Source organism: Microcebus murinus, chromosome 1 (assembly GCF_040939455.1).
Source record: "Microcebus murinus isolate Inina chromosome 1, M.murinus_Inina_mat1.0, whole genome shotgun sequence".
In the NCBI taxonomy this organism is placed as follows: domain Eukaryota; kingdom Metazoa; phylum Chordata; class Mammalia; order Primates; family Cheirogaleidae; genus Microcebus; species Microcebus murinus.
The window spans coordinates 152,742,590-152,845,170 of NC_134104.1; the positions used below are offsets into that span (position 1 = coordinate 152,742,590).

General features: G+C 53.8%; 2 protein-coding genes across 5 annotated transcripts; one reads left to right on the top strand and one right to left on the bottom strand.

Moving 5' to 3' along the window:
- Window positions 1–17,156: 17,156 nt before the first annotated feature.
- On the bottom strand, window positions 17,157–71,135 carry CCDC12 (coiled-coil domain containing 12). The gene is given in 8 exon segments (XM_020280301.2): window positions 17,157–17,528; window positions 17,619–17,695; window positions 18,714–18,748; window positions 18,982–19,043; window positions 20,493–20,572; window positions 38,249–38,319; window positions 70,987–71,090; window positions 71,093–71,135. Coding segments are annotated over 8 exon segments (540 nt in total). The 5' UTR covers window positions 71,121–71,135; the 3' UTR covers window positions 17,157–17,445.
- A 1,944-nt stretch (window positions 71,136–73,079) lies between these two features.
- NBEAL2 (neurobeachin like 2) lies at window positions 73,080–102,096 on the top strand. Of its 4 annotated transcripts, none has more exons than XM_012771070.2 (54): window positions 73,080–73,535; window positions 81,232–81,320; window positions 81,405–81,533; window positions 81,640–81,721; window positions 81,816–81,940; window positions 82,046–82,128; window positions 83,742–83,827; window positions 83,930–84,212; window positions 84,347–84,453; window positions 84,959–85,039; window positions 86,404–86,487; window positions 86,882–86,980; window positions 87,420–88,018; window positions 88,098–88,230; window positions 88,313–88,432; window positions 88,626–88,947; window positions 89,155–89,237; window positions 89,330–89,422; window positions 89,644–89,818; window positions 89,931–90,064; window positions 90,417–90,576; window positions 90,822–90,924; window positions 91,090–91,252; window positions 91,342–91,500; window positions 91,684–91,843; window positions 91,955–92,040; window positions 92,216–92,734; window positions 93,235–93,413; window positions 93,510–93,669; window positions 93,917–94,054; window positions 94,149–94,508; window positions 94,595–94,744; window positions 94,881–95,038; window positions 95,197–95,321; window positions 95,405–95,540; window positions 95,977–96,137; window positions 96,237–96,553; window positions 96,662–96,757; window positions 97,097–97,221; window positions 97,306–97,446; window positions 97,525–97,655; window positions 97,764–97,873; window positions 97,966–98,083; window positions 98,178–98,275; window positions 98,345–98,461; window positions 99,438–99,527; window positions 99,614–99,723; window positions 99,880–100,052; window positions 100,172–100,266; window positions 100,491–100,607; window positions 100,706–100,864; window positions 100,941–101,089; window positions 101,428–101,563; window positions 101,644–102,096. In XM_012771070.2, exons 1-54 carry the CDS (start codon window positions 73,485–73,487, stop codon window positions 101,743–101,745), a joined length of 8,259 nt encoding a protein of 2,752 aa, XP_012626524.2. In that variant the 5' UTR covers window positions 73,080–73,484; the 3' UTR covers window positions 101,746–102,096. The 4 variants fall into 4 exon arrangements, with proteins under 4 accessions (XP_012626524.2, XP_020135889.2, XP_012626526.2 ...); XM_012771072.3 differs by lacking the exon at window positions 73,080–73,535 and adding an exon at window positions 80,553–80,659; XM_020280300.2 differs by lacking the exon at window positions 84,959–85,039.
- The last annotated feature ends 485 nt before the right edge of the window (window positions 102,097–102,581 follow it).

Sequence of the window (102,581 nt, forward strand, 5' to 3'; positions counted from 1 at the left end):
CCCTGGATGAGGCACTAGCTGGGAAGGAGACCTCAGCAGGACAGACCCTCATCCCCCTCCCCAGGGATGTTCAGTGCCCCTCTCCAGGGTCTGAAGTGACCCATCAGCTCAGCTAGAACTATGGCTCACGGCTCCAGGAGCCTCCTGACAGAGGAGTCTGGGCTGGGGGAGGGGCCCTGTGCCTCACCAGCTCTGAACCTCAGGGCCCGGCCTGCGGGGCGGGCAGGGGGAGCCCACATGGCCCACTCACCCTGAAACATCACTCGGCTGGGCACCCCTGGACAAGGCTGCCCCTCAAGGACAGAGTTGAGCCTCTCCTCTCAGACTGGATTCCCTCTAGGACAGGGTTTGGCCTCTTCCTGCAGATCGGGGACACCAGTCCCTACCCCCACCCCAGGACAGGCTGTGTCCCCCTCAGACTGGGTACCCTGAGGACAGAGCTATGTCCCCCCTTAGACTTCTTACCACCTTCCCTTTAGATGTCCCTCCCCAACATAGGGCTCTTTTTCCCTTTCAGACTAACTGCCCGGGACATGCTAGGTACCCTCATCTCAGGTTTGGTGTCCTTAGGCCAGGGCCAGGCCCAGGCGTCCCGGATCCAGCCGGACACCTCCTAGATGAGCACTGGCCCTGCCTCCTCAGGTGGTTAGCACCCAGGACAGAGCCAGGCCTCCTCCTTTAGGCATGGCGCCATTTTCCCCTGCACTGATACCCAGGACAGGACTGCACGTCGCCCATCAGTCCAACCCCCCTGGCCAGGACCAGGTCTCCTCCCGTAGGCCGGGAGCCCCGGGGCCAGGACTGGCCTCCACTCAGAGAGGCCCCTGAGCCCCACCTGGGCCATCCAGGTGTTGGCAGAGGAAGTGGGAGCCCTCAGCAGGCCTGGCCAGCTGTCAGGACCCTGTTTGCCTTGAGCGGGGGCTAGAGCCAGGTGGTCACTTCTCCCTTCAAGGCCCCGCAGCCCGGCCAAGCCGCAGGGAACACGTAAACAGCAGAGAGCCGGGCGGCGGGCGGGCAGGGGAGGGCGCAGACGGACTCCCACTCCTCAGCCCCGTGGCTGCGGTACCCAGGCTGCCCTGGATGCCAGGTCAGGCCAGTGGGTGGCAGGTCCAGCTCCCACCTGTCTTGGGCATGTGGACAGGCCCTCTCCTCCCTGGCCAGGCTCCCTCAGCCCAGGCTGAGAGAAGGACCTCTGGAGACCCTTGGAAGGAATGTTCCCTCGGGGTGCCCTGTCCAGCCCTGGCACACGGGCCAGGCCCCACGCGGGGCGGAGTGAGTCCACAGCTCCCAGCTAGAGTGGGGTCTAGGGGATCCAGAGCCACCAGAACATCCTCTGCCCACCCTCCGGCAAGCCCCTGTCGAGAGCGAGGACGGGGCTGGCCCCACGCGCCTGGAGTGGGCAGGCTGTGAGAGTCCACACGTGTCAGCCCTCGCCCTGGGAGGGGCCCAGAGGGACAGCAGGCAGACGGGAAAGGGGGCCGAGTCCTCTGGAGCTTCAAGAGGGACGTGACCCTGCCCCTGGGACCGAGAGGACACAGGCCTGCCCCGGGGTCTGAGGGGACTTGGACCTGCCCTGGGGATCTGAGAGGGCACTGGCTCTGCTTTGGCCGCTAGGAGAGAGGTCTGGCTGCGGGACGCGTTGGGGGGCTGGGGGTGTGGGGCGTGCCGTGTAGCTCCCTGTCCCTGATGGCCGCGGCCAACCCCAGGAGCATTATCCCAGCCTGAAGCCACCATGGCCAACTGAAACACACCTTGGCTGAGGGACTGGTCCACTGGCCAGCATGGGCAGAGGAGGAAGGGACTGCAGAGCCAGGCAGGGGCCTGGGCCTGTGTGACTCTGGGCAAGCCACCTTCCCTCTCTGAGCCTCAGTTTCTCCTGGGAGGTCCGGCCCTGCTCAGACTTCCTGCCCTGAGTGGGAGCAGAATCCCACTCTTCTCCCCAGCAGGCCCCACGCTGGGTTCTGGCTGCCTGGACAGGGACGACCCAACCATCCCTTAGGCGAGACTGAGACACTCAGGTCCCAAAGCTAAGGATTCCCATGTGACAGGTTCCCTCCTTCTTCAGCATCACGGACACATAGGCCGGAATCCAACAGGCGGTGAGGGTGGATTCTGTGCAGATCTTACCAATCCAGGGGCTGGGGCCAGCTACCCTGAACACAGCTCTAGCCAGGCTCTGGGAGGCAGAGACCAGGATTCCAGGCTTACAACAGCCTTGCATCTGTGGGCGCAGAGAGGGTAGGTGGGGCCTCTTTGTGCTCCTGCATTTATTATGCACCTTCAGGCTCCTCCTCCACTCTCAGACTTAGATTTTTTTCTTTCTGGAAACAGGGTCTGGCTCTGTTGCCCAGGCTGGAGTACAGTGGCCCAAGCATAGCTCACAGCAGCCTCAAACTCCTGGGTTCAAGCGATCCTCCTGTCTCAGCCTCCAGAGTAGCTAGGACTACAGATGCACACCACCGCACCTGGCTAATTTGTTTTCTATTTTTGTAGAGACTGGGTCTTGCTATGTTGCACTGACTCGGAACTCCCGGCCTCAAGCAATGTGGCAATCGTCCCACTTTGGCCTCCCAAAGTGCCGGGATTACAAGCGGAAGCCAATGCGCCCCACCTTGTTTTTTGGGGGGGTAGGTGTCTTCCCAAAGGCTTCCCAGCTGAAAGGCCCCATGGTTTTTGGGCATTTCTCCCATCACGGTGAGTTGCAGGCAGAGCTGCTGGGGCCGGGGCATTGCCACAGCTCTGGTGGGGTCTCTGCAGGCAGGTGGCCCCACGGGGCTACTGCTAGCTCTGCTTCTCAGTAGCAGGGAAGAGGGGCACGGCCAGGCTGGAGGATGGGGTTCTGGGGTGTGAGAGGGTGGGCTCTTGGCCACCCCAAGCCCCTTCACCCGGGGCGGGCCTTCGCCGGCTCCTCTGCGCCACCATCTTGTGATTTCCAATCAGCCTGCGGCAGTCTGTCCCACACCCTCCTCTCGCTCCAGCATTTTTAAGAGTGGGGACAACTCTGGCATGGACTACACCCTGGCCCTTGCCTGGAGGTCACACTGTCAGGCTGCCTGCCCCCAACAAGCTCCCATACATCAGCAAGAGAGAGGGCTGCATTGCACGGCAGTTTCCGTGCCTGTGTGTCTATTTCTTTGTATTTGCGTGTGTGTCTGCTTATAAATGTGCCGTCTATGTGTGTCTGCGTGTCGTTCTGTTTGTAAGTATGCCTGTGCCAGTGTTTGTATGTGTGCCCTTGGGTATTGAAATGTGTCTGGATACGCCTACATGTCCATTTGTATGTCTGTGTGCCCGGCGTGTCTGTGTGTGTACCAGTGTGTCTATTTTGTTTGTATGTGTGTCTGTGTGTATGTGAGTGTCTGTTTGTGTGTGTGTGTGTGTGTCTGTGTGTGTCTGTGTGGACTCGTGGTCTGAGGACGCCGCCTGTGGGTGGAATTTGGCTCTCAGACATGTTTGGTTTGGCACTCACAGTATTTTCAACATCTTGAGCCAACATTTAAAAATCAGGATATTTCACATAAAAATTCAGCTTTCCAGCTTCTCTTAAAAATTCAGAAGCCCTGGCAGCCCTGGGCCTGTGCTCCCGTGAGGCCGTGCTCCTTCTCGCCGTGCAGGGAGGCCTCCTCCCGCCCTCCGCGGCCTCGCCACGCCTCGCCCACCGGCGCTTAGAGGGCGGCTGAGTCTGTGACCCGTGCGTGGTCACAACCAGGCGTGAGCCATCAGGGAGCGCGTGCACGCGTGGGCCGTGTGTGCGTGCGTGTGGGAGGCGAGTCTGCGTCCGAGGCGATCTGCGTGTGTGTGGTACGTGTGCGAACACCCGCTTGTGCACGTGTGTGCAGAGGCATGCAAGCGCACGTGCGCATGTGTGGGAGTGGCCGTGTGTGGCGCGGGCCACTGCGGCCTGGCAGGCTCTGCACAGGCGCCTCTTCCGGACTTTGAGGGGGAACTGGATTCCCGGTCCTGGCTGGGCTGCCTTGTGGGATTTATTTCTGTCTCAGTGCCCACCAGAGGCCTGAGTAATGGGAACATTTAAGGAAAACCAGTAAATACACGCGGAAGGGGCAGGCTGGCCGGGAAACTCAGCCCGGACCCCTGCCCAGCCCATGGCGGCCCCGAGGCAGGCCCCTCGCTCTGAGGGTCGCCCACCCTGCCCGTCTGGATAGGGGTCCCTGCCTCGACATCGGCATCTTGAGAGCTCGGCAGCAGCCAGCAGATGCTCAGGACAGGCTAAGGGGACCTGACCTCCAGGCGGGCACTTTCCCAGCCAGACTCAGTGGACCCACCCCTCCAGGTGTCCTGTCCACACGTCGCCCGCACGTGCAGACCCACCCACAGTTCAAGGAAGGGTGAGACTGTGATGACCTGGCAGGGCTGGGCCTGTCCCCAGGGCTGGGAGGGCACTCAGGACACCCCCTGGCCCTCACACACCCTGGAGTCTCCGGAGCCTGCTCTCCCCAGGACACGGCCCTGCTGTGTGGGTCTCCGTTGACCGGCCCCTCTCTGGACCACTTCTGGCGATCAGCCACTTAACGGCTGTCTGCCGGGAAGGGCAGACGGGCTTCCCTGGATCCGCGCTGCGCTTCGCGGGAAGCAGGCTGGCCGGCCCACGCTGCCCTCAGGGCCGTCGGTGGCGCCTGCTGCCCCCCAGTGGCCGTGTGAGCACGGTGAGGACATAAAGGCCGCCCTGTGCGGACTTCCTTCCACCTTGCTGCCTCTTGGCGGAGCGGGCTCAGGGGATGCCACACTGTCCTGGGGGAAGCGCCTCTCTCTCCCGCTGGTCTGAGGGATGGCACTTGGTCCCCAGCACAGACCGGAGCCCGCCTGGGAGGCCAGCTGCTGGGAGGCAGAGCCATCAGCAGATTCCCCGCTGCATCCTCAGCGCCTGAGCGGTGCCCAGCGCGAGGCAGGTTCTCAGGGGCACACTGAGTGGATGGCCGCCTCCTGGCTCGGGCCGTGGAGAGGCCGCCTGAGGTGACGGGAAGCCTCGGAGGTGGTGAGCAGCATGAACTCCCACGAGGGGCTTGGACTTGAGGCTGGACGGTAGAGTTTTCCCTTATAATTGCAGGGGCCGTGCCTCTCTCTGATCCCAAGCCTCCCGCTCCTCCCTGTGGTTGCAAGGCCCTGCACTGGCCCTGGGCTCTCCCAGCTTCTTGCTGCTTCCCCAGCAAGGAGTCAGAACCCAGTGCCACCAAGCCTGGGTCTGTGGGTCAGCAGGCCTCGTTCCCCTGTCCTCTGCTGGGGCAAGGGCCCCCGAGCTGCTGCGGAACATCCCAGCTCTGAGCCCTCCCAAGATGCAGAGGCCGGGTGTCCTGGAGAACCCGAATGCTGGGAGTTGGTCAGGGCTGTCCTGGAGAAGTGCCTGGTGGTCTGGGCACTGCCCCTCGCTGGCCCCTCTCAAGCCCTATGACAAGGGGCTGCGAGGGCCTGAGGGCCGTCTCCAACCAAGGCCAGGACTCACTGCGACTAACTCTGAACTACCCCCTCCTGATGGTTCACAAGATTGTGGTCCAGACTCCAGAATGAATGGTCTGTCTTAAATACAGAAACCATATTTTTAAATATGTGTGTGTGTATGCATTATAATTTATTAACATGTTTTACCAGTTTATCTGCTCACCACTTATATTTTAAAAACCTTTTTATTTTGAAATATAGATTCATAGGAAGTTAAAAGCTAGTACAGAGGTCCTGCATAACATTCTCCATTTCCCCATGCGTACGTCTTCCATAGCTGTAGTACATTATCAAAACCAGGAATCTGACACTGTGCGTGTAGTGCATATAGTTCTATTCCACTTCACTGTGTGTGCAGATTCATGTAACAGCCACCACAATCAAGATACAGAACGATTCCATCACCACAACTGCTCCAAGGTCTCCTTGGAGCCACCCCCTTTATAGTTGCACCCGTCCCCATCCACCATCTGTAACCCCTGGCAACCACTAATCTGTTCTCCGTCTCTCTCTTTTTTTTTTTTTTTTTTTTTGAGACAGAGTCTCGCTCTGTTGCCCAGGCTAGAGTGCCGTGGTGTCAGCCTAGCTCACAGCAACCTCAAACTCTTGGGCTCAAGGGATCCTCCTGCCTCAGCCTCCCGAGTAGCTGGGACTACAGGCATGCGCCACCATGCCCGGCTAATTTTTTCTATATATTTTTAGTTGTCCAGCTAATTTCTATTTTTAGTAGAGACGGGGTCTCGCTCTTGCTCAGGCTGGTCTCAAACTCCTGAGCTCAAACTATCCTCCCACCTCGGCCTCCCAGAGTGCTAGGATTACAGGCGTGAGCCACTACACCCAGCCTGTTCTCCATCTCTATAATTTTGTCATTTTAAGAATGCTACAGAAGTGGAATGGTACAGTATGTGACCATTTGACATTTACTTTTTTGACTCACTATAATGCCCTTGAGATTCATCCAAGCTGCTGCATGTATCAATACTTTATCCCTTTTTATTGCCAAGTAGTATTCCAAGGTATGGATGTGCTACAGTTTAAACTGTCACCTACTGAAGGATATTTTTTCCTTGGCTTTTGCCAAATACAAGCAAAGCTGCTATGAACATTTGTGTACAGATTTTTTAATGTAAACATAAGTTTTTATTTCTCTGAATAAATGCCCAGGAGTCTGACTGCTGGGTTGTATGGTATATGTGGAGTTTTTTTAAGAATGTGCCAAGCTACTCCAGAGTAGCTGTACTATTTTACATTCCCACATACAATATACAAGAGATTGTTTCTCCACATCCTTGCCAGCATTTGGTATTATCACTATTTTTTATCTATTCAAATAGGTGTGTAATGACAGTGTGATCTTAATTTGCATTTCCTTCATGGCTAGTGAGGTTGAATATCTTTCATGTTTTTATTTTTCATATCCTGTATATCCTCTTCGGTGAAATATTTCATGTCTTTTGCTCACTTTCTGAGTTTTTGGCTTGATTTTGTTTTTTTACAGAATTTTGGGAGTTCTTTTTATATTCTAGGTATGAGTCCTTCATCAGCTATGTGGTTTTCAAATATTCTCTGCGTAGCTTTTCAATCTCTTCAGGGTCTTTGTTGGAGCAAAAGCTTTTAATTTTAAGTCAAATCAATCAATTTTTTCTTTATGGACTGTGCTTTTAGTCTCAGGTCTAAGAACTTTTTCCTGAAGATTTTCTTCTACTTCTAAAAGTTTCATAGTTTTACATTTAAGTCTATGATATACTTTGAGTTAATTTTTGTGGTGAGGTCTGAGGTTTAGGGGTTTTGTTAGGTTTTTTTTTCTTTTTTGCCTATGAATAGCCAATTGCTGCAGTGCCACTTGCTGAAGACTATCCTTCCTCCATTGAATTTGTGTTGCGCCTTTGTCAGAAATCAGTTGGCTGCGCTAATATATTCCACTCCATCCTTCTATCCCCATATCTTTCCACCAACACCAGGGCTTGCCTGCTGTAGCTGTATAAGCCCACAGTGGGTAGGGAAATTGGTAGTGACTCCTGCTTTATTCTTCTAGTTAAAAATTGTTTATTTTAGTTCCTTTGCCTTTCCACATACATTTTCAAGTAATCTTGTCTATATCCAGAAAGAAAAATCTTCTTGGGAGTTTGATAGTAGTTTCATTAAATCTATCAATTCTCCCACAAAATACCTGAGCTTGGAGATTTCCTTTTCAGGGTTTTAAAATTGTGAATTCAATTTCCTTAATAGTTATAGAGCTATTCAAATTATCTATGTCATCTTGGGTGAGGTGTGTGGTATTTCTGCTTTTCAAGAAATTGGTCCATTTCATCAATTTGCTGAATTTGTGTATTTACAGTATACTCTTTCTGGCCTTTTGATGTCTGTGGTATACGATGCCCCTATTTCATTCCTGGTATTTATAATTTGTCTTTTTTTTTTTTTTTTGGTCAGTCTTGCTAGAGGTTAGTTGATGGTACTAATCTTTCCAGTGTTTACCAGTTTCTCTGTCCACCACTTTTCCTGCGCCCTGCCTTCCCAATATTTTCTACCCTTCCTCTTTTCTCATAAAATCCCAATTTTGATCACGGTGGTTAGACTGAGTTGTGCAGGTAGGTGCATTTTTAAATAATCTGCACTGTTTGATGGAAACACTCCATCTCTGGGAATTGTGTAGTTATTAATGAGATTCCCTGTCCCCAAATACGTTCAGAAATGGAAAAACCCAGTTTCTAGATTGGTTAATCGGTTGGGTTTTGTAAATATGTGTATAGGGGAAGACATTGTTGTCTTTTTGTGAAAATAAATATCTGTATCTGGAAAAAATGTCTAATCATGATGGCAATGTGCCAGCTTAAAAAGCCCTTATTCCCGACATGTCTCCGCAGCTGGGGTGGCCCTGTGATACGGTAACGGCCAATCCGAAGTGGAGGCAGGCCTGTGGACTGTGTGGAAGCCTGGGTTTCTTTAGGTGGCCTGCCCTTTGCCCTTCTGCCTGAAGCTGAAACCTGGGACAGGGCTCTAAGGATGGCAACTGGGGAGACAGAAGTGACTCACATCCCTTGTGGCCCCAAGGAGCCACTGTGTCCCCGTGCGCTTAACGCAAGAATAAACCCCTCCTTGTTTAAGTCCTCTTTGTGGGTATCTGGGAGATGCGGTCTTGATTCCCATACCCGGCCCCTGCTCCCACCCCAGTCCTTGCTACAGAGCATCCTGGAGTAGTTCTTTCAGCAAAGATCAGCACACAGTAAACACTTAGTGTCATAAGCCTTTAGAGTCTGTTGCGATCCTATTTATGAGAATTGAGCAGACTGACATTTTTAAAAGCTTTACCTTCCAGTATCTACTGTCGATGAAAAGTGAAACTCATTCCTTTGTAGGTAACTTGTCTTCTTAATTTTTACATGTGTAGTTTGTATAATTTTTCTCTTTACTCTCCATGTTGTAATCTAGACCATTGTAGTGAAACTGCAGATGTAGCAAAACTGTTCTCTTAAAAATAAAAACCTGCATTTGAAATACAGCACATATGCCAAAGTATATAAAAATGATTATGTATAGAGAATAAAACGAATTCCCATCCTTCAAGCCAAGAAAAAGAACGCTGTCAAGACCTCGAAGGGCCCTTCTCTGGAGCGAACTGCCCGCCTTGAGTTGATCCTCACCGTGGCTCTCCCACCCACGTGTGTATCCTCAGGGAACATATCGTTTCACTCTGCCTGTTTTGGAACATCACACAAATGGCTCATACTTCTTTCGAGATCTGTTACAGCACGTGGCTGTAGCTCATGTCATCGCTATAGAGTCTTGCACGGTAAGAGCCACAACTTATTACCATGTTCTAGTTTTGACTGTACGTGTGCACACGTGTCTGTGCTACTATGAGCAATCAACTAGCATTCCTGTCTCCTAGTGTGCGTGTGCACACTTCTCTAGGGCACTGAGAGAGGAACTGCTGGGCTCCAGGGTGTGCACCTGTTCAACTTTTCCCAAGTGGGCACACCACCTCACACTCCCATGGTGGCCGCTGGGAGGCGCCCTGCTGCACAGCACACTCGTGTGGCTGATGATGCTTCCGACAGTCCCTGGCCTGACGTCATTCCTGCCACCTCAGCTGTCTTTTGCTGATTCTGTGCTTGATAGAGCTTCTCCAGCCCCTTTACTTCAACCTTTTCTGTTGGGTTTAGGTTTCTCTCTTAAAAAGCAGCAAACCGAGTTTAAAAAGAAAAAGTGGTCTACTACATTAATTATTGATAAATTTGATTCATTGACTCATCCCTTTTCTCTCTTTGCCTTCTTTTGGATAATGGCTTTTTTCTCATTCCATTATTTCCTCAACTACTTTGAAATGGTACACCCTGTTTTTATTTGCTTAGGGTCTCTCTAGAAACGTCAACCTGCCTGTTTCGCAGAGCCTTCTGCCTCGCCGAGTGAGGTGCGCCCAGGACTTAACGCCAGCCTCCGCGCTCTGGACTTACGCACTGGGGATGCTGCGTATCCAAGCAGCCCTCACTCTACCCTACAACGCATTTTCATTTTATAAGGCCAATGCCTATTTAAATTTGTACTTTCTTTTCATTCTTTTTTTTTTTTTTCCTTTCTTTTTTTGAGACAGAATCTCAATCTGTTGCCTGGTTACAGTGCCGTGGCGTCAGCCTAGCTCACAGCAACCTCAAACTCCTGGGCTCAAGTGATCCTCCTGCCTCAGCCTCCCGAGTAGCTGGGACTACAGACACGCGCCACCATTTCTCACTATTTTTTTCTATATAGTTTTAGTTGTCCAGCTAAGTTTTTCTATTTTTTTTTTTTAGTAGAGATGGGGTCTCGCTCTTGCTCAGGCTGGTCTCGAACTCCTGAGCTCTAACAATCCACCCACTTCAGCCTCCCAGAGTGTTAGGATTACAGGCATGAACCACTGCGCCTGGCTTCTTCATTCTTTTTTATTTCTATGCTTTCATCTGAGATAGTGCCCCTTCAGTGTGATGATATTCTTTAGAATTTAAGGAGAATGCTTTTTGTTTTTTAAAAACAGCTTTATACACACTATACCACTCACCCATTGAAAGCATATAATTCAGCTGGGCGCAGTGGCTCACGCCTGTAATCCTAGCGCTCTGGGAGGCTGAGGCGGGAGGATCGCTCAAGGTCAGGAGTTCAAAACCAGCCTGAGCAAGACCCCATCTCTGCTAAAAATAGAAAGAAATTAATTGGTCAACTAAAAATATAGAAAAAATTAGCCGGGCATGGTGGCACATGCCTGTAGTCCCAGCTACTTGGGAGGCTGAGGCAGAAGGATCGCTTGAGCCCAGGAGTTTGTGGTTGCTGTGAGCTAGGCTGACGCCATGGTACTCACTCTAGCCTGGGCAACAGAGTGAGACTCTGTCTCTAAATAAATAAATAAAGCATACAATTCAGAGACTTTTTATTTTTTTATTTTATTTTTTTTTTTTCTTTAGAGCCCCAACTTAAGCATTATAGAGACTTTTTAGCATATTCATCAATTTGTGCAACCACCCACACAATCACCTTTAGAACATTTTCATTATCCCCCCACATATTTTCTTTCAGTTAGTCTGCTGGTGACAGAGTCCCTGGCCTTGCTTGCCTAAAAACATTTTGTAAGATTTTTTTTCTGGGTTTGCAATTCTAAGTGGACAATTTTCTTTCATTCCAATTAACACTGGTTGTAGTTGAGACATCTGCTGCTGTGTTGCTTTTTGCTTCTTTTCTGGAACATCCAGGATCTGCATGTGTTGCTTCTTGAAAGGCGATACACCTTTTCTAAGGTTAACATCATTTCTCAGTCTTTGTGTTCTCCAATTGTGTTATAATGCTATTAGGTAAGAGGTAGTTTTAAAATTAAGTCCACAAATTCTTAGCCCTCCCTTTAGGACGTGGAAGGTAATTATTCTTGCTCTGAGTGTGAACTGAACATAGTGACTTGCTCCCAATGAAACAGAATGTGGGGCCAGGCACAGTGGCTCACGCCTGTAATCCCAGCACTCTGGGAGGCTGAGACAGGAGGATTGCTTGAGGACAGGAGTTTGAAATCAGCCTGAGCAAGAGCGAGACCCTGTCTCTATAAAAATAGAAAAATTATCCAGGTGTGGTGGCATGTGTCTGTAGTCACAGCTATTCGGGAGGCTGAGGCAGGAGGGTCGCTTGAGCCCAGGAGTTTGAGGTTGCTGTGAGCTGGGCTGACACCATGGCACTCTACCCAGGGTGACAGAGACTGGTCTCAAAAAAAAAAAAAGTCTGGTCCCAAGGTAGTGAGTTATCTCACTTGTTTGTTCACAGTCAGCTACAGATTGAACTCCTTGTTCTACTACTTTCCCCTTCTCACTACTGCATTTGTCAAAAACAAACAAAAAAACCCCACCAAATCCAGAATGTGGGAGAATTCCCTTCCAAGATCAGGTCATAAAAGGCCCTGAAGCTCCCTTCTGCTTTCTCTCTTGGATTGCCACTCTGGGAAAGCCAGCTGCCACGTCATGAGAACACTTAAGCAAGCCCTACAGAGAGGTCTCTGAGGCCCCAATCGGCAGCCATGTTAGAGACCCATCTTGGAAGCAGATCCTCCATGGCCAGTCCAGCCTTCAGGTGAGTGCAGCCTCACAAGTGACCCCAAGCTACTCCCACCCAGCTGAGCAATTCCTAATTCCTGCCCCACAGAAACAGTGAGGTAGTAAATATTTGTTGTTTAAGTATTTGTATTTGAGTTTTAGGTAATCTGTATGCAGCAACTTATGATTAATACAAGCTGTGAAATTTTTTAAGTAAATTTGCGTTTTAAGCTAGAACATACAAAAGTACATAGAACATATGTGTACAGCTCAATGAATATTTATAAAGTAAAAATACCTAATTAATCACCACCCAGATCAAGCAACAACATTTTGGATGCATATGTCTTTATTTTTATTAACCTAGTTGAGATTTGCTGGTCTTCTTGAAGCCATGGATTGGTAATTTTCAAAAGTTCTGGGAAGGTCTCAGGCATTTTTTTTTTTTTAAATGTTGCCTCTGCCACTTTTTTTTTTCTCCTGGAACTCCAATCACATGCTATGTTGGATCTTTTCGTTCTATTCTCTATGTCTTTCAGCCTCTTGCTCTACATTATCAATCTATTTAACTTGCTGGACTGCACTTTGGAAAACTTCAGATGGAGTTTCCCATTCACTAATTATCTCTTTAGCCTAATTCACAGATACAAGGTTTTTAATTGCTATCAGTAGTCATGCCTTATTTATGGGGAATACATTCCAAGACCCTCAGTGAATCCCTGAAACTGCAGACAGTACTGAACCCTGTTTTTTCCTATACATACATACCTATGATAAAGTTTAATTTATAATTAGGTACAGCAAGAGATTAACAATAACTAATGATAAAATAAACTATAATAACATAGTGTTACATATAGTATATTGAATGTTATGAATGTGGTTTCTCTCTCAAAATATCTTATTTATGTAATATTTTCGGACTGTGGTTGACCACGGGTAACTGAAACCATGGAAAGTGAAACTGTGGGGGACAAAGTGGGGACTACTGTATTTTTTATTTCTAGAACATCAGTTTGGTTCTGCTATTTTCATAACTCTCCTTCAGTTCTTACATCATTTGATAACATTTACATTCTATGACTGATAATTCTGATGTCTGAAGTCTTTGCAAGTCTGATTCTACCATGTTATTTTTCATGTCCTTGGCTTTTGAAGCTTTGCTGCCTTGTGTGTCTGGTGAATTTTTCTGTAAGCCGCTCATTTTTGTTTTCTTTTTTTTTTTAATATTAATAATTTGAAGTTCTTAGCTCAAAATGTCTTGCTCCCTTCCTTTGTTGCCCATTTCTCAGAATGCCATCCTCCTGGGTGGGCCAGAGTCCTAGTCGCACTGGTGGGAGGGTAGGCACCCTGCCCATCACACTCATCTGTAGTGAGGCAGCACAGCGTGCAGTGGCCCTGGTCCTGTTTGGAGATGACCCCTGAGGGCCCTCATGCAGGGTCACTAAGTAGGCCCTAACTGCTCATTTTTCTTGGAGTTTTATCAGTGAGAATTCTTTGAGGACTGAGATGATGCATAAAAGTTTGTCCAAGGCCGGGCGCGGTGGCTCACGCCTGTAATCCTAGCATTCTGGGAGGCCGAGGCGGGCGGATTGCTCAAGGTCAGGAGTTCAAAACCAGCCTGAGTGAGACCCCGTCTCTACCATAAAAATAGAAAGAAATTAATTGGCCAACTAATATATATAATATAAAATCAGCCGGGCATGGTGGCTTGTGCCTATAGTCCCAGCTACTCGGGAGGCTGAGGCAGGAGGATTGCTTGAGCCCAGGAGTCTGAGGTTGCTGTGAGCGAGGCTGACGCCACAGCACTCACTCTAGCCTGGGCAAGAAAGCGAGACTCTGTCTCAAAAAAAAAAAAAAAAAAAAAAAAAAAAAAAGTTTGTCCAAGCAGGATCTGCACTTTTCCTATCAAGTGTTTGAGACCTCCGCCATTCTGGGACCACTTTAAATTTCTGGCTTGAGGTTTCTCATGTGCAAACCCACTGAGGGCTGGCTCAGTTCTCAAGGAAGACCTTTTTTCACTCCAGTAAGTGGCAAGGTTCAATTTCCCCTGGGATGCCAGGAGAGCAGATTTATTATCAGTTCACAGACAGTTCCACCGTTTGGGAGCCCAGCTTTACGGAGGGCTCTCCTATGAGGCCCCTTATTTTGCAAAGGTCTTGGGTTGTCTTAAACCCAGGCATCGAGGACCCCAAAAACCAATGCTCAGGGCCGGGAGTGGTGGCTCACGCCTGTAATCCTAGCACTCTGGGAGGCCGAGGCGGGTGGATTGCTCAAGGTCAGGAGTTCAAAACCAGCCTGAGTGAGACCCCGTCTCTACCATAAAAATAGAAAGAAATTAATTGGCCAGCTAATATATATATATATATAAATCAGCCGGGCATGGTGGCTCGTGCCTGTAGTCCCAGCTACTTGGGAGGCTGAGGCAGGAGGATTGCTTGAGCCCAGGAGTTTGAGGTTGCTGTGAGCTAGGCTGACGCCACGGCACTCACTGTAGCCTAGGCAAGAAAGCAAGACTCTGTCTCAAAAAAAAAAAAAAAAAACCAATGCTCAATTTCACCTGGTTTGTCAGATACCCTCAAGGCAAAGGTTAGGCTTTGGTATGCTGCTACTCTTACATTTTTGCCTGAGTATTCCTTACTTTCTTGCCAGCTCATAGCTGTATTTAAAAAATATTTGCTGTCATCATTTATTTACCTAGTATTTTTAGCTGTTTCCAAAGGAAGATTAGCTCAGGCAACTAGTCTACCCTTATGTAGAAACAGAAGTGCTCAGCCATTCCTTCTTCCAGTTCTTTCTCTGGTTTTCTTTTCCTGGAACTCCTGTCAGCTATAGAACGTCTATCAGTATGGCGAAGTTCTCAATCTACCCTCCACTTCACCCTCTTTCTCTCTCATTGCCACTTTCTATATGACTGCCTCAGTTTTAAGTCCAATTTATTTTATTTTATTTATTTATTTTTTTTTGAGACAGAGTCACACTGTTGCCCAGGCTAGAGTGCCGTGGCGTCAGCCTGGCTCACAGCAACCTCAAATTCCTGGGCTCAAGCGATCCTTCTGCCTCAGCCTCCCAAGTAGCTGGGACTACAGGCATGTGCCACCATGCCCGGCTAATTTTTTCTATATATATATATATATATTAGTTGCCCAATTAATTTCTTTCTATTTATAGTAGAGACGAGGTCTCGCTCTTGCTCAGGCTGGTTTCGAACTCCTGAGCTCAAACAATCCGCCCGCCTTGGACTCCCAGAGAGCTAGGATTACGGGCGTGAGCCACCGAGCCTGGCCTAACTCCAATTTATTAATCCCTTCTTTGACTGTATTTAGCTCTTCTAGTGAGCTTTTTAATAACCATATTCTTCTTTATTTGCAAAATTTCAAAGCAGTTCTTTCTTATGTCTAATCCCTATTTTTCTTTTTCTTTAGACAGAGTCTAGCTCTGTTGCCCAGGCTAGAATGCCATGGGGTCAGCCTAGCTCACAGCAACCTCAAATTCCCGGGCTCAAGTGATCCTTCTGCCTCAGCCTCCTGAGTAGCTGGGACTATAGGCATGCACCATGCCCAGCTGACTTTTTCTATTTTTTATAAAGATGGGCGGCCTCGAACTCCTCAGCTCAAGCAATCCTCCTGCCTCAGCCTCCCAGAATGCTAGGACTACAGAGTGGGTCACTGGGCTCAGCCTTATCCTTACTCTTGAGGTATGGGATCATACCTTCTTTTCTCTCTCTGATGATAAAATAAATGCACATTTTAAAGCATATTTAGGATGTACTGTTTCAATCTCCTTAGGTATAAATTCTCTCACTTGTTGGGTTGTTGGCCATTCTTTAAAGCACTGGATTTTCTCATGTATTCTGTAATTTCTGCTGAGTGGCCACCATGCATGGTTTTGGTTTTCCTTTTCCTTATAGGGCACTTTTTCTGTCAGGGCACCAAGGTCATGAAGTCAGCACACCTTTCATTAGCTCTCTAGGCTCTTGCACTACTCCAGGCCAATCTGGTGCTGAATAGGGACCTAGTTGCTAGCCACCAGGCATCCACGTCCTTGCGCTGCCTGTTTCCAACTGGAATCCCAGCAGATGCAGGAAGTCTTTTCATCCTTTATAACTAGGAAAGGAAGCCTGACTCTAGCCCTGACAACTGTGGGCATGTTTGGTCCCAGTCCCCTGTTGGAATCTGAGTCCTGACCTTGTCTCACTGCTCACTGCAGAAGCCGGCCACCTACCACGTCAGCCCTCACTCACAGCTACAAGTTCCTGCTCCTTTTCTACATAGGATACCTTCTGAGAGCAGTTGTATAGTTTTAAGAATTTATTTATTGTGTGTGTGCTGGTCTCTGTGTGCACACACTCACTCCACCACTGTGACCAGAGTCTTTGGCACCGTCCACCGGAGATGAGCACAGCATAGAGGAAGAACACACAGGATGACTTAGGGCAGAGGCAGGAGGCTAAGGAGAAGCTCTGAAGGAAACTCAAGGGTGCGACCATCCTGGAGGAGATGCAGTTCCAGTTGGCCACAGGTACCTGGATCAGAGATGATGTAGCCAGCTTGTGAACCTGGAGAGTCAGCTCCAAAGGACACTCAGGGTCCTAAAGCCAGGACTTTGGGGGTCCAAACCTGAAACCCAGCCTGCAACATCCGAGTCTCCAGCAGAGTGAAGCACCCCTCCCAATGCAGGCCCTGTCCTAGGGGAGCCAGAGTCTAGCTCTGACTGGTGGAGTAGGGAAAGGGGCCTGGGGCTGGGCAGAGTGGGAAAAACAGTGCTGGGGCCTCAAATTGGGAGTGGTCCCCAGTTGGGGTTTGCCAAGGCCCAGTCTCTCCCTTCTCTCTCTCTCACTGTGAGGGGATCCACAGAGGACCACAGTGGGAGCCTCTCTAGCTGTCCCACAGACTACTATAAGGCCTAGGCCTACAGGAGCTCTTAAAAGAACTCTCTCAGACCTTGTCTCTGTCACCCAAGGGTTTTGAAATGACCTCCACTGACCACGGACTGGGCCGGGATTTAGTCCCAGATGGTCGGCCCTGGGCCTTCCCCACCCCTCCAGCGTCAACACGCCCTGCCCAGCACAGGGCTTATTCATATTAAGCACGCTCTGCGGCCACCCTGTCTTGGAGCTCAAACCCACAGCACCCCAGGACCCACGCAACGTCTGACAGGTCTCTGCCACACAGGCGTTCACTTGACTTTATTTCCAGAGACTAAAAAACGTTCCAAATACATACATATGTACAGACACAGGCACGCCCCGGAGCTGCTGCTGGCTCTGCCCTCACTAAGAACAGCAGGAACCTCTCAGGAGGCCTCGCCCACTAGGGTTTCAGACTTGACGGCACAGAGTCACTGTTCTGAAGCCAAACTGGAGGTGACAGCAAGCCCAGCCCCGACCCTGCCCAAGACCGTCCACCTACAGGACAGGCCTGACAGGTGCAGGGAGACAGGGCACACCTCAGTCGGAGTCGCAGGCTTCTTGCTCGGTGGTAGCGTCCACGGCAGAGGCTAGGCTGTCTTCCTGGCCTTTCAGCCTCTCACCTGGAATGGATGGCAGACAGGAAGGGTGGGTCCTGTGCTTGGGCCACCACCCAGAGGGTGGGACCCCACCTTGCCATGCCCTGTGCTTACGAATCAGCTCAGCGATGGCCCTCTGGGTCCTCTTTTTTAACTTCTCCAGCTTCTTGGCCACATCTCTCTTGAGGTCCCTGGAGTAGGGAGGTGGAGGGAGGCAGGAGGCTGAAGGCTGGCCTGGTGAGGCCGGGGGCCCTTCCCCTCCTGCAGCCCTCTGGCATCGGGAATCACATCCGTTGCCTGGGGAGGAGGCCAGGATGCTCCTCTCTCCCCTCTGTGCCGTCTAAAACCCAGCACTAGCCATCCTGCCCCAACCCACTGAGATAAGGGGACTGGTCCCACAGACCCACCCAACACGGGGGCAGAGCCAAGGCATGCAAGGGTGGGTAGCTCCTCAGGGATCCTCTCTTGGTCTGGTCCCCCTAGTCACCACCAGGGAGTAACCGGCTCTAGCCCACCATGGGCCTTGCTCCTCCCCGGGACACAGGCTCGCCCTCTCCCCCATGGGCTTCCAGAAGTGCATGTGCACTCAGCCCGTTCTCTCTGGTTCTAGGTTTCCTAGGTTTCCTAGGACATACACCATGGCTTTGTTTCGTCCAATTATTACACCCATACCTGGTAAGTACTTGACCCAGAACCAGGCAAGAGGGCCATAGCCCCTATGTGTGGCCCAAAGTAAAGGCAGACACAAGCCTCCCCGCCTGCAGCACCCTCTTTCTCAGCCCAGTGAGATAAATGGACATCCCCTTTGCATAGATGAGGGAACTGGGGCCAGAGGGGAACAGGCTAGTTGGTGGCAGAACAGGGACAGAAACCTGTGTCAGCCCTTCCCTCCATCCCCCCTCACACTGTGGTCCGCTAAGGACAAAGGTCAACTTTGTTCAAATGGGACTTTCTGGAGTAGGGGTCTCACCCTTTCAGAGGGGGCTTCTTGAGGGACCCACTGCTCCCCTCTGTCTCAGACCCTCCCCATCACTTTCTCATTGCTCCATTTATGTCCTCAGCACTTAGCGCCGACGCTCAGTGTCTCCTGTAGCTCTATGTCTGTACTGTCCGTCTCCTCACTGTGGGGGAAAGGGCCCAGACCGGGGCCCACGCCTGGCATAGCAGCCCCCCAGTTAGTCTGCACCCCCCTGCTCAGGCAACACTCACCAATCAGGCTTCCGGGGAGCAAGGTTGGCCAGGTCCTGGGGAGGAAGAAGACACACACCAGGGCTGCAGGGGGCCAGCCCCAGGCAAGTGGGAAGACAGAGTAGAGAGGTAGGGAAATGAGAGAAGAGGAAGGAGGGGGACGAGAGCAAGGATGGAGGTGGAAAGGGAATAAAGACGTGAAGAGAAGGAAGGGGACAGAATGGGCGCAGGTGGGGAGGACAGCAGGACACAGAGGCAGCGAGGAAGACAGGGCGGCCCAGGCACTCACCACCTCCTCGATAACCGGCTCAGGCTTAGCGGCCTCCAGCTGCTCCTTCACCTTCTCCTCCACTAGAGGGTGCAAGACAACAACAAAGGCCAGTCGGAAAGGAGTTGCCACTCCGGAGTGACACTGCCTACTGTGGCCCCAGGGAGAGGAGGGGACCCCAGGCTTCCCTGCACCCACCTTTCCCTGGCCCCAGGCAGCCAGAGGTGAAGCCCCTGCAAAGGCAGCTCTGGAGAAGGGGCCTGGGTTTCCGGGATGAAGGCCAGCCCCAGGGTGCAACCAACGGAGTCAGTCAGGAAGCAGGGACGCTAACCTCCACTGTTAAGCCAGACGGCTGCCTACACATGCACAAAGTGCGGTCTTGTGAAGGGCCTTGAGGACTGGCTTTCCCCATAACCCCAGGGCTCCAGAGCTCCGACGATGTCCTCTGGGTCCTGGCCTGGCCAGAACCACTTGTGGCTTTTCTTCCCATCCCACCTCAGGCATGTGCTCCCAAGATGAGGGGACAGGCACCTCCCAGTTCCAACAAGCCGCTGCCAGTGCAGCAGGCCTCCCGGCTGTCTGACCTGGAGAGTCCTGGCCCCAAGGGGACAGATACCAGAAGCAGGAACCAATAACAACTCCGGGCTCTGAGGACGTCCTCCAACCCCCGCCACTCAGAGGCCCCAGGAGCACCCTCCCTGGCGCTCACCTCCCTCCAGCTGCAGACGGGGCTGGGGCTGCCTCCTGACCCTGAGGCAGAGCCACTCCTCACCCTCCGCCCTGCCCTCCTGTGCCACTGCCCGCCAGGCCAGTGGAGGGGGAGCCCTAACCTTGAAGCAAACTGCCAGGGAGTGTCTGGATTTCAGGATGAAGAGGGAGGAGCAGACTGGGAAGTGGACAAATGGGCAACACTTTACTTTTTCACAATATTAATGTATTTATTCATTTATTTTATTTTTTTTTTTTATTCATTTATTTTACGACTAAAAGTTGATAACAAAAATGAAGAATAAAAACGGAGACCCTCCAGCGCCAGGAGCCAGAGGTCCGCATGACTGAGAAGCTCCCTGGCATGAGTCGGGCGGGTGCACAGCCAGAAGCTCCTGGTCCCTGCGCTGCTGCTCCCCACGCCACGGCGAAGGGGCGAGCTCTGGGCTGGGCCCTCCCCTGCGTCTGAGCTGCCCGCCCGCTGCCCTGCGTGCCTGAACGGCCGGCCCTCGTCAGGGTCTCTCGCTCTGACCCGCCCAGGGCCCCCCGGCCCTGTCGCCCTGCTCTGACGCCCAAGGGCCCCAGAGCTGCGTCCACTTCTCAGCCCAGAGGAGTCCTCTGAGGGGACGTGTCCTCATCCAGGGCCCCTCGCAGGTCCCAGGGTGGGAGCAGGGTTGAGGCGGCGCTGGAGGCCTCTTCAGTGCGCTGACAGCCTCTGCCAGAGCATGTACACGTCTGCCGGGAGATGGCGATGGAGGGTCCTGGGGGCCCAACTCCTGGCCCCGAGCGGCTGGTTACTTGCCGAGAGGGCAGAGCCCACCTACCTGCAACAGGTTTGGCCTGGGGCACCCTCCTCCTCTTCAGGTCCTCATCCTCGGGGACATAGTTCCGCAGCCTGAGTTCCCTAAGGGGGCAGAGATGACAAGCAGAGATGAGGTCAAGCGTGTGACACAGTCTCAATCACCTCATACAACTGCAAGTCAGAAGGCAGTGAACCCTCACAAGCTGGTTACTTCTGGCTTTTCCCTGATCCCTCTGGAGAGGGCCTGGTGAAAAAGGAAGTATAGAACAGAGCGTCGCCAGGACAGGCTGCTCTCCAAAGGCGCTGCCTGCTCTGCAGGGTGTGGGTTTCTTCCAGAGCTGGGGCCACGGATGCCTAGGGAGTATTCCCTGGGTGTCTCCTGGCATGTCCCCACTTAATGGCTAAGGACACAGGGTCACACAGTAGTGGTTGCAAATCTGAACCCAAGGCAAGGGGTATCTTCCCGTCAGGGCCAGAACTCCTAGGCTGAGTTACTCCTAAAAGAGAAAGCAGTGGTCACCCACTAGGTCCCCAAGCCCTGCCCCCTCCCAGAGCCTTCCTGCCCCGGGCCAATGATATGTCTGGGCATGCTGGGGAAAAGGCACATGGCAGTGAGGAACAGTGACACGTGGATAGGCAAGCGAGTGCTGGGGGACACAGAGGGGGCATGGCTGCCGGCAGCCAGTGGGAACTGGCTGGGTTAGGGTGGACGGACTCCAGAAGGAGGCGGTGTCCAGACCTGCGGCTGTAGTGGACAGGGCCAAGGCACAAAGCGCACGAGAAGCTGACCCCGTTCAATGACTGCAGGGGAGGCCCATGAGGGCTGTGGAAGAGGCACGACCACGTGCAAAGCTGGGAAAGCCACAGTCCACCCGGGCACCAGTGAGAAATGCACGGCTCCTACCCCTGCAAGAGGTCTTTCAAATGCGACCAGGGCAGACCCCAAGACCCCAAGAGGAGCCATGAGGGGCCAGAATCCCACAGTGGAAGCTGCGGCCAGTGACCACGTTATTTTCCTCCTGCCTCAGTCTCCTCAGGCAAGGCTGGCTGCACCGAGAGCTCACTGGGGCCCTTCTCAGCTCAGCAACTCGTCAAATCCCAACCCCCACACAGAAGCAGGCCCCCAGGAAGAGAGGGCCCCCAGCAACTCCACAGGACAGCAGAGTGAGAGTTCCTGGGGGCTGCTGGGCCTCATAACAGCAAGACAGCAATACTGGGACAGGCACCCAGAACCAGAGGATTAGAGAAGTGGCCCCTCACATGCCAGCCAGGTGAACATGGCTGTGGGTCCTTCTCCACTACCTCTTTTTTTCTGAGACAGAGTCTCACTGTGTCACCCGGGCTAGAGTGCCGTGGCGTTAGCCTAGCTCACAGCAACCTCAATCTCCTGGGCTCAAGCGATCCTTCTGCCTCAGCCTCCTGAGTAGCTGGGACTACAGGCATGCGCCACCATGCCCGGCTAATTTTTTCTATATATTTTTAGTTGGCCAATTAACTTCTTTCTATTTTTAGTAGAGATGGGGTCTCACTCTTGCACAGGCTGGTTTTGAACCCCTGACCTTGAGCGATCTTCCTGCCTCAGCCTCCCAGAGTGCTAGGATTATAGGCGTGAGCCACCACACCCAGCCCCCACTACCTCTTTTGGTCTGGGACTGCAGGCCCCTCAGAAAGTCCTGGGCCTCTCGGGCAGGGAGCAATTTCCCAACAGGAGGCCTCTCCCTGTCTGCCATCTCCCGCGCCCTCTGTCTAGCCAGGCAAAAGCGTTGCTGGCTTCCCCAGCCCCTGGAAGGCAGGCCTTCCCAGAGGTGAGGCAGCTGATGTCTGTGGCCACACAGCTTGGCAAGTGGCAGTGCTCTGAAATTGGAGGCTTTCAGATACAAGCTCATTCCCCCATTCAAGAGTGCCACCTGCTTGCTACCCTAGCTCACACACCATCTCCCACCTCCTGCCGGGGACCTGGGGCTGAGCCTGTGTGACAGGGGGAGGGTGGGCGCGGCACCAGCATCACCTGTGGAGAGGCCTATGCCACACTCCCAGAGCCTGCATCGCTAAGGAACGGGGACACCCCACCTGTCCTGCACCCCACTCTTCGTGCCTGCCTCGGGCCTGAGGGTGAATGTCAGGCCACCGAGGTACAGGGAGAGAAAGTGAAGCATGACTTGGTACAAAGACTTTCGTTTACAACAGGGTGGGGAGAAAAGAGGAAGAGAAACTGGGTGTGGGAAGAAAACTGTAGGAATTGAGGGGAAAAAACTGTCACTCTCAGAAACCGTCTCCAGGCTTCTGTGAGAAGTTAGAAGGAGAGAGGGAGCAATGAACTGTACCCAGAGCTCACGGTGGCAAGGAGCACCCATGCGTCCAGCCACCCCTTCAGCAGACCACTGGAATGAGGTCACAGCAGGGAAAGGAGGCCCCGTCCTGCCAGGCCCCACAGCGGAGCACTGGTCAAGCCGCCAGGAACACCCGAGTCCCTATCACTATGGGATGGTCCTGTTCTGGGCCTCAGTTTCCATACCTATAAACATGCAGGTTGTGCTGGGTGTGTCCAGCTCTATCAAGCTGGGCTCAAGCTCTCTCCTGACTCATCTTCGAATCTTTGAGAGCTAATGAAGATTCCCCTCCCTAATGCCCACGTAACTGCCCTCCCCTGGCAGAGCGCCACCACTGCCAGAGGGCAGGAGACTCTGGGAGAGGTAGTGGCGCCCCGGGTCGGGCTGGGGGCCTGGCCTTTCCAACACAGGCCCAGGATTTAACCTCCCTTCTTCAGATAAGTTAACAAACCTGACAACAGATGTATTTTTAAAAATCTAGATATTGGCCTTGGAGAAATACCAAACTGACAAGGATTTCAGAGGCTGCAATCATGGAGATAAGGGAAAAGCAACTAAGTGAGCCTGACATCAGATACCTCTTTCCCCTTAAGTATTTGTCCATTTACAAGCAGTGGCTGTAAAGCTGAGAGGCTGGAGAGAGATGCATGTTTAGCACAGCCAAAGAGTAGGGCCCTGGCACCCCACCCCGCTTTCTGTTATGAACCCCCATTAGCCCCATCCTAAGAGCAGGGGTGAACCTGAACCAGACCACTCTTCCCAGGGACTGAAACGCTGGTATCAGCACAGTTGTTAACCGGCCTGCCATTTTTTTTGGCAGAGGGAATGATGTAACTGGGTCCTGGTGAGAGGCGGCCTCTCTATCAGTCCTGAAAGGGAGGGGCGGGGTACCCCTAGCCTAACTGCCTGCTACAAGGTAGAATAAATTCTCTCTGGAGGAAAATAAATGTACCTAGAATCTCAAATTATCTCTAGAATTTTTCATATACAATATCACAACATCCAAGATTCAATCAAAACCATAAGAAAAAATAGAATATACTCATAGGAAATCCAGATGCTAGAATTACGAGAAATGAAATTTTAAATAATTGCAATTAACAGGAAAGGAGATCACAAGATAATTTCAACAGAGAAGCAGAAACTGTAAACATTAATCAAATACCGGGCATGGTGGTGTGCACCTATAGTTCTGCTACTCAGGAGGCTGAGGTGGGAGGACTGTTTGAGCCCAGGAATTCAAGTGCAGCCTGGGTAACACCCATCTCAATTTAAAAAAATAAAAATAAGAAAAAAAGTTAATACAATGGAAATTCTACTACTGAAAAATAGAACCAAATTAAGAATTCAATAAATGGGCTCAACAGCAGTCTAAGTACAGCTAAAGAAAGGATTAGTGAACTGCAGCATATGCAGACTGAGACACAGAGGAATAAAGCTGGCACACAGAAAAGACACATAGACATATGGAATATGGTAAGAAGAGCTAACATGCATATAATCAGAGTGCCAGAAACAATATTCAAAGAGATAATGACTGAAAAATTTACAGAATGAAAAAATCATACAGGATTTATGAAAGAATTAGTCATCGAACCATAAATCAAAGAAACATTATGAACCCCAAAGAACAGCACACCTACGCAAATCATTGTCAAACTACTACCGTGTTTCCCCGAAAATAAGACAGGGTCTTATATCTATTTTTCCTCAAGAAGACATCCTAGGGCAGGGGTCCTCAAACTTTTTAAACAGGGGCCAGTTCACTGTCCCTCAGACCATTGGAGGGCCAGACTATAGTTAAAAAAAAAAAACTATGAACAAATTCCTATGCACACTGCACATATCTTATTTTGAAGTAAAAAAACAAACAGGCAAAAAACACCTGCATGTGGACCACAGGCTGTAGTTTGAGGATGCCTGCTCTAGGGCTTATTTTCAGGGGATGTGTTCTTTTTTTTAAGTACAGTATAACAATCTACATTTATGCAAATATAGTTGTCTTCTTCTGCAACATCATCATAAGTCTCCAAACCCCAAATTCCATCCTGAATTTCTTGCGACTCTATTTCCTTTAGAACCACTGGCCCCAATCTCTCATGTTGAGCAATAGAGCTCTCATGGGGCAGATGAGAAGGACTGCTCTTCTTCTTTACCACTCCCCAGCGAAATGCATGGGTTGTGCAGATATGCTGCGTAGCCACGCCCATCACTAGGTCTTTTTTTTTTTTTTTTTTTTTTTTTGAGACAGAGTCTCACTTTGTTGTCCAGGCTAGAGTGAGTGCCGTGGCATCAGCCTAGCTCACAGCAACCTCAATCTCCTGGCTCAAGCGATCCTCCTGCCTCAGCCTCCCGAGTAGCTGGGACTACAGGCATGCGCCACCATGCCCGGCTACTTTTTTATATATATATCAGTTGGCCAATTAATTTCTTTCTATTTATAGTAGAGACGGGGTCTCGCTCTTGCTCAGGCTGGTTTTGAACTCCTGACCTTGAGCAATCCGCCCGCCTCGGCCTCCCAAGAGCTAGGATTACAGGCGTGAGCCACAGCGCCCGGCCTTATCACTAGGTCTTATTTTCAGGGTAGGGCTTCTATTGTGCAAATGCTTAGAAATCCTGCTAGGGCTTATTTTATGGGCAGGTCTTATTTTCAGGGGAACACGGTAAAAATCAAAGACAAAGAAAATTTTAAAGACACCTAACCTTCAAAGGAACAACTGAATCTGACTTCTCAAGTGAAACTATGAAAACCATAAGACAGTGAAATAATATCATGGAAGTGGGGAAAGAAAATAAAATGCCACACCAGAATTCTAAGTCTAGTTTAAAAGCTCTCAAGAGAAACATTTTTCTAGATAAAGAAAAATTGGGAGGAGAATTAGCCATCAGTGGATCTGTTATTTAAGAAATACTAACAGGGGGAGTACTTCAGGCTAAAGGAAAATGATCTCAGGTGAAAGCACTGAACTGCAGGGAAAAATGCATCAGACAAGGTAAATACATAGACAAAGCAAATGAATACTGACTTATAAAATAGTAATAATAACTTGTAGGATTTTTTAAAATATAGCAACAATAGCACAAAAGACAGAGCAGCAAATGGCATTAAAGTGTTCTGAGGTCCTAGCTCTGTATGGGAAATGGTAAAAGTACTATTTTTTATTAGACCTTGATAACAACATATGTTGCTATCCCTGTGGAAACTACTAAAAGAAAAAGAGTATATAATTAACAACTTAACAAAGAAAAGAAATGAAATAATTAAAAATTTAAAAATCCAAAAGAAGATCAGCATTAAAGATACAGGAAAGCCAAGAAACACACAGCAAGACAACAGGCTCACACACAAAGCAGGCTCCTGCTGCTGCAGTTGCTGTCCTGCAAAGGGGCGCCCATGACAGCGTCTGGGGCTGCCACAGCTCTTGGAGACTGGGAGAGTGTGACTGCACCGTGCCTGCCAGACCAGCAGGGCAGGCCAACGCCCAGAGACTTGTCAGCTAGCCAGGACATGCTGAAGCAGCCTGCACTCCACTCCCTAGGCAGTCACTGGCAACTGGAAGTCACCCTTCTGGAGGCCACTGGAGCCAAGTGCTGGTTCTGCTGTCTGCATTTTAGAATGAGGGGGTTGCCGAGCGGAGGAGGTGCTAGAGCCTCGACTTCCAACAGTATATCCTGGCTCCAAATCCCATCTTTGATGCTTTTGAGACATGGGAAGGATCATGGCTTCACTGGTGTCCATATGGAAATTAAGGACATTCATCTTTCATGAGGCTGTGTGGGAGTGATACAGGCTGTGGACACCAACACTGAACAGAGGTGTGTCCTATAGGACTTCAGTCCCTGACCCCCTGGCTGCAGCCCAGGACCCGTCCAGCGCCTGTTAGGAACTGGGCTGCGTATCACTGCCTGAGCTCCGCCTCTGCCCCCTATCCCTCCTCACCTCCAGTCCATAGAAAAACTGTCTTCCATGAAACTGGTCTGTGGTGCCAAAAAGGTTGTGGGACTGCTGCTCTAGGATCGAGGTCTCACCTCCTTCCTCCTTCTCACTCCATGCTGCTGTCCCAGAAGCCCTTCCCCAGACCCTGAGAGCTCTACCTGCTGGGATGCAAGCGTGGCAGACTTACAGTCTAAGATGGGACAGCGCACAGAGAGTAATCTTCCAAAGTCTTGCATGCAGCTGGGAACAAGCAGCCCAGCAGACACACGCATGACCTGCCAAGGCCCCTTCCAATTGTATGTGGGAGTAACAAAGTGGACAGAAAGTCATCCTTGTGTGGCCCACAGGGTGGCAGGGCCACCTAGGACACACCACAAGCAGTTAAGGCCTAGCCAAACAAAGAACAGCCTCCCTACTTGTCTCGCCCTGCCTGTCTGGCCTCCACCAGCTTGGGACCCAGGCCAGCCAGGAGCCTGGCTTATCTCACTCATCTCTGCAGCCCTGACTACTCAGAACTGGGTGTGGAAGGCAGCGGGACTGAAACCTGGATTTGGGAAAGAGAAGACAGGGTTCAACCCCAGGGGCCCTTCCTATGCCTCAGGCAATGCCTGGGCAATGAGCCACAGGAAGTGTGGGACAATCCCCAGCCCTCAAGGAGCCACATGCAAAGGTGTGGAGAGATCCAGGACAGGAGATCCCCCAGCCTTTCAGCTCCAGTCCTCCGGCTGCAAAACAAAAGGAGACCTGAGCCAGGTGCTCTGGAGGACAAATACAGGAGCCCCTTCCTAGAGCTAAGCCTTTCCTAGGGGAGACAGCGTATCATGGAAACTGTTTACATGCCCTACATATGGTCCTCGCCAACAGTAGCATGCCTGTTGGCCAAAGGGACAATGAAGACTCTATGAACTTTTGTGGAATGAATGCCAAGACACACTATTGGAGTAAGAAGAGCAAGGTGACGAACGATAGAATAGTAGGCTATCCTGCATGTAAAAAGGAACATGTAGTTCGGGAAGGGAAATATCTCAGCATACTTGCATATTTGTGCACAACAAAAAGCTGGTCCCAAAGGTGGTCTCCCAACCGGGCATATATTTTTCCCTATGTACCTTTGTAATGTTTCTTGAACACTGAACCACATAAATCCCTCACATACTCAAAAAGTATTAATAAAATATACAAAGATACACCCAAATAGCTATCGCCATTTTATTATTATTTTTTTTTGCTTTTTTTTTTATTTCGGCATATTATGGGGGTACAGATTTTAAGGTTTCAATAAATGCCCTTTCCTCTCCTCCCCCCATAAGTCTGAGTTTCCAGCATGACCATCCCCCAGATGGTGCACATCTCACTCATTATGTGTGTATATATATATATACCCGTCCCCCTCCCCCCTGCCCAATACCCTATTACTGTAGTACCTATGTGTCCACTTAGGTGCTACTCAGTTAATACCAACTTGCTGGTGAGTACATGTGGTGCTTGTTTTTCCATTCTTGGGATACTTCACTTAGTAGTATGGGTTCCAGCTCTAACCAGGAAAATATAAGAGGTGCTATATCACCATTGTTTCTTAGAGCTGAGTAGTACTCCATGGTATACATATACCACATTTTATTAATCCATTCTTGGATTGATGGGCACTTGGGCTGTTTCCACAGACTTGCAATTATAAATTGTGCTGACTATAGCCATTTTTAAATGGATCATCATATAGTTGTTAAAAATGTTTGCAAAGAATCGCTCTGAACATGTAATAGAAATTTATAGAAAAAAAAAACAACAAAAATACTGACAGTGATTAAGAGTGATTTTTACTCGTTTCTTTGATTTTCTGTAGTTCCCAGAATTTCTATAGCAATCAGTATTCTTTCTACACAGAACCAACCAACCAAGTGGACAAAAGGAAACAAAAGGAAGAGAGACTGTTTATGGAGTAGAGCAGCGGTCCCCAACATTTTGGGCACTGGCACCAGGGACTAGGTTCATGGAAGACAATTATTCCACGGATGGGGGTGCGGGTGACAGGGAGGCAGAGCTCAGGCGCTGATGGGAGGGAGTGATGGGGAGCGGACGCTCACGCTCTGCGGCCCGGTCCCTAACAGGGAGTTGGGGACTGCAGGAGTAGAGCACTGTGGCAAGGCCTGCATCAGGCAGCGCCCAGCAGCTGAGCTCCAGGGACCACCAGTCTCTGTGGCCCAGGGCAGCCAAAGGGAAGCAGAGACCAGGCCATGCTGTGGGGGCTTCTTGCCCCAGAGTCTACAGGAAGAAAGGCAGCCCAGTGAGCCCAGTGGCCTCTGGAACACTGCCCTTTGCACCAAATGCCCTGGGCCGCTCACACAGTCCTCTCCATGTTGGCAGCCACTGTCTGAGTTGAACTTTGCTATCTCTCCACAGGAGGCACATACAGCGACCACCTCAGTGCCTCCACTCTCTCTCCTCTACCCAGGGCCCCCAGTGTCCCCAAAACAAGCCGAAACTTCTCCACATGGTCCTGGCCCCACAGCCTGTTCACCCAGCAGAGACCAGCCTGTCTGCTACACACTTTCCAATCCAATATAGGCTTTGAGCTTCAACAGGTGGCCCTGTGGGCAGTGCCTCCCCTCCCCCATAGCCCCACCCTCTCCAAGGTACAACTGACCACTCTTCTCCTGGGCCCTCTTTGCCCCACTTGCCTCTCTACCCTCTACGCAGTAGCCAATACCCTCTGTGCACAGCCCTGTGACAGCTGGACGCCTGTCCTTCATCACAGCTTGCCCTGCGAGCTCCTAGTGACTGAGCTCTAGCACTGTAGCACCAGACAGCTGGGTGGGGAGACTCGGCATATGCTTGCCTCAGGCTGGATAAAGGAATTCAGACGGCACTCAGGAACCAGCTTCATGGGTAGCCTGGGGCTCTCTGAGCCTGTAATGAATTCCAAAGACAAAGAGAACAAAGAAATTGTGCTCAGCAGATGCAAAGAAGGCAGGAAAGTGGCTGGGCCAGGGCAGCAGACTCCTAAGTGACTTCTTTGTGGCTAAGCAACAGGCCAATGGCCAAGTTCACATTCCCTGAGTCTCCTAAAAAACGGGTAAACATTCCTTTTCCATTTCCTCTACTCTGCTTCCTCCTTGGGTGTCTGGAAGACCTGCCCAGAGCCAGAACAGGTATGGCACCACTCTGAACTCTTCCCGAGGTCTTCCTCAAGGACCCAGGTGTGGGCTGGCCAGGGAGATTCAGGGGAAATCACCCTTTGGGGTGCTTTATCACACCTTGTGTATGTGTCCCTGAGAGGAAGTGAGTGAGGAAAGTTGGTGTTCTCAGTAAACTACAAAACCCAGGAGTTCTGGAATGTAAAAATAAAAGGAAGCTTTGAGATTATGTATCTGGTCCAAACCCATCACCGGCAAACAGGCCCCAGAGAAAGTCTGTACTGCTCCTGGAGGTTTCACAGCCCAGGCCCGTTTCATTCATTCATGCTACCAGTGGTGTCGGCCTCTCTTCTCACCCCATAGACCTGAGGCCACACTCCACACTCATTCCTTGTCCTAGACCCTTGGACAGAGGCAGAGAGAGAACTAGGACAGCGAAGTTCCACATGGCCTGCTTCCGGAGAACAAGGCCTCCTCACCTGGCCACCTTGGTCCCTCCTGCCCATCTAGGCCCATCAGAGGCCAAAAACGGGAGAGTTAGTGTGAGGCTCTCCTCACAGTAACAGACCACAGGGAAAGCCAAGTCTAGGATGAGCCTGCAGGGTTCCTGGAGGCCAGCACTGGCCAGAAAGTTCAGCAACTTAGACCACAGAAGGCTTTCACTTTTAATATTCAGAGTACAGAAACACAGGAGCTCTTCCAGGAAAATACCCTGCCCCCAACTAACCCTCTGCCTGCTTTAGGTTCAGCACATGGAGACTCACCCCCATGTCCCCAACATAAATAACAAGGCCTCACTTGCTGCTGCCAAAGGCCAGACCCTAGAAAACCATGAAAACGAGGGGAGAGGCAACGCTCCCAAATGGCGTGTGCAACTGCTCCAGAGGCTGATCTGGTCAGTTTTTCAAGATCCATGAAAATACTCAAACCCCTTGACCCAGTGATCCTGCTCTGGGGACACTGTTCCATAGAAACAGTAACAAAACAGAGACAAGCAAAGCAAAACATCCTATATGCCAATGTTTCTGGCAGCATAATCTGTAATAGCCAAGGGGCAGACACTTCTGGGGTCTCCTCTGGCAGAGTCCCCTAAAGCTGTAGAGCCACTAGTGTCCTTCCAGAGAGGGGGAACAGCTCAAAATAATGTGATTACAACACCTGGCTGTAAAGGCAAAAACAAAAAAAACTTCAGTATAGGTAAAGCGCAGATCGGGACAGAACACAGATACTGGAAATAGGCTTTGGAGGGATGTTTTTGTCTGGTGGTTGTTTCACATTTTCCTTCAGAACACTTGATGCTGGCTTAGCCACTCTCAGGCAGAGGGGACTGTCCTGCGGCTGTCCCCTAGCAAGGCGACTCTGGCCCCACTCTAGGGACACGGTACAGCACAGGGCAATAAAAGCTGCCTCCCCTTCTCCTATCCAGCGCACCCCAGGCCTCCTCTCCTCACCACACAGAAAAGACACAGGTCAGCTGGAGCACATGACACAAGAACTGACCATGGCAGGACAGGGCCACATCATAGCCCCAAGGGGTGGAGAAAGCCTCCCAAACAACCCCTAGCAAATGCCTCTTTAGAGGGTTTCAGGAAAAAGGGTGGGAGCTCCCATGCCCTCCCCCACCCTCCCCAAATCGTGGGCCACAGGGATAACCCGCCTTCTCAGCAGGGGCACCCTCCACACCCTGTCTCTCCACGGTACCTCTCAAGACACCCTTCAACACAGGCAGAAGCTGTTGCTGACATTTTCTAGAAGTGGCAAACATCCAGAGATGTGCAGATATAACCAAGTTCAGGGAGGAGCAGGAGCCAGAATCCAAACCCGAGTCTCCGGCCTCAAGGTAGACCCTATGCTAGCTTCCCCCACGGGGCTCCTCAGGGACCTGCAACTACAGCAGAGCAGTAAAGCTGTCCGACAGAGTGGCTGGGGGTCCTGCTCGGGGTTGCAGGTGGCTCAGGCAGGGATCTGGGCTCCTACTGCTTCTCAAGGGAAGAAATTCCACAACCTGTGTCCGCAGCGAAGTCCAGCCAGTACAGCATCATCCTGGAAACTCCTCTCCCTCCATAGACGCCCATCCTCGCAGCTCTCCCAGCTGCATGAAGAACCCTTCCTCAGCCTCTAAAATCAGTGGGTCACAGGCGCTAGAGGCATAAGGAGCTTTAGGAACAATACAGTCATGCCCTCCCTTAAAATCAGGGAGGCCAGAAGACTTAAATCCCAAAGGGTCCACCAATATGAGAACTGGATTGGCCACCATGGCCACGTAGCACCAGATGCTGGTGGGACAGGCCTGCAAAGTCCCCTTCCCCTCACCCTCCCAGGGCCCACCCCACCCACAGACCGCTCTGGGGGGGTGGATGGGGCTCAAGCCCACTGGGCTGCGCTGGGCTGTACTCTGCCAGAGCGAGAGGCTCCTCTTTTCACCACACAGCTATCTGGCATCCCTGAGGCCCAGCCCTCTGGCCCTAGCTGAAGGCCATGTGGGACAGAGGCCACAGCACCTTCCCTTCAAGGGAAGCACTAAGTGCTGGCGGTGGAGCAGAGCCGAGTGTGGTCTGCTTTGGCAGCTTGCAGACGGCCTCATTCCCCATCTCCAACAAGGAGGCTGGAGGAGCTCAGTTGTTTCCACCTCGACCATGTCACATAGGAACCAGGGAGGGGTCCCAGGGCCAGCTCCACTCCCTTCCAGTTGGGAGATTTTAGCCAAGTTACTTTACCTGCCTGAACGGTGGTTTCCTCACCTATAAATGTAGACCACCCCTAGTCCCAGAACAGGGGTAAAGATTTCATGAAAGGGCTTTGGAAGCACTGAAGATCATAATATACAAGATAGCTGAATTTTTTTCCATACAGAAAGGATGTAGCTGTGTTCCCACCCTACCCCTACACAGAAGGGAGGTGCCTGGTGCTGGCGCGTGGTGACCTGACTTCACCCTGTTCCTTAACCCAGTTCTCTTTTGATTCATTCTTCTACATTCTCAGGCCGATACCTGAGAAAAAGAGTCAGGAAAACGGGGTGGCTGAAGGTCTCTGTGCTGCTGCTCCAGCATGAGACAGCCCATCCCCACTGCCCATGACGAGGACATCCCAGGCCTAGAGGACTGAGATAACTCAGGAGGTGTGGGTGGGAGCCACCCTGGTTGTTACCAGTAGAGTGGAGCAATGTGTGTCGAATCAAGCTGACATCACAGACTGCGACACACCCTGGTGTGTGGACACCATTTCTAGGACCCAACCTGCCTGGCATTGGCCTGACTAAAGGGATTGGGCACCATGCCAGAGCTCAGCCTTGCTGGGGTGGGACCTCTCTCCATGGGAGAGTCACAAACACGTCAAGTTAGGGAACAGGTTTTCCATGTCTGAAGAAGGCCAGTGGCCTAGTTTCTTCTGCAATGTGTGACACCCCCTCCAGGGCAAACCACTGTCCCTGATGGTGACTGCTTGAGCAGTGTGCAGACCCTGATCCAAAGCCACAGGGAGGCGGTGGCTGTGGGGGTTGGGGGATAGGGACTTGCCCGTGTAACATGCCAGAGAGGGTGTAACACCTCCCTTCTTCTCCCACCTGTCAGCCCCCACCCAACAGTCCTTCCCATAAGGCAGGCACCAGTGAAACCCTACCCTAGACACACCTCATGGCACATAGCAGCCAGCCTGCCATCAGGAGGAAGTGACTGAGGTCTTAAAAAAAAAAAAAACAACAAAAGCAGCTGACCTGAGTGCCCCTCCAGCTTTCCAGGGCACGCGCCTTGTCTCAGCAGTAAGCAGGGGGCCGGGGGAGGGAGCTGCCTTGGAGATGAGCCATCAATGCCTCTGCAGGGTTAGCCACAAGAAGGTTGGCTGGGCCAGAGGAGATTCAGCCCAGAGAAACAGGGCCCTTCTGGGGGTGGTAACACATCCCTCCTTCCCACAGCCTGGCCTGGGCTGGGCGACCTGCTGAAGCTCACGCTGATCTGATGGCGATTCAGTTGTATGGGGATGGGATAGGATTTATCCTAGGAAAGGAATAAAACATTTAAAAAGGAATTTCCACCTATAGATCCAATGCAATTCTGATCAAAATCCCAGCAAGCTTTTTTCCCTAGATATTAACAAACTGAGCAAATGTACAAGGAAAGGCAAAGGAAACAGAGCAGCCAAAGTAATTCTAAAAAGGTCTCCTCAGGCAGTGGGGCAGGGGCAGGGAGGCAGGGGATGACCCTTCCGGATGGCTGGAGGGGTACAAGGTCCTGGGGTGCCCACTCCAATCCAGCTGTACATTCCCATTTCTTCAGCCACGAACCCTGGCCCCGCAGTATATCTGGTTAGACAAATGGAACTGCAGAATGAGGCCACACAGCTTATTTCCAAGGACTATCTAATGTACCAAATAAATGAGGCTCTACAAAGTGGTTCCTAATCATTAACTTCTTGGTCACATATGCTTATTTCTACTCTCATCCATCTACCTCACTGTTTTCCCAACTATTGCCTTATGTGCAAAGTTAGATAAGTTATATAAAAGTTAACTCTGCCTTTTCAAGGTCCTTCAGCTCTCTCAGGAGGGCCTCACAGTGTCTTCCTTCTGCCCCAAAGCCCCAGGTATGGCATTTGTTCTATTCATTAAGTGAAGCAAGTTTTCTTTTTCTTCCCGTCTTCAGGTGAAGATACTGAGGCTCACTGAGGCAATGTGACTTGCTCCAGGGTCAGAGAGCTAATAATCGGCAGGGCCTGGCCTCAAATCCAGGACCTACTTCCAAATCCTGAGCTGACTCCATCTGCCTAGTTCCTGTAATTTCAGGGCCTGCTGTGGAACCAAGAATCTCCTCAACATTTGTTATTTCCCCAAGTCCTTAAGTTAAAAAAAAAAAAAAAGTGCATGATGAACTAGCTACACCAATCAGCGAAACTGGCCACCAGGCCTCTGCAAGGGACACTGAGTGACCCAGAGGGTTCCTAGGGCAGGCAGATCCTGCTCTGTTGGTTGACAGGGGCACACAGGGAGCTGAGACTTACAGGGTCATCCAGTGGTTAGAGTTCCAAGCTGGGTGACAATGTGGGAGGACTCCATATCAGGGCATAAGAGGAGAAAGTGGGGAGGAAAAGGTGGGGAAGGTGCCCCCCAACCTTGCCCTGGTAGGGGCTGGGTTCGGGGAGCATCAGGGAGAACTTAGCCTCAACCATCCAGGCTGGGCCCCAGGTCTCAGATTGGAAGGAGCCCCCAGCGACACTATATAAAGCTAGGATTGGGGTTCATGAGCAGGGCTTTAGAGGCACGGGATGATGTTTGTTCATGTTCCCCCAATAAGAGGTTATACCACCTACCCTTTCACACCACAGGTTCCCAGCTCTGGGCCTTTGCTACCCACACGCCACCACTCAGATTCCAGACCTAACTCAAGAGGTGTATTCTCCACAAGGCCTTGTCCTGCTGCCCTTGGCCAAAGGCAGCCCAGAGAAGGCACTGCACTTCTTTCAGGACATTTCAGAAAGGCTAGTGCCCACAGAGCCTCCCACCTGTCACCTGGGCTCCACTCAGGCTGACCTGGACTGAAGAAGCAGGCTGTTATCACCTTCCAGGAGCCAAGTAATCTGGATGCTTGCTGGTGACTGACCTCAGAGGTCATCCTTCCAGTAGAATAGAAGGTCACCTCTTTCTCCCCAGTGCCAAAGGAGGCTGTGGGAGGGGTTGTGGCCTAGCCTAGGGGCTCTCTAGGGTCTGCTCCTAATCCATAAGCATCCTGCTTGGGAGTCCTTTCCAGACTTGGGGTACAGGTAAGGAGAAAGACCCCCTTTCCTCGGATAGATAGCCTCTGCTACATCCTGCTCTTCATAGAAAGCCCACGCCCAAGCCCTGCAGTCTGAAGTTAGACCCAGGAATGAATGAAGTTAGACCCAGGTGGAATTAACACCTGGGTCTGGCGCCCGTTATAGTGACCGAGGCTCTGACCTGCCTTCCTAAATAACCCAAGCAAGTCCTCTGCTCTAAATCTGTTAAAGCCCCATGAGTCTGCTTTTCTCTGGAGCCTAAAAATGCAGGCACACTCCTTGCTAAGGCCAGGCTTCCTGGAGAAGTCCACCTGCCCAAAGTCTCTAGAGGGACAGTCCCAGACACGCAGCTCCTGATTACCAGGCCAGACATGTCCCACCACACTCCACTGCCTGAAAAGAGGCCAGGTTAGAGAAAAGCGGAAGATGGTGATGAGTGGAAGCAGAACCCAATTCAATGTCCGGCATGTTTGGTCCCTGGGCCGTGGTGAGAAATGGGGCAGGGCCCTGCACTTGCCCAGCTCAGGACAGGGCCTCAGAGCAGATCCTGTGCTCCAGCACAGACGGCCTGTGAAGACCCAGCAGTGAGCAGGGCGCTGGCACGGGGCCTCACACGGCGGGGCCTCACACGGCAGGGCCTCCTTCATCCAGGGCTCACCGACAGGAACCTGAAACTGCATATACCCTCCATTTTTTTTCACACTATTTTCATTATGAGATATCTCAGCACAGAAAAGTTCAGAGAGTAACACATATACTCACCTCTCCCAGAGTCAACAAAAGCAACATTTGGCCATATTAGAGACAGGTTTGTCCCTTTCCCTCTTTTCTTCTTTTTAAACAAAAATCACACATCACACAGACGGATCCTTTCCCTAATCCGTTGCCCCCCTGCCTCTTTGGGCGCGAGTATGGGGCCATCACTCCCCACGCACATGTCCACACTTCTGCTTTCGCTTTCTTCAGAGCAACTGACATCTTCTCACACACCTGCTTCTTGTTAACAGTCTGTCTCCCTCCAGAGAATGTCAGCATGATACACCCACCTGTTTGCCAATAACCTTTCTTTCTTATCGATGAGGAGAAGGGTCAAAGAGATCACCAGCAAATCAAAGAAAGTACAGAAATTGGAACTCAAGGCTCTAGCGAGCAACTGAGAACCTAAGAACAAACCAGAAGACCAAAAGGCCTGTAAGCAGTTACCACAAAAGGGGGAAAACTGCAGGCACCCACCCCCAAAATCACACAAGTCTGGGGTCATCTGGCAAAGGAGCAACAACGTGGCCTTTGTGTTCATATCACCCACCAGGGACACGCAGTGCTGGGGGCTAAGGCCCAGCAGAAAGGCCCTGCCCCAGTACTAGGGGACCCACTCCACCGCTGAGCAGCACGAGCTCTCAGCACAGAGCTGGTGTGCGTCTGACCCAGTGAGGACGGTGGGAAAGCACTCTGTGAACGGTGTTTGAGAGCTGCTCCTGACTACCGCAGAGATGAGGGCCCGCACTTGGGGAGGTTCCACTCACATTGGTGAAGGCAAAAAAAGGCTGTAGCATTAGGAAGGCCTGCTCCAATGTGCCTGCCCAGCTTCCTCTAGGGAGCACGCCCTCCCGCTACTGCCCTCCTCAACGCACAGCTCAGCGCATCTAGATCCACCCCCCAAGTCGGCAGGTGCCTGCACAGGCCCTCTGCCTGAAGGAAGCTGCTCAGGGCAGAGGAAATCAAGACATACAGTCTGACCCCAGGCAGAGGGCCCCGGCTCAGGGCTGCGCGTGGGAGGGAGGACATGAGACCTCAGGAACTGCTGGCATGTGGGTGCTCGTCAGACAACTCACAAAGATCAGCCGCACGGCATGCCCACCCCACACGCTGGCTCCTGCAAACAGCTCCCAGGGATTTTCGAGGCAAAACAGCCTCTGAAACTCTGTCGAGGCCGCAGTCCTCAAGACTGGGGGAAGATCCCGTGCCTGCAACCACGAGGGAAGGGCACCCAAGCCCCTCACATGTTCTGTGTTTAGGCAACTTAAGTTGTCAACCACATGACAGTATTTGGCAAAAGAAGATAACACTCTAAATGAACCACTGAGGGAGCAAAGCCAGGGGGCAGGGAGCACAAACAAGAGAAGGAGAGCCAGCCTTTGCGATGGCAAAGCTGGAGGAGAGAAGAAAAGGACCTCCAGGCTGAAGGGGCAGTGTAAAGAGATGGACGGATAAAATGCTGGGCAGGAAATGCCTCGTGCGCGGGGTGGGTGGTGCTAAGGCGAAACCAGAGGAGGTTGGACGAGGCCAGACGGCCCCGGCAGAGCTTTACACACCAGGAACAGAAGACGGGCCTGATTTTGTGGACTCGGTGGAACCATGCCACAAGAGGTGCGTGAGACGAGTGAAAAGACATAATGAGAGGGTTAGAAAGAAAACAGAATGGTTGAGAAAGCCCAAAGACAGATGGGGGAGAGAAAGCAGAGAAGGCCCCGAGGAGTGAGAAGGTTGAGATTTCCAGGTCTGAACAAAGCAGCTGTGGGGGAGTGGGGGCCAGGACAGAGACTCTGAACACAGGGCTGGGAAGACGTAAGTATCTTGGGACCTATGGGTGCTGGGGGAGAGAGTAGGGCCAAGAGCCCCACTCGGGCATTACCTGTGCTTCTCGCCTTCCTCCTCCTCTTCTTCTCTGAGCTGCTTAGTCTTTGGCTCCCCATCTTCCTTGTCCTGCAAAGAAAGGGAGGAAAGCCACCTGCTCAGATGGACATTCCTAATTCTAGTCCACGCTGATGAACAGGACATCTCAGGAGCCAGACACCCTGGCAAGGACCAGCTTGGTGTTCCAGCCTCCAAGCAGGGCACCTGCCTACTGCATCTGACAGGCACAACACTGGAGCCTCACTGCCTACCCTCACTGCCCAAGCAGAATTTAAAAATACACGACCCTGGCCTGGTCCCAGGCACCTGGTGAACGCTGGCAGGAAGAGATGGAAGGTTTTAGGTGGTGAGAAATGGAGCTGGTTGGTACCAGAGGGCCCACACTGGCAGGCCACTGGCCAACTTCATGGGTGTGGATGGAGCCACCTGCTGAGCTGCGAGAGACTGGGGGAAAGAACAGTCACCAGTAGCAGAGAAGGATGGGAGCTCAGGCCTCCTGACTCCCCTTCCAGGCCAGAGATGTCTCTAGTATTACCTATTTGGTTCCCTTTAGAAGTAACATAACTCAAATTAGGACCAGGCTTGTAATGAGACTCACTGCCCAGGCATGCAATATATTCCGGGAGAAAGAGGCAAGGGGAATTAGTTTGAAGTTTCTATGAGAGAAATTTCTTCTAAATCTGGTTCTTTTGACTTCCCCCCGACCTCCACCTTTTTTTCTAAGTCTAGGAAAGTCATGTTCATCTCATCTCAACCTTGACATGGTATGTTGTTCTCCAGGTGCACTGAGGGCCGCAAAAGAAGGAAATTGCCACGCTGCTCCCAGCTGCAGCAGAACACGTGTTTCTGGGCTTTCTCCCTTCCTGCATTATCATGGTTGCTAAATCAGCCTGCCCTGAGCACAAACTGCCACACAGGGTGTGCGAGTGCATGTGCGTGTTAAAACGCGTGTGACCACACCTCGGGCCCAGTGCATGGACTGAGAGGCCCCCAGACACAGCCCTGTCGCGGGTCTCCCTGCATGCCAGGGCTGGCTCCCGGAGGTGTCAGTGCTTACTGGCATTACTGGCATCATTACTGTCAGCGACCTGCCTTTGGCTCTCACTGGAGCAATGTTCTGAGAGAGATCTGTGAGCTCCTTCCATAGGGAACGTGCAATGATGGATATAAGAATGAGGGGGAGCTGACATAAATTATAAGTAAAATACCTGCCTGGACTACCTCTGCGAGAGGTTTGTTTATGCCACTGACAGCTGTCTCCCCGAAAGTGGCATTTGCTTCATGTGTCACTTCCTGCCAGTGTGCATCATGGAGACCCTGAGGGCAACAACTAGGTCCCACCGTTTCTTGGCCACACAATTTAGCAGGGAGCAAAACACCAAAACCGGGCTGGAAGCCTGGCCCAGAGAAAGGCCTCTATAACACAAACAGGTGAAGATGCCCCTTCCCCTCTCAACTCGGGGTAGTTCCATCTCTCGAGGATGAGGCAACAGCAACAAAATCACTAACCAAGTGACAATAGCTACGTGAGAGGGGTCAACAAGGTTCTCGGGGGATGGGTGAGGGACTGACGGATGGGCGGAATTTGGGTGTTACAGGATGGGGAGACAGGAGTAGAAAGAGCATTCTGGTGGGGGCACGGCTTGAGCAAAGGCAGGGTGTGGTGTGAGGAACATGCAGGTGATGGAGAAGCAGGGGGGTGAAGTTGAACACCGGGTAAGACTGTCGAGGCAGCTGGGGGCTGATCACAGGGGCCCCGGCCAGTGTTCTAAGGCAACCAGAGCCAAAGGAGAGACTGGAGAGAGATCCTGCCCACCCCCTTGCTGGGCCAAGCAGGCCCTGGAGCACAGAGGCATATGCTTGATGATAACAAAGAAGGTAGGGAGAGCAGAGTACAAACACTTAACTGAGAAACAAGTTAGCGTTCTCCAAAGGGCTCCCACAGAGGCCCAGCTGACATGCGCATACCTCCCCGACTAAAGGCTAGCCAAAGCAAGCCAGAAGCCTAGACAGTCTAACAAAAAGTTCTTCCCAACTGCCAGCTAGCAGACTCTCTGAAGGCCACCCCCTGAAGCCCCTGCCCTTGGGGAGTAAGAGCAGAGACAAAAGAGCAGAAAGGGCTCTGCCTTCCCCAAAGTGGGCTGGGTGGGCAAGGTCCCCAGCCTGGCAGGAAGGCCTCTTTCCACAGAGGTTCTGTTAACCAGAATCAGTGGGCAGAAGAGGGAAGGAACTGCAGGAAAGGGAGCAGCCTTTGGGAGGAGTGCTTTACAAATAAGATGACCTTTCCCCAGCCCTGGAGCAAGGTCAAACCACTGCCACCACCCTCTTGGAGGCCCAGAGACACTCAAGTGCCTCAGCAAAGGCCAAGTTATTCATTAATAAGTGAGAAAACAACCAACATAATAACATTTTTTTAAAGTGCCCAGCAGTGTGGTGGGTGGGGTGCAGCACTAGCTGTGCAGACAGGGTGAAGTTAAGGATGACCCCAACCTGGTATGCTGTGCAAAGAGCAGGGGCTCAGGAAAGATAAAGATACACATCTAAGGCAAGGAGTAGGTGAACAAATGAACAGGCACATAAGTAGGGGTACAAGGAGTGCTCTAGTCTTCCTGTTAAGGAGTGATTAAAGAGCTGGGTATGGTGGCTCTTGCCTGTAATTCTAGCACTTCGGGAGGCCAAGGAAGGAAGATTGCTTGAGGCCAGGAATTCAATACCAATCTGAACGACATAGTGAGATCCTAATCCCATCTCTACAAAAAAAATAGAAAAATCAGCCAGATGTGGTGGGACTCGCCTACAGTCCCATCTATTTGGGGGGCTGAGGAAGGAGGATCGCTTGAGCCAGGAGTTTGAGGTTGCAATGAGCTATGATCACACCACTTAACCCCAGCCTGGGCAACAGACTGAGACCCTATCTTAAAAAAAAAAAAAAAGTGATTCACAGTGAGCACAATGAGTGCTCATGGGAAGGAAAATAGCTTTTGGGTGATCCTGGTCTGGGCCAGGTAGGACCCTGACTGCCTGGGAGGGTGGATGGAGGTGCAGACCAGCCTGGAAGCTCAACCCTGCCTGAGAGACTCAAAGAACCTCAGAACTGAAGGGCTTCCAGGCTAGCCAGTTGCAGGGTCCTCGATTTAACCCAGGGGGAAACCAGGGAAATGGCTGTCAGGCAAAGGGAAAAAGAAGATTTGTCCAAGGTCACAGAACCGGTCAGTGGTAGCTGCAGGTTTCGGTCAAGGTCCGCCTTATCCTGGCCCTGTGTTCTTGCCAAGGAGACAAGAAACAGCCTATCAAGAATGCCATTAAGTTTCTAAAAACAGCTCTGATTCCAGCCACCTCTCCTGTGCTCCCTATGAGGTTCAGATCTGGCCATGTGTACTCAGATGCAGCCACAGCCAGCCCAGGCCCAGGTCTAGGCCCTGGTGGACACCACCAGGAGAGCAGGCAGGGCCTGGGTACACTGGGAACCTAGAGACACCTCGCCCATCCTCAGACATTTAAATCAGACTCAATGCCTCAGCCCTCCCTTACATACACCCCTTCCAAACTTCTTTCTCTTCCTCCTTCCCAATCCCTATTCTCCTCTGCCACCTCCTTAGGTCCCCGCCACAACCAAGCCCCCACTACTCCCCTCCAGCCACACCTGCCAGCCAACCATCACCCCCACTCTGGAGAATGCAGCTGCCTCCTGCACTTTCCCCCCTTCTCCAACCCATCTCCCCTAAGTCTCTCTCCACCTTATCCATCCACATCTGCTGGCCTCCTCTTTGCAGATACCAGTCACATCACCGGAGTCTCTGCTCTAAGCTCCATTAGCTTCCCAAACCCCCAGGACAACAGCCATCTGTCTTAATCCCACCTGCCTGGCCCGAGGCAGTGCAGTCTCCCAAATCCAAGACCCCATCCCCCATCCTGTACCCTATTCACACTGGCCTCTGTCCAGAACATTCTCACATCCAACCTTTTGTCTCCAATCCTAAAATGTCCACTCTGATAACCCCAAGGCCACCTTCTCAAGGCAGCTGACATCCCCAGGCGAAGGGCCCTCTCGCTCCTCTGGGCCCAGTGCACATCAGAGTCTGACCCTTGGCCCAGGACACACACCTGTGGCCATTCCTATTCACATCCAGGCTTTAACAGCCCTTCCCCTTCCCAAGTCCCTCTCAGCATGGGGCATCTTCTGGAGCACCTCAAGGCCTAGCCTGGAACCTATTTAGACAACCTTCATCAACTCTATCCATTTAACTACTACTGTCTCCACCAACTCCAAAAGAGTCGCACTCTCAGGAACACTGGTAGCTGGACAGCAGGAGAGTCACAGCCTGGACTGGGGCCCTCCCCACAGCCCACCTGCCTGCTCCTGGAGGTACTCTCACATCTCTAATCCTGGCCCCCGTCTCCACACCTAGGCCTCGCACCACTGGCCTTCCCTTCCCCGAGAGCCTGCAGGAGGAGGGAACATCTGAGGCAGGATTTCAAGGGTCTCAAAACAGCCCTGCCCAAAATAGCCCTGACTTGTTTCCTAATATTTTAAATCCTTTTACCAGAGGCAAAACTTACAAATAAACTTAGAGTTGTGCAGGATTGGTATTATTTCTTAAATGCTCAATAAGACCTCAGTGAAGCCATCTTGGCTTAAAGTTTTCTTTGGGAGAAGATTTTAGATATAGGACTGTATAGATTTTCTATTTCTTCTTGAGTCAGATTGCTAATTTGTGTCTTTCAAGGAATGTCCATTTCACCTAAGTTACTGAATTTACTGGCTTAAAGTAGCTTACTTTTAATTCTTACTTAATTCTTACTTTTAATTCTTTTAATTCAATATTCTTTTAATGTCTGCAAGATCTGTGATATCCACTTAAATTGATTAATTTCTGTCTTTTCTCTTTATCAGACTGGCTAGAATAAGGTTTATTAATTTTGGGACGTGCCTGCATCTCATCTTCTCAGACTAGGTGTTTTAACTATGGATTTGCTCCTCAGTCTCCTCTTTCTGGAAGGAGCCCTCCCTAGCCGAGTGCACCTGCCTCTGGATGGCACACGAAGTGTGAGGGCAGCACCAATCCACATTGCTGCCTGTAGGGCCACTGCTAGCAGCTCTGTCAACAACCAGACCATCAGGAGAGGGGGAGGAGAAGGGAGGCTACTGTATCTCTTCCGGTTGCCCCTTCCTGCCCAGATTAAGATTAGGGTCCCTCTTTCCTTGCACCTCCCAGTCACCATGTGCCAGGCCTGCCCTGGGCACTAGGATAAAAGAAACGAGAACCCTGCCCTTAAGGATCTCAAATCTATTCCAAGGAGCAGACTTAGAAATGTAACTCTGTGCCATGAGTAGTGAGGAAAACTTTATTAAATGTTTTGTATACAGTTCATACAAGTGCAGTGGTGTTTACAACTAAGTGATCACAACCAGTTACAGATTCCTTTGTTCCTTCTCCACTTCTACTGCTTCACTTGACCAGCCTTTAAAAAAAACAAAAAAAGACTGTTTTGTACACTTGGGGAGTTGGCAAGGAATAGTGTTGTCAGGGTAGGAGGTAACCCTTAAACTCAATTCTACATGTCCAATGGGGGGGTTACCAGGCGGCTAAAGAAGCCAAAACATTCCTGGGAGTGGTAAATGTGTGGAAAGACAGGAGAGCAGAGCAAGAGCACCGTCACAGCTGGCAGAGCAGACCCCCATGGCTGGCAGCGCCTTCCTCTAGTGCTGTGGGGGGCTGAGCCCTACAAGAGGGCAGACCGTCACTCTGAAAGGGCACTCGGGCAGCCTACGAGATGAGTCCTGGGAGGAAAGGGGGAGACCAGAAGTCAGGTGACTCTGGGAGGCCGAGGCGGGTGGACTGCTCGAGGTCAGGAGTTCGAAACCAGCCTGAGCAAGAGCGAGACCCCATCTCTAATATAAATAGTAAGAAATTAATTGGCCAACTAATATATATAGAAAAAATTAGCCGGGCATGGTGGCGCATGCCTGTAGTCCCAGCTACTCGGGAGGCTGAGGCAGAAGGATTGCTTGAGCCCAGGAGTTTGAGGTTGCTGTGAGCTAGGCTGACGCCACAGCACTCACTCTAGCCTGGGCAACAAAGTGAGACTCTGTCTCAGGGGAAAAAAAAAAAAAGAAGTCAGGAGGCTGGTTAAGGTTAAAATCAGGGCTGGGAACTGTCATGGGGGCAGGTGTGCTGAAGCAGGAGGACTTGGATTGAGGGGACAATGAATAATGCTCCCCTCATCCCAAGACTTCCTAAGGATTCAAGCTTTTAGCAGCCGCTGCTTGAGGCACTCCCTTCCAGAAGGGCATAAGGGAGGCAGGGATGGGTTAGGAGAGACATTCCAACTTCTGATCTGGGGTCTTCCCACCCTTAGACCATTCCTGAAGCAGCTGGAGACCCAAGAGGAACTCATGGGTGCTGAAACGCTTTCCAACACCCAAGTGAATATGCCTCATTAGCTCTGAGTATGCCTGCTATAATGTCCGTGGGAAACAGTCCTCTGTTCAACAATCAAGAGAAAACAAGGCTTCAAAATGCTAGTCCCCTAAAAGAGGTGAAACTGGCCCCAGTCTGAGCCTTTACAGTTCTGACTTGGGACAAAGGTGAGGATAAATAAAAAAGAGATGGGCACACAGTCGCCTGCAGAGGAGGCAAGGAGAGACTGACAATCTGGGGGGAACCTGGCAGGCTCCACTGTTTCACCCTGCTGCCCATCCTCAGGCCAGTGCAGCTCCACGCTGGAGTGGAGGGACTTCCTGTTGGGCGCGGCTGCAGCAGGAGCTGTGTTCCAAGGGCACTGAGGGGGCAGGGCAGTCACCCAGAGTCTGACTCACCCTGAAGATGGAGTGATAAGCCATGGGCTGAATGCCACCACCCTTGGGACCAGAAACAGCATAGTTAGTTCTCTACTGCCCAGAGACTGGGGAGGGAGGAGACGTTCTATTTCTCCTGGGCAGGCTGACATCCCATTGGGCTATAGTGCTTCTCATTCTGGGTACCCTGACCCCCACCCCCACACTCAATTTGCTACTAGGATTACCCAGCCTGAGTGTCCACTCTGTCTGTCCACCAGTCTGTGCATGCCTTGAGGGCAGATGCTCGTCCTACCTGCCTGCACCCACAGGCCTGGCACCGACCATAATGGGCACAGCACAGTGGTAGGGCACGTGCAGGCAGGGGCTCTATCAGAACCTGATGGGGAAACCCCAGCTCCATTTCATCCTGGCTGTGTGACCTTGGGCCAGTTAGTTATATGACCTGTCTGGCCTTCCAGCCTGGGCTTGCTTATCTATGAAAACGAGGACAATCATACCAACATCATAGCACTATTACAAGAAGGAAATGACAAAGGAGGAAGGAGAATAGCCTTCAGCTTGGGTGGACAAGGCAGCAGAGCCTGACGGGCAGGGAGAATTGGGCCAAGGCAGGAAAGAAAGGGCTGCAGAAAAGCTGTCAGGGCCACAGGTCACGATAAGCTTCCACTCCCGTGGTTCTCATCGGATGTTCTCAGCAATCCTGTGAGCGGACAGGGCAGTGTTATAACGCCGGCTTCACCCAGACATTAGAAGACGTGTCAGATGATCTGCGCAAGGGAGACAGATCTTCTGATTCTACAGCCAGCGCTTCACCAAGAGTCAGGCTCAGAGTTTGGCAGGGGCAGATGGGGACTACCACCCAAGGCCGGGGCCAGCTAGCTGCTCTTCTGTGGGTGCAGGCATTCCCTAAAGGCTTGTGAATAGAGAAAGAACAAAAGTGCCAAGCGGGAGGCTGGAGATAAGAGCTGGAACTAGGTCAGTGGCAGCGGACTGGAACAAGGGGGTTCCTGAATGCTGTGGGGAGACAGGGAGGGGTCAGAAACGGCAGAGGCTCTGCCAGTGACTCACTGGGAGAATGAAGGCGCCTTTGACAAAAAAGGTGGTGGTGCTTAGCAGACAAAGAGAAAGAGTGTGGCAGCTTTCAGGCAGACCAGGGTAAGGCCTAATGCCTGAACAAGGCCAGTGCAGACAAAGGCCGAGGGGCCAGTGTCTGCCAAGGTGTCCTCTGCAGTGGAAAGGAGGGCCCACTCCTCGTGGAAGAGGCAGGGTCAGCCCCGCCATGCACACCCCATCTCGAGGCCCAGGCAACGGCAGCAGAGCCAGGGCTGCTCCTTGCCAGGTCCACCACACGGCCTTGCCCCAGGTGACTACTGATGTCCTGCACGTGTAGAGGAGTATGGGGATCTGGCTCCAAACCTAGTCCTATTCTCGTCATAAGTGCATTGAGAAATCAGCCACAGGTGCTCAAAGGAGGTGGTAGACAATTCCTCCAGGAGATTTTCTTTATCATCAACAATTATTAACTGTGCAAGATACCCCATGCTGGGTACTGAGGAGAAAAAGGAATAAGTAGGCACCTAGTGTTAACAGAGTAGGGTGGGGGGATTCTTATCCTGGGTCCATGGACAGATTCCAGAGGTCAATGACCAGACATAAACACAGGCCAGGTGTGAGAAGGTGCATCTTTCTGGAGTAAGAACCTAGAGCTCTTCAGATTCTCAAGGGGTGGTGATTCAGAGGGGAAAGGGAAGGTGTCAGCAGCATGGCAGGGGAGGGCACATGAGGTGTCTGGGAGGCTCTCCAAGGGAAGTGTCACCTGCCCTGTACCTTAAACAATGAGTAGGAGTGGGGCGGGGAGTGGAGGGGGAAGGGCAGAAGAGGAACAACCAGGCTAGACAGGGCCCCTCCCACTGCCCTGGGGCTTCACCCCCTCCACAGGGCCCAGCAGGAAGTAACCCCTGGGAAGGTCACACAGAGGGCAGGGTAACAGCTTCCCCACACACCCCTCAAGGAGCCAGGCTGGACCAGTTCCTCTGGGAAGCTAGGTCATGCTCCAAATTCCCACCAGGGCCCTCCCTGTAGGGGGCGCTGTGGTATGGAGGAAGCCCAGGCTGCAGGCCTGGACTGGGCAGGTGGTGGGTAAATCACGACACACTGCTTTCCAGCGCAGGGACTGTGGGCAAACTGCAGGACCTCTCTGAGGCTCTGTGTCCTGCCCCGCCCCCCTCCCCGACTCAAGAAAACCCAAGAAAGCAGAGAGCCACTTGAGTTCTGGGAGCCAAAACATACTTAACAAATACCCCAGACCTAGGACCCAGGGCCTAGATCTACATACCGGGAGATGGGAGGCCCATTACTGTTAGACCAACCAGCAGAGAAACTGAGCTACACCTGTCATTTTTTACATGTAGTTACATTCATGTGAGTGGAACGTATTATTCCATTCAGATAGTGCTGCTTTTTTTGGCCAAGTTTCTGTAGATGACAAACTTAATTTTTAAAAATGAAGCTCAACTGGAAACAATCTAAGTGCCCATCAAAGAAAGAATGGGTAAAGAAAATGTGGTATATATACACAATGGAATACTATTTGGCATTTAAAAAGAAGGAAATCCTGTCATTTACAACAACATGGGTGAATCTGGAGAGCATTATGCTAAGTGACATAAGCCAAGCTCAGAAAGATAAATATTGCATGATCTCACTTATGCGTGGAATCTAAAACTCAAATTCATAGAAGCAGAGAGTAGAATATCAGTTACTAGGAGTTGGGAGTGGGGGTAGGGAAAGGGAAGATGTTGGTCAAAGGACACAAAGTTCCAGTTAGACAAGAGGAATGAGTTATAGAGAGCTATTGCACAGCATGGAGATTATAGTTAATAATATATATTTCAAAATTGCTTAAAGAGATTTTAAATGTTCTCATCACAAAAAAATAAATGAGTGAGGAGATAAATGTTAATTAGCTTGATTTAATCCTTCTATGTTGTATACATATCAAAACATCACATTGTACCCTATAAATATACACCATTATTATCTGTCAATTAACAATAAAAAAAATTTTTTAAAAATTAGGTTCAAATTAAGAATGACCCATCTGATTCCATCAGGGGTGAGTGAGAAGAGGCCCCCAACTGGAAGAACAGGCACTGCATTTCTGAGTCTTCCCTACAGAATCCTTAATTCTATCTACATCCACTATAAAACTCCACAGCAGCTGAAAGACTGGTGGGCTTCAGCACTTTCCCCTAGCTATGTGGGCTGAAGATTATGCCCATTTTTAGCAGAAAAGTGTTCTTCCCAGACCTTCTAATGATAACCATCCCAAACACATGATTTTACCTAGACTTGCCTACGCAAGATTTTGTTTGACATTTGTCTTCTCTGCTAGACTGGAAGCTCTGAGAGGCTTTGTCCATCACTGTTCCCCAGCACTTGGCACATATCAGCAGCTGGACCAATAATGAATGAACTACCAGGGGAGGCAGGTGACACACAGGAACTACCCATCTCACAGGTGGAGCTTCATCATCATGTCTGAGTGTCCCAACAGAGCCCAGGTATTAGGTATCACTAGCCTTGCTGCACGGATGCAAGAACTGAGGCTGGGCTATACCCAAGTCAGGTCTGTGCATGTCAGATCCAACATTCTTTCCATGGGACAGAGCTCAAGCCAGTTTGGGGACACAAATAATCACCTCAGTTCTTTCTACCACATACATCTGCTTGTTTGTCCCTTAGTTGTCTATTTTATCCTCCCTTCCAACAACTACCTGACCTCTGCTTCTCTCATACAAAATGAGGGCAAAAATCCCAACCCTTCCCATTTGGGGGGAGTATGGTAAGGATCAAATTTAACTAGGTTCCATGAAATTGGAAGATTTCTCATTAGAAAGTGAGCTGCTGAGTGTAGTGGCTCATGCCTGTAATCCCCGTACTTTGGAAGGACTGCTTAAGCCCAGGAGTTCAACAGCAGCCTGGGCAACACAGTGAGACCCCATCTCTGCAAATTATTAAAGCAGCTGGATGTGCTGGCACACACTAGTAGCTCCAGCTACTCAGGAGGCTGAGCAAGGAGGATTGCTTGAGGCTAGGAGTTAGAGGCTGCAGTGAGCTGTGAGCACTCCACAGCACTCCAGCCTAGGTAACAGAGGAAGACCCTACATGGAGAGGAGAGAAGAGGAGAGGAAGAAAGAGAGCGAGCTCTGGGAAGGGCCATACCCAAATATTATTCATCATTTCCTATAATAACAGCTGTCATTTCTATTAATAGGTAACAGTATGCCAAGCAACTAATTACTCAATTAATTGAATAGAATTGATATTGAATATAATCATTATTATTCAATCACTATAAAAATCTAATAAGGTCAGCACTGCTTTCATGGATGAGAAAATCAGAGGCCCCCTGCATTTAAGTAACCCAGCCACTATGAAAACTGTCAATCTGTGAAAAAAAAAAAAGAAAGAAAGAAAAGAAAAGAAAAAAGAAAGAAAAGAAAAAGTAACCTCTCAGAGTAACAGTTGAGGTTGCCAGGACCCAAACGGTAGGGTGGGCTTCAAACCTAGGCTGGTCCCCTCTAGAACCACTGCCCTCTGCTCTGGCCCCACTCCTGTCCACATTCCGCACACACAAGTGGTCTCACTGGTGTCTAAAGCACCTCTACATCATATTACAGGGTTTTTTTTGTCACTTCAGAGAGATAAGATCAAACCATCAGAAGCCCCAGATACAGCCATTTCTTGGCCAGGAACTCCAATTCTGAAAGGCATCATAATGAAATAAAAGAGCGATGCCGCCTGTGATCCTAGCACTTTGAGAGGCCAAGGTGGGAGGATTGCTTGAGGCCAGGAGTTCAAAAACCTAACTGAGCAAGAGAAAGACCCTATCTCTACAAAAGATAGAAAAATTGGCTGGTGTGGGTATGCCTGTAGTCCTAGCTACTCGGGAAGCTGAGGCAGGAAGATCACTTGAGCCCAGGAGTTTGAGGTTGCAGTGAGCTACGATGACACCACTACATTCTAGCCCAGGTCTCAAAAAAAAAAAAAAAAAAAGAGCTGTGTTTCTCATAAGAGAACTGGAACTGAGAGGAAAGTCTAAGTGGCTGGGCACAGATAGGCAGGCCAGCTGGTCAACTGACAGGCCAGAGGTGCCATTAAAACAGTGCCATGATGGGCAGCACTGTGCGACACACACAGGAATGTGAGGGAGCAGGGTCCACACTACATACCATGACTGCAACCACAGCAACACTACACGTACAAATGGCCAAAGACTTCACAGGCTCACACATGACTGTGGGTAACATTTTTTCCATCTTCTTTAATTCTGTTGTTACGCTGACTTAATAATAAGAAAAAGCAACCAGAGGAACCCAGCTGCCTGAGGCTCACTGTCTTGACTCATACCCTTAACAGATTCTTCTAACCTTCGACTGGCTCAATGGGAAACTGTGGCTCATGCCCAACACAGCCCAGTCAATGTCTCACACTCTTTCTCAAGCTTAACAAAAAAAGGACCAGCTTTGCTGGGGCACGAGAAGAGGGCAGACCGAGGCCGGTACATACAGCGTCCGCTGCAGCCTGGGACTAAGCACAGCAGCAAACCCCGCAGCCACAATGCAAGCCAAGTCCCCTTAAATCAGGATAAACATATCCATTATTTAGGGCTAAAAATTTCAGTTAAGAAACTAACTGACGGTGAACAACGAAGTCACCTCCCCACCCTCTCACCCCGCCCCAACCATTTCCCTTTTCTTGGAGGGGGGAAAAGTCTCCACCACAAAGCAGAACTCACAACCACCGGGACTTCCTCACATGCTAAGCTCACAACTGCAGCAGGAGTGAGCCAACCACAAGGCAAACAATACGTCCATGCAACTGGGAAGACCCTGCCCTGGTGTGGGACAGCCTCACGTGACACTGGAAGGCTGCCTGGAACCCCCTTCCCATCGCCTCATAGTGGACACCCAGAGTCATAAGGCACAGGGGCCCAGCTGGTCAGTTCTAGGGACTGGAACAAGCACCCAGAATCTCTGATCCTGAGAACATGCAGCTGGTACCTGACCCTCCCCAGAGGTGTGAGGCGTGAAGACCAAAAGAGCGTGACCTTTCTCCACGAACTGCTGTTGGTGGATGGGATTCTGAGGCTGTGTGCAGGAGGGAGGAGGAGCGAGCCCAGCTACTGTGTGTTCACCATCCTTGGAACTGCTGGAAACAGCAAGCGAGGACCAGAAAACCTCAGTGGGTTGCCCTGCAAATGATATACCCTTTTGCCTCCCAGACACACCTAGCCACGTGGTCCTGCGTACACCAACTCCGGGTCCCTGACAGCCACCAACAGCCTTCACTCGTGCCTGGCAACAGATGCACCAACCTCAACAGCATCTATGACCTTTCACGTGTGTAGATTTATTCTTGAAATGGGATGGGTCACAGGATATAGTAACAGCCACCATTTATCAAAGAAATGGGTATTTCCCAGCCAACAGACAGCCAACACCACAGCTGGGACATCAGGGTTCCTGGAATCCGCATGACACCACTGGCTATTCAAAGCCTGTGACCAGCTAAAAAGCCCAGTTTGTTTCCAATGTGGATAGCTGTCAAAGCACTGCTAGTCCACATCTGAACAATAGACTGTGGAGACCTAATTGTCCAACTTCACAATCACCCAGTGAAGTTCATCTTGCTGATGTCACCAAACTTTTAAAAGCCTGCAGACTTCTAAATAAGCTCCTGGGCTTGTCCCCAAGGGCAAGTCTATTTTTCCCTGAGGAAAATCTCAGCCCAGCCAACTTCCAAATCCACATCCCTGTCACTGTGTCTCTGAGTTTTGTCATCTGGCAGACAAAAAGGTGCTAAGGCAAGATCACTGCCCTCAGGGAGGGCAGGGACAAGTGAAGCGGGGAAGTAGATAGTGAACGGTAATTACGGACAATCGCCTTACAACATGTCCAAAGCCTGAGTGCCAGTGGGATTTGAGCCCACCTGGGAGGCCAGAGAAGTAGGCTGTCCAGGGAGGGAAGGCCCATGCTGAGAGGGCAGGTGGCTGGGGTCCCTGGAAGGAGTGAGTGTGGTGAGGCCACACCCTGCCGGTGTCCAGGCAGGGACAGAGTCGTGACATAAAAGGGCACTAGTGCAGTGGGACCAGCTTGCCTGATGGGCTACAGACCATCTCTCAAGCATTAGAAGCCAGAGGACAGGTAGCGAGGTGGTAACAATGGGAATACAGTACAATTTATAATGAGCACTTAGCAAAGGCCAGACAGCAAAGACTAAGGGTCACTGGTTGAGACCACTGAAAAAACAAGCCAGATGTGGGTTAGGAGAGCCACCTTCTTACCCCAAGGATAGCAAAGGGCAGGTGCCTCTGAGTATGTCTGGAGGGACAGCCCCTTCCAGCTGCACAGTGCTAGGTAGTGCTTGCACATCTACTCACACTTCACTCTGTGCACACCATGGCCTGTGGCCCCTACAACTACCTTAGGATCAGGTATTATCATCCCATCCCATGACCAAGTTCAGAACAACTCAGGGACTTAACCGATGGCTCATGGCTAATAAAAGATGGGCCAGCATTTAAACTGACTGCATCATGCTTTCAAAACGCTTTCAAATAAATAGCCCCAAAGTTTAGGTGTACTTTCTGCACAAAAGCCAGAGAGGTATGACCATGTACTGAAGTAGTTTGTGCTGTCAAAAAACAAAACAAAACAAAACAAAACAAAACAAAACAACTATGACCATGTCCATTTAGACCAAATGAGAAATATAAGAAACCACAAATCTGTAGTACTGCAAAGGTCTCACATCTCATCCAGCAGGATGAACCAGATCCAGCAGCCCAAGGAATGTGTTGCATAAATAGCACCTACCAAAAATCAGAATCTTCCAGGGTAAGACCTGGGAATCCGAATGTTCAAAGAGCCCACCCACTGCCAGGTCATGCCTCTAACATGTGGCCCAGGTGAGCAGCCTCTTAGTCAGACCACATCCCTCCTCTTCAACAGGTTGACCCCGGAGAGGAAGTGACCTGCAGGAGGCTACATCCAGCTGCCTGAAGGCTACCATGGTCACCAGGCTGGGCTCTGGACACAAAGCAGGCAGGATGAGAAGAAACACAAGTCATTCATACAACCTAAACATCGTGAGGCCCACAAGAGATCCAGGTGAAGCGTGCAGGAAGAAAAGGGCAAAAGCTAGGGCTAGATCTCAGGTCTCTGGACCTCAAGTGTCTGTCCAATGTACCACAGTGCCTGGAGCAATGGAGGAAAGTGACCAGAGCCTGAGCTCCCAAGTCATCCTATGGGCTGCCCAGTGCTTGAGCCCCTCCCTTCACTTGGGAAGGCTCCACCTTGAGCCTTGCCGGAGGAAGACCCGCTCCACAGCACAGAGGCCCCAAGCACCCCACTCACTTTCCTAGCCTACCTTGAAGCAGGAAGGTGATTCTGGCCCTGCTAATATATCCACAAAAGATTCAGAACGATGAGTGGTGACCCGGGCTGGGGGAGCTGCAATGAGACTGATTCAAGATTGATTCCAGGGCACAGAGCAGGGGAGCAAGCTGCAGTGTACTTTGAAGTCAACAGTGGTTTCCTCATTGAGCCATTTTTTAATTTCCTTGTGTTGGACTTCTTTCTGGCTCTCTGAGGCAGGCTCTCTTTTTAAAATAACGAACAAACAAACGCTTTGTTTTCTTCTAAAATCAGCCAGAATGGATGGTTCTGGTGCTTGCAACTGTCTTGGCTACACATGGCCATTTATAGCAATAACCTAATAATAAAGTGCACGCAGCACCTTATAGGGCTCAAAGTTGTCTTACGTTCCATAGCTCATCTGATCCACAGGGAGAACCTGGGATGCGCGCAGGACAGAGGTTCTGATGCCCACTCTGCAAATGGAGAAAATAGGACTCAGGATGTTAAGTGGTCTGTGAGCTTGGTCCCAGCGTCTTCCTCAAGTCTCCTGACTACCACAATGGCCAGTCGCTAATGCAAGCCAGCCAAGGCCCTTACCTGGCCTAGGGGCCATCTTTCCATTCCTTCCATCACAACACAGAGCTGAGAATGAAATGTACCGGGCCCAACATCAGGCACCCAAGTGTGAAAGGCAAAATTCTTCACAAGTCAATTTCCAGGCAAGTCACAGGTTTACACAGCAACAAAATGTGCTGAAGCTCCTAGGAGACTAGAAGCTATTTTAACCTCTTATCAGCTGCTTCTCAGAGTGTCACAATCTGAGGAGAAGTAAAGGTAAGACAGTTGTCTCCCTTCTGGTGTGATCTAATCCTAAGTGATAAAATCCTAATTAAAACCAAATTTACACTACAAGTCAGAACTGGCACATTTATTTGTGGGGGAAAATATTGCTTACACAAGGTTTATAATCCTCACCTACACACACTTCCTTTGGATGCAAAGCATTTTTTTTTTAACCATATACTCAGCTGAAAGGTTGAGAAAGCTGAACCACACCTGGAATCAACCCACCAGCTCTGACAACTGTGGGCTGTGGGACCCTGCATAAGTTCTTTAGCTTCTCAGAACTGCAGTTTCTTCAACTACAAAATGGCATTAAATTAGAAAATGTGGCCAGGCACAGCAGCTTGCACCTGTAATCCTAGCAATCTGGGAGGCTGAGGTGGGAGGAGAGCTTGAGCTCAAGAGTTCAAGGCCAGCTTGAGCAAGAGTGAGACCCTGTCTCTACAAAAAAATAGAAAAATTAGCCAGATGTCCATGGTATGTTCCTACAGTCCCAGCTACTTGGGAGGCTGAAGCAGGAGGATCACTTGAGCCCAGGAGTTTGAGGTTGCAGTGAGCTATGATAATGCCACTGTACTCTACCTGGGGTGACAAAGTAAAACTGTATCACACACACACACACAAAAGTAGACAATGTATGTGACAGCTCTGCACTACAGCTGGCCAAAAATAAGTCTGCAATCAGTAGGCACCAACCATGGTGATGACAGTGGAACCTGACACTCTTGCCTGTGTCTTCAGGATGAGGCCCTACAAATTCCACTGCCCAAGTGATGCCCTCCACTTTCTGCAAAAGGGTCACATAACAGATCCCTGCATTCATGCCTCATCCCTTCCTTCAGTTCACCCCAGGCAGCCAGCAGTGTCATCCAGAGGAAGACCGAGCCTTGCCCTCAAGCTAACCACAGTTTAGAAGGGCAGATCCTACATGCATGCAGAGAACATGAGTCCAAGTGAGAAAAGGCTAGCCATAGTGTGCAGGGGAACAGGAAGGTGGCAAGGAAGGAGCCTTCCACAGATGGTCTTCCCAAATTCAGACCATCCCCACACCTGCCTGTTCTGCTCTTGTGCCTTCCTCTGCCTAAAACTCCTCTTCTTCTTCTGTGCTGTGCAATAGCTATCACCCCTTCATATCCTCCACTCCATCCCTCCTCAACTATTTCCTTGGTGCCTCTGCCAGGCCCGGCTCTGTCTTGTGAGTTATGCAGCCTGGGGCAGAGAGCTCAAATGGGGGCAAGACTCATAGGCCAACCAATGAGATAAAGGTAGGTATAACCACACTAGGTGCAGAAGCTCTCTCCTCCATGAAGTCCATGCATGCAAGTGTTGGCCACCCCCATCCCCAGCTGCAAGCCTTCCCTACAAGACTCCAACAGCTCTTGTACTCCTCCTCCCTATATGTAAGGTATTATAACCGTATAGCCTCTCTCCACTGAGGCCCAGCCTGACCTTGCTTGAGGCAAGGGCCAGCCTCAATGATCTCATTCCTGTAGAGGATGTGTGCAGAGAGGCACTAACAAGCATAACAAAAATGACAGCCAGGTGCGGGAAACTGACTCCTCCTCGCCCCACAGAGCTTAGCACTCACTCTCACTCCCTACATAGATGGAAGCTGCCTAAGTCAGGGACTCCTGGACCCAGGGCAGGAAAATCCTGCCTTTGCCAGCTGATGTCAACACAGGTGCCTTTTCTTTAGGATTCAAATTAACTTGCAAGAAATCTAGTGGGTGTCCTGCCCTGAAAACAATGGGTGGAGGGCTGTCCTTGAAAGGACAAGTGTTTTCTGCTCTAGCCACTCACACTTTCCCTAGACAGAACAACTCTTCAGAGCCCTCAATCAAAACAGCTCTGGAGTGTGGATGTTACTGCCCACAGGGAGGCGTTGCCACAGCAACTCTTTTTCCTCTTGGAATTCTTTCAAGAGTACAGACTGTTGCTTCCCTCCGAAACCAAACCAGGGAGAAGCCAGGGCACAGGGAAGGGCCCAGAGGAAGGAGGAGGGCTAGACACGTCTGAGCCACATGAAGATCTGCCGTAGCCCTCCGCCCCCAATCTCTGAACACCTGGCTTAGAAACAGCTAGTCTCTCCCAGTTGCTTAGGAAGACTGTGTGGGGGAGAGGAAGGGGGATATGGAGGTGTGAGGAGGTGCTTGTGTGTTCTGGGGTGTGTGTTGGTGAGGGGGGTTGGAGTGTATGTAGGTGCGGGTGGAGGTGTATGGGGGGTATACAGGGAGTGGGTGGGTTTGGGGTGTGTGGGGAGTTGTGTGGGGAGGGCGCTGGAGCGTGCAGTGGTGTTGTGAGGTTGGGCAGGTGTGAGGAGGGGGGTGTGTTGCAGGCAGGGGAGCAGGCATGGGCAGGGGTATGCTGTGGTATATGAATGTGTGTATGTGTTGGAGGTGGGCTGGGGGCATGTGGGGGTGTGCTGTCAGAGGTGTGTGGGGAAGTATGTGGGTGTGGGTGGGGGAAGTGTTCCTCAGTATACCAAGAGGAAAAATGTGAAACCCATCTTCCCCAGAAACAAGAACATGAATTGCATCTCTGCACTATAATTCTTGGTACAACAGATCGACTACATGCTGGTCAAATGTCTGCAGGCATCAATGGAAAGCCAACCAACATTTAAAACACACTGCCCAAGTTTGAAGCAACTGAGCTAGAAGCCACTGCTTGAGACAATGCATATTTCTAGTCAGAACACCTCTAGTCAGTCGGTCCAGAGCATGGAAGAGACTCGTTGGCAGGTCAGGAGGGAAGCACTAGGGGGCTCCTGTCTTCCTGTGAGTCCACGTAAGGCCTTAATCTGGTACACAAAGCTTAAGAAGCTCAGAGTCAGTGGACACAGCATATCCAGTACAGTGACACTGCCATGGGGCACTCAGGAAATGTCTAAATGTTTAGCTAAAATAAGCTGAACATGGCCAAGCACTATGGTTCAAGCCTATAATCCCAGTGCTTTGGGATGCTGAGGTGAAAGAATCATTTGAGGACAGGAGTTTGGACCCGCCTGAACAACCCCATGTCTACAAAAAATAAAATAAATTAGCTAGACGCGGTGACACACACCTATAGTCCTAGCTACTCAGGATGCTGAGGCAGGAGGATCACTTGAGCCCAGGACTTCAGGCTGCAGTGAGCTATGATCATACCACCATACTCAAGCCTGGGCAACAGAGTGAGACCTTGTCTCAAAAAAAGACAAAATGACAAATAATAGTGCTGAGTCACTGATATCCATATGGGGGGAAAAAGAATCTTTTTTTTTTTTTTTTGAGACAGAGTCTCACTTTGTTGCCCAGGCAAGAGTGAGTGCCGTGGCGTCACGCCTAGCTCACAGCAACCTCAAACTCCTGGCTCAAGCAATCCTCCTGCCTCAGCCTCCAAAGTAGCTGGGACTACAGGCATTCGCCACCATGCCCGGCTAATTTTTTGTATATATTAGTTGGCCGATTAATTTCTTTCTATTTATAGTAGAGACGGGGTCTCGCTCTTGCTCAGGCTGGTTTCGAACTCCTGACCTCGAGCAATCTGCCCGCCTCGGCCTCCCAGAGAGCTAGGATTACAGGCATGAGCCACCACGCCCGGCCGGAAAAAGAATCTTGACCCTTACCTTACACCATACAAAATTAATTCCACAGGGGTTAGAGGTCTAAAGGTGAAAATTAAAACAATGAAACTTCTAGATTATAATATGAAAGAACAGCATCTTGACCTATATGCAGGCAATTATTTCATTAAACACCCCACAAAATGTATTAGGAAAAAAGATGATAAATTAGACTACATTAAAATTAAGAACTTCTGTTCATCAAAGAATGCAGTTAAAACCTGGAAGGTCAAAGGCAAGAGAGGAAGAAAAGACATTTACAATACATATGTGGAACAAAGGACTCATAAAGAACTAGAAATCAAAAGCAAAAAGTGTCATGCAACCTAATAAAAAAGGGCAGGGGCAAAAGACGTGAACAGGCATTCACATAAACATAGGAAAAGATACTCAACTTCATTAGTTAGGAAATACAAATTTAAATGACAAAAGGATACCACTACACCTCTACCAGCATGACGAACATGAGAAAGACCAACCATACCAAGTGTTGGAGAAGAATTTTCGTACACTGCTGGTGAGAGTACAACATGGTACAGCCATTTTGGAAAGTTGACAGTATCTATCCTATATATACCCCCTATCACCTAGCCATTCCACTCCTCAGCACAGACCCAACTGATGTGTACAATATGTTCACCAAGGCTTGTTGAGAATTGCAGCACAGTCCATAATAGCTCCAGCCTGAAAATCCACAGTGGAATGGATAAATGTGGTACACACTCAAATAATGGAATACTATACAGAAGTAAGAATGAACTAATGCCATACCCAACAACTCACAAACATAATGATGAATGATGAATGAAAGAAGCCAGATATGAAAGACCACATACTATATAATTCCATTTATATAAGGTTCGTAGCTGGGCGCAGTGGCTCATGCCTATAATCCCAGGAGCATTGCTTGAGGCCTGGGCAACATAGCAAGACCCTGTCTCTAAAAAAAATAAAATAAAATAAAATAAAAAATAACAAATGCATAAAAAGGTTCAAAAGTAAGGACAGCCAACCTCTGGCGACAGAAGTCCAGAGTGGTGTGAGCACTGAGAGAGGGTTCTGGGATTTCTTGCTCTGGGTGACCAATTATGGCTTTGTTCATTTTATGAAAATTACTGAGCTGATTTGTGTCCTTTTCTCTATGTATGGTATATTTCAACTAAAAGTTTTCCAATGCCACTATGGAGTCATTAAAAAGAAAAATTTAAGCCCATCTAGAAACCAAAAATAAAATCATTAAAATCTAAAGAGAGCAAATTCCGTCTAGAGCACAATGCCAGTCCTGGCCTATTAGGAAACCCGCATCACCGCCTGAGCTCCGCACCACCCACCCACCCACAGTCGTGGGAAAACTGTCTTCCATGAAACCGGTCCCTGGTGCCAAAAAGACTGGGGACTGCTGGTCAAGAAGACTGTAAAAAAAAAAAAAAGTCTTCCAAAGAGTAGACTGTATCAGGACCCCCAACCACACCCAGAAAACAGCTACTTGGAAACCAAGAGGGAAGCACACCCCGCTTCACACCCCGCTGGCTCCAGAAGTCAGGCGAAAACAACTGAGGGATTTACCACCAAGGCCACGCTTATTCTTTTGCTGCAAAAGCTAATAGAAAGATTAAAACCCAGCTTGAATTTCAAGATACCTTTGCTTTCCAATTCCCTGTCCCCTATCAGTGAGGCCTTGGGAACACCAGTTAAGTCTTATAATACCATAGAAGTCACCCAAAGGAGAGACTGAGGCAGAACAACCGTGTCAGTGGCAAAGCAAGAAAGAGACATCTTGTTTTGTGGCTGTCGAGCCTCTTCTGCTACATGGAGGCTGCTTCAGCCACCAGAGGCGAGCTAAACCATGAAGTTTCCAGAACAGCAGTGCAGCCACCTCAATGGAAGTCCTGCGCCACCCCCCTCCCAAGGAAACTCAGAAAGAGGCTCACCCTGTGCCCAGGCCAGTTGTTTCCTTCCAGCGTACCAGACCAGGCCAAGGGAAGATCTCATTCTCTTCCCCGTGGCCCAGTGCGCAGCCCCTCCCTGCACAGCTGGAGCAGCAAGCCGCCCCCCAGGAAGAACACCACCGAACTCAAACACGAGGCTGTGGGCTCCCAGGTGCCCATTTCCAGGAGCCCCAGGAGACAACCAGGGTCAAAAGACCAGGGGTGGGCCCTGTGTGAGTCTGTACAGTCCCTTGCCTAAGTCTCAGCTGTCCCATCTATAAAGGGGCCCTCACAGGGTTAAAATGAGAGTAGAGCAGAAAGAAACACCTATTATACTTCCCATCTCCCAATTCCCTTGTGCACACACCATCTCATTTAATCTTTGTCTTGGGAGGCAGGGGTTACTGTGGCCACCTTCCAGCTGGAGAAGGACATGAAGAGACTTACCCATCTACATGTCCCAAGGTTCACAGACTGGCAGAGCAGGGTGGCAAAAGCAACCTGTCCAGGCAACCTCTAGCTCAGGGAACCATGAGAGAACCAGCCAGCCTGACTCAGAGGCAGCAGTCACACCTGGGAGCCGCAGCGCAGCCCTCAGGGATGGGGCAGGCGCAGGGGCAGACAGGGAAGGGGCCAGAGCAGCAATGTGAAGATCTGGAGGGCAGCCACTCTTGGACACCAGCAGCTGAACACTGGGCAAGCCCAGAGAGCAAGGCCATGAGGGCACTGTGTCAGCTAGGTGCTACCTCTCCTGAGAGGATCAGTGGTTCTCCCAGTTGGGGTCCAGGGAGGCCTTAAAGCAGTACAAAGAAGGCTCAATTCACAGTGAGGCTGTGGCTACCACACTGCACCTCAATCCGGCTGGCCTGGACTCTACTGTCACCCTCCCCTCCCACACACTTCTTCCAGACAGGTGGACCAAGCTCGCCTACCACTGTGTCTTGTCAAAACCCACTCCCAGTCCTCACCTGGCTTCTCTCAGCTGCCTCCTCCTCCAAGTTTCCTCTGCAATTCTTCCAACAACTCCTGAACGCCCAGGGGTGAGCCTCAGGGCACAGGCTGATAGATTCCCCCATTCCTTTGTCTGTTGTCTAAGCTCTGTCCCCAGGGAGCCACATCTAGACCCAGGCTTCAAATCCTGTATCTATCTCCAGTCCAGAAGCCTGCTTGACTTCTCTCTCCACTTAGATGTCTAATAGTCATCTCAGGCTAAACGTGGCCAAAGCCAGACTCCTGCTTTCCCCTTCAATACCACTCTCCCTATACTTCACCACCTCAGGAACAGGTGCCACCAGCTACCCAGCTCAGTGACCCCCACAGTCCATCTGTCTGTGCCACTGCCTCATCCCAAGGCTCCTGCAGCAGCCTCCTACCCTCTACACCAGGCGTCCTCAAACTGCGGCCCTCTGAGGACATTTATTCGGCCCGCCAGGTGTTTTTGTCGCCGCTGCCTGTCCTGCTTAGCACACAACTCGTCCTGGGCCCACAGTGGGCATGTGTGGAATGTGCACCGCACTCTCCAACGGTCTGAGGGACAGTGAACTGGCCCCCTGTTTAAAAGTTTGAGGATCCCTGCTCTACACAATCAGCCAAGGCAGGGCACGTCACCTGTGCCCAGGCCTCCAATGACTCCCTGTCACCATCAGAGTGAGGTCCAAGCTTGGTGGCTCCCAAGGTCCCCCTCTAACTGGACCAGCCTCCCAGGCCCTCTCCACTCTCATGCCCTCTCCCCACCTCCCACTGTTCACTCTACTCCTGTCCCTTAAACAAGTCAAGCTAGTTCCTGCTCAGCTTGGAATGCTCTTCCCTGGATCTTGGCATCTTACCCCTCCACTCTGTCTCAAATCTCCCACTCAGAGAGGTCTTCCCAGCCTGGGGCAGCTGCACACCCCTGCCCCCAACACACGCGTGCGTGCACTTGCTCACGCACATACACACACACTCTCACTCTCTCTCCCCCCCCCCACCAGGTTCCTGATATCTTTCCTGTTTACCAGTATACTGTCTACCCAACTCCTCCCGTGGAAGCCCCTTGAGGCAGGAAGGCAGTCTTGTTCGTGGCTATATCCCCAGGGCCTACCACACAGCTGGTACTCAATACTTGCTTGGTGGCTGGCTACAGAGTTCCTGCAGTGAAGATGGGCAGCTGATGCTCCAGGGAAAAAAGATGTCTTACTTCCAGTGACAGAATGTCAGGGACCAATCAGAGAGTTCCAGAAAAATACAGCATCAGAATCATCTAGGAAACTTTTTAAATGCATGAATTCCTAGGCTTATACCAGGACCATGAAAGACAGTCTGGGGTAGGGCCAGAGAAGGGATTGCAAATTGTTTCCCCAGATGGTCCTGATGTGCAGGTAGGAACCTCCGATTCATCCAGTACTTTCATCTTAAAGTCGAAACCCTCAGAAGGGATGCCTCCAGCCAAAGTTTCAACACTGGTTCATCAAAGATGTCTATGATGAGAACCGCAAATCTCCCACGCCCAGTGCTTTCCCTATCACTGCTTCCAAGACTTCAGGGTCTAACAACCTGGGCAGAGAAGGTCAGTCCTTAGAAAGAACAGGGACTAGACACTCCACCTTGGCTGTGGCCCTGCAATCCACTTTCTTCTTAATCTAACACTTTACACTAAAAATGAACTCTACCTTCTAGGAATTAGGACTGGGCTAAGTAAACCCAGGGTCCAGAATGACCTCTTTGCTCCCATGGGAAGCAGGGCCAGCTGCACCCACTGTCTCTCCAGCAGAGAGGGCCGGAGGACCACCTGGATGTCCCCACTTCCTAGAGGGCACGAAGAAAATACAGACAACCATGTCTATAAAAAGGCCCGTGTGCAAGACCTTGAGCTAGACACTTCACAGACAGCACCTCTCTCTGTTCTCCCACCTACTGATGAGGTCAAAAGCTGTATCTTGATTTTACAGACAAGGAGAGGGAGGCTCAGAGTTTTTAAAGACTTGCTCTGGGTCCCACAGATGAGATGAATGAAGCAGACGTGTAAACCAGGCTCCAAAGCCCATGGTCTCTCCACTACATCACGTGGCTTCCACCAGGCAGCCTAATGGCAATTGATGTGTGTGATGGATGAAGACCCCTATCTGGCAGCTGCTTATTCCCAAGCACGTAGGATGAGGGGTGGTGGAGGACACAAGGCCAGGGCCTAAGGGTCAACCTAGGGTCCACAACAACCCAAAACACCACTGTGGGAGGTTCCTTCAGCCCAGGGTTTCCTGATCTATCAAAAAGGGATGAGCCAACACCTACCTCAAGGGGCTGCTTTGGGGACTGAACAAGTCATGAGATTCCGCCACAAACTGCCATACAAACGTGATGCCAACATGCAAAAGGCTGTCAACATAGGAGGCAGTAACCTCCTCAGCTGACTTTACAACCAAGCTGTTGGGCATAGGGATGCAGCCACGTGGTCTAAGGACAGAGGCAGCTTCCTAAGGCATGATCAGTCCATGGACAAGTCTGTTTCCTCACCCAGCATGCTGGGCCCTTCTCCATTGCCTCTGTTCCCAACTGCAATACTTGCCAGCCCCTCCCACTCCCTCCCTCCTGGTGCCCCCAAGTCAGAAAGCACTAGTGCAGGCCCTCTACCCTGGCGATGCCCCCGCCCTCTACACCGTACACTTTCTATGTAGATCACAACTATGCCACTCTGAGTCATCAGTGCTTAACTCCAAAGGGTGTATTAATATATGCAGAGGGCCTCAAATCAGCGTCTCCTGGAGACACTGGCCACGAAGATGGCCAACTTCCAAGCCCTCTGCCCAACCCTGGGCTCCCAAGACTGATCTGACAGTCATGTGGGTTCCCACCTACTCTCTTCCTCTTAGCTCTCAACAAATGGAAGTTTGAGTAGAGACAGTTTCTTCTGGGTCAGGCTAAAGAGAGCAAGTCCTCCAGTGATGCACTGTCCAATAAGGTAGGCATGAGTCACATGTGGCTATTTAAATGCCAATTAACTAAAATTAAATAAAATGTCATGGTCGGGCGCTGTGGCTCACGCCTGTAATCCTAGCTCTTGGGAGGCCGAGGCGGGCGGATTGCTCAAGGTCAGGAGTTCAAAACCAGCCTGAGCAAGAGCGAGACCCCGTCTCTACTATAAATAGAAAGAAATTAATTGGCCAACTGATATATATATAAAAAATTAGCCGGGCATGGTGGCGCATGCCTGTAGTCCCAGCTACTCGGGAGGCTGAGGCAGAAGGATCACTCAAGCCCAGGAGTTTGAGGTTGCTGTGAGCTAGGCTGAAGCCACGGCACTCACTCTAGCCTGGACAACAAAGCGAGACTCTGTCTCAAAAAAAAAAAATAAATAAAAAAAAATAAAATAAAATAAAATAAAATGTCACATTAGCCACATTTCAAGGGCTCAAAAGCCACAGGTAGGATATAGCTATGGTGCTGGATACCACAGATTCAGAACACCATCACTGCACAAAGTCTACTGAACAGCACCGCTGTAATCTCTAGAGCCAGGTGAAAACCAGGAATTGCTTCTGAACCCACAAGCTGACTGTCAGACCTCAGCCCTGAGGCTGCACCCAACCCCTGAGGGCTAGTCAGCCAGACACCCAGTCTCCCTCTGTCGGATTCAGGCCGAAGGCTAGGAAAGCCGACAGCCAAGGGGCAAGTGTTTGTGCCAAGTCAATCACCTTTAAAGAGCCTCCACTTGGCTGCTGAGGAAGAAAGAGGTCAAAGGAGGGCAAAGTGGCCTCACACTGCTCTGTTGCCAGCACCGCAGAGAAACGACACAGAGCTTCACCCATAGAGCCTTAAACTGTTCACTTACCTACCCAGCTTGGAACTTCTGGATAAGCATCAAGAAATGAGATTCAGAAACATTACAGAAAAGTGTGCCTGGGCTGGCTGCCTTCCCTGCTGGAAATCCTGGCTCCTGAGGAACTCGGCTACCAAAGCACCCAGCTCAGTGCTTTCAACTGTGCCCCTGCCCCAATCTACCAAGTACTTGCTGTCAAACCTGGAGCATCTCCACTGTCACCTCTATGTCCCTGAACGTTCACACCTCTGAAATGCTCCCCTGGAACACTCTCCTTTCCAGCTACCTCAATCTCCACCCTTCCTGGCTCAGATCAAGTCCCACACTGCCTTTCCCATAAGCTTCCCCAGACCCAGCTGGCTCTCCCAGGAAATGAACCCCATCAGTACAACGATTCCACCTGTCAACCTGGGTTGGCAGTACAGGACGCTGCTTCAGTGCTGTGTCCTATACAGCAGCAGTCCCCAATCTTTTTGGCACCAGGAACCTGTTTCAGGAAAGACAATTTTTCCATGGACCGAGGGTAGGGGAGTGGGTGTTGTGGGTGCAGGGAGGTGGTACAGAGCTCAGGCAGTGATATGCAGCCAGTTTCTGAATAGGCCACAGACTAGTACTGGGACACAGCCCAGAGAGTTGGGGACCACAGCTGTACAGAATCTCTGTCCCCCAGAGGGTCTTATAAGCGCTGGAATCAGGAGACATTACTTCCCCTCCAGGACCTTGGGCATTCCAGCACCTCTCAGCCTTTTGCCTTGCCTGCTTCACAAATTAGTCACATCAAGTGAGCTGACCAGTACTTTCTAAAACTTGTAAAACTACAGCTGCATGACCACAGTTTTATGCTGAATAATATATGTAAACACTGCAACCTCTAATCTTGTCTCTCTTCATCTGCCACAATCTCAGGACTCTGATTCATCCATAGTATCACTAAATTATGATTTTACAGCCTGGTAAGGAAGATAAAACCGTGAGGAAAACCAACCCCATGCCCCAAATCCTGAGGCCTCCAGAAAAGCCATGCACACAGTAGGAACTCAGTGAGGGACCTGCCACTGAATGCTAGGGGACCAGCAAGGAGCCATCCTTATGCTGCAAACACGTGCGGGCAGAGAAAGTGCTCAATTCTTTTTTTTTTTTTTTGAGACAGAGTCTCACTTTGTTGCCCAAGCTAGAGTGAGTGCTGTGACGTCAGCCTAGCTCACAGCAACCTCAAACTCCTGGGCTCAAGCAATCCTCCTGCCTCAGCCTCCCGAGTAGCTGGGACTACAGGCATGCGCCACCATGCCCGGCTAATTTTTTCTATATATATTAGTTGGCCGATTAATTTCTTTCTATTTATAGTAGGGACAGGGTCTTGCTCTTGCTCAGGCTGGTTTCAAACTCCTGACCTCGAGCAATCCGCCTCGGCCTCCCAGAGTGCTAGGATTATAGGCGTGAGCCATTCTTGAGTCTGGTGTCACATTAGAGGCCTGATCTAAAAATGTGGAGCCACTTCCTCCCTAAGGGAGGAGACTTTTGGGGTCTTATCTGGCAGCAGCAGGCAGTCTGCACTTCCTCCCCAGTCTCCTCACTTAAAGGTCCCGCAGGAAATGACTAAATTAACTCAAAGTTTAGACCCATGACTATCTTTCCCCCCAGGAATTTACCCTAATAAAAAGTAACTCAAGAACTGTGGAGATTGAACATGACACTAGAAACATAGGCAACAAGATCAAAAACAGATAAACTGAACATCAAAATTAAAAAACCTTTTGTGCATCAAAGGACACTACTAAAAGAGTGAAAACACAGAGAATGGGGAAAAAATCACTAAAGCTCATATCTAATAATGGTTTAGTATTTAGAATATATAAATAATGCAACTACAACTCAAAGACAGGCCGGGTGCAGTGGCTCATGCCTGTAATCCTAGCACTCTGGGAGGCTGAGGCGGGCGGATTGCTGGAGGTCAGGAGTTCGAAACCAGCCTGAGCAAAAGGGAGACCCTGTCTCTACTATAAATAGAAAGAAATTAATTGGCCAACTAATATATATAGAAAAAATTAGCCGGGCATGGTGGCGCATGCCTGTAGTCCCAGCTACTTGGGAGGCTGAGGCAGGAGGATTGCTTGAGCCCAGGAGTTTGGGGTTGCTGTGAGCTAGGCTGACGCCATGGCATTCACTGTAGCTTGCGCAACAATATAAGCAATGGACTCAAATAGATACTTCTCCAAAGAAGATATGCAGAAGGTAAACAGGCACACAAATGATGCTCAATGTCAATTACCATTAGGGATATGCACATCTAAACCACAATGAGATACCACTTCACACCCATAAGGATGGCTGTAATTTAAAAAAGGAAAATAACAAGTGTTGAGAGAATGCTGAGAAATAGGAAGCTTTGTTCACAGCTGCTGGGAATATAAAACAGTGTAGCCACTATGGGAAACAGCATGGTAATTCCTCAAAAAGTTAAACATAGGGCCAGGCCCAGTGGCTTACACCTGTAATCCTAGCACTCTGAGAGGCCAAGGTGGGTGGATGGTTTGAGCTCAGAAGTTCGAGGCCAGCCTGAGTAAGAGCGAGACCCCATCTCTACTAAAAATAGAAAGACATTAATTGGCCAACTAAAAATATACAGAAAAAATTAGCTGGGCATGGTGGTACATGCCTGTAGTCCCAGCTACTTGGGAGACTGAGGCAGGAGGATCGCCTGAGCCCAGGAGTTTGAGGTTGTTGTGAGGTAGGCTGACACCACGGCACTCTAGCCCGGGTAACAGAGTTGAGACTCTGTCTCAACTATTTTTAGTTGTCTGGCTAATTTCTTTCTATTTATAGTAGAGACAGGGTCTCCCTCTTGCTCAGGCTGGTCTCGAACTCCTAAGCTCAAGCAATCCTCCCACCTTGGCCTCCCAGAGTGCTAGGATTACAGACGTAAGCCACTGCGCCCAGCCTACCACAATTTTAAAACACAGAAAAAAAAATAACATATCAAGCCATATTGCCAGCCCAGTGAGATAATCCCTCTTTAACAGCCAGTTCTGATGGTCTGGCAAATCCTTCCCATGGCAATAGGCTCTAAAGATGCTATTTTGTCCCTTGTATTCTGACCTCAAATCCAGTAATCTGGGCCCTGAATGGATGCAAGCAAAGTGCTCAGGTGGACTACTCACTGCTTGAAAAGCTGAGGTTTGAGCTTCCCTGATCCAGGTAGTTTGGGGGATAACTGTCTGATATGTTCAACATGGTCCCAACATAAGCAGAAGACAATTTGGCCGGCTTTTACTCTCTATTACTTCCCCTTTCGCTGTCCCACAGGACACCAGACTGCATTGCAGAAAGAAAATGGGGGCCACACTGATCAGCCTGGTTTTTTTACTTAATACATTATTAAAAAATTTTTTCAGCATATTATGGAGGTACAAATGTTAAGGTTACATATATTGCCCTTGCCCCCTCTCCCCCCTCGAGTCAGAGCTTCAAGCGTGTCCATCCCCCAGCTGGTGCACATCACGCTCATTATATATGTATATATCCATCCCCTCCCCCCCTACCTGCCCAACACCCAATAGATGTTTTTCTTATATGTCCACTTAGGTGTTGATCAGTTAAGGCCGGGCGTGGTGGCTCACGCCTGTACTCCTAGTACTCTGGGAGGCCGAAGTGGGCGGATTGCTCGAGGTCAGGAGTTCAAAAACAGCCTGAGCAAGAGCGAGACCCCGTCTCTACTATAAATAGAAACAAATTAATTGGCCAACTAATATATAAAGAAAAAATTAGCCGGGCATGGTGGCGCATGCCTGTAGTCCCAGCTACTCAGGAGGCTGAGGAAGGAGGATTGCTTGAGCCCAGGAGTTTGAGGTTGCTGTGAGCTAGGCTGATGCCATGGCACTCACTCTAACCTGGGCAACAAAGCGAGACTCTGTCTCAAAAAAAAAAAAAAATACTAATTTACTAGTGAGTACATGTGGTGTTTATTTTTACATTCTTGGGATACTTCACTTAATAGAATGGGTTCCAGCTCTAGCCAGGAAAATACAAGAGGTGCTATATCACCGTTGTTTCTTATACCTGAATAGTACTCCATGGTATACATATACCACATTTTATTAATCCACTCATGTTTTGATGGGCACTTCAGTTGTTTCCATATCTTTGCAATTGTGAATTGTGCTGCTATAAACATTCAAGTGCAGATTTCTTTTTCATAGACTGACTTTTATTCTTTTGGGTAAATGCTCAGTAATGGGATAGCTGGGTCAAATGGTAGATCCACTTGTTATCGCTTTAAGATATCTCCATATTGCTTTCTTTTTTTTTTTTTTGAGACAGAGTCTCGCTTTGTTGCCCAGGCTAGAGTGAGTACGTGGCATCAGGCTAGCTCACAGCAACCTCACTCCTGGGCTCAAGCAATCCTACTGCCTCAGCCTCCCGAGTAGCTGGGACTACAGGCATGCACCACCATGCCCGGCTAATTTTTTCTATATATATTAGTTGGCCAATTAATTTCTTTCTATTTATAGTAGAGATGGGGTCTCACTCTTGCTCAGGCTGTTTTCGAACTCCTGACCTCAAGCAATCTGCCCGCCTTGGCCTACCAGAGTGCTAGGATTACAGGCGTGAGCCACCGTTCCCGGCCTCCATATTGCTTTCTACAGAGGTTGAACTAGTTTGCAGTCCCACCAGCAATGTAAGAGTGTTCCTATCTCTCCACATCCACCCCAACATTTATTGTTTTGGGACTTGTTAATAAAGGCCATTCTCACTGGAGATAAGTGATATCTCATTGTGGTTTTGATTTGCATTTCCCTGATGATTAGAGATGTTGAGCATTTTTTCATATCAGCCTGGTTTTTTTAAAGTTGGAAAGTAGAATGCCTGTTTCCCCTACCTCTGGCAGATATAGATATTGAATATTCTTTGTACTTCATATAGTGAAGGACACGGTTTTTATCTATCCTATAACAGAACCAACAACCTTGGCCCTCTGTGGTCTCTAGGGCCCTTTCACAAAGATTATCCTGTAAGATCTCCAAATAACCCCGTGAGAATGAATGTGTAGGGGTTGTTATCCCCCACTGGAGACATGAAGAAACTTGGGCTCAGGAAGATGAAACAATTTGTCCCAAGTCCCACAGCCCCAAGTAACAGGGCCAGGGTTTGCACACAGCTAGTGAACTTCAGAGTTGTCCTTCCTCTCCATTATTTCAGAAAGATGAACAAAGCAGATATGAAATCAGACCATTTTGAAGTTAAAGGAAAGCAAGTAAAAATGGTTCCCAATTTGGCAACTAGCAGGACTAGTAGGTTCATCCCTAGAAAAGCAGCTTAGGAGAGAACTAAGCACCCCTCCTTTTTCTGTAACCAGCTCCATGAACCCATGCATGTTTTTCATTACCCTCTCCCTTAACTAACTACTTGACCCTTTGAGTAATTTCCCAGAAATGATGCACTGAAACTCCTGGCCTCAAGAGATCCCCTGGCCTGGACTTCCCAAATTGCTGGGATTTTAGGCGTGAGCCTCTGCACTAGCTCTTAAATGACCAATTTTCTACAAGACAAAGGAGATTCTGAAGGCCCTAGGGCAGACTTCCTGACGCCAAGATTCAACATCCCCCACAACCTGCAGCAAATGCATGTAGCCCCTTGTGAGATACACCACAACCTGTCACAAGGCACGTGGCCCCTCCTTTAAAAGCCCACGATATCCCTTAGTTGTGGAAAGGGATCTGAGACAGCTTTTCCAGGACAAGACGTCTGTCCTGTTAAATTTCTTCCTTGGCAATCCTCCTTCTCCCAATAATTGGACTATTTTGCCACAAGCAACTGGACCTAGCCTGAACCTCCTTGTGGTTTCCACATTTCCCTGTGGTCCACCCTAACTTACAAATTCTTAGATCTTTTCTTTTGGATTTTTGCACCCAATGACTGGTGCTGCGCGGCCAGTGCACAATCACTTGTTGCCCTTTCCAAGGCGCGCTGTGGGACAGGGGAGTCTGCCAAACTCAGGGAAATCTAGCGTGGGGGTGAAACGTTAGCCACACCATGGAGAAAATGGACAAAACACACATCTAAAACAGAAGCGGCCTCGCAAGCAAGAGCCAATGGGACTGCGGGGGCAAGACCATTGCCCCACCTGCCCCCGCGCACGCGCGCCGACCTCACGGACACTGAAAGTGTACGGCACCAGGCAGCGAACTTCGTGGGCGAGCGCCATCTTCACGCGCATGCCCTAGCTGCCCGCGCATGCGCGCTTAGGCAGCTGTCGTTCCCAAATAGTCCCCTGCTCCCCTCAACCCTCCCTTCCGGACCACAAACGCTGGCTTCCTGAGTTACAGCCCTCATTCTGTATTTCTTACCTTGCGCCCAGTTTTCTCCCGTAGGGCCTTCAGCCGTTCCTTTCGCCGCAGCGCCTCTTCCTCTAGCCGGCCTACACCAGCCGTAGTCGTCGCCATCTTGCCCACCAACCCCCTCCTTTTCTCTCGTCCTGCATTGCGCAGGCCCAAGGCCGAATGTCTCACGGCCAATCCAAGGACGAGAAGGAGAGAGCAGGAAGTCCTGCAAGCCAATCAATACTGAGTTGTTACGGGAGCGCCCGCCCTTTTCCTCTGGGCAAATTGCCTAGCAGGTGGGGAGCCAGAAAAAAAAAAGGTGCTAAGGCTCGATTTGTCCAACGCTAATCCGTGAGAAAGCAAGTGGAATCAGACCTGAGAGAAAGAGACTAGAGTGCGTCGATCGCCATGGTTCTAAGCCCTAACCACAACTCACTCCATGCGGCCTCTTGGAATGCCCTGACCCTTCCTTGTCCACTTGTCCTGATTCTTCAAGTCTCAAATACCTTCAAGAAGCCTTCCCTGACCCTCACTCCAATTCCACCCTAATATGAAGTCTGCCTCCACATCTCTCCAGCTATCAGTGGCTCCCCAGGTTCACCTGACCAAGTGCTGCTAAGCCTTCTGTTCACTCTCAGCTCAAAGTCTGCGCAGTGTGGGACCTGACTGTATAGCCATTTCCCTCTCAAAGATGATCCCCTCTCATACCACCCACCTCCTGTAGCAGCAAAGTAATCAGGGTCAAGCTGCCTTTCCTGAAGAAGAGCAAACTCCAACCTGGACCCAGTTTGCCCTAAGGACCCACTCTCCTCCCCCAACTTTGGAAGAGTTGGTTTGGCTTCGACTGCAGCAAATGGCTACAAGTTGCATCCCTCCCTGGGAGAAGCTGCCAGGGTCTTCCTTCCTGCATTAATCAGCGCGTCCTGCTCTATCCTGCTCATTGATCCACCCTCCCCCACCCCCATCCCACTAGGCTGAAATCAAGATCTGTCAGCCACACGCCCTCTCACCTGGGGAGGAGACCATGCCTTCCACTACTACTCCATGTCCCCTGCAAGGGGATGTCTAGCTTCTTAGGAAGGCTGTTCCCTGCCTGGGGCCTGCCTCCCTTACTAGAGTGGCTGCAAGTGGCCCACTCCTCCCTTTCCAACTCCCTTTAGAGTCCTATGTGCCACAGATCTCGGGTATAGCCTCATTCCCCTCCACAGACCCTCTTAACCTCACTACCTTGGGCCTGTCTAGGCCCTCTCCCCTATAGTGGGTGGGGTGCCCTGCCAGGACATGCAGGTTGTAGGTTCTCAGGAATTGTCAGCTCAGTGCTAGCATAGATGAGGCAGGAGAAAAGGCCAGACTGGAGGGAGCCCAAGAAGCTAGGAGGACAGAACAGGAGAGGTATGGAGATAGGGTCTGTCTTCTCTTGGCCACTCAAGGTCTAGGGGTGCCCAGACTGGTCAATTTCTAGGACCAACGGCACCTCTGTGGACCAGGCATACTTCCCCCCAGCCATGACAAAAGGCCTGACCCCTGTCCAACACGAGGGGCCCCTCACCTCACAGGCAGTCTGGGCATGAGGAAAGGGGTACAGGGGTGATGGTGGCAGTAGCCCAGCAGAGTTAATCAGGCCCAGGTCTATGTCCCTGCTGCCCCTAGCTGCCCATCTGGGCCTCTGTTTATCCATCTGTAAAACAGAACCATGAGGCACTCACCTCATGAAGTTAAAGGAACAAAGAGCTGAGCCCTAGAGTGGGGGTCACCTCCACTGGAGCATCTGGGAAGGCTTCCTGGAGGAGGAAGGAGACCCATGGGAATGGTCTAAACCTCCCTGGCATCTGCCAGGAAAGAGGGCACCGCTTCCCTAAAGGTATTTCAGGATAGTCCTGCTGCTCTCTCCCCCCATAAACAGCTGGAGCTCAAAACTGGCATTTCAGTCTCCCCATACAGCACCTAGCACTAAGCGCTACCAATGATCATCATGGTGGTGGTTATAATTGCTTGTTAAAGGACGCTGGCCATCCCCACGCGGCCCGCACCCTCTTTCCTGAATGGCGGTAACTCCAACCAGGCGGGCTGCGTCCCAGGCGGATCCGGCCCCTGGGCAAGTATGGAATCGCTGACCCCAACCCTCCTCCGGGAGGCTCAGCGTGGCCCTTCCAGAGGCACTGGTGGGGGCGCGGCCTGCAGGGGGCGGGGCGGCAGAGCGCCCTCCCCGGCCGCCCTGACCTTGGGCTCCTCCTCCTGCCCGGCTCTCCGCCCTTTGCACGGTCCCGGGAGAGGCGGGGCGGCGGCGGCGGCTGCAGCGAAGTGTAGGAAGCCGGGCGGCGGCCGGCCGCGAGGAGGAGGAGCTTGCGGACTTGGGCGGCTCAGCGCGGCGGGGGTCAGAGCCGCAGACTTCCCCCAAGTAGTACCGCGCCGCTCCGCCCCGGAGTGACGCCCTCCGCCCATGGGCCTGGCCGGGGGCAACCGGAGGGCGGCGCGGAGGAGGCGGCGACAGGTGGCGCGCAGCAGGTCCAGAGCCAGGCCGGGCCATGGCCGCCTCAGAGCGGCTCTACGAGTTGTGGCTGCTCTACTACGCGCAGGTGAGCCCGCCCCGCCCCCGCTGTACCCCTTGCTTTGCGCTCCCGGCGCCTGCTGCACCTGCGCCCGGCGGTGCCCAGACAGCAGGGGTGCGCCCGCGCACGCGGGGCGTCCTCCGGCTCCGCACACACGTGTGTGCCCCCGGCCAGCCGGGTGCCGCTGGCACTTATACCTGAGAGACAGAGCTCGCGGGCGCGCACTTCACAGCAGCCTCTCCAGCGGGACCGCGCAGCCTGCGTCTTGCTTGCAGGAGGAGAGGGTCCTGGGTCAAGGCAGCCGGACACTCGCCACTTTACAGATAGGGAAACTAAGGCCTGGAAAGAACTGGAGACTGGCCGACTGGGTCCGAAGGGAAAATGGGACTCAGTTTGCATGTGGGCTGCCCATCCCGTGGGTGCGGCCCGGTTAGGTGATTGTGGCCAACAGGTCAGAGTGTGCTAGGGTTAGGGGTGTGGAGGGGCCATGCTCCCACCGCAGGTCCTGCTTGAGTCAGACGCCCCCAGTGAACAACAGACAGTGATAAGCTCCTCCCAGACTTGAGGCGGCCCCACCCCCATTTGGGGGGTGGACCCTCTAAGAGCAGAAAATAAGGTTTTGCTTTGGATGTCGAAGGCGGGTTGGGGGTTGAGGGCAGAAGGAATGTCTAAAGAGGTTGAAGGGAGGCCCTTTCCTCCTGAGCTCCCCACCTCTGCCTCAGAAACTACCTCAGGTGGCCTCAGAAGGTGAGGGAAGTGACTGACCCTGGCGTCCCATTAGCTGAGAAACTGGTGTCCCCCAAACTCTGTCTCATACACATAGGCCCCCACTTTCCTTCTGCACCCACAGCAGGGAGGGATCCCAGGGTAACACCTCCCTCCCTTTAACCCAGCACCGCCCTCCCTGCACCTGCCTGGCATCATGCTCCTGGCTCAGGTGTGCCCTGGGCACAATGGATCATTGTATGGCCATGAACAGCTTGTCACCGGGAGGAAGTTCATGCTCAGACCAGCTGTCCCTGTGTGAAGAGGCTGACCAACCATCTCCCAGGGACCTGGAATCCAGGCCATAAGGGCCATAGCCTCTTTAGTGTGCTCAGGCTGTGAGAGGCCCAGGTCCCTGGCAGTAGGCAGTGAGTGGAGTAGAGTCCCTCTTTGGTGTGACCGGGACCAAACTCTGTACTTCTGAGCCTCTGCTTCCCTGCCTGTAAAACTGACACAGCCCTGACCTCAGGGGCTGCCTGGTCTCTGCAGAGGGGTGGCCACTATGGCTGTCCCAGACCAGAGAAGGCTCCTTGCTTCCCTGTCCCCTCCCCACCTCACCCCACCCTCTCTGTCTCCATCTCCCATGGTTGGTCCTTGTGAAGGAACAAAGAATCTGGAGGGAAACCTACCCCTGGTCTTCCTGCCTCTGATTGCTCTTTAGCTCTGGGCAGGTTTTTTGTGACCAGGCGAAGCGGGCTTAAACCAGGTGATGAGTCTGAGAGATGTTAATGATAGGTCTTCAGGCTGGATGGCAGCCTGCTGGGGTGTCTTGGTAGACCAGGACACCAGGACTGTACCTGCACCATGGTTTCCTCCTGATGCCCCTTCTAGCAAGCTCTGCGCACAGTCACCCACCCCCCATCCCCTCAGCAGGTGTTTAGCACTCATATCTGTGCTGACGCCGTCCCCAGCTCCTCACCTCGCTGGGCAGCTATGGGGCACAGGCTGTCTGGTTGTAGCTTTGGAAGCCTGGGCAGGCAGGGGGCAGCCTGGGGCCGGGCAAACAAATCCAGGATGTGAGAGCAGAGCCAGGAGCAGGCGGGGCCAGGCCGCCCCGCACTGCCTTCCTGCCGCCTGCTCCTGCTCCTGCTCCCGGAACACCGTCCCCACCCCTCGTGCGGGGCTCCCAGGGAAGGGTAGTGCTGTGTAATTTTGAGTCCTGCTAGGGACCTACTGTGTGTGTGCTTGCGGGCAGGAGAGTACAAGGTGAGGGGAGGAGCTGATAGAGGGTGTTAAGAGACCCCTGAGTTGGCCAGCACCCAGCCAGCAACGCCTGCGCCCCTCCCTTCAGCAGGGAGAGCTGACATCAGCTGGCAAACCTGTTTCCCCAGTTGTGGGTCTGGGTGGGGACACGTTGGGGGGCACCCCCCTTCCTCCCCTTCCTCTCACCTTAAAGACCCCAGGTTTAGACCCGCCCCCAACATTCCCCCTGTGGGCCCTGCTCAACTGGGGGTCACATGGTGGGTAAGAGGGCTGTGGGTGGCTACTGAGAGAGGAGGGAAGGGCCCAAGTGCTCCTGGACATCACTCAGAGTTCCTCAGGGCCCTGGTGGGGAAACCAAGGCAGGGTCCTACCAAGGTGCCACACCACATATTTAGTAGGTGCTCCTTGGATAGTCACTGGGTAGAGGAGATGGGCCCCACAGTAGTGACCAATCAAGGAGGGCATCCCAGAGGAGGCTGAATTTGGGCCTTGGATGGCTGAGGGGACAGGAACAGCGGAAGCAAGCACATGGCAGTGGGAAATAGAAGAGGCAAGTTGTCAGGAGTGGGGGAGAGGCAGAGATAGCCAAGGAGGCCTGCTAGAGGGTGGGGGCATGTCCAGAGGACTCCAAACCCACCAGAGCTCCCCCAGGGAAGGCGTAGGAAGGGTGTGAGAGGATAAGGGGATAGGGACAGCACCTGACAGGCTGCCGGTTGGGCAGCATGTAAAAGTTAATATAAAATAGCATGCAAATGAGTGGCCCCCTTTCAGGCTGGAGCAGTGGAGTGATGTTGTTCAACAGCCCCCACTGAAAGGGAGCACCGTGGGGGGAGTACCAAGAGCTGAGGGCCACTCCGAGTCACAAAGGTCAAGGCAGGACAAACACTCAGTTTACAAATGGGAGCACAAGCTGAGCTGTCTAGTTATGCCATTAGGGACTCACAGGGCCCCTAGGGAGGTTATGTCAGAGCCAGAGTTGACCTTGCTCTGCCTACGCTTCCCCCACGTCCCTTATCCCTGACCGGTGATCTCTACTGCCTTGTGGAAACATGGCCAGGCCCCCTGGGACCTTATCTAGGTCATATTCCTTCCTGGGCCTCAGTTTACCTTCTTGAAATGAGTAAAGGAAAGGTGGAACAGCCTCCTGGGTGCTTGGTCTCTGTCAGCACCTCAGAGGGACAACTGGGGTTCCTTCCTCCCTGCCTCTGTGACCAAGACAACTAAAGTAGGAGCAACTGAGGTGATGAGGACATTAGGACAGAGCCCAGGAGTGGGGAGATAGTAATCCCTGGAGTTGTTATGGTAACTGGGGAGCTGATAGGAAAGCATGGGGTCCCCATGGAAACAGGGTCAGTTACTGTGGGGACCCTGGAAGGAAATTCTCAGTTTCCATAGTGATAGTACAAGGGGATCATTAGCCCTGGGGGGTGTTATGGAGACCAGAAGGTCCACCCACCCTTTCCAGTACCCCGTCTCCAGGTAAGAGGAAGGGACTGGCCTAGGCACTCAGACCACTATGCTCTGTTGTCCTTGCCTCTGGCAAAGTCCCCATCTTCCTGCTTCATCCCATGGCGTAAGGTCCTCCAAGTCTGACCTCCAGACCTCATGATGTAGCCAGAAGTCACCTTTGGCTTGACTTTGCCCTCCCCCTCATGATGCTGAGTGGGGAGACTCCCTAGGCTTGAGAGAGGGCTCTGTCAACCCTACCCCAACTTGTCCCATGTCTTTGCATGTCTGTCCCTGGAGATGGGATGCTCACCACTACCCGGGCACCTCTGACTGAGAGGAGTCACCCACTACTGAACTGCGATCTTCTCTCCCTTCCTGCTCCTAGCTCTTCCCTGGAGTTCATTAACAAACTCCATTTCCCCTGCCTGGGGCAGCCAGCCCAGGACACCTCAGCTCTGCCAGTGAGCCAAGGTTTGTCTCTTACTTGTCACTCACAGAGGGGGATGGAGAGTGTTGCCCTAGAACACCAGGAGCTCGGGCAGGTGGCAGCCCTGGATTTGAATCTCCCATTCACCCTGACCTGGTATGGGGTGGGTGTGGCTGGAGAGCTTTTACCATTAAGCAAAGGGATGGTTTTAAAGAGGTTAAGTGGTAAGTAACAAGCTAGCAAGAGTCAGAATGGAGACTGGACTCAGAACCCATGCCCTCAACCACCGATTCCATTGGTAACCCCAACCTCTGAGGCACCAGACAGGGGGGTGCTGGGAAAGGTGCTTGCCCCGATGGGGGGCATTTCAGCAAAGGAAATGTGCACAGCAAACCACGTGCAGACCTGTGGGGGTGGCCAGCAAGTAATGCCCTTGGGCTGCGGCACCCAGTGGGTTTGGGGTCCGGAGGCTGGAGATGCAGGGCCTCGGATGCAGGGGGAGGTGGACTTGCTCTAAAGATGGGAGTTTGTGATGCGGAGGGTGACTGGCTGATCGGGCAGTGATGGTGGCTGATGTCTACTGGAGCCCCACTGTGTGCTGGGGGAGCTGGCAGGTCAAGTAAGGTCTGGGGACAGCATGGTGTCAGGCAGCTCAGTGGTCCCTGTTTCCCCTGGCAGACTCTTCCCCCTCCCATGTGACAGCCGCCTGCCCTCAGCCCTCCAGGTTACCTCAGTGCCAGGGCAGTGGCAGTTCCATGCCCTCCCACTCCGGGACTGTTTGAGCCTAACCACCCCTTGGGAGCCCCTCCCCCGAGGCACACTTGAGTGCCTCACAGCTGGATGGGCATTAGTTGGGGTCTCTACAGGGATGACTACAAGACCCTCTCTTCCCAGGGACACCAAGCTGCCCCATACCCACAGCATTCTCCCCTGCCTGGCACCACTTACCTGGGGAGGGTTTGGCAAGTATGGCCGGTCCTGACTTGCCCTCAGGGGGAGGGCTGGGTTGGGGAGGGCTGCTTCAGGTTCCTGCTCAGAGCTGGGGAGGCAGGAAGGGCCTGACTGGGGCGGAGGGTCCGAGAGGGGGATGAGGAGCCCGAGCACCACAGCCACGCCTTCTGGGTGCTGGACTCCTCCACACGCAGTGCTACCACCTTGCTCTTGTCCCTTGGCCTGCACTGTCTTCTGACCCTGGCTCTTGCAGGGACTCCCATACCGCTGCACACGGCAGCCTCATGACCCTGGGTCCAGGTCAGAGCTGGCCTGAGGCCTCCCAGGGAGAAAAGGCGAGACCTAGAAAGGTAGGACAGCAGCTACCCCGACCCTGCCTAGCGGTGTGTTTTAGAGACCCCACATGCCCCCTCCATGCCCCTCCAGAGCTCATGAAGTCTACCTTGATTGCCCCAGCTCTGACCCCAGACCTACTGAGAGTTTGCAGGACTGGACAGGCTGAGGGTGTGGTTTTGAGGACAGAAAGCAGGAGTGTGCAGTGTTTGAGGGACCCACCCCTGTTCTGGGAGGGTTGATCCAGATGATGACCATGGGGAGGGTGGGAAGTTCCTGCTTAAGTACCAAAAGCCCAAGTCATAGGATACAGTAGGCACAGGGTGGGTAGAGGCCTGGACGGGAGGATGTGAATCACAGGGAAGGTGGAAAGGCTGGAGAAGCAGCCCCTGGTTGGACCAGGGGCCTGGAATGCCAAGCTCAGCAATTGAGCATTTACTGGGGAGGGGAAGGAAGAGGGGACATGATCAAATTTGGGCTTTCAGGTGCTCAGCAGAGCTGCAGCTGGCAGGAAGGACCCACATTTTGGGTGAGAGATGAGTAACTTGACTGGGTAGGAGATGAGAAGACAGTGTTGAAGACACTTTTGACAGCAGATGGGTCTGTGGGGCCACTGAAGTAGGGGTCAGGGGTCACATGGTCAGGTGGGCTGGCTGGTTAGCAACCATGAGTGGTCCTGGTCTGGAACAAAATCTGGCTTTCACACCCTCAAAGGAATGGCTGAAGCTGAGGTACTGATGGGGCACCCCTCTGTTGCCTCCCATTTCCCCATCTGTAATGGGAGGGGTCAGAAGAAAGGGAGCAGGAGCCCCGGCTCCTCTGCTGCTTCAGGATCTAGGCATTTTGGTCTCTTTGCTGCTTGCTGCAGAGGCTGCCAGCAGCCGAGGGTGGAGGGGGCAACAAACATAACTAACTGACAAAAAGTCACAGGGGTATGGGCTTGTGCCTTGGTGGCCTCAGCCCCTGAGTTGCCTAGGCTTTGAATTTGTGCCAAAATGCACAAGGAAAGTCCCCAAACACAGGGTGGACAGCTGCTTTGGCTGGGTTTTTTGTGGGTCTGGCCCAGGTCTATTGGGGTCAGGCCTCCTTCCCTGGGACATTCAGACCTGACCCCAGGGTCTGGGGCCCTCAGGCTGCAAAAATTAGCTTCATCCAAAGATAATTCTGGAGGTTCTTGGGTATGAGGTCCATGGCTCCCGGGGAGCAGCCTCAGGCCTGCTGGGTGCCCACCATGATGTGTCCCTTGTCTCTTCATCCTTTTCCACTATAGTCCCTCCCTCACCTCTCTGACTGTGAGAAAGAAAATTGCCTTTAGGGTCAACTGGTTGGAAGCTCCAGGTGGGGCCAGCTTGGAGGGAGGGAGGGATATAGGGAGGAGCACAGGTCTAGGTTGCAACCTCCCTAACCCATGCCCTGAGAGGAGCTTAGAGGTTAGAAAGATTAGGGCTAGCCTAGGATTTACTCAGCTGTATGTCTGAGCAAAGAAAACTGCAAGGTCCAGGTGGGAGGGCCCGGACATGGGGTGTGGGGCAAAGGTATGGGTGGGTGTTCCACATCGACTCCAGGTCCTGAGGCCTTGGACCCAGGCTAGGGACCTGTGGGTGCCTTGAATGCAAATTGCTACAGCAGCGGGGAGCAGAACCGCTCCTAGATGGGAACTCTTCCAGGCCCAGATCTCATGCCTGTGAACCTAGTCCCTGGCCCCCAGGCCAGAGCCCACCCACAAGCCCCACCACGGTAGGGTGGCCCCGCCCTCTGTGCTTCACACTCCGCCCCCAGCATCAGGACAGGTCCCTCGCAGCCTGTCTCGCTGGGCCCAGGGTGCCCCGGCCCCCCCACATCCCTGCGGTCTGCCGGGAGGAAGCGGCCCCCCTCCCCCACCGTGACTCTGCGCTTCCTGCCCCAGCCCGGGGCGGGAGGAGACATTTCCCGTTCACACCAAAGTTTCCCTGGCGGCGCCCAGACCTGGGTTCGGTCGCTACCCCTCTTGCCCATGGAACCTGCTCTGGGGCCTGGGGTCCAGGTAACTAGTGAGGGCGGGTGGAGATTCCCAGGGTAAGGGCAGGGCGTTCTGCCACCTGTCCGTCGTTGGGGCGGGATGTGCGTGCGTCTGGGTCTGCCTGTCCAGTGGTGCACATGCGTCCCGGGGTCCACAGTCAAGGAAGGTTTCCTGGAGGTGGTGGCTGCTGAGCTAGGAGGAGGTGGCAGAGGAGGACCCAGCCCAAAACTTTGGGTAGGGGGCTGCTGCCGTGTGGGAGCCTCCTGCAGCCCCAGTGCCACTATGGGCCACAACCACACCCCACTCAGGCCCCTCCCCTGGCAGTGTCTGGCCTGCCTGGGTCACAAGCCTTAGAGGTGGGAGCAGAGAGAGAAGGCTGAGTGGAGGCTGAGAGAAACAGAGGGGGCCTGGGTGTACCGCAGTCCTCTAATGCTGCCCTTCCAAGTTCTTGTCCTCCCCCCCCCACTGCTCTGTACATGCCCTGTGTCCACCTGCATTCACTTTACACCTCTGTCTACACCCCATTGTCCCTCCCCTGTTCGCTGTACCCCTGTTGCCCTGCCTTGAACCATTGCTTTGAACTCCTTTGCCTGCAGAAGGACCTGGGCTACCTGCAGCAGTGGCTGAAGGCCTTTGTAAGTGCCTTCGAGAAGACCATCTCACTGTCCTCCCTAGAGCCACGAAGGTGAGGCTGGGTCTACACAGAGGGCAGGGCCAGGGCAGGGAGATTGGGGAGTCCTTAGCACCCCAGTGTCTCCCCTCCCTGCAGGCCAGAGGAGTCAGGTGCGGAGGTACCAGTGCTGCCACTGGATGCACTGCATGTCCTGGCAGAGCAGCTGGACGGGGCAGACCTGGAGCAAGCCCTGCTGCTGCTCAAGCTCTTCATCATTCTCTGCAGGTGATCCCTGTTGTCCCCTCCACGGGCAGGGGCCTGCAGCTGTGGGCTGGAGGGAGTTGCGGGCACTGCAAATTACTGTGACCTCTTCCATCATTTGTTCCCCCAGGAACCTGGAGAATGTAGAAGCAGGCTGGGGCCAAGTGCTAGTGCCCCGGGTGCTGGCACTGCTGACTGGGTTGGTGGCCGAGGTGAGGTGGCCTTGAGGGGGCTGGGGTGGATGGGGAGAGGCAGGCAGGAGTCATGGCTGGGCTAAGCCCCTACCCTCTCTACCCACACCTATAGCTGAAAGGACAGCCACCACCACAGGAGGGCCGTGGAACCCAGCTGGAGAATGTGGCCCTACATTCCCTACTCCTCTGTGAGGGCCTCTTTGACCCCTACCAGACCTGGCGGCGCCAGCACAGTGGGTGAGACCCAGAGGAGAGAGGCTGGGGACTTGGTCTATGGCCGAGGTGTGGAGGGGACTGAGGGGAGGTGAGAGCTGGGCTCATGTGCCTGGCCTCACCCCCCAGGGAAGTCATCAGCTCCAAGGAGAAGAGCAAATACAAGTTCGCTCCTGCTGCTTTTCCCAGTGAATTCAGCACCTTCTTCCAAGGTCAGGCTCCGCCCCTGTCCATCTGGCCCCGCCCTCAAATCTAGCCCCGCCTTAAAACCTAGCCCCTTCCTTCAGTTTCCTGATCCCATGCATAGCACAGTGGCAGCTGCATGCAGGGCTAGGACAGCCATGAGTGTTTGATGGGCTCTCCAGAGGCTGAGCAGGAGTTTAGGCACAGATAGAAGAAAAAGGGCAAACCTGGGTAAAATGAGTAATTTCTTTCCTGGGCTGGAGTGAGGGCCTCCACCAGGTGAAGGGTGGGGTTGACCTGCCCTCCTCCTTCCCTCCCATCTCCCGGATTCTCCCAGCCATGTGTACCCTGCTCTGGTCTAGACCACCTAAAAACTCCCTGTTCCAATCCCTTTGTACCGTAGCCTCCACCCAGGCTCCAACCCTCCTGGAGACACTGGCTACCCCAGGTCTCCACCTCCTGCTCCCTTACTCCCAGAGGAGCTGGTGCCCAGGACGCCTCTGGCTACCTGTTCTCCCTGGTGACCCTGCTCTCCTGGGTTACCTCTCTCCTCTCACTGGAGGGAGACTGGCCAGGACTTTAGACGGGCTTAGGGCGGGATGTGGCCTGCACAGGGGCAGGCAGGGCTGTGGGCAGGTGGTGGCCTATTGGGCCCCGAGGAGCTGTGGGCCTGGGTCTGGAGGGGAGGCAGCAGCTCTGGGGGGGGAGCTCCCTGCCCCCCTTCTCCCATGGCCTGGGTGCTCTTCTTAAACTGGGTTTCATTCCTCCCGTTGTAAATTCCTTGGTGATGGCCTGACACCCTCAAGATCAAATCCCACTCCTCCCCACAGCCCTTGTCTCCAGCCCCCAGCCTCCCCCCCCCCCCCCCCCCCGCTTTCCCGCTTTCCTGTCTTGTCATCCCCTGAATGCTACTGCTTGCCCCTGCCGGGGTCTTTGCCCATGCTCTGTCCTGTCCCTTCATGGGCCAACTGCCTTCTCAGGCCTCACCTCAAAAGCCCCATCCCCAGGGCAGCCTCCCGCCCTGTGCCAGCCACCCCTCCCCCACCCATGTGACCCTGGGCAGGTCCCTTCTGCCCTCTAGGTTTCAGTCCGTGGCCTGGCATCCTGTCCAGCTTTTCTAGAGTGAGGTCAGGTGGCCCTCCCACATACAAGGCTGTGAAAGCCCCTAGAAGTCCCCGGTGAGGGCATGGGGGGTAGGGGGAGGAGAGGCATCAGTATAGCAGATAGAGCAGGGCTGGAGAGCAGGGCATGGGAGCTCTAACCATCACAGGGGCAGAGGGAGCAGGAGATTTGCATCTGAGAGTCACCATGGGGAGCACAGCAGGGATGTGCTCACCCTGGGGCTCCCCGATTTGAGGCTTCAGGATCTGTGGAACTGGCTAGGCTCTCAGGGCAGGGCCTGCCTCCTCAAGACCATTAAAGAAGGGTATGTCCCTTTTAGACCCCCTAGAATAGAGCCATGACTTCTTAGACTCCCCCAGGCATAGCCAGGTCTTCTCCCTCAGATTGAGTCTTTTACTTGGCCCAGCTCCCTCTCCCCTCCACCCCAGGGCACTCACCTCTTGTGCAGTCCCCTGGGTCCATAGCCCTGCGACCTTGGTGACATTGTCCTGCCCTGCCCTGCCCACCACCCCCTACCCAGAGAGCCTGCAGGATGCAGATCACTTGCCTCCCGTGCTGCTGTTGCGTCTCATCCACCTCTTTGGCGCGGTCCTTGCAGGGGGAAAGGTAGGCTGGGAGCTGAGCCTGTGGGCCAGAGGGTGGCCGCCGTCTCGGGTCTCTTTGCTGGGTGAGCCTCTTTTCCACTACCCGTCTCTGTCACACCTGCAGGAGAACGGGCAGATGGCTGTGAGCGATGGCTCTGTGCAGGGCCTGCTGGGTGTGGTGCGGGCCTGGGGCCACGTGCCAGCCCAGGACCCCCGCCTGGTGCCGCTGGCGCTGGAGGCGCTCGTGGGTGCAGTGCATGTCCTGCATGCCAGCCGTGCGCCCCCCCGGGGGCCAGAGCTTCGGGCCCTGCTTGAGGCCTACTTCCATGTCCTTAATGCCGACTGGCCCGCTGGTCCGAGCTCAGGCTCTGAAGAGGCCCTCGTGACTCTGCGGGTCAGCATGCTAGGTGGGTATGGGTATGCACCACGAGGGGAAGGCCCAAGTGATGATGGAGAGGCGGGACTGGGCAGCTCGGGAAAGGAGGTTTTAAAGGCTGTCTGGAGGGGCCTGGGCAGGGCCTCACCATTGACCTTTCCACAGACGCCATCCCCATGATGCTGGCATGTGAGGACCGGCCCGTGCTGCAGGCCACCTTCCTCAGCAACAATTGCTTCGAACACCTCACTCGCCTCATTCAGAACAGCAAGGTGGGTGGGGCCCGGGCTGGGGGTGCTGGCTGGAACCGGAGCCTGCAGAGCCACTCGTAGGTGCCGAGTTGCTGCTGAGCAAAAACAGGCTGGACCAGGCGGGGTGGGAGGGGGTTGCAGCTGGCGGGTCAGACTTGCGCAGGGACAAGGGCTTGTCCCCTAGAGGCCCCTAAAGGGATGGCTCTGTACCCCACAGGGGGGTTGTTATAGAAGGAAGGGAGCTTTCCTGCCCCTGGTTTCCCTTTCCTTGGCCCCAAGTACAGGGGCTGGAGGAGGGCTCAGCTGCTTCAGATGCAGTGTCCACGCTCATCCGCCCGTCTGAGCAGGGCGTGGGCGGCTCAGCACCCTGTTCTTCCCTAGTGCCTGGTGGCCTAGTGGGGGTGCTCGTCCCTCTGGGGCAGAGGCCTGGCAGCTGCCCCTGGTCCTGCCCTAACCCCGCCCTCCCTCATCTTCCTCCCCTCTCTTCTTTGCCTCCTTTACCCTGTGCCCTCCGCCTTCCCCACAGCTGTACTTGCAGGCCCGGGCGCCCCCTGAGGGGGACAGTGACCTGGCTACCCGGTTACTGACAGAGCCCGATGTCCAGAAGGTACCATCCTGGGGCTGACCAGCTCAGGCACCCACCCCCTGGGACTCTCTCTTTGAGCCTTTCCTGCACTATAGCGGATGTATGTTGGGCCTGATGTGGCCTAGCAATGGGTGTGGGTCCCCCATGCTGTCTCACCTGCCTTCCAAGTCCCCATCCTAAGGAATGGGGCAGGAGGTGGTCTATGCCCTGCCTGGTGGTAGTGTCGGGAGCTGGGGTCTGGCTGCGCCGAGCTGGAAGGAACCTTCGAAACTCTCAGCCACCCACCCCCCTTTCTCAGAAAGGGAAACAGAAGCCCAGATACTCAGGAATTTGGCTGTAGTCACTCACAGAGTAGGGGTCTCCAACATGGGGCCACTTCTTTCCTGTGCCCACCCTAAGCAGGTTGCTGGGAGTCCGCAGGCCCTCACGATGTGCCCCCACCTCACCTTGCATAGGGCTGGAGGAGGCCGCAGGGTGACAGCTGGGGGCTCTGCATGGGGCACCCTTCCTTTTTGGTGGCTCAACATGCGGGCCCAACCTCCAGAGCCCTAAACCTGGCTTGTCTTCGTAAGCAGCCCCAGGTGTCCCCTGCACATGCTCATTTCCCAAGAGCCTGCACGTCCATGCATCCACAAAGCAGGCAGGGCAAGGTGATGCCCTTCGTTTATCAGATGAGAAAACCGAGGCCTGGAGAAGGAAAGAAAGTTGCCTGAAGTCACTTGGGGAGTCAGGCAGAGCTGGGACTGAAAGCCCCATGGGGCCAAAATATGGCCTAGCACCTGCTGACAACCTCCTTAAACCCTCAGCCCCTCAGGCTAGAGCAGGGGGAGTGAACAGGGTACCTGTGGTTGTCAGGTTCAGCCCGGCTGAACCTCAGTGTCCCCACCTGGATCTAGGGGGCAGGGTAAGACTTAAAGGTCTCGAAGGTTCTTCTGGTTCGAACATCCCATGATTGATTGTCCCTAAATCCCTGACTCCTGTCAATCTCTGTGGGTGATGGGCACTTGCTGGCCTGCCTGCACACCTGTGTCTAGCTTGAGTGGGGACGGGTGGGGGCTGGAGTGCACCAGAGAAGCGGGGAGTGGGGGGTACAGCGAGTGTCCACTGTTGATCTGTCCCAGTGAGGCCCTTCCCAGCCTGGGTTTCTTTCCATGCCTCTTTGTCAGAGTGGTTCTTGCCAAGCCGCTCTGAGACGGCCCTAGATTCAGGATAGGGTCATAGCAGCTGGGGGAAGGAGTAGAGGGCCTGGTTCCCTGGCATGGTAGCTAATCCAGCACAAGCCACGTGCCTTGAGATGCCTGGCCCTGCACCTCTTCTACTGCAGAGTGCTGCCAGCTATGATACCCTGTCCCCTGCCTCTCCTGACTGCCCCTCCCTACCCCAAGGTTCTGGACCAAGACGCAGATGCCATTGCAGTCCACGTAGTGCGGGTGCTGACCTGCATCATGAGCGGCTCCGCGTCAGCCAAGGTGAGAACGCTGCACCCCGGCTGCAGTGGGGGTGTGGGATGGAGTTAAATTGACCACATGTCCCCAGAACGGGCCTGGCTGGTGGCCATAAGAATCCTGCTCCCTGGAGCAAAGCAAGTGAGCTGAGGAGGTGACTATCGTATGCGCTTGGGCATAGCTCAGCACGCTGGGTGGGCATGGTCACATGTCTGTCCTTGGGAGCTGGATGTCCTAGGTCAGGGCTGGATGGGGGAGGGATACTTGTGGGCTGACCACCATGTGCAGCTTTCCCAGGTGGACCCATGCCCCAATTCCTCTGCACCCCCACCCTGCCAGCACGGTGACGCAGAGGCATAGCCCTTCCAGGGTTCCCGTGGGAACCGTGCTCATTTCTGTCGCACGCTACCTTACACAGGAGGTATTTAAGGAACGCATCGGCTACCCTCACCTGCAGGAGGTTCTGCAGAGTCACGGTCCTCCCACCCATCGGCTGTTGCAAGAGCTGCTCAACATGGTGAGGACAGGAGCTTGGGACCAGGGTCCCAGAGGCAGCTGGGCCTGAGTCAGGGTTACCACAGATGGCGGGCTCTCCACCTTGGGGGACTGTGCTGACTGTGGCCAGTATGTAGTGTGACCCGTGGCCTGAGGATTCTGGACGGTGTGGGCCCTTAGAGGCAGCTAAACATGAGCACGCCCAGGGGCATCCTAGGAAGACACAGCTAGGTGAGGCCAACCCACACTGACAACTGAGGCTCAGGGGTCACCAGCGCTGAAGGACTGCTATTAGTAGTGACAGTTACCGGTGCTCCTCTGAGCCTCACACACAACCTGTGGGCAGGATGGAGTCGCCCATGTTGCTCTGTCCTGCTGTAGGCCAGTAAATGGGGACAGGAAGTTCCCCTGTTGGCAGGGTGCCACAGTTGACCGGGGACTGTCATTCTTTCCACCCACAGGCTGTGGAGGGTGACCACAGCACATGCCCACCCCCACCAATCCGCAACGAGCAGCCGGTGCTGGTGCTGACGCAGTGGCTACCAGCACTGCCCACGGCCGAGCTGCGGCTCTTCCTAGCGCAGCGCCTCCGGTGGCTGTGTGACAGCTGCCCTGCCAGCCGTGCCACCTGCGTGCAGGCGGGCCTGGTGGGCTGCCTGTTGGAGACACTCAGCATGGGAGTATCGCTGGGGGCCCGCTGCCAGGAGCAGGTGTTGGCACTGCTGCAAGCGCTGGGTCGTGTGTCATTGAGGCCCTTGGAGCTGCGTCGCTTGCTGCGCCCCCCACCAGGGCTGGACTCGGGGCCAGGTGGAGCCGAGGCTGGGAAGGCACGACACGCAGGTGCTATCATCCGCGCGTTATCAGGCATGGCCAGGCACCAGGGGCCACGTGCCCTGCGCTACTTTGACCTCACACCCAGCATGGCGGGTATCATGGTGCCCCCAGTGCAGCGGTGGCCAGGACCTGGCTTCACCTTCCATGCCTGGCTCTGTCTGCACCCCACGGATGCAGTGCTTGCCCCAGCCCCCACCCGGCAGCTCCAGCGAAAGCAGCTATACAGGTGGGTCACTGCCAGAAGCCAGGACCCTCCTGCCAAGGTGAGCAGGGACAGGCAGCATAACCGGCTTGCCTGCCCCCAGCTTCTTCACCAGCAGCGGCTCAGGGTTTGAGGCCTTCTTCACGGCGGCTGGGACCCTGGTGGTGGCTGTGTGCACACGGAAGGAGTACTTGACCATGAGCTTGCCCGAAGTGTCCTTCGCCGACTCTGCCTGGGTGAGCCCCCATCCTTCTCGCAGGGCCCAGTGCAGGGGGTGCCACGTCCCAAACATGGCCTGATGTGTGGCTTCCGTTCTAGCACTGTGTGGCTGTCGTCCACGTGCCTGGGCGCCGGCCCTTCAGCCAGAACCTGGTCTACATCTACAAAGACGGCCATCTGGTCAAGACAGCACCCCTTCGCTGCCCCTCCCTCAGTGAGGTGTGCCACGCACGGTTCCGGGAGGCCTTGGGTGGGGTGGGGGGACTTGGAACATGGTGGGGAGCCTGGAGCCCCTGTAGGTCTCTTCAGCCTCTGGGGTCTGTGCAGCCTCGGAGGTCACTTTGAGGAACGGGATGTCGGTGGAGCCCCAGGCTTCCCTGCGGCCTGACTGCTCCCCAACCTGGCCCCACAGCCTTTCTCCTCCTGCTGTATCGGCTCTGCCGGGCACCGCACAACCACCACCACCACCGGGCTGCCCACGCCACCAGTCCCCGCCGCCGCAGCTCACACCCACCCCTCCCTCACCCGCTCCCAGTCGGTCCCAGCCTCCACAGGCCTCGGCTGGGCGTCTGGGCTGGCGGCCCCACTGCAGGAGAGCAGCATCAGCTCCACCCTTGCGGGCACACAGGACACTCGGTGGGGCAGCCCCACGTCCCTGGAGGGTGAGCTGGGGGCCGTGGCCATCTTCCATGAAGCCCTGCAGGCGGCGGCTGTGCGGAGCCTATGCGCCCTGGGTAAGCCGCACCTTCCGCCCGGCCCCAGCCCCACCCCGGTGTCCCAAGCCCCCGGGGCTGTGACTGATGAAGCATTCAGGCCAGAAACTGAGGGTTCTGGGCAGAGAAAGTGTCCCTGGGGGTCTGTTTGGTCAGGCAGGGAGGAGGCAGGGTCTGGATGGGGTGCAGCCAGGGGCCCAGTGACCTGAGGCCCCTGCCCACCCCCAGGGCCCAATGAGACGGCACCCTTCAAGCCCGAGGGCGAGCTGCAGGAGCTGGGCGGCAAGCTGCTTCTGCATTACTCCCCTCAGGTACTGCGGGTGGGGGGCAACCCTGGCTCCCACACTCTGTCGCTCCCCGCTCCTCCATCCGACCTAGCCGCCTGCTCGCTCTCCTCCCCCAGGCCTGTAAGAACAACATCTGCCTGGACCTGTCCCCCAGCCACGGGCTGGATGGCCGCCTGACGGGACACAGGGTGGAGACCTGGGACGTGAAGGTGCGTGTGCACATGTGGGCAGCGTGTGGAGGCATGAGCATGGAGCACACATGTGTATGGAGCCAGCAGGGTGGGGGGTGGCACCCTGGAGGGTCTTGGGAGTCCACTGCAAGAGAGCAGACGTCCCCTGCATCAGGTCCCCAGGCTGGGTGGGCCGCAGGGCGGTGTGGGGTAGGAAGCTGGCTGGGCGGCGCCCCCTCACCACCATCCACCTGCCCCAGGATGTAGTGAGCTGCGTGGGGGGCATGGGTGTCCTGCTGCCTCTGCTGGACCAAGTGGCAGCGCAGCCCCAAGAGGCTGAGGCAGGCCCGGCTGAAACACATGACCTCGTGGGGCCTGAGTTGACCTCTGGCCACAACACCCAGCGCCTGCTTCTCCCCCTGGGCAAGTCTTCAGGTAAGTGTCCCTGGTGTGGGTTGCAGGGAGGGACTCTTGGCATGAGGGGTTGGAGTGCTGGAGGTCTCGTGGCCGAGCCAGGCCCTGCAACTCATCTCTCGCCTTCTGGCAGAGGAGCGCATGGAGAGGAACGGGGTGGCGGCCTTTCTGCTGATGCTGCGGAACTTCCTGCAGGGCCACGCGGTGAACCAGGACAGCCTGGTGCAGTGCCAGGGGCCTGCCATCATCGGGGCCCTCCTGCGAAAGGTGGGGCCTGGTGGGGCAGGTGCAGGGATGGGGCTGTCACCTATCTGACCGAGCGGCTGGGTGGGGGAACCTGATGCTCTGTCCGTCAGGGGGAAGCTCTTGGGAGAGGCAGCACTTGCTTGGAGACCTGAAAGGCTGGGCAGGGTTTAGCTGAGAGGATCTGGGGAAGGGCCAGCGTAGGCTGGGGCAGGGGACCTGCACTTCAGAGACAGCAGGAGCCACTGAAGGGTTTGGAGCAGGAAGGTGGCCACATGTGTGTCTATCATGGCTGTGCGGGCAAGGCTGGCAGCTGAGAGGCTCGGAGAGCAGACAGGTGCCTGTCGTCTCAGCCCCACTTCTCCTCCTGCCCCAGGTTCCCAGCTGGGCCATGGACATGAACGTGCTCATGTCCGCCCAGCTGCTGATGGAGCAGGTGGCAGCCGAGAGCAGCAGGCCCCTCTTGTACCTGCTCTACCAGCATCTGCTCTTCAACTTTCACCTCTGGGCCTTCAGTGACTTTGCTGTCCGCCTCGGTAGGTGTGGGGACCTGGGTAAGAGGCCAGCCTCAGGGCAGGTGTGGGCTGAGAAGTTACCACCTTGCTCGGGGAGATCCGAGGGGTGTCTGGGATAGGAATCCAGCTCTGCCCTGGGGGGTGTGAGGCCTGGGGGGTGTGAGGGCCCTGCCCCGGGAAGTCTGACAGGCACATGGCCCTGTCCTGGAGGATCTGATGGGCCCAGCTCAGCCCGGTGGCCTGAGCCCTCTGCTGATGCCACTCAGGCCACATCCAGTACATGTCCAGCGTGGCCCGTGAGCACAGACAGAGGCTGTGCAAGAAGTATGGGGTCCAGTTCATCCTCGATGCCCTGCGTACCCACTACAGGTGAGGCCGGTGGGGCCAGATGGGCAATGGGGGCTGACACATGGCCTCTGGCTTTAGGGACAGCACGGTGTGCTTCCCCAGCTCCCTTGCCCACTCTCCCTGATTTCTGTCCCCCCCCACCCCGTTCTCCTGGGCCTGGCTGGGTGTGCACGCTGGACCTGCCAGCCTGCAGCGGGAGCACCCCCTGGCTGCTGACGACCTGCGCACGATGCAGACGTCGCTCCTGAGCCTGGCTCGGGAGTTCCTGGTGCGGAGCATCTCAGCAGATGGCGTGCAGGTCGCACAGGTCGTGCTGAGCTTTCTGGTGGCCCCAGGTGATGATGGCCAGGTAAGCTGGCATTGGCGAGGGTGAGGCTTGGGTGAGGGGTGTGTGGACCATCGGGGGGCCCAGCCCAATGTGAGACTCTGCACCCCCAGGTGGTGGGAGCACTGGACCTGCTGCTGGCACTGCTGCAGGGCTCCGCGGCGCAGGAGTCCTTGGCTGTCTTTCTGGTGGAGTCGGGGAACCTCGAAGTGCTGCTGGCACTGCTGGTGCGGCCAAGGCCGCTGCCTCTGCTGCATGACCGAGTCTGCAAGGTACTCGCAGCCCACCTCCGCCCCCGGCATCCCATTTGCTGGGGGCCAGGGAGGTGCAGGCCTTGGGCCAGCGGATAAAGCTGCCTTCACAGGCCTTCCCTCGAGCCACACAACTGCGTGGTGACTTCCCCTCCTACAGTGACCCCTTCCCCATGATGATAGTCTCCCAATGATCCCACGCAGATCCTGCGCAGACTGCAGCAGAACGAGCGATTACCTGACTGGGGCCGTCAGCGGCTGCGGCTGCCGGACTATGGTCTTCAGGGTCTTGTCGCCTGCCTGCCCGAGGGCACTGTCTCCCCCCAGCTCTGCCAGGGCCTCTACAAGCTGTTCCTGGGGGCAGGTACAACCTGGTTGAGGGGAGTGACATGTCAGGAAAATGGGGCAGGTGGGAAGCGGGAGGTGGTGTTGGCACGGGGGCCGCTCTCTCAGGCCCCTCTGCCCGTCCTCCCAGACCGCCCGAACCTCTCAGATCTGCTGGCTGTGGTACAGCTGTCCCTCCAGGCCGACCTCAGTGTTCGCCTGGACATCTGTCGCCAGGTGAGTGGGAGAGACGAGAGCTTTGGGGAACAGGGTGCAGCTTCTGCCCTCTGGACTTCACTCTTCCTGTCTGTGACAAGGGGTCTCTGGTGGCCTCCCCTGCAAAGGCCCCAGGAGTGGGGTCTGGGTGCTGGCAGTCAGACGTGTCCCTCACTCGCTGTGCCCTGGCCCGCAGCTCTTCCACCTCATCTACAAACTCTCGGACGTAGTGCGGCTACTGGCCCAACAAGCTGGCTGGCAGGATGTCCTGACCCGGCTGTATGTCCTGGAGGCGACCACGACCACGGCTGGCAGTCCCCCACCCTTTGCCCCAGAGCCACCCACCTCCCCAGAGCCAGCCCTGCCCAAGCCACCCACTGAGTCACCTGCTGAGCCTTCAGATGTCTTCCTGCCCTCAGGGCTTTCCTGCCCCCCTGAAGCCTTTTACCACGCCCTCTCCCCATTCTGCTCGCCCTTCGACTTGGGCCTGGAACGGGCCAGCGTGGGCTCAGGCAACTCTGCTAGTGGCGGCAGCAGCAGTGGGACTCTGACTCCAGCCAGCCAGCCTGGCACACCTTCCCCGCTGGATGGTCCGCGGCCCTTCCCTGCTGCCCAAGGCCGCCACAGCTCCAGTCTCTCCAACGTGCTGGAGGACGGTAGCCTCCCGGAGCCCCCCGTTAGCGGGGATGACACCTCCAACACCAGCAACCCTCAGGTAAGGCGGGCCCACCCTCTGCCACCGCATGGTACCCACAGGAGGATGCCGCAGTCGGGCCTGTTGCTGCCCCCCTTGTAGCTCTCACTTGCAGTTGTGCTCCCAAGGGGGTCCCGGAACAGGGCGAGTCACAGGGAGCCAGAGTGGGGGCTGCCAGCCAGGCTTCAGGGAACCTCAAGAAAGCCTGGAGGGCAGAGTCCGTGAGGGCAGCATGGCCCTGAGGGTTCTGCCTTGTGCTTCTGGGCTTGGCGATGAGCCTCTGCTCGTCCTGTGAGAACTGCCTCATCTGCTCTTGGGAGTCCAGCGAGACCCCAGGATTCTCCCTGGAATTCAGGTAGTGGCAGAACCCAGGCCCTCGGCACCAGGCCACCTGTTAGCTGAACGCTCTGCCTCCTGCTGCTCCTACTAGCAGGTGGACGAGGGGTGCTGAGTGGGGGTGGCAGGGGTCAGCCTGATGGCCTCCCTCCCCAGCCTACCCACTCCACCACCTGTGCCCACAGCAAACCTCCGAGGAGGAGTTGTGCAACCTGCTCACCAACGTGCTGTTCTCAGTGACATGGTGGGGCGTGGAGGGCACCGATGAGGCTGCCTGGCGGGAGCGTGGCCAGGTCTTCTCTGTGCTTACTCAGCTGGGGGCCTCAGCCACACTCGTGCGCCCCCCAGACTACATCAAGCGCAGGTGAAAGGGCAACGTGGGAGGATGAGGGGCCTGGGGAGCCCGGGGGCAAGGCAGGCAGTCAGCAGGGTAGACACCTGAGTGCCTCGCCACCCCCAGCCTCCTGGAGATGATGCTGGAGTCAGCCCTGACCGACATCAAGGGGGCCCCCGTCGGGGGCCTGGCCAGCCTCACCCAGCAGGCACTCTGGCTGCTGCGCCTGCTGCAGGACTTCCTGTGTGCCGAGGGCCACGGCAACCAGGAGCTGTGGAGTGAAAAGGTGCGTTGCTCACAGGAGCGCGAGCCACGTGAGCTCCCCTGTGTACCCGAGCCTGCAGGCACCTGCTCCAGGAGGTGGCGGAGTCCACGTGTCCTGTTGTGGGGGCATCTGTACAGGTGCTCGTAAGGGTGGGCTCGTCTGTGTGCACAAACCCACTTGGCCCCAGCCCAGACTTTACCTTGCTCCCTCCCCATGGACTCCTGGCCTCTTCTGGTGACATCTGTCAGGAATATGTTATGTGTGGCAGCTCTTTGAAGGCGTGTGCAGCCTGCTTGATCGCCTGGGAGCCTGGCCGCACCTGGCCAACGGCACAGCTGATCTCCGTGAGATGGCACAGATTGGCCTGCGGCTAGTACTAGGCTACATCCTGCTGGAAGACCCACAGGTGAGCACAGGGCTGGGTGTGGGGGTAGGGGGCGTGGCAGGCGTAGGGAGCTCTGAGAGGCTGGGTGCCACCCACTCCCTGCTTATACCCACAGCTGCATGCCCAGGCCTACGTGAAGCTACACATGCTGCTGCAGACCACAGTGCCACCCCGCCGGGAGGAGGCCTGCTATGTGCTCTCCAAGCTGGAGGCTGCACTGGGGCGGGCCCTGAACACCGCTTCCTCCAAGAAGGCCACCGAGGATACGGCGCCCCCACATGCAGCTGCAGCAGCTGCAGAGCGATGCTCGTGGCTGGTGCCACTGGTGCGCACGCTGCTGGACCGTGCCTATGGGCCACTGGGGCTGCAGTGGGGACTGCCTTCCCTGCCGCCCACCAATGGCAGCCCCACCTTCTTCGAGGATTTCCAGGCTTTTTGTGTCACACCTGAATGGCGCCACTTCATTGACAAGCAGGTACCTGGAGGCAGGGGCCCAGGAGGTGGCATGGGGGCTGGGGCCCACTTCTAGTACCTATCTCCTCTCTGTGCCCAACCCTGCAGGTGCAGCCCACCATGTCTCAGTTCGAAATGGACACGTACGCCAAGAGCCACGACCTCATGTCGGGCTTCTGGAACGCCTGCTATGACATGCTCATGAGCAGCGGGCAGCAGCGCCAGCGGGACCGTGCTTACAGTCGTCGGGCCTTCCAGGTGTGCTGCCCAGGGTGGGGGACAGCGAGCTGCTCCACACGTGCTCCCAGGGGACAGCTGAAGGGCCGGGTGGAGGACTGGGGGCAGGACAGGCTGCAGCCAGCGGGACTGACCCATCCCCCACCCCTCGCCCCAGGAGTTGGTGCTGGAACCTGCACAGCGGTCGGCGCGCCAGGAGGGACTGCGCTACTCAGTGGTGCTGAAGCAGCAGGCGGCGCAGCAGTCGACCGCCCTGCTGCACTGGGGGGCGCTGTGGCGCCAGCTCTCCAGCCCCTGCGGGGCCTGGGCGCTGAGGTGGGCCAGGCGTGGGGCGGAGCCACGGGGCGAGAGGCGGGGCTTGATAGGGAGGGAGCGACCTGAAGCCCCAGAGTGCCTTTGGGGTGGGGCCTGGGAAGGAATGGGGGTCTACAGCCTTCTACCTATCTGTAACTGCCACTGGGGACATTCTGCAGAGACCCCCCCACCCCTCACTGGAAACTGTCCAGTGCTGAGACCTACTCACGCATGCGTCTGAAGCTGGTGCCCAACCATCGTTTCGACCCTCACCTGGAAGCTAGCGCCCTCCGCGACAATCTGGGTGAGAGAGTGTGCCAGCTGCGTCCACCCAACTCATACTTCCAGTCCTGCCTTTCTCCGGCTGAGTACCCTTGGTCCCTACAGGTGAGGTTCCCCTGACACCCAGCGAGGAGGCCTCACTGCCTCTGGCAGTGACCAAAGAGGCCAAAGTGAGTACCCCTCCGGAGGAGCTGCAGGAAGACCAGCTGGGCGAGGACGAGCTGGCTGCACTGGAGACCGTGTGAGTGGGGCCCCTCGAGAGACCCGGCCGGGCAGCGGGCAAGGGGCCGCTCCAGTGTGCACCTGCTGTGCTGTTGCCTCCCTGAGGCCGTGTCCTGCTGCCCAACTTCAGTCCCCTTTGAAAGGACTGTCCAAAGTCAGGTGGGGGCGGGGGCATTGGGTGCTAGCTAGGCACCCAGAGCAGGACTGAGACGCCAACCGGAGTGGGAAGGGGCCCCAGGAAGTGGGCAGGGGCTGGGTGAGGGGAGCCAGGGGACAGAGCTTGGTGTCCTGGCAAGATATTTAGGAGCTCAGGTAGGAGGAGGGACTGGCGCTGCTCCTCACTCTCTGGGAGGCACGAGCGTATGTACCTCATGACGTGAAGGCGCTTGAAGAGTGTGGCCCTTGGACTCGTCAGGACGGGGGTCCTGGAGCCTGAAGTGGGTGTTGGTCTTTAGGATGGAGGCGGCAGAGCTGGATGAACAGCACGAGAAGCTGGTGCTGTCGGCTGAGTGCCAGCTGGTGACGGTCGTGGCTGTGGTCCCAGGGCTGCTGGAGATCACCACACAGCACATATCTTTCTATGACGGCAGCCCTGAGCGCGTGGAAACCGAGGAGGGTGTGTCCTGGTGGGGTGGGTTGGGGAGCGGCAGGGAATGGCTAGGGTCTGGGCGGGGCTGCAGTGAGTGAGCCCCAAACCCGCTCTTCACCCCCCCAGGCCTCGGCCATGACTTCCGGCGCCCGCTGGCCCAGCTGCGTGAGGTCCACCTGCGGCGTTTCAACCTGCGCCGCTCGGCTCTGGAGCTCTTCTTCATCGATCAGGCCAACTACTTCCTCAACTTCCCGTGCAAGGGGGCCGGGACCCCGGCCTCATCTCCTTGCCAGGCTCCCAGGCTCCAGCCCTGCCCCGTCCCACACCACACCCAGGTGCGGAACCAGGTGTATTCGTGGCTCCGGCGCCTGCGGCCCCCCACTCAAGGCTACCTAAGCAGCCGCTCCCCGCAGGAGATGCTGCGTGCCTCAGGCCTCACCCAGGTGACAGTCCTGGAGGGAGAGGTGGTGGGCTGTGAGGTCAGAAGCCTGAGGGCGGGGGCAGTGCTGGATAGCCCAGCCGGCTCACCCCTTGCCCGCGTCTGCCTCCAGAAATGGGTACAGCGCGAGATATCCAACTTCGAGTACTTGATGCAACTCAACACCATTGCAGGGAGGACCTACAATGACCTGTCTCAGTACCCCGTGGTGAGGGCCCCATTCTGCACGCCTCTACCCCTGCCCCTCTCATCTGTCTGCATTTGGTTCCCCCAATGTGGGCACCTGTCAGTGGGCCAAGCCCCGAGTGGGTCCTGGGTAGGTGTGTCTCCGAGTAAGGCCTGGCCTCTGTCCCACAGACCCCAGCCCCACTCCCCTTTATTCCTGGCCTCTGTTCCCCAAAAGGAATCCTGTCCCAGAACAGTTTGTCTTGCTCCCTCGACCTGTGGCCAGGCTCTGTGCCCATTTTCCTGAGGGGCAGAGCAGGGCAGGGCAGGGTGGGCAGGTACCCACCATCAGGGTCCTTATGCAGCCTGGCTGGGTGGCCAGTTTCCCTGGGTCCTGCAGGACTACGTTTCCCCAACCCTGGACCTCAGCAACCCAGCTGTCTTCCGGGACCTGTCCAAGCCCATCGGTGTGGTGAACCCCAAGCATGCTCATCTCGTGAGGGAGAAGTGAGCACGTGGACAGGCCGGGCCTGGAGAGGTGGGGTGGGCGAGGGGAGGGCTTCTGTTGACTGCCCCTAACTGTGGCCCCAGGTATGAGAGCTTTGAGGACCCGGCGGGCACCATCGACAAGTTCCACTACGGCACCCACTACTCCAACGCAGCAGGCGTGATGCACTACCTCATCCGCGTGGAGCCCTTCACCTCCCTGCACATCCAGCTGCAGAGCGGCCGGTGCGCACCCTGGGCCCGCCCCACTTCTTCCCTCCGGCTGCACCTTCTCCCCACTCACCTCGGCCGTGTCCTCCCCAGCTTCGACTGCTCTGACCGGCAGTTCCACTCGGTGGCGGCAGCCTGGCAGGCGCGCCTGGAGAGTCCTGCCGACGTGAAGGAGCTCATCCCGGAGTTCTTCTACTTCCCCGACTTCCTGGAGAACCAGAACGGTGGGTGCGAGGCGCAGGCAGTGGGCGCGAGGAGAGGGAGCACAGGCTGGGGGCGGCCAGGGAGCGCTGAGCCCCCACAGGGACACGGCTGACTCAGTCCTGTGCCAGGCTTCGACCTGGGCTGCCTCCAGCTGACCAACGAGAAGGTGGGGGACGTGGTGCTGCCCCCGTGGGCCAGCTCTCCCGAGGACTTCATCCAGCAGCACCGCCAGGCTCTGGTGAGGAGGGGACCACACACAGGCGGGCAGCTGCGGTTCAGGGCCGTGGGGGGGCCCAGCCGACCTGGCTGCCTGTCCCATCCCCACTCCAGGAGTCGGAGTATGTGTCTGCTCACCTGCACGAGTGGATCGACCTCATCTTCGGCTACAAGCAGCGGGGGCCGGCGGCCGAGGAGGCCCTCAACGTCTTCTATTACTGCACCTACGAAGGTGGGCAGTGCGCTGGGCTCGAGCCAGGCTGGGTCCAGATCGGGAAGGGCGAATGCAGAGGACAGAGTCCTCACTGCTCCACCTGCCTGTCTAGGGGCCGTAGACCTGGACCATGTGACGGATGAGCGGGAACGGAAAGCTCTGGAAGGCATTATCAGCAACTTTGGCCAGACTCCCTGTCAGCTGCTAAAGGTGAGGCCAGCTTGGAGGACGGGAGCGGGGATGCCCATACCATGGTGCTGACAGGCCCCTCGCCCATAGGAGCCGCATCCGACCCGGCTCTCGGCTGAGGAAGCAGCCCATCGCCTTGCACGTCTGGACACTAACTCACCTAGCATCTTCCAGCATCTGGACCAGCTCAAGGCTTTCTTCGCAGAAGTGAGAGAATAGGGCCTCAACTTCTCATTCTGTGAAATAGGTTTAACCCCACTGTCCTTCCCAACCTTTGGGGCAGATAGGAATCTTAAATCAGTCTTACTGATTTAAGATTTAAAGACACCTTGGAAAAGGAGCCAAACATCAGAAGAGTATGGGGGCAGAAGGGGTACCTTCTTCTAGGGCCAGGACGAGGAGTTGACTCACCTAACACCCTGAAACGCTTAGAGAGATCAGGAGGGAGAGGAAATCTGGCCTTGACCCTTCCCTTCCCTTACTGCCTGTGTTTGGGAATGTTGTCCCCAGGCCTGACTTTTTTTACGCACCTCTCTCCCTGCCACTGGGCTAGGGGGACAAAGAGTAATGGGGTGGGAGGACCAAGGTCAAGACCAAGCTTCATACTCTGGAAGGATCTTCTGTGTCCATCCTAGCTTCTTTTTTTTTTTGAGACAGAGTCTCGCTTTGTTACCCAGGCTAGAGTGAGTGCCATGGTGTCAGCCTAGCTCACAGCAACCTCAAACTCCTGGGCTCAAGCAATCCTACTGCCTCAGCCTCCCGAGTAGCTGGGACTATAGGCATGCGCCACCATGTCCAGCTAATTTTTTAATTTTTTCTCTATATATTAGTTGGCCAATTAATTTCTTTCTATTTACAGTAGAGACAGGGTCTTACTCTCGCTCAGGCTGGTTTTGAACTCCTGACCTCGAGCAATCCGCCTACCTCGGCCTCCCAGAGTGCTAGGATTATAGGCGTGAACCACTGCACCCAGCCCTAGCTGCTTGTTAACTTTCTCAAATGCCCTCCTGCAGGCCCGCTGGTCTCTCCTGCTCGTTTCTTGGAGGACCCTCTGGGTCTGTGATGCCTACTTTGTGACCCCTGGGGGCTGAGGGAAAGAAAGGGCAGTGCTCCAGGGAGTAGAGAGTGTGGCAGGGGCCCTGGTGGGCACTCAGGTACAACCAGCCCTGCTCTTACTCTGCAGGTTGTCAGTGATGGTGTGCCCCTGGTTTTAGCCTTGGTCCCCCACCGGCAACCCCACTCCTTCATCACCCAGGGCTCCCCAGACCTGCTGGTAAGTACACTGGGCAGGGCCCCACCTCAGCTCCACCCCGGCTTTGCCTGTGCCCCAAACCCATTGCTCCCCCCTCCTGCCCACAGGTGACCGTGAGTGCCAGTGGGCTGCTGGGCACCCACAGCTGGTTGCCCTATGACCGCAACATAAGCAACTACTTCACCTTCAGCAAAGACCCCACCATGGGCAGCCCCAAGTAGGACAGAGGGCTGTGGGTGGGGTGGGCTATGACTGCCCTGTGCACAATCAGAATGTAGGCCAGCTGTAGGGGAGCGGTCTGGCCAGGGTCCCTGAGGGCCTGGGTCTCTTCCATGTGGCCTGGCCTCACCTGCCATCCCCCTCACTGGGTCAGGGCGCAGCGACTGCTCAGTGGCCCGTGGGTGCCAGGCAGTGGTGTGAGTGGGCAAGCATTGGCAGTGGCCCCCGACGGAAAGCTGCTGTTCAGCGGTGGGCACTGGGATGGCAGCCTGCGAGTGACTGCGCTACCCCGTGGCAAGCTCTTGAACCAGCTCAGCCACCACCTTGGTATGAGCAGCCCCAGAGCTGGGAAGAATGAGGCATGTGGGTGCAGAGTGGGGCTCTGAGGCTGGCCAGAGAGGATTGTGACTACTCTGTCCTGCCTGTACCTTCTCCTCCCCATGCAGATGTAGTGACCTGCCTTGCACTGGATACCTGTGGCATCTACCTCATCTCGGGCTCCCGGGATACCACGTGCATGGTGTGGCGGCTCCTGCAGCAGGTGTGCCTGGTGGGCAGCTCCATGGGCATCCCTCTAGCCTAGACCCATCCCCCTCAGTGACCTTCCCATCCTGCCCTCCTATCTTCCCTGTTCCTCCACTGCCATAAGCAAGTCTGGGGCTTCATGACCCTCCAGCTCTCTGGCCTCGGACAAGACCTTCACTGTCCTGAGCCTCAGCCTTCTCATCCATGGGCCAGTCCTAATCCAGTCCTGGTTCCCCATAGGGTGGTCTGTCAGTAGGGCTGGCACCAAAGCCTGTGCAGGTCCTATACGGGCATGAGGCTGCGGTGAGCTGTGTGGCCATCAGCACTGAACTCGACATGGCTGTATCTGGATCCGAGGTGTGTGTATGCGTGTACCTGGGAGAGGGGGAGTTTGCTGGGCACTGCCCTTAAAGCCCAGAGACCACTGCCCAGCACTTCAAGCTGCCTTCCTACAGAATGGAACTGTGATCATACACACTGTACGCCGTGGCCAGTTTGTGGCAGCACTGCAGCCTCCACTTGTCACATTGCCTGGACCTGTGTCCCACCTGGCACTGGGATCTGAAGGCCAGATTGTGGTACAGAGCTCTGCATGGGAACGTCCTGGGGCCCAGGTATGGTGAAGTGGTACTCAGCAGGGACAGAGGGGCAGTTGGGATCCTAACCTTGCTGACACTCCGTTTCCTTCAGGTCACCTACTCCTTGCACCTGTACTCAGTCAATGGGAGGTTGCGGGCTTCACTGCCTCTGGCAGAGCAGCCTACAGCCCTGGCGGTGACAGAGGACTTTGTGTTGCTGGGCACCGCGCAGTGTGCCCTGCACATCCTCCACCTGAACAAGTGAGCCTCATCATTTATGGGTTCATGGCCCCTAAAGTTGGTGTTCATTGGCAGAGGATAATGAGGGGTGTCCCCTATGCACCCACATACTCTATACATATTTGTGGATACCTTCTTCAAGGTGTGTTACCTGCCCTCTCATCTCTCTATGGGAAAATCTTGCCCTGGGCCTCCCTTAGCCACACGGCTGTGGGACATCTCTTTATGTATCAGGGTTTCAGTTTAGCCATCCTTAAAATGAGGACAGAGAGGGTACATGGGATGATGAGACATCTATCTGCTGAACGCGGAGCCTCCTTGCAGTTTTCAGTTCCTGTACATCCCCTCCTCCACTCCAGACTGCTCCCGGCGGCGCCTCCCCTGCACATGAAGGTGCCCATCCGCAGTGTAGCTGTGACCAAGGAGCGCAGCCACGTGCTCGTGGGCCTGGAGGACGGCAAGCTTATTGTGGTGGGCGCAGGGCAGCCCTCCGAGGTGAGGATAGGGGCAGGGGGGCCTCGAACAGGGCGGGGCACAGCGGCTGGCTGACTCCACCCCACCCTTCCTCCCACCAGGTGCGGAGCAGCCAGTTCGCGCGGAAGCTGTGGCGGTCCTCGCGGCGCATCTCCCAGGTGTCTTCGGGCGAGACGGAGTACAACCCGGGCGAGGCGCGCTGACAGCCTGGCGCACCCCGCTGCTCAGGCTCCGCCCCCAGCGGGCTCGGCCCGGGAGGCCCCGCCCAGGAGCCGCTGAGTCGCGGCCCGGGGGTGGGCGGGGCCCCACCCCTGCCCAGCTCAAGGATTGGCGGGCGGTGCCATTCCCGGAAGCCCCGCCCCTCGCCGGCTGAGGGGCTGCCCGAGACCCAGCTCTGGCCTCTGCGGCCGCCGCGCACTTTTTGCACAGTCTGGGGCGGGGGTCCCCGGCTTCCAAGTCCCGGTGCGGGCAGAGCACAAGGGCCGCCTGTGGCCTTAATTCCTAAAGGCGGCCGGTTCTCCCGTTCTCAGCAATAAACCTGGTGTCGTTTTGTAGCCGCTCGGTCTGAGTATGCGTGCACGCGCGCTGGGCCTGCCGTGGCCGCCGTCTCAGGGGTGCTGTCTCGGTCTGGCTGGGCTCGCTTTCTCCTGGTCCGTGACCCCCTCTGGGGTCACTCGCCCTCTGCGTGGCTTCCCCTTACCTGAGTACTGCTCAGTCCCTGGCCCCTGGCTCGTGTTTTCTACGCTCCTTCTGTCCTTCCTCGGATCACCTTTGCACGCCATTCGTGCACTCCCGACACACACCGGGCCAGGTGCCCCGTCAGCTCCTGTGCACATTCCTGTACCTGACATGGGCAACAGGGCCGGTGGTCGCGCCCCTCCAGCTCAGTGTAGCTCCTCATTGTTCTGACCCCTTCTTGTGCCACCCTGTGCCGCTGTGCTGCTCGGGTCTCCCACGGACTAGCACCCAGCCTCCCCAGGCACTCCACCTCGTCGTTTCCTGTTGGTCCCCAGTCCTGCCCAGTTGAGCAGATCCATCA

Bases quoted from the DNA above. Each gene is read 5' to 3' on its own strand.
- NBEAL2 (XM_012771070.2), top strand. From the start codon at position 73,485: ATGGCCGCCTCAGAGCGGCTCTACGAGTTGTGGCTGCTCTACTACGCG. The intron at 94,055-94,148 runs GTGAGCACAGGG...TTATACCCACAG, and splicing joins TCCTGCTGGAAGACCCACAG to CTGCATGCCCAGGCCTACGT. The intron at 96,758-97,096 runs GTGAGGGCCCCA...CTGGGTGGCCAG, and splicing joins ACCTGTCTCAGTACCCCGTG to TTTCCCTGGGTCCTGCAGGA.